This window comes from Salmo salar, chromosome 04 (assembly GCF_965601325.2).
Source record: "Salmo salar chromosome 04, fSalSal1, whole genome shotgun sequence".
NCBI classification, from domain to species: domain Eukaryota; kingdom Metazoa; phylum Chordata; class Actinopteri; order Salmoniformes; family Salmonidae; genus Salmo; species Salmo salar.
In genome coordinates, this window is record NC_138294.1 from 47,442,319 (window position 1) to 47,586,497 (window position 144,179).

At 43.3% G+C, this 144,179-nt stretch overlaps 4 protein-coding genes across 15 annotated transcripts; 1 reads left to right on the plus strand and 3 right to left on the minus strand.

Moving 5' to 3' along the window:
• Positions 1-203: 203 nt before the first annotated feature.
• LOC106603109 (interleukin-13 receptor subunit alpha-2) lies at positions 204-18,066 on the minus strand. Of its 6 annotated transcripts, none has more exons than XM_082974478.1 (10): positions 17,847-18,066; positions 13,858-13,956; positions 9,621-9,772; positions 8,954-9,107; positions 8,587-8,707; positions 8,275-8,459; positions 7,843-7,997; positions 7,381-7,531; positions 1,172-1,268; positions 204-1,081 (listed from the first exon to the last, which is right to left on the minus strand). In XM_082974478.1, exons 2-10 carry the CDS (start codon positions 13,943-13,945, stop codon positions 967-969), a joined length of 1,218 nt encoding a protein of 405 aa, XP_082830604.1. In that variant the 5' UTR covers positions 13,946-13,956; positions 17,847-18,066; the 3' UTR covers positions 204-966. The 6 variants fall into 6 exon arrangements, with proteins under 6 accessions (XP_082830604.1, XP_014051818.2, XP_014051814.2 ...); XM_014196343.3 differs by having other exon boundaries at positions 8,260-8,459; XM_014196339.3 differs by lacking the exon at positions 17,847-18,066 and adding an exon at positions 16,426-16,744 and having other exon boundaries at positions 8,260-8,459.
• Positions 18,067-18,632: 566 nt separating this feature from the next.
• Positions 18,633-94,804, minus strand: LOC106603105 (leucine-rich repeat and calponin homology domain-containing protein 2). Of its 4 annotated transcripts, XM_014196330.3 has the most exons (22): positions 94,518-94,804; positions 49,804-49,948; positions 44,655-44,781; positions 44,410-44,515; positions 44,079-44,215; positions 43,682-43,812; positions 43,363-43,450; positions 42,919-43,015; positions 42,694-42,797; positions 39,564-39,631; positions 39,109-39,225; positions 38,139-38,207; positions 37,795-37,857; positions 35,374-35,422; positions 35,145-35,183; positions 34,771-34,908; positions 30,731-30,781; positions 30,535-30,598; positions 25,006-25,112; positions 23,720-23,857; positions 23,535-23,612; positions 18,633-22,874 (listed from the first exon to the last, which is right to left on the minus strand). In XM_014196330.3, the coding sequence occupies exons 1-22, from the start codon at positions 94,750-94,752 to the stop codon at positions 22,755-22,757; spliced, it is 2,271 nt and encodes a 756-aa protein (XP_014051805.1). In that variant the 5' UTR covers positions 94,753-94,804; the 3' UTR covers positions 18,633-22,754. The 4 variants fall into 4 exon arrangements, with proteins under 4 accessions (XP_014051805.1, XP_014051807.1, XP_014051806.1 ...); XM_014196332.3 differs by lacking the exon at positions 38,139-38,207; XM_014196331.3 differs by lacking the exon at positions 35,145-35,183.
• Positions 94,805-112,823: 18,019 nt separating this feature from the next.
• Positions 112,824-120,565, plus strand: LOC106603104 (U2 snRNP-associated SURP motif-containing protein). The gene is made up of 24 exons (XM_014196329.3): positions 112,824-112,955; positions 113,583-113,676; positions 113,758-113,869; positions 113,973-114,082; positions 114,165-114,232; positions 114,326-114,420; positions 114,533-114,597; positions 114,739-114,904; positions 115,032-115,237; positions 115,871-115,914; positions 116,945-117,049; positions 117,145-117,211; positions 117,323-117,492; positions 117,638-117,800; positions 117,916-117,995; positions 118,096-118,183; positions 118,305-118,433; positions 118,613-118,793; positions 118,874-118,948; positions 119,029-119,092; positions 119,230-119,377; positions 119,617-119,727; positions 119,813-120,033; positions 120,121-120,565. The coding sequence occupies exons 2-24, from the start codon at positions 113,590-113,592 to the stop codon at positions 120,248-120,250; spliced, it is 2,685 nt and encodes an 894-aa protein (XP_014051804.1). The 5' UTR covers positions 112,824-112,955; positions 113,583-113,589; the 3' UTR covers positions 120,251-120,565.
• Positions 120,566-120,728: 163 nt separating this feature from the next.
• Positions 120,729-134,614, minus strand: LOC106603103 (WD repeat-containing protein 44). Of its 4 annotated transcripts, none has more exons than XR_001328369.3 (20): positions 131,614-132,201; positions 130,790-130,823; positions 130,255-130,332; positions 129,173-129,779; positions 128,788-128,912; positions 128,384-128,470; positions 128,118-128,254; positions 127,823-127,906; positions 127,613-127,719; positions 127,183-127,334; positions 126,886-127,024; positions 126,672-126,745; positions 126,407-126,523; positions 126,191-126,313; positions 122,867-123,058; positions 122,601-122,702; positions 122,196-122,311; positions 121,996-122,123; positions 121,747-121,825; positions 120,729-121,421 (listed from the first exon to the last, which is right to left on the minus strand). XR_001328369.3 is itself a non-coding variant. In XM_014196328.3 (20 exons), exons 1-20 carry the CDS (start codon positions 134,555-134,557, stop codon positions 121,333-121,335), a joined length of 2,646 nt encoding a protein of 881 aa, XP_014051803.3. In that variant the 5' UTR covers positions 134,558-134,614; the 3' UTR covers positions 120,729-121,332. The 4 variants fall into 4 exon arrangements, 3 of the variants coding, with proteins under 3 accessions (XP_014051803.3, XP_045572896.2, XP_014051802.3); XM_014196328.3 differs by lacking the exon at positions 131,614-132,201 and adding an exon at positions 134,544-134,614 and having other exon boundaries at positions 121,747-121,887; XM_045716940.2 differs by having other exon boundaries at positions 121,747-121,887; positions 131,614-132,200.
• Positions 134,615-144,179: the final 9,565 nt, after the last annotated feature.

The window sequence follows — 144,179 nt, forward strand, 5'->3', positions numbered from 1 at the left end:
TGAGCATTTACTAGCATATATGTATGATTCTAAAAGACCTCTGAGGGCCGAAGATTGATCCATTACACCAGGTGGCTGCCAGGACAACAAGCCAGCCAAACCCTCCCTCTGGGAACGAATCCATGTCAGGAGCTGGATTTGCATGGGCACATAGGACAGTCTGAGATGATGGACCTTTGTCTTCCTCTGTATCAAAGTCAAGACAACTTCCATTGCTTTTAATTTCTCCATGCTCGTGATATAAATACATCCATAAGACAGTTCAGCAACCTTTCATTGCAAGAGCAACAATATACACTTGGAGGACAGTCATCCTGACTGGCCACATGATGGGGCCAAATAACATACATCTCAAGGTCTCTGAAACAACAATCACTGCAAATACAAGACTGTAAAAAAAATACCAAAACAACACATCTTTATAGCTATAGAGCAGCAAAAAAATGTATTAAACATAACATAAGTTCAACACCATCCAATGCATTCAATTTTAACAGGCCGGGGAATTCTATGCAAAGCACTTAAAAGATACATTCGACTGGATACAATGGCATCAAACTAAAACTACAAAAACCGACTCCAATAAGTATAATTTGTGATATAAATGAAAGACATGTGGAAAGTAAACAAACCAGAAAGAGCTATGGCATTTTTTAAGTCTATACTGTGTAAAGTAAACCCTGGAGTATTACATTACGTAAACGGTTTGGTAAGAACACTTCATATTCTACTGAGTAACATATCGATGCATAAGAGATGAATATCAGCATACAAGTCAAGACAATTCTGTATTGAATATGAAATTACACAGTGCTTTACTGTCTCTCCTTTTGTGTCTGTGCATGGGTGTGTGCTTGTGTGTGTTTGAGCATGTTTGCATGGGTGTTTCAAATAAGTGTGAACACCTGTCTAACTCGTATCTCTTTATCCTTTTTCTGCCCAAAGGTAATGCTTGCAAAAGCCATACTACTGGTTCTCTCTTGTTTTATTGAAATTACTGTGAGCAGAGAGTTCTTTGGAATATTCCATCAGTTTGTGCAGGGGACCGAAAGGCATCCTTTCCCCCTCTCTGGCTTTCCACCTAAGAGACAGAGAGTAGATCAAGATATGCAATGATCCTTCACCAGTATTTCAGTGCTTACTAGACGGTTTTGTGTGCGTGTATACTCACGTTCTCCATAGTGCCCACCCAAACAGAGACAGGATCAACACAGAGATGATGATCCCGATGATCACGGCACTGCCCACCACAGCATCTGACTCTGTATCTATGGAAAGAGACGGGTTTAGATACTACTCCGTACAGGAAATACACAGAGTGTACAAACCATTATGAAAAGATATTATCCCTTAGTGATTTAAATCCACTTCAAATCAGTCTAGTTGAAGGGTTGGAGACAGGTTAAAAGAAGGATTTTGAAACCTTTGAGACATGGATTGTGTATGTGAGCCATTCAGAGGGTGAGTGGGCGAGATAAAAGATTTAAGTGCCTTTGAATGGGGTATGGTAGTAGGTGCCAGGCGCACCGGTTTGAGTGTGTCAAGAACTGCAACACTGCTGGGTTTTTCACCCTCAACAGTTTCCCTAGTGTATCAAGAATGGTCCATCACCCTAAGGACATGCAGCCATCTTGAAAACTGTGGGAAGCATTGGAGTCAACAAGGGCCAGCATCCCTGTGGAATGCTTTTAACACCTTGTAGAGTCCATGCCCCGACGAAATAAGGCGCAACTCAATATTAGGAAGGTGTTAATGTTTTGTACACTCAGTGTATATGCATACAGTTGAAGTCAGAAGTTTACATGCACCTTAGCCAAATACATTTCAACTCTGTTTTTCACAATTCCTGACATTTAATCTGAGTAAAAATGTCCTTTCTTAGGTCAGTTAGGATCACCACTTTATTTTAAGAATGTGAAATGTCAGAATAATTGTAGAGAGAATGATTTATTTCAGCTTTTATTTCTTTCATCACATTCCCAGTGGGTCAGAAGTTTACATACACTCAATTAGTATTTGGTAGCATTGCTTTTAAATTGTTTAACTTGGGTCAAACATTTTGGGTAGCCTTCCACAAGCTTCCCACAATAAGTTGGATGAATTTTGGCCCATTCCTCTTGACAGAGCTGGTGTAACTGAGTCAGGTTTGTAGGCACATGCTTTTTCAGTTCTGTCCACACATTTTCTATAGGATTTGAGGTCAGGGCATTGTGATGGCCACTCCAATACCTTGACCTTTGTCACGGGCTGGCTCGAAAAACAACAGGAGAGGTAGAGTCAGGCGCAGGAGACAGAGAGTTCTTGACCACGCTCCATAAACGCCCGCCATACTCGGGATGTGAACTGGGGGCCTCGATCTGAGACGATATCCTCGGGCACCCCGTAGTGCCGGAAGACGTGGGTGAATAAGGCTTCCGCGGTCTGCAGGGCCGTAGGAAGACCGGGTAACGGAAGCAGACGGCAGGACTTAGAAAACCGGTCCACAACGACCAGGATCGTAGTGTTGCCCTGAGACAGCGGGAGATCGGTCAAGAAATCCACCGCCAGGTGGGACCATGGTCGTTGTGGAACCGGGAGGGGTTGTAATTTCCCTCTAGGCAGGTGCCTGGGAGCCTTACTCTGAGCGCACACCGAACAGGAGGAGACATAGTGCCTCATGTCCCTCACCAAGGTGGGCCACCAGTATCTCCCACTAAGACCACACACTGTCCGCTCAACCCCTGGGTGACCCGAGGAGGGAAGCGTGTGAGCCCACCGAATCAGACGATTGCGAACACCGAGCGGAACGTACTTATGACCCACTGGACACTGCGGAGGAGTAGGCTCCGTCCGTAACGCCCGCTCGATGTTCGCGTCCACCTCCCAGACCACCGGTGCCACCAGGCAGGAGGCTGGAAGTATGGGCGTGGGATCGGTGGACCGTTCCTCGGCGTCATGGAGACGAGACAGTGCGTCGGCCTTAGTGTTCAGGGAACCTGGGCTATACGAGATGTTAAACCGAAATCTCGTAAAGAACATCGCCCACCTGGCTTGACGCGGGTTCAGTCTCCTCGCCGCCCGGATGTACTCCAGATTGCGGTGGTCAGTCCAGATGAGAAAAGGGTGACGCGCCCCCTCAAGCCAATGTCTCCACACCCTCAGGGCTCTGACCACAGCCAACAGCTCCCTGTCCCCCACATCATAGTTACGCTCCGCCGGACTCAACTTCCTAGAGAAGAAGGCACAGGGGCGGAGCTTGGGGGGGCGCCCGAGCGTTGGGACAGCACGGCTCCTACCCCAGCCTCGGACGCGTCCACCTCCACTATGAAGGGCAAAGAAGGGTCCGGGTGCGCCAGCACCGGAGCGTCGGTGAACAAAACCTTCAGACGGCTAAAGGCCCTGTCCGCCTCCACGGACCACTGCAACCGCACCGGGCCCCCCTTCAACAGTGAGGTAATGGGAGCCGCCACCTCCCCAAAGCCCCAGATAAACCTCCGGTAGTAATTGGCAAATCCCAAAAACCGCTGCATCTCCTTCACCGTGGTGGGAGTCGGCCAATTACGCACGGCTGAGACGCGGTCACATTCCATCACTACCCCTGATGAGGAAATGCGATACCCCAAGAAAGAGACGGCTGGTTTGGAAAACTCACATTTCTCACCCTTGACGTATAGGTCATGCTCCACCAGTCGCCCAAGCACTTTACGCACCAGAGACGCATGCTCGGCGCGTGTAGCGGAGTAGACCAGAATGTCATCGATGTACACCACTACACCCTGACTGAGCAGGTCCCGGAGAATCTCGTCCACAAAGGATTGGAAGACTGCGGGAGCATTCTTTAACCCATACGGCATGACGAGGTACTCATAATGGCCAGATGTGGTACTAAATGCAGTTTTCCCACTCGTCCCCTCCTCGGATACGCACCAGATTATATGCACTCCTGAGATCCAATTTCGTGAAGAAGCGCGCCCCATGAAATGACTCCATCGCCGAGGCGATGAGAGGTAGTGGGTAACTGAAACCCACTGTGATGGCATTTAGACCTCTATAGTCAATGCACGGGTGCAGACCTTCCTCCTTCTTCTTCACGAAAAAGAAGCTCGAGGAGACGGGTGAGTGAGATGGCCGAATGTATCCCTGCCTCAAAAACTCAGTGACGTATGTCTCCATAGCCGCTGTTTCCTCCTGAGACAGGGGATAAACGTGACTACGAGGAAGGGCAGCGCCCACCTGGAGGTTTATCGCACAGTCTCCTCGTCGATGAGGTGGTAATTGGGTCGCCTTCGTTTTACTGAAGGCGATAGCCAAATCAGCATACTCTGAGGGAATGTGCACGGTGGAGACTTGGTCTGGACTCTCCACCGTAGTCGCACCGATGGAAACTCCTATGCACCTGCCCGAGCACTCATTTGACCACCCCTTAAGAGCCCTCTGTCCCCACGAAATCTTAGGGTTGTGAGTGGCTAGCCAGGGAATCCCTAGAACCACTGGAAACGCTGGGGAATCAATGAGGAAAAGACTAATCCGCTCCTCATGACCCCCTCGCATTACCATGACCAGAGGCACAGTGACCTCCCTGACCAGCCCTGACCCTAGTGGTCGACTGTCTAGGGCGTGCACGGGGAAGGGTTGGTCCAACTGGACCAGGGGAATCCCTAACTTAGCCGCGACCCCACGGTCCATAAAACTCCCCGCCGCGCCTGAATCTACTAGCGCCTTAAACCGGGAGTGAGGGGAGAAACCAGGAAAAGACACTGACACATACATGTGACGGACAGGGGGGTCTGGGTGAGGCTGGTGCTGACTCACCTGAGGTGTCAAAGGAGTGCTCTGCCTGCCTTCTGGACTCCTAGGGAGGTCTCCCCAGCACCGGTCCACATGAGGTGCAGGAGCGACCTCCCCCTCCAGTCTTCCTGGCTGCTGCCCCCCCTATCTCCATAGGCGTGGGAGCAGGAGGGCTGGAGGGTGGAATGAGCAGGGCCCGGGTCGGACGTCCGCGGGCGGCCAGCAGATTGTCCAGTCGGATGGACAGATCTACCAGTTGGTCCAGTGTGTTGGTCGTGTCCCGACAGGCTAATTCCCGGCGGACGTCCTCCCTCAAACTACAACGGTAGTGATCTATAAGGGCCCTCTCATTCCACCCTGCTCCCGCGGCCAGGGTCCGGAACTCGAGAGCAAAATCCTGCGCGCTCCTCGTCTCCTGCCTCAGGTGAAACAGCCGCTCACCCGCCGCTCTCCCCTCCGGGGGATGATCGAATACTGCCCGAAAGCGGTGGGTGAACTCTGGGTAGTTGTCCCTGGCTGAGTCCGGACTGTCCCACACGGCGTTTGCCCATTCCAGGGCCTTACCCGTGAGACAGGAGACGAGGACGCTGACGCTCTCCTCCCCCGAGGGAGAGGGACGAACGGTCGCCAGGTATAACTCCAACTGGAGTAAGAAGCCCTTACACCCAGCGGCCGTCCCATCGTACTCCCTGGGGGGAGCGAGTTTCACCCCACTGGTACTGGGTGCTGTGGGTGCTGGTGGGGGCGCAGGCTGTTGGCCTGCCGCGTTCAGAGGGCCGAGAGCGCGTCGGTCCCAGCTCTCCAGGCGCGCCAACACCTGATCCATGGCGTTCCCCAGCCGGTGGAGCAGGGTGGAGTGTTGGTCTACGGTTTCCTCCATGGACAGGGCTGGCGCTGAAGCTCCTGCTGACTCCATCAAGTTGTGGTACGTGATTTCTGTCATGGGCTGGCTCGAAAAACAACAGGAGAGGAAGAGTCTGGCGCAGGAGACAGAGAGTTCTTGACCACACTTCTTTATTAAAAGCAACTGGATGTGGTCGCCAAAAGTATAGAGGCGCAGCCCTTAAATTATTCTGCGGTGGTGTACACAATGAAAATACACCACAGGCAGAGGGGAAAAACCCAGTACACGTTCCTCTAGCACAAAGAACCCAGACAAGCAACACAATCACGTACAAACACATACATCCTACGCTAAACTAAATAACCCCCCCCTTACTAATGACTAACCAAAAACAGGTGCGTGCCTACCTAGACCTAACCAACAGAAAGTGAAACAAATGGTAGCTAGTAGGCCGGCGACGACGACCGCCGAGCTCCGCCCGGCCGAGGAGGGGCGCCACCATCCGTCACTGTCGTGACAACCTTGTTGTCCTTAAGCCATTTTGCCACAACTTCGGAAGTATGCTTGGGGTCATTGTCCATTTGGAAGACCCATTTGCGACCAAGCTTTAACTCCTGACTGATGTCTTGAGATGTTGCTTCAATATATCCACATCATTTTCCTCCCTCATGATGCCATCTATTTTGTGAAGTGCACCAGTCCCTCCTGCAGCAAAACACCCCCACAAAATGATGCTGCCACCCCCATGCTTCACGGTTGGGATGGTGTTCTTCGTCTCCCCCTTTTTCCTCCAAACATAACGATGGTCATTATGGCCAAATAGTTCTATTTTTGTTTCATCAGACCAGAGGACATTTCTCCAAAAAGTACGATCTTTGTCCCCATGTGCAGTTGTAAACCGTTGTCTGGATTTTTTATGCCGGTTTTGGAGCAGTGGCTTCTTCCTTGCTGAGTGGTCTTTCAGGTTATGTCGATATAAAACTTGTTTTACTGTGGATATAGATACTTTGTACCTGTTTCCTCCAGCATCTTCACAAGGTCCTTTGCTGTTGTTCTGGGATTGATTTGCACTTTTCGCACCAAAGTACGTTCATCTCTAGGAGGCAGAACGCTTTCCTTCCTGAGCGGTATGACGGCTGTGTGGTCCCATGGTGTTTATACTTGCGTATTATTGTTTGTACAGATGAACGTGGTACCTTCAGGCGTTTGGAAATTGCTCCCAAGGATGACTTGTGGAGGTCTACAATTGTTTTTCTGAGGTCTTGGCTGATTTCTTTTGATTTTCCCATGATGTCAAGCAAAGAGGCACTGAGTTTGAAGGTAGGCCTTGAAATACAGCCACAGTCACACCTCCAATTGACTCAAATTATGTCAATTTGCCTATCAGAAGCTTCTAACGGCATGACATCATTTTCTGGAATTTTCCAAGCTGCTTAAAGACACAGTCAACTTAGTGTATGTAAACTTATGACCCACTGGAATTGTGATACAGTGAATTGCAAGTGAAATAATCTGTCTGTAAACAATTGTTGTAAAAATTACTTGTGTCATGCACAAAGTAGATGTCCTAACTGACTTGGTTGAAAGTGGTTGAAAAAGTGGTTGAAAAACGAGTTTTAATGACTCCAACCTAAGTGTGTGTAAACTTCTGACCTCAACTGTATATACAGGGGAAAGAATATGCATGGAGGAGAACAAACAGGCAAATCTATGAATTGAATTTAAGGATATACACCAGGAGATGATTTCTGTATGGAGAAATCTGTTACCTGAGTGACAGGACCAACGGCTCCAGTCACTCCAGAAGCCTCTGTCAGCACAGTAGTGGTGCATCCTAGACCTGACCCGGAAGCACTTCCTCTGGGCGCCATCCATTGAGAGGGAAGTCAGTGTCATCTCATTGGTTACATTCCTCTGCTGCTGGTGACAGGAACAATATCAGATCTGAACAAAACTTCAGACAGATTGTGTCTATTCTCTAACTAATAACATTATTATTTGCTTCTTCAAAGTTTATCTTCAATGACGTTATGTATCAAGCAAAAGGAGAACTATGTTCAGTACAGTATGTGCCTGCATTATCTGAGATCATGCATTGCTGTCTTTACTATACCTTGCAGACTGAGCAATGGCCAAGTTACTACGCTACCTGTTATCTCAGGGAATTACACAATGTTTTGACACATAACGTCATTGAAGATAACCTAATTGAAGATTAAAGAAGGACATACCAACAACAGCTGCCCGCCTACGCCCTCCTCTCTGGCTTCCACCTCATACTCAAGGCAGTGCCTGGGAATCCTCTCGTTGGGCAAGTCCCACTGCACCTGGAGCCTCCTGTCTGGACTAGCTTCCAGATGCACTGTCTCAATGGCTGCAGGTTTCACTAGAGTACAGAGAGACCCGAAGGAGTCAGTGGATTGTTTACAAAGAAAACTGAACAGAGAAGACATCATGATGTCATTGCAAGTACCGGTGGGTGTAATGAGACAGGAGGAGAGATTAGAGATAGAACTGTGCGGATAATATCTGTTTGGATATGCTATGAACAAAGGACATTATGAACAAAGGACATTATGTGCAGTGGAAGAATGTTTATGGGAAAATAATATAGCATTATTGCATTGAATAGGTGAGGCATATCATGCCTTGTTGTGAAGTACCATAATTCTGAATTTGCAGGGAGAAGAACGCCGACCTCAAGACCACCTTGGGAGAAGAGCTGTTTATACATATGTTGAAATCACTGAATTCTGGGAGAGATTCCTCTGTGAATTTGCAGCCAGTCCTGACCCCATTGGAGTGGATGTACTGAGGACACTCCTCAGCTTGCTCCATCTCCCGATGCCTGGAGAAGCACACAGACACACTCAGGCATCAACACGCCACATTTGTCCAGTATATAAAGGTACAGACATGTAGGTAGGCCATACATTAGGAGAGATGTTCTAATGTGCCCATTTAGGGTGACCTACCAATAGTACAGGCTGTACTGGGATGGGGTTGGCTCCTCCAAGCTCGTCTCCCAGGTGCACTCCATGAACTCCTTCTGATAAAACACACAGCCAAACCCCTGGACCCTGGAGCCAACTGGGCCTGGAAGCAAATTAAAAGAGGTTAAAAGATTAATAGATGGTTGAAGCTGGTCGAACAAATCGAACCGCCCCATTTCGCCCCTGTCCATAATGGTGCCTGTAGAGAATTCCAGCTATACAGCACATTGTTCATTCCTATATAGGATGTTAAGAGGATAGAACGAATCCCGCTTTCTGTCAGCCTATCGGTGTCATTTAATCCAAACGATGCCATACCTAGAAAAGCACATTGTCCTCCTGACCTCACCTGTGTTATTGGGTGGCAGGACCATCTCTGTGAAGGGGCTCTTGAGCTCAGTGCCGTTGGTGCAGGCTCCCTTCAGTAAGGTGGAGATCCGCACCCTGACCTCCTTCTCCAGGTCAAACTGAGCACGGTACCATGTCCGTACAGTCCTGATCACCTAACCATTCACAGACAATATCGCATTAATATTATGCATACCTCAGGCACCTGGCCACTACTATGGCCTTTGAGCCATAACCACAGTTATATTGAAAATATTTAAAAAATCTCCAATGTATTCATGATGTTCTCATGAATACATTCATGAATCTTTCATTCCTGAATTTTTCATTCTTACTTCCCCTAAAAATGCTGTAGGCTATTTTACATTTACAGGAAAACACCAGAATAATTCCATTGAAGCTAAATACAGTTACACCTAGTCAACCACAAATCTAGACAGGTCTTAGGAGATAATATAATTGGGAAATATTGACTTCTAACGTAAATCATAACTGGTTTTGGCAGGATGTTTATGGATGGTGTCACGTTTCTCTGTTATTCTGTGTATAAGAATACCGTAGCATTAGGACACACAGTCCTGTCCTGGCAGACAAGTGTTGCCAGGATAACCCTCTGGTGTGGCAGGTACACGTTTGACAATGTCTAGTTTTGTTGTCCAGTGACTTACAGTCCATCTGCTCTGATATGTGTTGAAGTACTCCAGATGGTATCTCATGGAGCAGGCAGTCAGGTTGGTCAGGCTGGTTGGAGCCGTCCAGTAGATGTAGAGCGGCCCGAGGTGGCCAGGGTCATCAATCCCAATGTTCTCAGGAGGATCCACTGGAAGTCCATGAGGTACACAGTATTTTCAGGTCAAAGGTTAATAGAGAAAAGGCACCTGCAAGCTTGCAGTAAGCATTAAAAGAGGCAATCTGTGGATGTATTTCAAGGCCTACCTTCACCCATCGAGCCCAAAATATAAGCTTGTTTTATCTGTTTGTAAACAATTTAATTGTAAATAAGCACGGTATAGCCTCAAAACATGGTTAGAGCTATAATTTTGCTATCATGGATGCTCAGTCCTTGCAGCCATAACTATCACAGACAGCACACATACATCTCGCCGACGTCGGCCTGACAGCGGTATACCGTTAGTAGATTGTGTTCCGTGGAGAAGGTCGGCCGGAGGGCGGCTGTGGGAGGTCGAAATGCATGCGCGCTGCACAGTCACATGGCCGCTCAGAATCCCAGAGTCGGCTGTAGATATTGTAGATTTTGAAATTGGGACCCAGATAGCACACATACGTCTGCCCAACGTAATTACGATGTATAGATGATACATCGGGAAGATGTAGTATAGCAGTCATGGCCAAAAGTTTTGAGAATGACACAAATATTAATTTCCACAAAGTTTGCTGCTTCAGTGTCTTTAGATTTTTTGTCAGATGTTACTATGGAATACTGAAGTATAATTACAAGCATTTCATAAGTGTCAAAGGCTTTTATTGACAATTACATGAAGTTGATGCAAAGAGTCAACATTTGCAGTGTTGACCCTTCTTTTTCAAGACCTCTGCAATCTGTCCTGGCATGCTGTCAATTAACTTCTGGGCCACATCCTGACTGATGGCAGCCTATTCTTGTATAATCAATGCTTGGAGTTTGTCAGAATTTGTGGGTTTTTGTTTGTCCACCCGCTCTTGAGGATTGACCACAAGTTCTCAATGGGATTAAGGTCTGGGGAGTTTCCTGGCTATGGACCCAAAATATCTATGTTTTGTTCCCCCAGCCACTTAGTTATCACTTTTGCCTTATGGCAAGGTGCTCCATCATGCTGGAAAAGGCATTGTTCGTCACGAAACTGTTCCTGGATGGTTGGGAGAAGTTGCTCTCGGAGGATGTGTTGGTACAATTCTTTATTCATGGCTGTGTTCTTAGGCAAAATTGTGAGTGAGCCCACCTGCTGAGAAGCAATCCCACACATGAATGTTCTCAGGATGCTTTACTGTTGGCATGACACAGGACTGATGGTAGCGCTCACCTTGTCTTCTCCGGACAAGCATTTTTTCCGGATGCCCCCAAACAATCGGAAAGGGGATTCATCAGAGAAAATGGCTATACCCCAGTCCTCAGCAGTCCAATCCCTGTACCTTTTGCAGAGTATCAGTCTGTCCCTGATGTTTTTCCTGGAGAGAAGTGTCTTCTTTGCTGCCCTTCTTGACACCAGGCCATCCTCCAAAAGTCTTTGCCTCACTGTGCATACAGATGCACTCACACCTGCCTGCTGCCATTCCTGAGCAAGCTCTGTACTGGTGGTGCCCCGATCCCGCAGCTGAATGAACTTTAGGAGGCGGTCCTGGCGCTTGCTGGACTTTCTTGGCCCTGAAGCCTTCTTCACAACAATTGAACCACTCTCCTTGAAGTTCTTGATGATCTGATAAATGGTTGATTTAGGTGCAATCGTACTGGCAGCAATATCCTTGCCTGTGAAGCCCTTTTTGTGCAAAGCAATGATGACGGCATGTGTTTACTTGCAGGTAACCATGGTTAACAGTGGAAGAACAATGATTCCAAGCACCACCCTCCTTTTGAAGCTTCCAGTCTGTTATTCAAACTCAATCAGCATGACAGAGTGATCTCCAGCCTTGTCCTCGTCAACACTCACACCTGTGAGAATCACTGACATGATATCAGCTGGTCCTTTTGTGGCAGGGCTGAAATGCAGTGGAAATGTTTTTTGGGGATTCAGTTCATTTGCATGGCAAAGAGAGACTTTGCAATTAATTGCAATTCATCTGATCACTCTTCATAACATTCTGGAGTATTTGCGAATTGCCATCATACAAACTGAGGCAGCAGACTTTGTGAAAATGAATATTTGTGTCATTCTCAAAACTTTTGGCCACAACTGTAGAGAGCATTAGCATATAGGCAAGACGTTTTGCAGATGTATGTAGAATGCCTACATTCTACATCGTTTATATAAATAGGCCAGGCATCAACATTCTATTCGGATGTCTCGGCATCATTTTACCAATGTGCAAACGCTCTCCAAACGTCATATTCCCTACGCATTTTGATACGTCGGCCAAAGATTTGCGTGCTGACTGGCGTCGAGTGTCACAATGCGGCCTTCTCTGGATGTATAATCATTCCTCACCCGTGGGGGCCACGTATCACATCTTTTAGGCATAGCTTACCCATGGACAGTCAAACATTTTCAGGTCATGGTTGGCAATACTTTTATCAGAAAATATGTATAAAGCCAATAGGCTTAAATAAATGCGCATTTTCTGATTACAGATCTTGTCCCATGCATTATTTTCACCTTTTTTTGTAAATATATTCATCACATATTCAAATCAAATTTTATTCGTCACATGCGCCGAATACAACAATACAATCTTTGGCCGACGACCTTACAGTGAAATGCTAACTTACAAGCCCTTCACCAACATTGCCGTTTTAAGAAAAATAAGTGTTAAGAAATTATTTACCAAAATAAACTGAAGTAAAAGAAAAAAGACAAGGTAAATAAATAGAAAAGGTAGGTTTTCCTTTTGTCCAGGTGGGAAATGACAGTGTGGAGTTCAATAGAGATTGCTTCATGTGTGGGTCTGTTGGGGCGGTATGCAAATTTGAGTGGGTCTAGGGTTTCTGGGATAATGTTGTTGTGAGCCATGACCAGCCTTTCAAAGCACTTCATGGCTACAGACATGAATGCTACTGGTCGGTAGTCATTTAGGCAGGTTATCTTGGTGTTCTTGGGCACAGGGAATATGGTGGTCTGCTTGAAACATGTTGGTATTACAGACTCGGTCAGGGACAGGTTGAAAATGTCAGTGAAGACACTTGCCAGTTGGTCAGCACATGCTCGAGTACACATCCTGGTAATCCGTCTGTCCCTGCAGCCTTGGGAATGTTGACCTGTTTCAAGGTCTTACTCACGTCGGCTACGGAGAGCATGATCACACAGTCGTGCGGAAGAGCTAGTGCTCTCAAGCATGCTTCAGTATTGCTTGCCTCGAAGCGAGCATAGAAGCAATTTAGCTCGTCTGGTAGGCTTGAGTCACTGGCAGCTCTTGGCTGTGCTTCCCTTTGTAGTCCGTGATAGTTTGCAAGCCCTGCCGCCTCTGGATGAGCATTTTCTTGTTTGCTTATGGCCTTATACAGATCGTTGAGTGCGGTCTTAGTGGCAGCATCAGTTTGTGGTGGTAAATAGACAGCTAAAAATATAGGTGAAAACCCTCTTGGTAAATTGTGTGGTCTACAGCCTGCATACGCTATATTTTTGTTAAATGTGATGTTTCTGTTTCTCTGTTCCTTTCTTCTTTGTGCCAGAGTAATTTTAAGAATTTGATGGTATAGCAATAGGTTAATAAACTTGACATTAACTCTAATCTTCCCTCTTCATTTTACCCACAAACAAAATCACTTCCAATCTATTATAGTCTCATTTAGCTCAGTTGGTGAACATGGAGCTTTGTGGCTTCGATTCCCACAGAGGATAAGTATGAAAAATGAAAAGTATAAAAATGTATTTAATCACTACTGTAACTTTTTATTATTGCCAGTATAATTTAGTAGCTTTCACATGCATAGTCCAAATAGCGGCTTAAGGGAAAATGTGATCTAATGCAGATGTCTTGGCGACATCTTGCCAATGTGCAAACACTCTCTGTGATGCTGAGCGGCCATGTGACTGTGCAGTGCACATTCATTTCAACCTCCCACACTCCCCGCCACCCACCTAGCCATGTGCTGTCTGGATATAACCACCTATATAGCCTATATAGTACAGTGTATTTGACAGCCCATCACATTCTTGTACAAACATAATTTTTAATGGAAATCTGCCTGGGATTATGAGATATTACACAGTAAAACAGTGATTAATGAATGGAAAGACACCTGCAGAGACTAACCTGTAATTTCTTGTGACTTGATGCACTGACTCCAATCAGATATAAGCATTAATATGGCTGTCAACTGCCACATTTTACTCTTCAACATTCTTCTGGCCCCTGGAACATAATGAGAATGTAATTGTAGAATTTACTATTGATAAATCAATCATATCTATCCAGGTTTGGGGAAGCTACAGTACTCTGAAAATATAGTTTACTAAGATACCAATTACTAAATACTGGAAGAAGTTAAGCTACAATAAAACTACAAATAAGTAACAGAGTTTACTTAACTAAAGTCACTTTGAAAAAGTAGTTCACTACATCCAAACTACTTCGGGAAAAATTATCATATCTTAATCTGAAATATCAGACTACAAATTGCAAGACAGATCAATCTGGGGTCATATATTAACAGAATGTGTAATTTAGCCTTTTAAACACAAAAACAATGTTTCAAGTGAGAATTAGGCAGGTCTGCCTACTTCGCTTACAATTTGTTATTTTTGCAATAAAATGTGTGGTTTCATTAGTAGTTTGGCTTGGGTTGTTGCAATATGGTCTCAGAGTATTTTGTATTATTCTGTACGAAAATCTGAGAAATCAGTATCATATGTTACTATGGTATGTATTAATTTGTGGATGTCCATCACCGATTTCGTATGATATGTTAAGAATTACAATTGGCATTATATGTTACGAATTTGCAAAACGTACAATATACTATGAATTTGCTAAATGTAAAATATGTTAAGAATTTGCTAAAATGTATGATATGTTAAGAATTCTAGATAGGTGACTAGGTGGCTAACATTAGCTAGCTCGCTAACGTTAGCTAGGTAGCTAATGCTAACATTGATTCGCTGGCAAGGGTGAGGGGTTAGGTTTAAGTTTAGGAGTTAAGGTTAGTTAACCTGTTAGGGCTAGGGGGCAGTATTTACACGGCCGGATAAAAAACGTATCCGATTTAATCTGGTTATTACTACTGCCCAGAAACTAGAATATGCATATAATTATTGGCTTTGGATAGAAAACACCCTAAAGTTTCTAAAACTGTTTGAATGGTGTCTGAGTATAACAGAACTCATATGGCAGGCAAAAACCTGGGAAGATTACAAACAGGAAGTGCCCTCTCTGACCATTCCTTGGGCTTCTTGGCTCTGTTTATTGAAAACTTAGGATCTTTGCTGTGACGTGACACTTCCTACGGCTCCCATAGGCTCTCAGAACCCGGGAAAAAGCTGAATGATGTAATTCCAGCCGCTGGCTGAAAAACATTAGCGCCTTTGGTAAGTGGTCTATCAGAGGACCATCAGACTGAGGCGCGTGCACGGGGCGACCTCATGTTTTTATTTTCTCTCTCTTTGAGCTAAAACACAGATACCCGGTCGGAATATTATCGCTTTTTTACGAGAAAAATGGCATAAAAATTGATTTTAAACAGCGGTTGACATGCTTCCAAGTACAGTAATGGAATATTTAGAATTTTTTTGTCACGAAACGCGTTGGGCACGTCACCCTTCTTTACCCTTTCGGGATAGTGTCTTGAACGCACGAACAAAACACCGCTATTTGGACATAACTATGGATTATTTTGAACCAAACCAACATTTGTTATTGAAGTAGAAGTCCTGGGAGTGCATTCTGACGAAGAACAGCAAAGGTAATAAAAATGTTCTTATAGTAAATCTGACTTTGGTGAGGGCTAAACTTGGTGGGTGTCTAAATAGCTAGCCCTGTGATGCCGGGCTATCTACTTAGAATATTGCAAAATGTGCTTTCACCGAAAAGCTATTTTAAAATCGGACATAGCGAGTGCATAGAGGAGTTCTGTATCTATAATTCTTAAAATAATTGTTATGTTTTTTGTGAACGTTTATCGTGAGTAATTTAGTAAATTCACCGGACGTTTGCGGGGGGTATGCTAGTTCTGAACGTCACATGCTAATGTAAAAAGCTGGTTTTTGATATAAATATGAACTTGATTGAACAAAACATGCATGTATTGTATAACATAATGTCCTAAGTTTGTCATCTGATGAAGATCATCAAAGGTTAGTGCTGCATTTAGCTGTGGTTTGGGTTTATGTGACATTATATGCTAGCTTGAAAAATGGGTGTCTGATTATTTCTGGCTGGGTACTCTGCTGACATAATCTAATGTTTTGCTTTCGTTGTAAAGCCTTTTTGAAATCGGACAGTGTGGTTAGATTAACGAGAGTCTTGTCTTTAAAATGGTGTAAAATAGTCATATGTTTGAGAAATTGAAGTAATAGCATTTCTAAGGTATTTGAATAACGCGCCACGGGATTCCACTGGCTGTTACGTAGGTGGGACGAAATCTGGCCCTAGAGAAGTTAAAAGGGTTAAGTAACTTTGTCTTATGTAACCATACCAAACATAATATATCATACTAAATAGAACTTTCCGGATTTACGTTTACTATGTAACGTGTAATGTGAGACTAGACTGCGCTGGCTAACATAGTTTAGCCTGGTTTATGCCGAAAATGGCAGTGTGTCATCGAAGGCGGGCGTTTGGCATTCGTTTGAAGATTTAGAAGCTGAGGAACCATTTCATACTGACCGCGTTTCTGGACTCGGTTGAAGAATTGGGCGATTAGGAGGACTATGTTGGCATCGGCCGAAGAGGGGTGCTCACTGAACTTTATCAGGACTTTGGTCTGAAGAAGAGCACGGTTTACACTATTCATTATGAGACGGAGTCTGGCTGGAGCCGAAGAGTCGTTGCCTAAATACAAACTTGCCGTTCTGCCAAAGAGGATTACGTGAATACGCACAGTGTGACGAACTCTGCTTGGCTATTGCGTGACATTCTGTGTTTAATAGCCAAATGTATTATTGTGAACTGCAAACTCTGTGTCAGCACGCTCGACACCATAGTAGGGTATACTACAATACCATGGCTATAATGTAACACATTTGCCTCTAGAAATGTGCTAATTTGCCGGTGGAAATGTTCAACATTCACTGAAGTAAGCTAGCTAGCAAATTGACCAGATATCTATAGTAGTTTCCTTGGTAACCAAACAGACTTGCTTCAAACCAGCAGTCCTAGCTTGCTATTATGAAAATCGAATTCAGCAATGCCAATAATGTTTTAAATTCGACTTTTGCTTTCAAATGCAGCTCAAACATTACATTTTTACATTTTAGTCATTTAGCAGACGCTCTTATCCAGAGCGACTTACAGTAGTGAGTGCATACATTTCATTGTGGGAATCGAACCCACAACCCTGGCGTTGCAAACACCATGCTCTACCAACTGAGACACACGGGACCATAGAACATGTAAGAATGAACTACAGCCACTGAATTCTACCGTGCTGATATAGGGAAATGATGTACGTTCTAGAATGCCCTTCAAGACAATCCATAATAATAAATGCCAGTAAACGTGCTAGCTACTTCAGTGGATTCAATTATAGCCATGGTATAAAAGGGACATATCAAATCGGGGCTCTATGCGTTCTCTGGAAAATAATGAGCGTTCATTATCCCTTACTTATTCAAAATAGGGTTAAATGTGTAATAGTCTTGCTATAAATCTTTGTTTATATTGAGATCGAACTATTAAAACAGACATACATATTTCATGTGACTGTGAAGCAAACTACAATTCACAGCTTTAAAGAATCATGTGAAAATAATACATAGTTCATATGCACAAATTATAATCTATTGTACAGTAGCTATATTCATTAAATTCACAGTGGGAAAAAATCATAAAAATCATTAAGGGATTAAAATACAGTAGACATACAGTTAATATACAAAGTACATGTTTTTCAAGCATATACAGTAAAGAATGCTTACACAGTGCAAGCATGCTTTTAAATCAAATTATGTCTATACAAATGCACCCCACAATGAAAACCATACCATTTTATATAAACAGTTTATGAGAATATAAAGATGAGATCATTTGGATCCAAAACAGAAAGAACAGAGGATAAAAGTGCATATCCACAGACAAGAAGTACTTACTGTGAATCGAGTCAAGGTCTCAGCAGGGGTCATGTATTGTACGCTGCCTGTACGTCTGGACCTTGCCAAACTGTCCTCCCAGCCTCTGAGTGTGATCATGGATGTACTGAGGTGGAAGGGAAATCAGGGCTGGGCTGTGGCACTGATCTAGATGGGGGGGGTGCTTCAGGGTAATGGTTTCTCATCCTGTTGGATGTTTTGGTTTCCCTCTTCCCAGAAATCAGGTCCTGGTTCCTGTGAATAAAGTTGCAATGCTTCTCTTGAAGTTCACAGTAAATTATAGCAACTTGGCGTACATATTGACTCTAAGCACTTTGGTGCACCAGTATCAACCAGTCAGCCTTGATCCAATTTTAGTTACTAGCACTAGAGTTATTGTTGAAACATGTAGCTACCTTTTCCTGTATAATGGCTGAGAGACATTTCACTAATTACATTGTCCTGTGTGACTGAGTTGGTAGAGCATGGTGGTTGCAACACAAGTTTGTGGGTTCAATTCCCGCTGGGGCCACCCATACCAAAAATGTATGTATGCATGACTGCAAGTCACTTTGGATAAAAGCGTATGTTGAAAATGGCATACAGTAACTACTTATGATAATGCATACTTGTTGGTACATCAAAGATCCACACAAGGCCTAACTGTCAGACCTAACTACCCGATACAAAATCTTTCACAAGGCAATAAAAACATGTAATTACGATGTTATTATTTAGTTATACTTTGTAGCTTTTAACAATGATTTCCATCCAAGAAAATAAAGGACTGTCTTCAAGTGTAACCAGTTATTTTAAAGAATTTCACTTTATTTTTCCTTTGTTTTTATTTTTTAGAAACACCCCACAATTTATGCAGAGGATATATACACACACGGGGCTCGTTCATCCGGGATCCTTGCATGCATTGTTTCTTTTTAAATACAAAACCTGTATGTACAGAATACATCAGAATGATTCTCGGCAGTATAGTGTGTAGATGATTCTTCCTGCTTTTTTAATCAAAGAATTGAAAGCTCAAAACAGCATGAGTGACGTAGACGTGAGGGACAAGTGGGAAAGCAGACTAGGCTAATGTGGATGGGTCTGGAGGAAGATGGTGCAGGTTTATAACATATACAGTATACCATGACACAAAGCTTACTAATGCTCTGACATGGCAACCAATTAGGAATGAACAATTCATTTGGTTTTAGGATTACCGAAGTATAAGGCTTGTATGAAAGTTGTTTGATATAAAGAATAAGGAACAATAGCTGGTAATTATGTTCTGTCAACAAACAATTGTAAATCTTTATGTCTTGTGTCAAGAAAAGCTCAAGGAATGATCGCTGTGTCCAACTCAAACACCAGTTAAAGAGTCTTGTCACATTGGTAGGCTACTTGATGACTATAATTACAACTAAGCCTTGTTGAAGTGTTGCCTTGAGGGCCTTGGGACTTTAAAATAGAGGAGATGGGCTATGTTGCATGTTTCTGGGATGAGTATAGAGATAAACAAATGGGAACACTAACTATTTATAAGTCAGAGACAACAGCTCTTGTTCTGGCGATGTAGTGGGGTGGGTGTTCACTGGCAGATAAAAGACGCGTAAGGCATTCTGAACAGGGGAGGCAGCCAAACGGAATACATACCGAAACCACCAATCATCACTTAGAACATAATAAAATCATCTATACACAAAAATGTAACTGCATCAGAGATACATTCCCAAAAACGTTAGTCAAAGCACAGCACATTCCAATCAACAGATAAACAGACACAAAGCCAACTAAAAGAATGGAATGTTCTCTCTTGTATTGGCAATGTATTTACAGCATCCCAGCATCATGACATTAATAAAATGCTTGACCTTTAAAAAACTGTGACCATACATGAGCTACACACACACACACACACACACACACACACACACACACACACACAGCAAATAAGAGATGAGCTTCATTGGGAAAGTGACAGTAAAAAAAACGATAGACATGGGAGTGGGAACAACAGTATTACTGACAACATAAACAGCAGTATGAGTAAGGAGTGTCCACATCACCAACAAACTAACATGGTCCAAGTACACCAAGACAGTCGTGAAGAGGGCACGACAAAACCTATTCCCCCCGCATGTGACTGAAATGATTTGGCATGGGTCTTTAATAACTCTATATTACCTATATAACTCACATATTACCTCAACTAACCGGTGCCCCCGCACATTCACTCTGTACCGGTACCCCCCCCCCCCCTGTATATAGTCTCGCTATTGTTATTTTACTGCTGCTATTTAATTACTTGTTACTTTTATTTGTTATTCCTATCCGTATTTTTTAAAACTGCATTGTTGGTTAGGGGCTCGTAAGTAAGCATTTCACAGTAGGTCTACACCTGTTGTATTCGGTGCATGTGACTAATAAAATGTGATTTGAAATACCATTGTTCCTGCATCCCACACAAAAGCACATTTGAAGTTAGGAATGGATATTTGCAATAATAGGACCATCATTACTAAATGGAAACCAAATGAAACTCCCTTTAAGTGAAACTATTCGCAGCAGGAACAATGGTTTAGATTTCCTGCAATTTGAGGTTAATTGAATCGGACTTTGAGACACCTAAGGACAAACCGTACCCAAAAGCTAATATATTAATATGTTTTTTTAAACACTAATTTGTTTACAAACCTGATAGCTATACTTTTAGTTAATGTTTGAGACAGCTTTTTGGCTATTAGCCAATCGGGGGTTTCTCAACGAGATCAAGGCACGTGAATGCATCCAACTGGTATTTACGTTTTCACAACTGGTAAATTCCTACCTCCCACTCAAGGATGAGACAAGTTTTCCACTAGTAATTACCAGTTGGAGGGCTGTTCAAATGGATTTTTCCTAGTTGTATGTGGTAAACATAGAGAATGGTAGAGATCTTCATACATGTTTCATTATGGCCTCTGTGAGCGCACAGGCAGCGCCATTGAGGCTGTAGTCAATTTGACTACTTCTGTGAGTTGGCAAACAAACTGAAAGGGTGCATACTGCCATCTAGAGTGTGTTGTTTGAACAGGTATAAAGCCAAGGATGGCAATTTACTGCCACCTAGAGTTATGGAATGTTTGCTCATGAGTATAATTTATTGGTTGATGCCTCCTGATGACCCGGATGGAATGATGTGATCCTTCCTTCACCCACAGGAAGTCCCACCCAGTTGACTCCTTTAAAAATGGTGAAGCCCTCAATGGCAATGCCAAAACAAGTTTTATCAAATAGAGTCCTCTATCTAACTCTATGGTGGTAAATTACCACTTCCCACTATTTGTATTTTTACAAATGCAGCATTAAAGCAGGACAATATCATCAGTTTGGAGCTAAAAACTCCTGTCACATAACTTAAGGGGGTCATCAGGGATGAAACAAACAAACAAACAAAGCACATAAATAGAAAAAAATAAATAGATAAATAGTCTCCCTGAAAATATGTAAGATTAATCTATGGGATCACCTAATTGCTTATTTTGTTTTCCTTATTCGACGTTTTGCAGATGTGAATCCAACCAGAGGAGCAAGTTGTAAACTTAAAGATGAAATATTTCAACATAATAAAAAAAGTTTCAAAAAAAATATGTTTCATTGCATCAAATGACCAAAAGATAAAATCTCAGGATTGTATGTGTATATGGTACAATATCCCAACAACATACCCCTGTGCTTTCAACTAGTCCTATTGAAAATGAACATGTGGTTCAAATCAAAGCTACATGCAGTCACAGTAGTCTTATGTCTTTAGGTCTGCATTTGACAGAAGGTCCCGTGACAGTGGGATGGCTCTCTCGTATACTGTACAGTGTGGTGAGCTATTAAAACCACCTGCAGTACCTCAGAGCATCCTCCCTTCACCACAGCAGAGCAGTAGACAGATGGGTCACTGAACATGAGACCAACACCATCAGCAACCTTGTGCAGGTGAGAAAGTCTCTACGCGGATGTGCTGCAGTTTTAACATCCATCTGAATCATGGACACCATGCTTTTAAAAGTAAACTTAGCATTCTTCCCCCAAATAGCACTGTTATGGACAGTACAATAACTCTAGTCAAATGCAGACTGTAAGAAGTGTGTGTACTGGGGTTTAGCTACTGCTGGCTCCTCTGAGGTAAAGCACTGTTAAGGACATCCCAAGCTTTACCTCTGAGATATCAAACAGAGGTATACTGTGATAGAACACAATGCTCTTGTACAAATATGACTCAAAATCCAATTTGAATGCTAATTTGTTCTACAAAGAAAAGTCAAAGAGGTTAAGGACCACTTGAGTTATGTGGTATGGCTGGTGGGCCTGCATGCAGTTAAGTTCTCTGGGTAAGAGTGTGAGTACATGCCTTTAAAACAGCTATCGCTTCACTACCAATGTATTTTAATACCGAGAGTTGAAAACCCAGTGACTTCAGTGTTGGCACCACTAGGTTCAATGGTGTCTGACCATGGGCCAGTCAATATCACCATGGTGACAGACAGGTCTTCATCTTCACTGCGATTCCCTCCTTAGTCTGACCTCTGACCTGGCTTTATGTTCACCAGCACTCATAAAGTCCACACTGCGCAGGTCACACAGAGTCACACTGGTACTCTACACACACACACAGTACAGTAGGGTCCCCTGAGGGTAGGACATGACAGAAGCTAACAATCTGATGGATGGGAGGCAGGTCCCAGCTGACATCATATAGAGGATCTGAATGAACCCCTCCATCTCCTGGCTCAATCAGCTGATAATGGACTCCATGCAACCCCCGGCCCCTCGCCCCTAAGGGTTCTCTGGTGATGAGCGGAGCGGGCTGGAAGCCCCCTCCTCTGTGGGGTGTAGGACTGAGGGGGTGAATGGCTTGACTGGACAGGGTGGGTGGAGGCAGTGTCCAGGCTGCTGTTAGACAGCAGACAGCTGGGTGGGCTTGGAGGCTGGCAGATCCAGTAGAGCCTGGACAGTCATGCCCACCTTCACCAGCCCACGCTCCTCTAGGATGTGGTGGGGCAAACACAGCTTGTCCTGCCAGGGCCAAAACACAGCATGCAGTCATCACCAGACCTTTCAAAACACTTAAAAGGACAGTACAAGTGAATTGATGTTTATATCTCTGTCATGCTGCTCTGGGTATCAGTCTATTTATTTGTTGAAAGATGTTGTTGTTGGCAAGACAACGCAGTTGGCTAAACCCCAAAGAGTGGCACAGCTCAACCTATCCACATTAACTTCAGTAAATCGGACAAAAGTTTATTTACAGATGGTTATCCAAAGATGTTTTTCATATCTGTAGCTGTTCTCCTGGTTAGGGAGTGTACCACAACTGGGGAAAGAGGAATATCAGATCTATGGGTGATGACAGCCGTGGTATATCAGATCTATGGGTGATGACAGCCGTGGTATATCAGATCTATGGGTGATGACTGCCGTGGTATATCAGATTGTATACCAAGGGTTTGACAAAACATATATTTTTTTGTACGGCTCTAATTACGTTGGTAACCAGTTTATAATAGCAATAAGGCACCTTGGGGTTTGTGTTATATGACCAATATACTATGGCTAAAGGCTGTATCCAGGCACTCCGCATTGTGTTGTACATAAGAACAGCCCTTAGCTGTGGTATATTGGCCATATACCACACACCCTTGGGCCTTATTGCTTAATTAAGTGGTGTGTGTTTACCTGTGGCACACCAAGCTTCTTACAGGCATCCAGGAAGTTTTCCACATTCCTGCGACACTTGGCCATGCTAAGCTTCGGCTGTGGGACAGAGTTGGTCAACAGTTACAGCCATTTTGTTTATTCTCGGCTGGTGGTTTGCTTCGGCTTTGGGGATTTCAAACAACAGGTTTTCAACTGGTGCTTACCACTGCGGGCGAGGGTACATGGATGCTGGCCACCGACCGAGGACGAATGTGATTGGCCAGATGGCACAAGACAACGCCATCCATCAGAGCAGCTCCCACATCGTCCGGCAGCAAGACCTTCAGTCTGGACTCCAGGTTCTAAGAGGAGTCACAGAAACAACACGCTCAACATGGATTCTGTAGATCCCTGTGGAATACTGTCGATCACCTACTACAACCGCTATCGCAAGACATGGAGGAAGATTATTTTACAGGAAGATTATTATACAGGAAGATTATTTTACAGGAGGAGTTTGAAGTAACCCACAGTGTTACCCAGAGTGACCCACCGGGATACTGTGCTACCTGCAGCTGTCTGGAGGAACAAGTAGTGACACGTTGAGAATTCCGAGGAACTCCAGACAACATTAAAGAGCCCATTCAAGGCCCATCAGAGGAAAACATCACAGAATTGTAGTATTATACTGTATTCTTTGGTAAACTCAGTCAACTGCTCACTGTCAACTCTGCCAATAGACTATTTTGTTCACACCTCTGTTGGAAAGCTGGTGATTTTCCATAGCCGTTTCACTCGTACCCGTATACAGGTTGAAAAGGGCAGATTTGGGCATAGATAAACAGCTAAATTGTAACGTAACATCACAGCGCTGCATGGGTTTTGACTGACAGCCGTTCTGAACTTGACGGACCTCGGGTGATAAGAAGTTGCCCTCCTGCTAATTGTGCAACTTTAGGACATTTTCTGTTGTCCAAGTGAAGGAAATGCTGTAAATAAAGATGACTGTGTATTTTGAAAGATAAGACGTTGAGGAGTAAAATAAATACCGCTTTGATGTCATACAAGCAAGCCGTGCACTTCACATTTCCATATCATAAAACTCATGTCATATACAGCATCAACCTTTACGATCACTATGTTTGATGTACAGTTACAAGATGACATGGCGTCATACCCTGGGATGTTCTGAACAGATTGAGGTGAACTGTTGTGTCCTCACCTTTGGTCTAATAGTTTTACCATCATCTCTAAACTCTTCCCTTTGAATTGCTACCATGGTTATGCATATGCTTTTCATATTTCTTCTGTAAGAAATATTATTTCAATTTATCCTCATCCATATAGGCCAATAAGGGGTTAAAATTAATGAAGAAATAATGCAGGAAATTTGTATAATGAAAAGGACTGCTACATAACACCTTTTGTGAAGTCTATAAAGTCTAAATCAGGTTATTGGTGGTGTCTTTTGATCATGGTGTGTCATCCTGTGTTTTCTGAACCTCCTGACCTGCCGTAGGAGGCCAACCTGCTCCATCTCCTCCCTCAGGTGTTCCATCTTCCTCCGCATGGTGAAACTGGGGTCTGACGGCTCCTGACGGCTGCTTCGACAAAAAGCTATGACAACATATAGGAAACATAGCGTGTGACAAGTTAGGCCCGTAGGCTATACTGTACATTGGCTACATTTTATACTGTACATTGCATTATATTTTACATTTTCGTCATTTAGCAGACGCTCTTATCCAGAGTGACTTACAGTAGTGAATGCATACATTTCATTTCATGCATACTTGCCCCCCGTGGGAATCGAACCCACAACACTGGCGTTGCACACACCATGCTGGCGTTGCAAACACCATGCTCTACCAACTGAGCCACAGGGAATCTATATCGTTGTCAAAGGAGATTGTTATTCTTAGCCCTGTCTACGGTACCCATGTGGAAGACAGGAGTTTGGCGTGTTAGGGCAGCACAGCATTTGTTGATGGAAGTTTTTCCCGGTCATTATCAGTGAATAAAAAGATAAACACCAACCTTGATCCGTTTGTCATCTGTAAGCTGATCAAAACGCAATCTACACCGCAATCTACACTGGGCAACCATTACTGTAACTTTGGAATGTCCAGACCATGGTTACTTCTAGGCCAGTGGAATGTGTATTTCAGTGTCAAACAAGTTTTGTTTAGTTACTCCCTTTAGTGTGGAAATCCTGAGCCCTCACTAAAGATGTACATGCATGGAGGATAATAAATACTATACATTATATAATAAAAAACTATTGCTACTCCTAAGGAAACTCCTTAGTAGCCTTTCTGTGGGTTCAACACAACATTTCTTCGTTTTTGTAAACTATTTATTGATAGCCGAATACCATGGAAATTCCACTGAACTCCTCCAACAATTTTACTTGGAAGTACAGTTCAGAAGGTCATCTCATGCATCATTGTTAACTTTGTCTCTTTTGCATTGGTAACTGGAACTGCAGTCAAAATGTCCAGTGATTGACCGGGGAGCACAGAACAGAGTGTAACGGTCAGGAACACATTGCCCTGTTTGTTGGATTTCTATGAAATCCCTAAATAGTTCCTCTTCTCTATTTATATAATTTTTAAATGGGGAATATGCAGTTCAAACAAAGTGCCACTGATTTGGTAAACAGCTGAGGGATGGGGCTGGAGAAAAGTAACCACTCACAAATTCATAGAGCTATGGATGCAAGGACTGACCATGATATCAAAATTATATGCTGAGGCTATACATGTTTTATTTAAAAAACAAAAAAAATTACAATTAAATTGTTTACAAACAATTGAGTAAAAAAGCGTATGTTCTGATGGGGTACGGGTTGAACTAAGCTCATGAGGCATTTCTAAGTAAAATTATTCAAGAGTCAATACACTACCAAAACGCCTACGAGAGCGAGAGCGAGATAGATATATATCCATCTAGATAGGTGAATATCACATATGGAATCATGTAGTAACCAAAAAAAGTGTTAAACAAATCAAAATATATTTTATATTTGACATTCTTCAAATAGCCAGACTTTGCCTTGACAGCTTTGCACACGCTTGCACTCTCAACTACACTACAGTTCAAAAGTTTGGGGTCACTTAAAAATGTCCTTGTTTTTAAAAGAAAAGCACATTTTTTTTGTACATTAAAATATCATCAAATTGATCAGAAATACAGTATAGACATTGTTAATGTTGTAAATGATAATTGTAGCTGGAAACAGCTGATTTCTTAATGGAATGCCTACATAGGCGTACAGAGCCCCATTATCAGTAACCATCACTCCTGTGTTCCAATGTCACGTTGTGTTAGAAATCCAAGTTGACCATTTTAAAAGGCTGAAAACTGTTCTAATTAAAGAAGCAATAAAACTGCCCTTCTTTAGACTAGTTGAGTATCTGGAGCATCAGCATTTGTGGGTTCGATTACAGGCTCAAAATGGCCAGAAACAAAGACATTTCCTCTGAAACTCGTCAGTCTATTCTTGTTCTGAGAAATGAAGGTGAGAAATTGCCAAGAAACTAAAGATCTGGTACAAGGCTGTGTACTACTCCCTTCACAGAACAGCGCAAACAGGTTCTAGCCAGAATAGAAAGAGGAAAGGGAGGCCCTGGTGCACAACTGAGCAAGAAAGAAAGTACATTCGTGTCTAGTTAGAGAAACAGGCGTCTCACAAGTCCTCAACTGGGAGCTTCTTTAAATAGTACCCACAAAACACCAGTCGCAACGTCAACAGTGAAGAGGCAACTCCGGGATGCTGGCCTTCTAGGCACAGTTGCAAAGAAAAAGCCATATCTCAGACTGGCCAATAAAAAGAAAAATATGAAGATGGGCAAAAGAACACAGACACTGGACAGAGGAACTCTGCCTAGAAGGCCAGCATCCCGGAGTTGCCTCTTCACTGTTGACGTTGAGACTGGCGTTTTGCAGGTGCGATTTAATGAAGCTGCCAGTTGAGGACTCCAATGAATTTATCCTCTGCAGCAGAGGTAACTCTGGGTCTTCCTTTCCTGTGGCGGTCCTCACGAGAGCGAGTTTCGTCATAGCACTTGATGGTTTTTGCGACTGCACTTGAAGAAACTTTCAAAGTCCTTGAAATTTTCCGCATTGACTGACCTTCATGTCTTAAAGTAATGATGGACTTTCGTTTCTCTTTGCTTATTTGAGCTGTTCTTGCCATAATATGGCCTTGGTCTTTTACCAAATAAGGCGATCTTCTGTATACCCCCCTACCTTGCCACAACACAACTGATTGGCTCAAACGCATTAAGAAGAAAGGAAATTCCACAAATTAACTTTTAAGAAGGCACACCTGTCAATTGAAATGCATTCCAGGTGACTACCTCATAAAGCTGGTTGAGAGAATGCCAAGAGTGTACAAAGTGGTCATCAAGGCAAAGGGTGGCTATTTGAAGAATCTCAATTATAAATTATGATGTTTAACACTTTTTTGGTTACTACATGATTCCATATGTGTTATTTCATAGTTTTGATGTCTTCACTATTATTCTACAATGTAGAAAATAGTAAAAAATAAAGAAAATCCCTTGAATGAGTAGGTGTTCTAAAACTTTTGACTGGTAGTGTATGTCATTAATTTAAATTGATGTAGCAATCACAGATTGCCCCTTTAAAGCCGCCCAGAGGTAAATTCAACCTTTTACGTGTACGAAAAAGTATGCATGGACTACTGGATAAGAGCTTCTACTAAATTACTGATATGTAAAATGTACACACAACAGTTGACATTGATTGTATTTGCATCACACAAAAATATCTTGAGTCACACATAATGATAACTATATGGGGTATGACATTTAGCTCATCACCCTCATTTAGCTCAGCACCCTCCCAAGCAAAAAGGCAGTAACTGCTCATTTGGTCGAAAATGAGTTAAGGTCATTTTTGTTACATTAAATACATGCTTAATCATGTGGACAAGTATCCTGCCTCTATTGTATTGTGTTTTGGAGAAAATGGAGGTCGTATTAGCAGTAACTGCAAAAAGTTACTGTGAAACCAAAGTAAATGGCAGTAACTGAACTTACTGCCTTTTAGCTCGGTTTCAACCTGCCCTTGGCTGCAGTTACTGCGTTTTACCTTGGTTTCATATCATTTTATTCTGATAGTGATGCAATCGAACCTGTAAGATGCTGACTGACAGCTCCACACACACACATTGATAATCTACAGATACAACACCATGGCACAGCATTCCCGGGGGAAAATGATGGTTGAACTTGCTCTGAAACGCCGACATCCAGACACTGGTAAGAACGAGCTAGCTAAGTAGATCTGAGATCAAAATTAATTAGTTAGCTAGCAATATGAATATGAACATGTAAATATGTTTAAAATATATTCTTAAAGCTGTTATTTATTGAATCAGTCAAAAAAGTGTATTTTGAAAAAAATACAAATAGAATGTTATTAGCATGTTATTATGTTATAATGCTATTATTACAATCTCATGGTCATTTTTTATAATTTGTATTATCTTACATCATACTTCTATCATGTTCCATCAATATATATATATATTACAAGACAGGTAATCATTTCATGTAATTCAAACAATTGCAGTGCTGCTTTTCACATTTATTCTTATAACAAGACATGGGCTACTTGTCAAACACAGTATGTAATGTGACTGACGCAGACCCTACATCTCTATGTAAATTCAACTGGTATCTTAGTGGAAGACACACAAAGGATGCAGTTTCATCTCTGTTACACTGTCAGTAATTACACTCCTCTTGTACTAATAGCATAAATGAGAAGTATAGTAAACTAACAAATGAAAATGGCAGATACTGCTCTTTGCTTTGGTATTACCCTGCAATTTATAACTGATAAGGGATTTATATGTTTAAATGTAATGATTAAATAATTCTACCCTGAAACTTAACTATTAGTGATTATTAGTTATGTAGCATGTATAGTGAATAATTAAAGTACTAAACGTAAGTCCCATAATGTTTAGTAGAGACCTGTGAGGAAGAGAAATGTATGTGTGTATGTGTGTGCCTAAGAGAATACCGAGAACAATTGAGACTGTTTGGCTCGACGTGGCTAGAACTCAGAAATGTATCATAGGACAGGGAGTACTTCTCAAGGTTCCTCTAATCTCGGGGGAATGGAACGGACAGCGCTAGGTAGTGATAAACAGTGGTGAGAACTCTGGGGAGGGATACAACTCACCTACTGTTCGTGTGTATGTATGTGCGTAGGATATCTACTGTTTGTGTGGATGTATGTGCGTAAGTAGGGAATGAACTATAAAATGAATGTCTCTGTATTATGGACTTCAGAACATTCTCTGAATAAACTGTACGAACCTTTTGCATAAGCTGAGTCTTTGCCTAATTATTATTAACCCAGTGTCTTACAAACCTTGGGGATTAGTCAAAGCTTATTGATTGTTAGTTATTATCATTGGGATTGAAAATTATCTTGACAATAACATATCATGCCAAGGAAGAAGGCAGTAACTGCCGTTTAAGGGTCAAAGGTCATGTCAGAGGTCAGGGTCAACATGAATAAAACAATGTACTCATAGTAAGGCAACAGATCATTGCATCTCCAATGATCTCCCTAGAATTCATTTGGCTGGACAATTAAAAAAACTTTAAAGCCATTTTTCTCAGCTCCACTCTATGAGCAGTTACTGCCTTTTTGCTTGAGAGAGCAGAATAGAATGCCGAAGACGTCATAAGCAATGTATCGCCATGCTTGGGACTTGCCCTGACTGACAAGCTGTATCAGTCCATACTTCACCAGAATCACTATATTACATTACAGATACAGTAAAATGGCACGATTAATAGCCTGCATCATAATTGCACAACAACCTATTCAAACTCATTGCTCCACCACATGTTCTCTGTTTTACAATTATTTAGAGTTAAAAACCTTGACTTGAAAATATGTGCCACTTGTATTGCCTAATCATACAATAATAAATAAAATCCTTATAAAAGGAATGACTAACCCCTGAACAGTTTAATTCATACAGGCTTACCTGATCTTGGTTTAAGGCCAAACACTGTGAGGGTGGTGCTGAAATCAGCGTTCCGCAATACCTCCTGCACACAAAATACATCATTTGATTATTGGTCAGACAGAACAACCAATGAGGATATTTGCTTGAGTATGTGCTTACATAATTTGATTGTAATGTGCTTTTACTGTGCATGTGATTGGATAGCGAATCTCACCTCACACTCGTCATTCCCACTGGAGTTTCTTCGGGCACTCTGGCACTTGTTCTGTGAGAAGAGAAGATGCATTAAGAAAAATATTTAATCCATGCCCTAGAACCTAGTTCGCAGTATTGTAAATTGCTCTTCGTTACTCTTTTTTTGTATGGTCATTAGCAGAGTTTACGTGATCTAAATTTTTGCTTCACGACTCCAGCAATTTGTAAAAATGAAAAAGTAGATATGAGCCACAGTTTAAAAACTCTGTGGATAGTGCTAAAACAATGCGATATCTGAATTCTGCCCTCAGGCTTGGAGGGAAGCAAAAGTACTTAAGCTACTCAAGAATAGTAAAGCCCCCTTTACTGGCTCAAAAAGCCAACCAATCAGCCTGTTACCAACCCTTAGTAAAACGTTGGGAAAAAATTGTGTTTGTCCAGATACAATGCTATTTTACTGTGAACAAATTGACTTTCAGGACGCTTATAGGGAAGGACACACAACAAGCACGGCACTTACACACAAATGACCGATGATTGGCTGAGAGAAATTGATTGTGGGAGCTGTTTTGTTAGACTTATAGATTATAGTCTGCTGCTGGAAAAACTTGTGTTATGGCTTAATACCCCCTGCTATATAGTGGATAAAGACTTACCTGTCTAACAGAACAGAGAGTGTGTTGTTTAATGGAATCCAGGTAGAATCAGGAATTCCACAGGGCAGCGGTCTAGGCCCCTTACTTTTTTCAATCTTTACTAATGACATGCCAGCAGATTTGAGTAAAGCCAGTGTGTCTATAGCGCATTCGGAAAATTATTCAGACCTCTTAACTTTTTCCACATTTTGGTACGTTACAGGCTTATTCTAAAATGTATTTGCCCCCCCCCATCAATACACACACAATACCCCATCATGAAATAATAAAAAAATGGAAATATCACATTTACATAAGTATTCAGACTCAGTACTTTGTTGAAGCACCTTTGGCAGCGATTACAGCCTTGAGTATGACGCTACAAGCTTGGCACACCTTTATTTGGGGAGTTTCTCCCATTCTTCTCTGCAGATCCTCTCAAGCTCTGTCAGGTTGGATGAGGAGCATCGCTGCACAGCTATTTTCAGGTCTCTCCAGAGATATTCAATCGGGTTCAAGTCCGGGCTCTGGCTGGGCCACTCAAGGACATTCAGAGACTTGTCCCGAAGCCACTCTTGCGTTGTCGTGGCTGTGCGCTTAGGGTCGTTGTCCTGTTGGAAGGTGAACCTTCGCCCCAGTATGAGGTCCTGAGTGCTCTGGAGCAGGTTTTCATCAAGGATCTCCCTGTACTTTGCTCAATTTATCTTTCCCTCGAGCCTGACTAGTCACCCAGTCCCTGCTACTGAAAAACATCCCCACAGCATGATGCTGCCACCCCCATGCTTCACTGTAGGGATGGTGCCAGGTTTCCTCCAGACGTGAAGCTTGGCATTCAGGCTAAAGAGTTCAATCTTGGTTTCATCAGACCAGAGAATCTTGTTTCTCATGGTCAGAGTACTTTAGGTGCCTTTTGGCAAACTCCAAGTGGGCTGTCATGTGCCTTTTACTGAGGAGTGGCTTCCATCTGGCTTCTCCCATCTCCACAGAGGGACTCTGGAGCTCTGTCAGAGTGACCATCGGGTTCTTGGTCACCTCCCAGACCAAGGCCCTTCTCCCCCCGATTGCTCAGTTTGCCCGGGCGGCCAGCTCCACAGTGTTCTTGGGGACCTTCAATGCTGCAGACTATTTTTGGTACCCTTCCCTAGATCTGTGCCTCGACACAATCCTGTCTCGGAGCTCTACGGACAATTCCTTTGACCTCAAGGCTTGGATTTTGCTCTGACATGCACGGTCAACTGTGGGACCTTACATAGACAGGTGTGTGCCTTTCCAAATAATGTCCAATCAATTGAATTTACCACAGGTGGATTCCAATCAAGTTGTAGAAACTCAATTAAAAGCTCAATGTTGAGTCTCATAGGTCTGAATACTTATGTAAATAAGGTATCAGTTTTTTATTTTTAATACATTTGCCAACATTTCTAAAAACCTGTTTTCACTTTATCATTATGGGGTATTGTATAACGTAACAAAATTTGGAAAAAGGGAAGGGGTTTGAATACTTTCCAAATGTACTGTATTGTACACGTAAGCTACTACAGCGAGTGAAATGACTGCAACAACCTCTTAATGATCGACCCTTTTTTTCCATTTTTGCCTAAAATGACATACCCAAATATAACGGCCTCAGGCCCTGAAGCAAGGATATGCATATTCTTGGTACCATTTGAAAGGAAACACTTTGAAGATTGTGGAAATGTGAACGGAATGTAGGAGAATATAACACAAAAGATCTGGTAAAACATAATACAAATAAAAAAAACACCTGTTCTTTTGTATTTTTTTGTACCATCATCTTTGAAATGCGAGAGAAAGGCCATGTCTTGCTCCCAGACAAACTAAACAACTTCTTTGCTCAATTTGAGGACAATACAGTGCCACTGACATGGCCCGCCACCAAAACCTTCAGGCTCTCCTTCACCGCAGCCAATGTGACTAAAACATTTAAACGTATTAACCTCGCAAGGCTGCCGGCCCAGACGGCATCCCTAGCCGCTGCTTCAGAGCATGCGCAGACCAGCTGGCTGGTGTGTTTACGGACATAGTCAATCAATCCCTATCCCAGTCTGCTGTCCCCACATGTTTCAACAGGGCCACCATTGTTCCTGTTCCCAAGAAAGCTAAGGTGACTGAGCTAAACGACTATTGCCCAATAGCACTCACTTCCGTCATCATGAAGTGCTTTGAGAGACTAGTCAAGGATCATATCACCTCCACCCTACCTGACACCCTAGACCCACTCCAAATTGCTTACCGCCCCAATAGATCCACAGACGACGCAATCGCAATCACACTGCATACTGCCCTAACCCACCTGGACAAGAGGAATACCTATGTAAGAAAGCTGTTCATCAACTACAGCTCAGCATTTAAAGAGCAGCAGTTAGTTTAAGAAAGGGTGGCAAGGAATATGTTAGTCCTAAATATTAAAAAAACTAAAAGCATTTGGGACAAATCATTCACTAAACCCTAAACCTCAACTAAATCTTGTGATTAATAAAGTGGAATTTGAGCAAGTTGAGGTGACTAAACTGCTTGGAGTAACCCTGGTTTGTAAACTGTCGCGGTCAAACATGTTGATTCAACAGTAGCTAAGATGGGGAGAAGTCTGTCCATAATAAAGCGCTGCTCTGCCTACACTCAACAAGGCAGGTCGTGCAGGCCCTAGTTTTGTCGCACCTGGACTACAGGCGTGGTCAGACGCCACAAAGAGGGACCTTGGAAAATTACAATTAGCTCAGAACAGGGCAGCACGGCTGGCCCTTAAATGTACACGGAGAGCTAACATTAATAACATGAATGTAAGTCTCTCATGGCTCAAAGTGGAGGAGAGATTGACTTCATCACTACTTGTTTTTGTAAGAATTGTTGACAAGCTGAATGCACCAAGCTGTCTGTTTAAACTACTAGCACACAGCTCAGACACTCATGCATACCCCACAAGACATACCACCAGAGGTCTCTTCACAGTCCCCAAGTCAAGAACAGAGTATGGGAGGCGCAAAGTACTACATAGAGCCATGACTACATGGAACTCTTTTCCACATCAGGAAACTAATGCCAGCAGTAGAATCATATAATATATTTTTTTTAAAGACACCTTATGGAAAGTGGAGACTGTGAAGAGACGCACACAGTCACGCTTAAACATACACATGATAAGACACACACGTACAGATGGATTTTGTATTGTAGCTATGTGGTAGTAGAGTAGTGGCCTAAGGGAACACACTTAATGTGTTGTGAAAAGTGTTATGAAATGTAATATAATATTTAGAATTGTATATAAAACTGCCTTAATGTTGCTGGACCCCAGGAGGAGTAGCTTCTGCCTTGGCAACAGCTAATGGGGATCCTTAATAAATACATATAGAAATCAACATCATGGGATTCAGAGTGCAACTCGGTAGCCATGGTCTCCTACCTTCAGATAATCTTTCCTCAGATACTTGTTCCTCCTGCGCTCCTCATTCTGGTTGAGTACAGGTGGAACCTCTGGCCACTTTGGCTCCGTGTCTGACTCGGACTTCAGGCTGCCATCGAAGGAGCATGAAGAGGAGGGCTGCAGAGAGAGAGACAGGTCAAGATACTGGGACACTGTATTAACCAAATGGCAACGCAATAATGGACAAAACCCCCTTTGTTTAGGCAGCACTAGCATTTCATTTAAAGAGATGATTGACCTAAAGCCTCTCCCTACGTCACTCAGTTATAAAAGGCTAACATGCACACAGCCACGTCTTCACATGGACGGTGATGAGGGTGAGGAAACAAAAGGCACGAATAAAAATGGGGGACCTCAGAGAAAGCGGCGTCGTCGTCTGTGAAGTCAGGGTCCTTTCCAGAGACAGACAGAGAGAGGTGAACAACATGAGTGAAACCCAGACACCAAAACCAAGGCCTCCCACACGGACACATTAAAAAGTGGAACTGAAAACACGACCATGATGTAGTATTACTCGCACAAAATGGGAAGAATGAGTAGCATGTTTCCTGTAGAAAACAGAGAAGTACATTAAGTCCTTACCTGCCCACTCAGCACTGACGTGCCACTGCTCCCTTCATCTAGAGAGGCACTAGGAGAGAGAAAGAAAAACACACTGACTCACACATATTTACCTTCATGGACAATACCCTCATTTATGGAACAGTGTGTCATCACTAGGGCAGCCAACAATCAATAACAGACAGACAGACAATGGAGCCTTTACTACGTAGACATGGAATCACTGGCCACCTTAATAATGGAACACTTGTCACTTTAATAATGTTTACATACTGCTTACTCATCTCATATGAATATACTGTATTCTATTCTACTGTATTTTAGTCAATGCCACTCAGACATTGCTCATCCTAATATTTATATATTTCTTAATAACATTCTTTTATATTTGTGTGTATTGTTGTGAATTGTTAGATACTAGCTCCAGTGCAGTAGTAACACAAGCATTTCGCAACACTGGCAATAACTTCTGCTAAATATGTGTATGTGACCAATAAAATTTGACTTGATTTGGTGTAGCTCAATTGGTAGAGCATGGTGGTTGCAACGGGGGACCAGTACAAAAAAAAGTATGCACTCACTAACTGAGTCGCTCTGGATAAAAGCGTCTGCTAAATGACTAAAATGTAAAATGTAATTACTCGTAGTTATACCTACAGTGCATTCAGAAAGTATTCAGACCTCTTGACTTTTTCCCCACATTTTGTTATGTTACAACCTTATTCTAACACGGACTGAATAGTTTTTTCGCCTCAATCTACACACAATACCCCATAATGACAAAGAAGAAACAGTTTTTGTAATTTTTTGGGCTAACTTATATATTTAAAAAAATGTAAATATCACATTTACATAAGTCTTCAGACCCTTTACTCAGTACTTTGTTGAAGCACCTTTGGCAGTGATTACAGCCTTGAGTCTTCTTGGGTATGACACTACAAGCTTGGCACGCCTGTATTTGGGGAGTTTCTCCCATTCTTCTCTGCAGATCCTCTCAAGCGCTGTCAGGTTTGATGGGGAGCATCACAGCACAGCTATTTTCAGGTCTCTTCGGAGATGTTCAATCGGGTTCAAGTCCGGGCTCTGGCTGGGCCACTCAATGACATTCAGAGACTTGTCCCGAAGCCACTGCGTTGTCTTGGCTGTGTACTTAGGGTTGTTGTCCTGTTAGAAGGTGAACCTTCGCCCCAGTATGAGGTTCTGAGTGCTCTGGAGCAGGTTTTCATGAAGGATCTCTCTGTACTTTTCTCAGTTGATCTTTCCCCCGATCCTGACTAGTCTCTCAGTCCCTGCCGCTGAAAGACATCCCCACAGTATGATACTGCCACCATCATGCTTCACCGTAGGGATGGTGCCAGGTTTCCTCCAGACGTGACGCTTGGCATTCAGGCCAAATAGTTCAATCTCGGTTTCATCAGACCAGAGAACAATGTTTCTCATGGTTTGAGAGTCCTTTAGGCGCCTTTTGGCAAACTCCAAGCAGGCTGTCATGTGCTTTTACTAAGGAGTGGCTTCCGTCTGGCCACTCTACCATAAAAGGCCTGATTGGTGGAGTGCTGCAGAGGTGGTTGTCCTTCTGGAAGGTTCTCCTATCTCCAGAGAGGAACTGTGGAGCTCTGTCACAGTGACCATCGGGTTCTTGGTCACCTCCCTGACCAAGGCACTTCTCACCTAATTGCTCAGTTTGGCCGGGCGGCCGGCTATAGTAAGAGTCTTGGTGGTTCCAAACGCCTTCCATTTAAAAATTATGGAGGCCACAGTGTTCTTGGGGACCTTCCATGCTGCAGAAATATTTTGGTTCCCTTCCCCAGATCTGTGCCTCAACACAATCCTGTCTCGGAGCTCAACAGACAATTCCTTCGACCTCATGGCTTGGTTTTTGCTCTGACATGCACTGTCAACTGTGAGACCTTATATAGACAGGTGAGTGCCTTTCTAAATCATGTCCCATCAATTGAATTTACCACATGGTGAAATCCAATCAAGTTGTAGAAACATCTCAAGGATGATCCTGGGCTCAATTTTGAGTCTCAGAGCAAAGGGTCTGAATACTTATGTAAATATGGTTGTTCTGTTTTTTATTTTAATAAATGTGCAAACATTTCTAAAAACCTGTTTTCACTTTGTCATTATTGGATATTGTGTGTAGATTGATGAGGAAAAACAATTATTTAATACATTTTAGAATAAGGCTGTAATGTAACAAAAATGTGGAAAAAGTCAAGGGGTCCGAATACTTTTCGAATGCACTGTATTTTGAGACAAGATCCTATAACACGAGTCATGGGGACAGTTTCGATGAGGCATGAATGGCATGCTTTTGAGTCTATGACAAGGGTTAACTTGCGCCCAGGAAACCGGATAGTTTTATGCAAGCGACCCAAGGTCTTAGAGTGTAACGGGCAGGAGTAATGTGTTTAGGTAGAGCTGTGCTGCACGTACCTGCGGATAGCCTGAGAGGGGGACCTTTGCTTGCTGCTGGAGCTGCCAGAGTGACTGAGGAACCTGGACAGGTAGACAGAGCGGTGGTTAGTACCATCTCTCCATTTTCTCTCTGCAGGCACAATGTGTTCAGGCAGCCATGATATGGTACGGGTTCCGGGTGGATTTAAGAACTGGAGAACAACAGACAATCTAAGGGTGTGCATTCATCTCACAAGGCACAGAAACATGCATTTCATTCTCCAGCTTGACATTTTTCACGATTGTAATTAACAGACACCACATTAGTTTTCTATATATACATCCACCTCCTTAAACTTTCACAATCTCACATCTGTCTCTACCTGTGTGCACGGCCGGCAACTCTCCTTCGATGAATTAGACTCTCTGCTCTACAAATTAAGGACCGTCGTCTGGTAGCCACACATCATGTGTGCACCAATCAGGTCCAAGGAAGAGGCGAGGTGGGGGAGCAGGAGATGGATGAAGCAGGGAGGGAAGAAGAGGAGAGAAGAGGGGAGCCAATGACAGGGAGGTTCGTTAGATGCAGAGCAGGAATAGAGATAGTTAGAGCATGGTGATGGGGTAACTTCAGGAGAAAGAAGAGTAGTAAAATGTCTGGAAATGGATAAAATACAGGTAATACACTCTTAGAACCTTTTTTTTCTATCTAGAACCTAAAAGGGTCCTTCAGCTGTCCCCATAGGAGAACCCTTTGAAGAACCGTTTTTTTTTGTTGGTTACAGGCAGAACCCTTTTCCCCACAGAGGGTTCTACATGGAACCAAAAAGGTTCATCCTGGAACCAAAAATGGTTCTCGTATGGGGACAGCCGAATAACCCTTTTGGAACCCTTTCTTCTGAGAGTGTATATAAGCACCTAATGCAAGAGAAATGATAACGTGCACTCTTCACGTATCACCTGCTGTCTGCAACAGCTATGGCTGGCTCACGCTGACAATTGATTATTGTTAACCTAATAACTATGGGTAGAACCCCAATAACCAGTCAGAAACCCATGACTGTCAAGGTTGTAAATCAAGTCCTTTTCTTTCCTGTCTTGGAGAATGAAAAGAAGAGTCCTTCCCCCTCCCAACCCTCTCCTCTAAGAACATCCCAGGATCTTCCTGCCCTGTCACTGATAAGGGGTCAAGGATGGAGTGAGAGAGCGCGAGCAGAGGTGAGGGTGGGGGATGCTGAGCTCAGCAGAGGCGAGGAGGACAGAGAGATATGGGGTTAGGAGCAGGGCTCAGAGTGAGGTGAGGTCAGAGAGGAGAGGAGGGAACAACCATGGGGTCAGAGGTCAGCCTCTCACCTGTTCTGTTGCTCCTGCTGCAGAAGCTGGACGGCAATCTTCCTCAGGTCCAGCACCTCCTTCAGCTCTTCCTCCTCCTCCTCTTCCTCCTCCTCAGCTAGCTGATCTTTATCAGAGCTGCAGGCCACAGGGACGTGACAGTTAGAAACCTACACCAACTGCTTCACACTCAATGTAATAGCATGAACTCACAACGTGGCCATACTATAGTGGCATCTATCCAACGACATGGCCTTCTCAGCATGTCTACTGTCCCGGCCTGTTGTTATTATTATTTCACTACCGCTATCATCTAGCTGCTAAGTATCAACTCACCTACAGTACATTAACCAGGGTTGTAAATAAATGATCTAAGGAGACTGATAGATCAATATTATTTCAGTTCAGACTTAAATAACTTGAAGGTGAATTCTCTTCCCTTCCTCCTCCTGTCTATCTGTGTAGTGAGGACTTACCCAGACTCCTCTTTCCAGGTTTCCTTATCTTTGCTTTGGTGTGACTTGTTAAGAACCTTCTCCAATTCCTGAAACACAGAACAAAAAGTCAGATTCATTAATTCAATAAAACATTTTATTTTTTTAAAGTTATAGTTAAGCAATAAGGCCAGAGGGGGTGTGGTATATGGCCAATATACCACGGCTAAGGGCTGTTCTTATGCACGACGCAACGCAGAATGCTTGGATAGAGCCCTTATTGCTAGGTGCCTTATTGCTATTATAAACTGGTTACCAACGTAGTCAGAGCAGTAAAAAGTAATGTTTTGTCATACCCGTGGTATACGGTCTGATGTACCACGGTTGTCAGCCAATCAGCATTCAGGGTTCGAACCTCCCAGTTTATAACTAGATGTGTAAAACCCCTACACTACTATCCAGGTTCAATCACAAGCCTGTTTTCCATTATCGATACAAGTCAGGCCGAGATAAATTTCATTTGGCCTTTAAGCGCTGTGCCTTGGCTTATTCCACAAAATATACCCCCCAAAAAACCTAACAAGATGATCTATTTGCCTATTCCATTTGTAAGGGAGGCCATCCTTTTGGTGGAGGTTTCAGTGAGGAGGCAACAAGAAGAGTAAGTACAATGTCCAGGTTGGACATGTATTTACAGTACAGGAGTGGCAAACTGTACGCTACGTATAAATGTACAAACAACTAAACAAACAGGACGTAGACAGGTATCATAAACAAACAATAACAGAAAATAAATCAAAAGGTTGAGCCCAATAAATCAAACAAACCCCAATTATGCCTGAAACCAATGGCAGCATTCCATCCTTACCCTGTCTCTGTCTGCCCAACAATGAAATGTTTTTTTAAAGTTTTTTTTTAACTAGGCAAGTCAGAACGGCCTGTACTGAAGAGCTCAGTGACTTTCAACGTGGCATAGGATATCACCTTTCCAACAAGTCAGATCCTCAAATTTCTGCCCTGCTAGAGCTGCCCCGGTCAACTGTAAGTGCTGTTATTGTGAAGAGGAAACGTCTAGGAGCAACAACGGCTCAGCCGCAAAGCGGTAGGCCATACAAGCTCACAGAGCAAGACCGCCGTGTGCTGAAGCGCGTTAAAAATCGTCTGTCCTCAGTTGCAACACTCACTACAGAGTTCCAAACTTCTTCTGGAAGCAACGTCAGCACAATAACTGTTCGTCGGGAGCTTCATGAAATGGGTTTCCATGGCTGAGCAGTGGCACACAAGCCTAAGCTCAGCATGCACAATGCCATCTGGCAGTCCGACGGAATAATCTGGGTTTGGCGGATGCCAGGAGAACGCTACCTGCCCGAATGCATAGTGCCAACTGTAAAGTTTGGTGGAGGAGGAATAATGGTCTAGGGCTGTTTTTCATGGTTTGGGCTAGGTCCCTTAGTTCCAGGGACATTCCGCAGCAATGTTCCAAAATCTAGTGGAAAGCCTTCCCAGAAGAGTGGAGGTGGTTGTAGCAGCAAAGGGGGGGACCAACTCCATATTAATGGCCATGATTTTGGAATGAGATGTTTGACGAGCAGGTGTCCACATACTTCTGTCTTTCTCTCAGCACATATCAAAGCTGCAGGCTAAAGTTACATCTAGACTGGGTTTCCTCTATCGTAATCGCTCCTCTTTCACTCCAACTGCCAAACTACTGCAGCCCTCATCCTCCATATACAACACCCGTTCTGCCAGTCACATTCTGTTAATTAAAAGGTCCCCAAAGCGCACACTTCCCTGGGTCGCTCGTCTTTTCAGTTCGCTGTAGCTAGCGACTGGAACAAGCTGCAACAAAACACTCAAACTGGACAGTTATACCTCTTCATTCAAAGACTCAATCATGGACACTTTTACTGACAGTTGTGGCTGCTTTGCGTGATCTATTGTTGTCTCTACCTTCTTTCAAATCAAATCAAATGTTATTTGTCACATGCGCCGAATACGACAGGTGTAGTAGACCTTACAGTGAAATGCTTACTTACAAAACCTTAACCAACAATGCAGTTAAGATATATAGGGGGTACTGGTACAGAGTCAATGTGCGGGGTTGGGGGGGCACCGGTGTTGAGGTAATTATGTACATGTAGGTAGAGTTATTAAAGTGACTATGCATAGATAACAACAGAGAGTAGAAGCAGCGTGGGGGCAATGCAAATAGTCTGGGTAGCTGGCTGCACCGGTTATTTGAGGTAGTATGTACATGTAGGTAGAGTTATTAAAGTGACTATGCATAGATGGCATCAGAGAGTAGCAGTGGTGTAAAGGGGGGGGGGGCACTGCAAATAGTCTGGGAATTTTATCATAGCCCTCATCCCCGCAGGAGGCCTTTTGCTAGGCGATCATTGTAAATAAGAATTTGTTCTTAACTGACTTGCCTAGTGTTAGGTTCTAAATATCAGAGTAAGAAATCGACGGACACTATGAAAGCTCCAACCAAGTTTATTCACCCATTGGGTCCATACAGCTATATAAGACAAAAGACATTCACACAAGCACTGATATTTAACCCCGAGTCTCCTCCTACACATCTGAACAGCCAATGCATCTCTGTTGCTAGACAGAACCTTAGTGATATTTATTCTTCCTCACTTCCTCTAACCTGACCTCTGCCCCAAAGTGCTCACTCCTCCCCAACTCACGGCTGTCATGTTGACTCGTACCAGACTGTGTCTCCTCTCCTCCCAGAGGATCCCTGATGGCTAACAATAACATATCATGACATAATGTAAACGTTATACATCACCCTCTCTCCCTCAGTGACATTAATAAGTATATTTCATATTTTCACAACCAAACACTAGTTAAATAAAAGGTTAAATATATATATATTTTTTAAATGTATTGTACTTTAATTCTTTGCCTGATTTAGGGCACTTAAGAGCTGTGAATGCCAGGCATGGGATCTCAAGTTGTATGACTTGATGAAAGGTATGATTAGTTTTAAGCACGGATTAAGCTTGTACTGACAATCTCCTATACCCCGGAGCTAATAGTGGAAAAGGAACAGGCAGTGGTAGGACAGTACCTCACCCGCGGATAGCTCGACAGCGGAAGACAGGCTAGTTAGTGGTGTACGTGTAGTGGCCATACAGCTCCCTATGGATTTCTTGTGACGTACCTTTATACAGGAGATGTAGGGTCCAACACTCTGCTGCCCGTCCCCCTCTGACAGGGCATTATCCTCCTCTGGGTTGGGCTCGATGAAATCATAGGGTTCCTGATCTACGGGCACAACACACCAGGTTGAACCTCAAGACTATCTGCTTGTTGCCAGTTGAGCACAATATTGCTCAAATACCGTTTCCTAACAGTCAAATCCACTGCATCTAAAAACAGGCCTCACCTTTGCCTGAGTCCATCTTGGAGAGGAGAGAGAGGGCGTCGGCGCGGGCCGTCTCTGAGACCTGAGAGTGCAGGCTGATGGTGTCATCGTCAGAAGGCTAGAGGAAGGGAGGGAGGGGCGAGGAGGAGAAGGGAACTTAAGAGGTAAGTGAGCATGAACCATAAACGAGTGTACTGAACATGTCTGCACGTACTACAGAAGGTGGTTGACTTGGGCCGGAGCTGACAGGAAGATTGTACAGGCACCTCAAATATTCTACTGCTTTAGTTTCTGCAAAATATTGTAGTGTTCCAGCACCTAAAATGAGTACCGGCACCTACTTCAGTCCAAGTCAAGCACTGACTATAGAATAAATACAAAGGGGCAGTATCAATTTGCCGTGGTTGAACGCACACCAATAGGCTTCGTACAGTCTAAGCCTCACTACAGTGGGTGAACTCTGACCTCCGTCGTAGACAGTCTTTTATCCCCGTTGTCACTGCCGATACCAGAGTCAGGACCGTGGTTCTTACTGGGGTAAAAATCCTCCATGCTGCAGAGACATATAAAGGGATAGTCGGAAATGAAAGAGTCAGACAGTTTCGTTTAAGTCACAATCATGACATCATAAGCACTTCATAATATGTCGAACCTGTGTCATTAATCTTCAAATATGTTATACCAGTTGTCATTATAGTTTCATGGAACACACCATTCATGATGCATATGGTCTATTGTCTTGTCTGTAGTATACGTAGTAGTATGATATGATATAAGAGTGTACCTGTCTGTCAGAGGCTGGGGAAGGCAGCGTTTGCCCAGGGAGGGGAGGTCCAGAGAGTCAGGCTTCTTATTCAGCCTACATGTTTGGATGTTCAGGTACTTAAAGATGTGCACCTTGCCCTTCAGGCAGATCTGAAATACACAAATAGCTGATTAAATGAAGTGTCCAACTGATGGTGCAACTGTTCCTCGGAGATGGTGGTATTTCATGAATACTGTCACAGCTGGGGGGGGGGGGGGGGGGGGGTTCTAGGCGCGTTGCCGAGCTGAGGTTAACCTGTGTATTACTGTAACCACATCCCTGAAACACATCCAGATGGCAGCGGATATTCCCATGCTGCGCCAAATGTCAAGTACAGCCCAAACTACCACAGATGTTGCCACACAAGAACACACACCTGTGCAGGTGGGGACTGCATGGGGTTGTTGTCGAGGATGATGTGCTGCAGCTGCCTGAGTCTCCTGTAGACAGGAGGGATCTCTGTGATCTTATTGCAGGAGAAGTCAAGTCTGGTGAGTGGCAGGTCCGCCAACTCTGGAGGGAGAGAGAGCGAGGGGTAGAGAAAAATAAAGAAAGCATAAAAGGCATGGGGTTGGATATAGAATAAGGAGAGAGAGTACGGTAAACCTATATAGTTGGTATCTGTCACTGCTCTGGGGTCCAGAGAGGTGTTGGGGAGGGAGAAAGAGTGAAGAGGACCAGGGGAGAGAACGTAAACTGCTACATACCCTCAGGCAGCATGTGAAGACAGTTCCTCCTGATGTTGAGTTCCCGTAAGGCCTGGAGCCTCCCCACCTGAGGGGGCAGCACCTGGATCTCATTACAGCTGATGTCCTACAGGGGGAAGACCGAGAGCAGGTGGTCATACAGAGGCCTACAAATAACTGGACATGGATCACAAATACATGTGGAAAGACACCCGCGCGCGCACACACACACACACACACACACACTGCTCTGGGCCAGTGCTCACCAACTCCATCAGCTCTTTGGCCTTCCCAATTTCCTCTGGGATGGACACTAGCTTGTTGTTGCTCACCACCAGCACTTTGAGGGGGAGGCTAAACAGGTATTTTGGCAATGTTGAGAGAAGGTTCCGGCTACAGAAACACAAAATACACATATACACTATAGTCAGTATACAAGCTTTATCCTGTGTGCAAGGGGCAGTATCTGGATACATCAGGAAAAGATCAAGCAACAAAGGACTCGGTCTTAAAATAATATTAGTGAAACAGAGGACCAGAGGAGATTGCCATCTAATTGTGTCTAGGAAACCAACCTTACTGTCTAGAATCTAGACTCTAGCTATAATCATCAAAACTTTAAAAACAACATCACAGTGTATTTCTCACACTATGAAAGAGGAAATGCTCTTGTTACTTGATCCTGTGGAGTCCCTGAAAGGGGAACACCATTCTCCTGAGATAAAGCAGAATAAAACTGAATATAGTTGTGATCAGGAATGAACGGGATTCACAGGATGACAAAGGACACATGATCAGTTGGATGACAAAGCAATGACAAAGCAAGCACTCTGTCATGTAGCAACTATATTTTTCTGTATTTTATTAGGATCCCCATTAGCTGTTGCGAAAGCAGCAGCTACTCGTCCTGGAGTCCACACAAAAGATGAAACATAATACAGAACATTAACAGACAAGAACAGCTCAAGGACAGAACTACATACACTACCGGTCAAAAGTTTTACAACACCTACTCATTCAAGGGTTTTTCTTTATTTGACTATTTTCTACATTGTAGAATAATAGTGAAGACATCAAAACTAATAAATAACACATATGGAATCATGTAACTGAAAAAAAAGTGTTGAACAAATCAAAATATATGTTATATTTGAGATTCTTCAAATAGCCACCCTATGCCTTGATGACAGCTTTGTACACTCTTTTCATTCTCTCAACCAGCTTCACCTGGAATGCTTTTCCAACAGTATTGAAGGAGTTCCCAAAGATGCTGAGCACTTGTTGGCTGCATTTCCTTCAGTCTGCGGTTCGACTCATCCCAAACCACCTCAATTTAGTTGAGGTCGGGGGATTGTGGAGGCCAGGTCATCTGATGCAGCACTCCATCACTCTCCTTCTTGGTAAAATAGCCCTTACACAGCCTGGAAGTGTGTTGGGTCATTGTCATGTTGAAAAACAAATGGTAGTGGGACTAAGCCCAAACCAGATGGGATGGCGTATCGCTGCAGAATGCAGTGGTAGCCATGCTGGTTCAGTGTGCCTTCAATTTTAAATAAATCACAGACATGGTCACACCAGCAAAGCACCCCCACACGTCCTCCTACATGCTTCACAGTGGGAAATACACATGCGGAGTTCATCCGTGTCACGTCTCACAAAGATACAGCGGTTGGAACCAAAAATCTCCAATTTGGACTCCAGACCAAAGGACAAATTTCCACCGGTCCATTGCTTGTGTTTATTGGCCAAAGCAAGTCTTCTTCTTATTGGTGTCCTTTAGTAGTGGTTTCTTTGCAGCAATTCGACCCTGAAGGCCTGATTCACACAGTCTCATCTGAACAGTTGATGTTGAAATGTGTCTGTTACTTGAACTCTGTGAAGCATTCAAAGGGTGGCTATTTGAAGAAACTCAAATATAAAATATATTTGGATTTGTTTAACACCTTTTGGGTCACTACATGATTCCATGTGTTATTTCATAGTTTTGATGTCGTCTTCACTATTATTCTACAATGTAGAAAATAGTAAAAATAAAGAAAAACCCTTGAATAAGTAGGTGTTCTAAAACTTGACCGGTAGCGTACATTTAAAAATGGCACACATAACACGTGCAGTTGAAGTCGGAAGTTTACATACACTTAGGTTGAAGTCATTCAAACTAGTTTTTCAACATAACCTGAAAGGCCCATCAAGCAAGAAAGAAGCCACTGCTCCAAAACCGCCATAAAAAAAGCCAGACGACGGTTTGCAACTGCACATGGGGACAAATATCGTACTTTTTGGAGAACTGTCCTCTGGTGTGATGAAACAAAAATAGAACTGTTTGGCCAGAATGACCATTGTTATGTTTGGAGGAAAAAGGGGGATGCTTGCAAGACGAAGAACACCATCCCAACCGTGAAGCACAGGGGTGGCAGCATCATGTTGTGGGGGTGCTTTGCTGCGGGAGGGACTGGTGCACTTCACAAAATAGATGGCATCATGAGGAAAGAAAATTATGTGGATATATTGAAGCAGCATCTCAAGACATCAGTCAGGAAGTTAAAGCTTTGTCGCAAATGGGTCTTCCAAATGCACAATGACCCCAAGCATACTTTCAAAGTTGTGGCAAAATGGCTTAAGGACAACAAAGTCAAGGTATTGGAGTGGCAATCACAAAGCACTGACCTCAATCCTATAGAAAATTTGTGGGCAGAACTGGAAAAGCGTGTGCCTACAAACCTGAGTCAGTTACACCAGCTCTGTCAAGAGGAATGGGCCAAAATTCACACAACTTATTGTAGGAATCTTGTGGAAGGCTACACGAAATGTTTGACCCAAGTTAAACAATTTAAAGGCAATGCTACCAAATACTAATTGGGTGTATGTAAACTTCGGACCCACTGGGAATGTGATGAAAGAAATAAAAGCTGAAATAAATCATTCTCTCTACTATTATTCTGACATTTCACATTCTAAAAATAAAGTGGTGATCCTAACTGACCTAAGACAGGGAATTTTTACTAGGATTAAATGTCAGGAATTGTGAAAAAACTGAGTTTAAATGTATTTGGCTAAGGTGCATGTAAACTTCCGACTTCAACTGTACATATCAATACAAACACACAAAATATCTAGGTCAAATAGGGGAGAGTTGTGCTGTGAGATGTTGCTTTATCTGGGGGTTTTTAACCAGTTTTGTTGTTCATTTGAGCAATATGAAATGGGAGTTCCATGCAATAATGGCTCTATATAATACTGTATGCTTTTTTGAATTTGTTCTGGATTTAGAGACCTCTGCTGGCATGTTCGGTAGAGTAAGTGTGTGTGTGTCAGAGCTGTATTGAAGTTGACTATGCAAACAATTAGGAATTTTCAACTATGTTTTTTATAAAAAGAAGTGATGCAGTCAGTCTCTCCTCAACTGTTAACCAAGAGAGACTGGAATGCATAGTATTTATATCAGTCCTCTGATTACAATGAAGAGCAAGACGTACTGCTCTGTTCTGGGCCAGCTGCAGCTTAACTAGGTCTTTCCTTGCAGCACTTGACCACACAACTGGACAATAATCAAGATAAGACAAAACTAAAGCCTGCAAGACTTGCTTTTTGGAGTGTGGTGTCAAAAAGCAGAGCATCTCTTTATTACAGACAGACCTCTCCCCATCTTTACAACCATTGAATCTTTGCTTTGACCATGACAGTTTACAATCTAAGGTAACGCCAAGTAATTTAGTCTCCTCAACTTGTTCAACAGCCACACCATTCATTACCAGATTCAGCTGAGGTCTAGAACTTAGGGAATGATTTGTACCAAACACAATGCTCTTCGTTTTTGGAGATGTTCATGACCAGTTTATTACTGTTATTCTAAAACTGACTGCAACTCCTTGTCTTTCTTTATGTGCAATAAAGGTTAGTCTAGTGCTGTAGGTTGAAGTTCAGTCTAGTGCTGTATGTTGGTTATCTTTCTCAAATTCATTTGAGGCTAATTCATTGAGTCTATAAACCAAATCTGGAGTCAATCTGACTTGTGGTTCATGAGAAGATGATTTTGAGCATTAGCATATGTGCTAATGTGCATCTATAGGTACAGTGCGGCCATATTAAAATGCAGCAACTTATTTCTCATTACCAACAAACACTGATGGAAAAAAACTCTCTAATCTAATTATTCAGAAATACCAAATCTGGAGTGAATCTGACGTATGTTTCACGAGGAGAAGATGATTTGGAGCGTTACTTATGCAAAGAATGAGTTGCTAATAGTTTGAGATATGAATACCAAATACAGTGTGGTTCATCTTAGGGATGTCCATGACAGCGATGACAAGTTTCAAGTTGATAGGCCACTGTGGAGTGGATTTACAGTGGTTTAAATAGACCTCAAATCTGATATTTGTAAATAACTCAGCCATCTTTTGACCAATCCGTTAGCTTTTCTCAAACTCAGTTAAGATATATACCATGGGCCTAGAATTTGGTGTTATTTTGTCCTATGACTTCATGAGACTATTTTTTTATTTATAGTGTGGTATCTTTGAATGCATCAAGTTTATTTTCTCAAACTCTTTAGGGACTATTGTAATGAGTCCAAAGACCAAATTTGTAGTGAATCTGACTTTTAGTCCACGAGAAAAATATATGTTATGATTATTTTAAGCATTAGTTACACAGTCAAAAAGTGAATCGTTAATAGTTTCCTTATTTTGTAAGACGGTAACATGGTTCATCATGGTAATGTAGTTGATTAACCTAAAAAGTTTCAAGTTGATAGGCCATTGTGAAGTGGATTGACAAAGGATTTAAAATATGGGCCTACTATTGTTATTTTACTGCTGCTCTTTAATTATTTGTTACTTTTAATTCATTTTTTTGTTGATATTTTTATTAAAACTGCATTGTTGCTTAATAAGGGCTTGTAAGTAAGCATTTCACTGTAAGGTCTACACCTGTTGTATTCAGCGCATGTGACTAATACAATTTGATTGGATTTAATTACTGGTGTTACTTGGACTTTTGGTTCATGAGAATACATTTTTCAAAAGGTTATCCAAAATGTCCAAGATGGAGGAAAATCTATCCTGACGGACATTATGGGTCCTTCAAGCAAATTTGTTCCGCATGAGAGAAGATACCTAGATACAAAGTTTAAAGTCCCTAAGTCAAAAGGGGTGGTGGATATGAGGGTTTAAGTGAGAGTGCTTATAACAGCTCCACCTTAAGGCCAATCGGTGCCATTGCCATCTATGCCTGAGTTATTTGACCATGTCAAAGGGAAAAAAAATAATCCAAGTATAACAAAAGCTTTGCTGTGAACACCTTAATGTGGGCCTTTGTATTTCCTGTTTCTTGGTGATATCATGTTGATATCAAACAGTATGAGGTCACTGGATCAACAGATCACACCACAGTGCTCCACGAGTCATCACTGACCTGATGTTGAGATAGGTCAGCATCTGCAAGTTGATGATGGTTTCTGGGATGCATTTGATGCAGTTGTGGTATAGGTTGAGGGACTCGAGGGGGGCGAACAGACACACCTCTGGGGGAATCTCTGTGAGCCTGTTCTTCGACAGATCTGGGGGAGGGAAAGAGAGAGACAGACAGCAGGTGAGGGTCATGGGTACACAGGAACTATATACACAGTACTGTACGTACAATACATGATCATTAGTATGTGGACACCTGCTCGCCGAAAATCGGCTAGAATTTAGTGTCATTGGAGTTGGTCCCCCCTTTGCTGCTATGGCAGCCTCCACTCTTTTGGGAAGGCTTTCCACTAAAGCAGATGAGCTCCCACATTTTTCAGCATGTTTTTAAAAATAGATATTTAGACAAACTTAGATTTTTTGGGATGGAGATTTATAAGATGCTACCCTAAACAAGATAACCTTCATTCCAAATCGAAACTCCAAACCTACAACCTGATTTTGGCTGGAATGACTTGTTTCCTACACTCAATGATTATTTTTCCCAACCTATACATCAAATGTTCTGGCAAACAAGCTGAGACCTGAAAAACCCATCCAACCTGGAGCTGAGTGAGTAGCACTTAGTCGTAAGCAAATTTTTTACTTTCAAAAGCCAAGAAGAAAAATACATTTCAATTCTATATTCTACTTAAAAAGGACTGAATGCTCAGGCTACCAAGCTTTGCTAGGACAAAGAGATACAACTTCAATTAGCACTGACGTGTGAAGCGAGAGGTGTCGAAGCCTTTTAGCCCAACAAATGGCAGGCTACCCCAAGTGGGTGACACCTACTCCCTTTGCCTGCTGCACTACTTCTTGGATTCCACATGGCGATCTGTTCACCGTCTGCCCTGGCCTGTCTCCCCCATCTATCTCTCCCCCATCTATCTCTCGCCTCCAGCACACATGCACTGTTGGGGCGAGTGACTCTAAATTTACAAATGGCTACCCCCAAGTCATTATATGTTGTATTTTTTTCTTGTGCATTTTGCTATGAGCCTCATGACTCCTGCATGCTTTGTTGACTACGAACTTTCTTCACCCAACCGTGGGACACACTATGTTTGTTCCCACACTCAGGACTCTGACTCTCTATTGTTTACACAGACTTTTGGCCTCCCATCCTATTCTAACCACCTCTCGCCGGCTTTGTATTCATGTTACCTGATGAAACTGCTGTACAATATGATCTTGTTGCCATCTGATACACATTCATAAATCAGCACTGCAGAGCTCTCCCTGTACTATGCCGTGCCTTGATTGTATTACTGTTGATGATATCTGGAAATGTGCATGTACACCCTGGCCCATCTACTGTTGCTTGCCCCAATTCTGACTTGTGTGCTGATATCTGCTTCACTGATTTCTGCTCCCGTAAAAGCCTGGGTTTTCTGCACGTTAACTCCGGAAGCTTATTACCTAAAATGGATCAATTGAAAGTGTGGGTTCGCAGCTCCAATCCAGATGTGTTGGTCATTACTGAGACGTGGTTAAGGAAGAGTGTTTTGAATACTGATGTTAACCTTTTTGGTTATAACCTTTTTTGGCAAGACAGATCTTCCAAAGGTGGGGGAGTGGCAATCTTTACCAATGATCACCTTCAGTGTTCGGTTGTCTCCACCAAGTCTGTCCCCAAGCAATTTGATTTGCTGGTTTTAAGTATTAAACTTTCAAATTGCTCTTTGTTGACTGCTGCTGGGTGCTATCGTCCTCCATCAGCAGCGGGCTGTACCCAACCTGCCCTAAGCTCTCTCCTGGCCCCTTACAAAGTCTGAACTTGTCCTGCTAGGTGACCTAAACTGGGACATGCTTAAACCACCTGACCAAGTCCTAAAGCAAATGGGACTCCCTAAATCTTTCTCAGATTATTACCAATCCCACAAGGTATTACTCCAAACACACAGAAAAGTCTACTCTCCTTGATGTTATCCTCACAAATAATCCTGATAGGCATCAGTGTAATGTAATGTAATGTAATGTAATGTAATGAAAACGGTTAAAGACCTGGAGAATAAACCCTCCTCCTCACAGCTGCCCATGTCCCTTAAAATGTATGATGTGGTTGTTACTGACAAGAAGCACATGGCTGAGCTCAGGTCTTTCACCGTTTTCCAGAACTTCCTGGGGTTAGACACACAGAGAGAGCTCCTTAAAGTAACTAACTTTGGCCTTCCGGATAGCCTGAGTACACTTATTTCTCATTTGCCTGAACGATAGCCAGTCTGGATGAAAAGCATGCCCAAAGTAAACTGCCTGCTACTCAGGCCCAGAAGCTAGGATATTCATATAATTGGTAGATTTGGAGAGAAAACACTCTAAAGTTTCCAAAACTGTTAAAATAATGTCTATGAGTATAACAGAACTGTTATGGCAGGCGTAAACCTGAGAAAAAATAATCCCACTTCCTGGATGGATTTAGGTTTGTAGTTTTCTATTGAATGGCATTAAAGTATCCATTGACTTAGGACTCAAATTGCACTTCATTTTTACATTTACATTTTAGTCATTTAGCAGACGCTCTTATCCAGATCGACTTACAGTAGTGAATGCATATATTTCATTAAAAAAAATTCCCCCCCCGTACTGGTCCCCCGTGGGAATCGAACCCACAACCCTGGCGTTGCAAACACCACACTAGGTGTCAACAGTATTTAGAAATAGTTTCAGGCTTGTATTCTGAAAAATGAGAGCGTAAGACCAGTCTGAATGAGTGGACCCTTGGAAGTCGCCAGACCCGTTTTCTGCGCACGACCGAGAGCGTGCCTTTTTTGTTTTCCGGTTGAAATGTTATTGATTATTATGACTAAAAACAACCTGAGGATTGATTATAAACATCATTTGAAATGTTTCTACGAACTTTTCAGATTTTTCATCTGTCTGTTGTGACTGCATTTGAGCCTGTGGATTACTGAACAAAATGGAGGTTTTTGGATATAAAGAGGGACTTTATCGAACAAAACCAACATTTATTGAGTAAATGGGAGTCTTGTGAGTGCAACCATACGAAGATCAAAGGTAAGTGATTAATCTTATTGCTATTTCTGACTTTTGTTACTCGTCTACTTGGCTGGTTACTGTTTGTAATGATGTGTCTCCTGGGCGCTGTTCTCAGATAATCGCATGGTTTGCTTTCCCCGTAAAGTCTTTTGAAATCTGACACCGTGGTTGGATTAACAGGAAGTTAATCTTTAAACCGATGTATAACACTTGTATGTTTGATGAATTTTTATAATGAGTATTTCTGTTTTTGAATTTGGCGCTCTGCAATTTCACTGGATGTTGGCCGAGTCGGACGGTAACATCCCACACCCCATAGGAGGTTAACCTGTCTCGTTCCCATTGCTTGGAAGGCAGTCATAAAATCTGCTGTCTCAGCCACTGCCTGTCACCAAGGGAGTACCCCAAGGCTCGATCCTAGGCCCCACGCTCTTCTCAATTTACATCAACAACATAGCTCAGGCAGTAGGAAGCTCTCTCATCCCCCTCCCTGGATGTTGTGTTAAACACTCTACAACGAAGCTTTCTTAGTGTCCAACAAGCTTGCTCTACCCTTAACCTTGTTCCGAACACCTCCAAAACAAAGGTCATGTGGTTTGGTAAGAAGAATGCCCCTCTCCCTACAGATGTGATTACAACCTCTGAGGGTTTAGAGCTTGAGGTAGTCACCTCATACAAGTACTTGGGAGTATGGCTAGAGAGTACACTGTCCTTCTCTCAGCACATATAAAAGCTGCAGGCTAAAGTAAAATCTTGACTTGATTTCCTCTATCGTAATTGCTCCTCTTTCACCCCAGCTGCCAAACTAACCCAGATTCAGATGACCATCCCACCCATGCTAGAATACGGAGACATAATTTATAGATCAGCAAGTAAGGGTGCTCTCAAGCGGCTAGATGTTCTTTACCATTCGGCCATCAGACTTGCCACCAATGCTCCTAAAGGACACATCACTGCACTCTATACTCTGTAAACTGGTCATCTCTGTATACCTGTCGCAAGACCCACTGGTTGATGCTTATTTATAAAACCCTCTTAGGCCTCACTCCCCCCTATCTGAGATATCTACTGCAGCCCTCATCCTCCACATACAACACCCGTTCTGACAGTCACATTCTGTTAAAGGTCCCCAAAACACACAAATCCCTGAGGCGCTCGTCTTTTCAGTTCGCTGCAGCTAGCGACTGGAACAAGCTGCAACAAACAAACTGGACAGTTTTCTCAATCTCTTACATTTACATTTTAGTCATTTAGCAGATGCTCTTATCCAGAGCGACTTACAGTAGTGAATGCATACATTTCATGCATTTCTTTTAATATATATATTTTTTTTGTACTGGCCCCCCGTGGGAATCGAACCCACAACCCTGGCGTTGCACACACCATGCTGGCGTTGCAAACACCATGCTCCATGCTCTACCAACTGAGCCACAGGGAAGAGGCTTCATTCAAAGACTCAATCGTGGACACTCTTACTGACAGTTGTGGCTGCTTTGTGTGATGTATTGTTGTCTACCTTCTTGCCCTTTTGTGCTATTGTCTGTGCCCAATAATGGTTGTACCATGTTTTTTGTTGCTACCATGTTTTTGTCATGTTGTGTTGCTACCATGCGGTGTGGTCATGTGTTGCTGCCATGCTATGGTGTAGTCTTAGGGCTCTCTTTATGTAGTGTTGTCTCCCTTGTCGTGATGCGTGTTTCGTCCTATATTTATGTTATTTATGTATTTATTTTAATCCCAGCCCCCGTCCCCGCAGGAGGTCTTTTGCATTTTGGTAGGCCGTCATTGTAAATAAGAATATGTTCTTAACTGACTTGCCTAGTTAAATAAAAAGGTTAAATAAAAAAATAAAAGATGTTGGAACATTGCTGCGGGGACTTGCTTCCATTCAGCCACGAGCATTAGTGAGCTCGGGCACTGATGTTGGGTGATTAGGCCTGGCTCGCAGTCAGCATCCCAATTCATCCCAAAGGTGTTCGATAGGTTTGAGATCAGGGCTCTGTGCAAGCCAGTCAAGTTCAGATAAGGCGTTTCCACTGCTCCAGAGTCCAATGGTGCTGAGCTTTACACCACTCCAGCCGACGCTTCGTATTGCGCATGGTGATCTTAGGCTTGTGTACGGCTGCTCGGTCATGGAAACCCATTTCATGAAGCTCCAGACAAACCGTTATTGTGCTGTTGCTTCTTCTAGAGGCAGTTTGGAACTTGGTAGTAAGTGTTGCAACCGAGGACAGATAATTTTTACGCGCTACAACACTCAGTGGTCCCGTTCTGTGAGCTTGTGCGGCCTACAACTTCACGGCTGAGCCGTTGTTGCTCTTAGACGTTTCCACTTCACAATAACAACACTTACAGTTGACCGGGGCAGCTCTAGCAGGGCAGAAATTTTACAAATTTACTTTTTGGAAAGGTGGAATCCTATGAGCGTGCCACGTTGAAAGTCACGGTGCTCTTTAGTAAGGCCATTCTACTAGATTTTATACACCTCTCAGCAACGAGTGTGATAGCCAAATCCACTAATTTGAAGGGGTGTCAACATACTTTTGTATATATGGTAAATAACATTCTTCATCAAGCAGCACAGATCAGGTGTGCAATATGTATCCAAATGTAGTGTAAGAAAGGATCCAAACAGTGGCTCCAGAAACTGCTATAGGCTGAGTCGGATGAAATCCTCTGGGAGAGTAGATTGATACCAGGCAGTCTTGACTGATCAATATGTCTGAATGAGCGATCGATGGGAACAAGGCATGATCCTCAAAGACAGAGCTGAAATGACACTAGGCCTTAGCACAGTTATATTACACACAGACTACCACCAGATCCAGTCAGTCTTTCCCATATCGATATATCGATCGAGTTACAGTAGTCCGGCCTATTCCGCTGCTGTATCTGTGCAATTGCTCCTTTGCGGCGCTGTTGCAGTGGATACTTTTATAAAATATATGCTAGGGATTCACTGACCAATGGTGAATCTGAGACATTTAAAATCAGCCAGAGTTCAGACCTCATCATGAAATCACATAATATTTCATAGGCTTCAATGACAGGTACAATTTAACCCCGCTACAACAAAAGGTTAGGGTAAGGAGTGTATAATTATGCTTCCCTCATTACACAAATATTTCGCTGAATTAATTAGACTCACAGAGCGAACACTAATTTCAGACAGCCACAAAGAACACGTCACTGTCCCCTTCAGATAAAATGGTATTGTTGTGATGCGGGAGGCCCATCCCTCTGTCCAATAATTAATGTGATAGCCAGTGCAGTGCACAGCACAGATTACTGTACCCCTCCTCAGCCCCAGCTGTGCTATCTGGCAGCCCCCACTGCCTCTCTACGAGCCAGCGAATCAGGCGCTGCCTGGAGGAAGAGCCTCCTCCTCCAATCAAATAATAAATACAATTTGTCATCCCCCGAATACAACAGCCTTTACAGTGAAATGCTTAGTTACGAGCCTATTCCCAACAATACAGACTGAAAATAAGACAAATATTTGCTAAATAAAAAGGAAATATTAAAAACACACTCACTGTAGCTCCTCCATTCACAAATAACACTGTCTGCAATACAACTACTGTAGATACCTACTTCAAACCCCTCCATTCACAACAAGCTGGCTACTCTGGTTTACCACCTCAATTCTTATTTACACACTACTCTATCACAACCACACTTTACATTATAAAACTGATATTCCGTCACCTAGTTTACACTGTAATTGGAATGCTTACTATCCCTCTGTTCGTTATGTATTCTGTCTATTCTAACAACGTCTAGATAATCGACATCCACGTCATGTAGTGTAAGGCAGCCCCTCGCACCTCTCTGATTCAGAGGGGTTGGGTTAAATGCGGAAGACACATTTCAGTTGAAGGCATTCAGTTGTACAACTGACTAGGAATCCCCCCTTTCCTTAATCAACTGATAGCTGATGTGTGGTGAGCGTTCTGGCACAAAAATGGTCGGCGTGCATCACTGGGGTGGGTGCTACACATTGACGGTGGAGGAGGTGAGATTCCCCCTACTATGTAAAGCACTTTGAGGTACCTCATTTAGTAGAAAAGTACTATATAAATCCAATCAATTATTATACAATTCCTTCCCTCTATTATGTATGTGAATACTTTGGAACATATTTCCAAAATTAAAATAACATATGTACAAAAAAAACTTGTGGGGCCAAAACCACTTTGGCCCGCGGGCTTCCAGTTGGGGAACCCTGGTCTAGTATGTCATTGTATGCTGTAGCATTAAGATTTCCCTTCACTGGTGTTACGAACCGGCTCAGAGTTCGCAACAAAAGGGAGACAACGTGGAGACAAGGAGTATCAAAATATATATTTATTAAATAAAGTAACCTAAGAACAATGAACCATGGTGTGTGTAGTCAGTAGTGTAAGTGAGTGTTTTGCATACCTGAATGTAATAATGCAAGGTGTTGAAGGGTGCCAAAGCAAGCAACCAAAAAGCCACAACTAGCACAACCAAAAACAACAAGGTGTCTGCATGGAGAGAGTCTCCCCAATGAATGTGGAAGAGGTGCCTTTATCCTGGGACACACCCGGGCCCAGGTGTTTCCCATGTAGCTGACGACCCTCCCAACTCCGCCCACCAGCATCCTAATAAGGAACAAGAGCAAAGAGAGAAAATACGGCAGACAGAGTGGGAGGGTCGTAACACTGGAACTAAGGGGCCTAGCCCGAACCATGAAAAACAGCCCCAGACCATTATTCATCCTCCACCAAACTTTACAGTTGGCACTATGCATTCAGGCAGGTAGCATTCTCCTGGCATCTGCCAAACCCAGATTCGTCCGTTGGACTTCCAGATGGTGAAGCGAGATTCATCACTCCAGAGGATGCGTTTCCACTGCTCCAGAGTCCAATTGCAGCCTATTAGTGTCTGATCCCATAAATCAGTAGTCTAGTCTCTGCCTGTGTGTCCCTAACGTAGCAGGCGTAAAAGAAACACCTGAAACTAGATCCCCTACATACTGGTCTTGACGAGAAGAAAAACTGTCGGTGGAGGTTCTCTTCTGCACTGTTCTACCAATCCAGTAAAAGTGGAGGAGGAGTTAAGATGGAGTGTCGCCTTAACTTCAAAAGTGAAAGTCACTTCACAGGCTCCCTTTCCATTTGCCCTGGAACATCCGGGTTGTTGGGGACCCAGTAGATGCTGTGTCCCTGAGGCTGGGGCTCTGCTGTAGAGCACAGGCAGGTCTGTGAAGGAGAGCTCTGCAGTGCTCCGTGAAGGATTATGTGAAGGCCCTGGCTACCGATACCATGGCAACTATACGCAGAGTGAAGGGGAGCGGCAAGCAACTGAATCTGCAAGATGCTCACGTGAGGGGACGTGTGCGTTTATCCGCATTTATGTGTGTCTTTGTTTGCTTCAGTAGCGCATGCAAAAGAGGGAAGGAGGTTGTGCTGATACAACTGATTTCTAAATGAAAGTTTAACATAGGTTGAGTTCCCCAAATACAGAGGGAGTTGGTTCCTGAGCAGTCTAATAAACTGACCCCAGCCCTGTGTCTGTGTGTAGGGGCGAGTGTTCAGCATGGCGAGTAGGAGGGTGTTAGCTGCCAAAACTACGTTGGCTATTTAATTAGAGAGAGGGCAGATGCAGCAGGACTAAAACTTTAGGCCACTCACAGGCCTTGGCAGCCTACCTGATATAATGGCCTCATTTTTCTCTCATCACTAAACCCAAGACTGCATAAAGATGCCCAAGGAATCGTTGCATTTAAAAAAAATCTAAAATCCAGATATTTGACTGAGTCTCATGTACATCTTTAAGCTCAGTTAAAGCCCAATCAGGATGAATTCCAATTTGATCTCCTCCACTCACAAGAAACGTATTCCTTTCTTTCGGGTTTTCTGGGAATAACCAGTCAGGCAAATGAGAATAAGAGGAACCTGGGGCCATCCAGTCAGATCCCACATGGCAGACAAGCCATTAAAGGCAGAGTGGGAACATAACAAAAATCAATACTTGTCAGTCACCCACTCTCTTACTCAGTCACCCACTCTCTGTTCAGAGAGAAAGAGATGTGACAAGTTGTTTTGGCCGAACATAAGGAGGGCCATCTCTGAGCAAGCCCGTTACAAATTGCAGCATTAACTGTGTGGGAGACATTTTGCATAAGGAAGTGTTTGTGTTTAACTCCATTCCTGAGGCAGTGGGATGGGAGAGTTCTGAGCGGAGATACATCCCTGCTCCACAGAACAACAGCCACCACTAACACAAGCACACAGTCCGGTACAAAAGGTACAGACCAAAAATAGAGCTGAGGAGACCAACAGATCTGTCTCTCCATCACACAGAGCACCAGCCAGGCTGTTCAGTCGAACACATCACACAACTAATGAAATGTGACAAAACCCCAATAACCTCCTCAGAGATGTCAGCACACCACTTCTTAATATCCAAGATGGCGTAGCAGTCAGACATCTTTGTCCTGTCGTGTCCCTTGTATATATCTTTTTTAAATATTTTCCTAAACTTCAACTTCTAAATATTCTCCTGCAACCCGCCTCACCCAATGTGGCGTGGATCAGTGTTTTTCTAAAGTATTTCTATTTACTTCGGATCTGGAATCCCTCAACTGAAGCTAGTCAGCTAACTAGCTACCAGCCAGCAAACCACTGCTAGGGGTCATCAGCTAACCTTCAGCTCGGAAAGCTCTTGCCAGTTCGTACAATCGTGACTCAAACCAGAGCATAACGAACCTATTTTTTTCTCTCCATATCCCCGGATTCCTACAGCAAACTCTGAACATTTTCATCTGGATCTTCGCAACTAGCTAACCGCAATCCCGGGTGACTACTCCAGGTGATCGTTTCCATCCCGGAGCAAGCGCCAATTAGCCTAAAGCTAGCCCGGCTAGGGCTCCTGGGCTACCACCGCAGCCCACTCCTGGGCTACAATATCCGGACCCCTCCTACTGCCGGTACGGGGCACTGAACCCCGCCGATCCTCTAAGACAGGAATACTGACAATCTGCCAGAGGATTCCAACAGGCCCCTCTGGCGCGAAGTCCGCTGAAGGCCCATTCTGCTAACCGCGGCCTGCTAGCTACCTAGAGCTACTTGGAACCCCACTAATCCACGACTGGTCCATCGACTTCGCCGCACGAAGATGCAAAAACAGACTTACCCCCATCGCGACGAGTCCCAAAGGCCCTTCTGCTAACTTGCTAGCCCCGGTCTGCTAACTGCTAGCTTGCTATCCCCAGTCTGCTAACTGCTAGCTTGGTATCCCCAGTCTGCTAACTGCTAGCTTGCTATCCCCAGTCTGCTAACTGCTAGCTTGCTATCCCCAGTCTGCTAACTGCTAGCTTGCTATCCCCAGTCTGCTAACTGCTAGCTTGCTATCCCCAGTCTGCTAACTGCTAGCTTGCTATCACCAGTCTGCTAACTGCTAGCTTGCTATCCCCAGTCTGCTAACTGCTAGCTTGCTATCCCCAGTCTGCTAACTGCTAGCTTGCTATCCCCAGTCTGCTAACTGCTAGCTTGCTATCCCCAGTCTGCTAACTGCTAGCTTGCTATCCCCAGTCTGCTAACTGCTAGCTTGTTAGCCCCGGCCTACTAACTGCTAGCTTATTAGCCCCGGCCTGCTAACTGCTAGCTTATTAGCCCCGGCCTGCTAACTGTCTGAATCGCCGTGTCCCCAGCCAGCCCAACCACTCAATGGACCCATACGATCAATTGGCTACGAATGCCTCTCTCTAATATCAATATGCCTCATCCATTACTGTCCTGGTTAGTGATTACTGTCTTATTTCACTGTAGAGCCTCTAGCCCTGCTCAATATGCCTTAACCAACCATGTTGTTCCACCTCCTACATATGCGATGACATCACCTGGTTTAAACATCTCTAGAGACTATATCTCTCTCATCATTACTCAATGCCTAGGTTTACCTCCAATGTACTCAATGCCCACCTTACCTTTGTCTGTACACTATGCTATCATGCCCAGAAACCTGCTCCTTTTACTCTCTGTTCCGAACGTGCTACACGGCCAGTTCGTATAGCCTTTAGCAGCACCATTATCCTACTTCTCCTCTCTTCCTCTGGTGATGTAGAGGTTAATCCAGTTCCTGCAGTGCCTAGCTCCACTCCCACTCCCCAGGTGCTCTCATTTGTTGACTTCTGTAACCGTAAAAGCCTTGGTTTCACGCATGTTAACATTAGAAGCCTACTCCCTAAGTTTGTTTTACTCACTGCTTTAGCACACTCTGCCAACCCGGATGTCTTAGCCTTGTCTGAATCCTGGCTTAGGAAAACCACTAAAAACCCTGAAATCTCCATAGCTAACTATAACATTTCCCGCCAAGATAGAACTGCCAAAGGGGGCGGTGTTGCAATCTACTGCAGAGAGCCTGCAGAGTTCTGTCTTACTATCCAGGTCTGTACCCAAACAATTCGAGCATCTACCTTTAAAAATTCACCTTTCCAGAAACAAGTCTTTCACTGTTGCCGCTTGCTATAGACCACCCTCTGCCCGCAGCTGTGCCCTCGACACCATATGTGAATTGATTGCCCCCCATCTATCTTCTGAGCTCGTGCTACTAGGTGACCTAAACTGGGACATGCTTAACACCCCGTCCATCCTACAATCTAAGCTTGATGCCCTCAATCTCACACAAATTATCAAGGAACCTACCAGGTACAACCCCAAATCCGTAAACACGGGCACCCTCATAGATATCATCCTAACTAACTCGCCCTCCAAAACAAAAACATCCTGTGGCGTCCTGCATTAGCATCGAATAGCCCCCATGATATGCAACTTTTCAGGGAAGATACGAACAAATATACACAGGCAGTTAGGAAAGCTAAGGCTAGCTTTTTCAAACAGAAATTTGCATCCTGTAGTACAAACTCAAAACCGTTCTGGGACACTAAAGTCTATGGAGAATAAGCGCACCTCCTCCCAGCTACCCACTGCTCTGAGGCTAGGAAACACTTACCACCGATAAATCCACTATAATTGAGAATTTCAATAAGCATTTCTTTACGGCTGGCCATGCGTTCCACCTGGCTACCCCTACCCCGGTCAACTGCCCGGCACCCTCCACAACAACCAGCCCAAGCCCCCACCATTTCTCCTTCACCCAATCCAGTTAGCTGATGTTCTGAAAGAGCTGCAAAATCTGGACCCCTACAAATCAGCCGGGCTAGACAATCTGGACCCTCTCTTTCTAAAATTATCTGCAGAAATTGTTGCAACCCCTATTACTAGCCTGTTCAACCTCTCTTTCGTATTGTCTGAGATTCCCAAAGATTGGAAAGCTGCTGCGGTCATCCCCCTCTTCAAAGGGGGGGACACTCTAGACCCAAACTGCTACAGACCTATATCTATCCTACCCTGTCTTTCTAAGGTCTTCGAAAGCCAAGTTAACAAACAGATTACCGACCATTTCGAATCCCACCATACCTTCTCCGCTATGCAATCTGGGTTCAGAGCTGGTCATGGGTGCACCTCAGCCACGCTCAAGGTCCTAAACGATATCATAACCGCCATCGATAAGAGACATTACTGTGCAGCCGTATTTATCGACCTGGCCAAGGCTTTCGACACTGTCAATCACCACATTCTTATTGGCAGACTCGACAGCCTTGGTTTCTCAAATGATTGCCTCCCTGGTTTACCAACTACTTCTCTGATAGAGTTCAGTGTGTCAAATCGGAGGGCCTGTTGTCCGGACCTCTGGCAGTCTCTATGGGGATGCCACAGGGTTCAATTCTCGGGCCGACTCTCTTCTCTGTGTACATCAATGATGTCGCTCTTGCTGCTGGTGATTCTCTGATCCACCTCTACGCAGACGACACCATTCTGTATACTTCTGACCCCTCTTTGGACACTGTGTTAACTAACTTCCAGACGAGCTTCAATGCCATACAACTCTCCTTCCGTGGGCTCCAACTGCTCTTAAATGCAAGTAAAACTAAATGCATGCAATTCAATCTATCACTGCCCGCACCTGCCCGCCCGTCCAGCATCACTACTCTGGACGGCTCTGTCTTAGAATATGTGGACAACTACAAATACCTAGGTGTCTGGTTAGACTGTAAACTCTCCTTCTAGACTCACATTAAGCATCTCCAATCCAAAATTAAATCTAGAATCGGCTTCCGATATCGCAACAAAGCATCCTTCACTCATACTGCCAAACATACCCTCGTAAAACTGACCATCCTACCGATCCTCGACTTCGGCGATGTCATCTATAAAATAGCCTCCAACACTCTACTCAGCAAATTGGATTCAGTCTATCACAGTGCCATCCGTTTTGTCACCAAAGCCCCATATACTACCCACCACTGCGACCTGTACGCTCTCGTTGGTTGGCCCTCGCTTCATACTCGTCGCAAAAACCCACTGGCTACAGGTTATCTACAAGTCTCTGCTAGGTAAATCCCGCCTTATCTCAGCTCACTGGTCGCCATAGCAGCACCCACTCGTAGCACACGCTCCAGCAGGTATATCTCACTGGTCACCCCCAAAGCCAATTCCTACTTTGGTCGCCTTTCCTTCCAGTTCTCTGCTGCCAATGACTGGAACGAACTGCAAAAATCACTGAAGCTGGAGACTCATATCTCCCTCACTAGCTTTAAGCACCAGCTGTCAAAGCAGTTCACAGATCACTGCACCTGTACATAGCCCATCTGTAAACAGCCCATCTATCTACCTACCTCATCCCCATACTGTATTTTTTAATCTTGCTCCTTTGCACCCCAGTATCTCTAGTTGCACATTCATCTTCTGCACATCTACCATTCCATTGTTTAATTGCTATATTGTAATTACTTCGCCACCATGGCCTATTTATTGCCTTAACTCCCTTATCTTACCTCATTTGCACTCACTGTATATAGACTTTTTCTACTGTATTATTGACTGTATGTTTTGTTTATTCCATGTGTAACTCTGTGTTGTTGTATGTGTCGAATTGCTATGCTTTATCTTGGCCAGGTCACAGTTGCAAATGAGAACTTGTTCTCAACTAGCCTACCTGGTTAAATAAAGGTGAAATAAAAAATAAAAATAAAAAATAAAAAGACTGTAGTACAGGAAACACAATCTGCATTCCAGTGAGACGGGTCCTCAAGACATACAGTACCAGTAAAAAGTTTGTACCCACCTACTCAGACAAAGGTTTTTCTTTATTTTTACTATTTTTCTACATTGTAGAATAATGGTGAAGACATCAAAACTATGAAATTACACCCATGGAATCATGTAACCAAAAAAAAAAAAAAATGTGTTACACAAATAAAAAAAAAAATTATATTTGAGATTCTTCAAAGTAGCTACCCTTTGCCATGATGAGAGCTTTGCACACTGTTGGAATTCTCTCAACCAGATTCATGAAGAATACTTTTCCAACAGTCTTGAAGGAGTTCCCACATATGCTGAGCACTTGTTGGCTGCTTTTCCTTCAGTCTGCGGTTCGACTCATCCCAAACCATCTCAATTGGGTTGAGGTCGGGTGATTGTGGAGGTTAGGTCATCTGATGCAGAACGCCATCACTATCCTTCGTCAAATAGCCCTTACACAGCATGGAGGTGTTTTGGGTCATTGTCCTGTTAAAAAGTGATAGTCCTACTAAGCGCAAACCAGATGGGATGGTGTATTGCTGCAGAATGCTGTGGTAGCCATGGTGGTTAAGTGTAAATAAATCACTGATAGTGTCACCAGCAAAACACCCCCACACCTCCTCCTCCATGCTTCACGGTGGGAAACACACATGCAGAGATCATCCGTTCACCTACTCTGCGTCTCACAAAGGCACCGCAGTTGGAACCAAAAATCTCAAATTTGGACAGTAAGGACAGATTTCCACCGGTATAAAGTCCATTGCTCATGTTTCTTGGCCCAAGCAAGTCTCTTCTTATTGACATACCTTCACGTAATGATGTGCTGTCGTTGCTCTTTGCTTATTTGAGCTGTTCTTGCCGTAATATGGACTTGATCTTTTACCAAATAGGGCTATCCTCTGTATACCACCCCTAACTTATCACAATACAACTGATTGGCTCAAACACATTAAGGAAATAAATAAACTTTTAACAAAGAACACCTGTTTATTGAAAGGCATTCCAGGTACTACCTCATGGAGCTGGTTGAGAGAATGCCAAGATTGTGCAAAGCCGTCATCAAGGTAAAGGGTGGCTAATTTGAAGAATCTCAAATATCAAATATTTTTTTATTTGTGTAACACTTTTTTGGTTACTACATGATTCCATACATGTTATTTCATAGTTTTGATGTCTTCCCTATTATTCTGCAATGTAGAAAATAGTCAAAATAAAAGAAAAACCCTGGAAATAGGACTCTCTGAACCTTTGACTGGTACTGTATACATACACTTATTCCAATATAATATCAAAATCAGTGTCCTTGTAGAATAATGAATAATGCTAATTCACTATCCTTGACAGGTGAACTTGACCCACTTCATCAGTGAGAAGGAATGCCAGTTAGTCAACTAGGGTCTGGAGACTGTGTGCTTTTCCATTCCACAACATGAGGATTAGTGATTACCATAATATAAGAGACCCTTCCTGCCTCTCACCAGTCAACCACAGCAGCAGCACCAGCCCGTTCCTCTACTCCTGCCTGCAGGAAACCTGGGCACCTCAAATATTCAGACGGCAGCCCGTTCAGTGAGGTCAGCATATGACTGGCACGCATATGAGAGCGAGCGCAAGAGCGAGAAAGAGCAAGCGAAACATGAGCTCAGGCATGCACTCAGAGCTGGCCTAGATTTCAGCCCTTATGGGATATAGAGAGGGGAGCCAGCACCCACACAATGTGGGAAATGGGTGTCCCCAAACCAAACTACATTACCCACAACTCTCCCTCCCCATTCTCTATGTGTATCTGAAATCCCCTTCCTGCATGCTCCATGTCTTGAGAGTCCCATTGATTTTCTCCACACCCTATCATCAACTTGGCTGTAGACATGTAGAGCACAGCACCGAGAGGAATCATTCAGAGCAACACAGGAAGAGAAGCAGACAACAGTTCCTCAACCTAAGCTAAACCCCATCCTTGCCAAACATAGAAAGAATTGCTCTAATAATTACAAAATGCATTCGTTAGCGATAATCTTTATAACAAAGATCAAACTAGCAGTGTTCTAGACCTGGCAACACTGTCCTTTGGTTTAGCATGAGACAGACAAGAAAGAGACAAAGACGGACGGACGGGACAGGACAGACAGCAGGGAGAGGCAGTGTTGGGAACCCCATGTGACAGTGACTTCTCTAATCCTCAACCTCCTATTCAACACAGCCAGAGAGGTGGGGCATGACATGCCTGAGAGGACTGCTGTATAACCCTGGCCTGCCTGGCTACATGACAGAGACAGCCAGGCAAATACACCAATAGATCTTATACCCTGGTGGTGGGCTAGCACACACACACTAACCCCTGATACTGCCTTACTGCTTAGCGTGTGTGTTTCTGTAAAGTAGAGAAATCACATTAGTCGCTGCCGTGGCCTATTTCACAGCTTTTCAAGTGGAGGGTTGTGTTTCGGGGCTGCTCATGATGGAAAGGGGCGGGGTACCAATCGTCTCAGCTGTGTACCAGAGGGGGGTATAATCCCCCTGCCCCACATCACCCCTCCATGGACCATCTCCCTCCACAGCAGGGTCACCCTATATCACTCCCACTCACAACCTGCCCCCCAAACTGAGGATGTATCACTTACACCTCTCCAGAGACAGAGCTGCAAATGGATACATGTAGGGCTCTTCTCCTCTAATAGCCAGAGGGGATGAGGGGAGAAAGCAGGCCCACAGCATTGTTTGGGGGCAGTGGACCACAACAGAGATGCAACCCCCAGCCCTCATTAATCACCACAACCTTGACCTACATACTCTGTTTTTAGGTGATTTAATCAGAATTAAAAATAGTCCTGACCAAAGCAGGGCTCCAGACTGTGACCACTTGATTTTAATTATTGGCATCAGTGCGAGCTGAACATTGTACATGGTCACCTCACTTAAAAACATCCTATTTTTTTGGGAGGCTAAAACCATGATAAGTTGCTCGTGATTCCTGTAATTCAAGTTTCTGCCTGCCCCAGTGCCGGTTTCACTCAATATGGTCTGACTGCGAATCGTCCTGGACGGTTCTTACCTGAGCATGCAAGCACCCTCCAGGGAAAACCCACCCAGTCTTTACATTGGCTCCTGGCTACTTCCTCGTTTTACGGGTCGCAGTAGCAACCCGTTTTATTGACGAGTTTACCATTGAACTACTGCGAGAGTTCGGACTTGGCCAGAGAGGATGAGTCAGATTTCACTGTTAGTTTTACACACAAAATAATTGTACAGTTTCAGTTAGTAAAACCGACTAGTGTTTTTGATGAAAGTACTGATGAGTGCTAGATGCGTTGCATGAGTGTGCTTGCTGATACTGACACCCCCTGGCATTGGCTACACTTGTAGCTACGTCCCACGGCATTGTGGGATAGCAGTGCTTGGAAAACAGGAGTGAGGGACACTGTGTCTCAGTGTTTTTGCCGTTAATGCTCTCCCCATTGAGTAGACTATCACAGTGACATCTACACTGAGTGCACAAAACATTAGGAACACCTGCTCTTTCCATGACAGACTGACCAGGTGAAAGCTACGACTCCTTATTGATGTCACCTGTTAAATCCACATCAATCAGTCTAGATGAAGGGGAGACAGGTTAAAGAAGGATTTTTAAACCTTGAGACAATTGAGACATGGATTGTGTATGTGTGCCATTCAGAGGGGGAACGGGCGAGACAAAAGATTGAAGTACCTTTGATCGGGGTATGGTAGTAGGTTCCAGGCACATCGGTTTGAGTGTGTCAAGAACTGCAACGCTGCTGGGTTTTTCACGCTCAAGTTTCCCCATGTGATCTCAAGAATTGTCCACCACGCAAAGGACATCCAGCCAATTTGACACAACTGTGGGAAACAGAGTCAACATGGGCCAGTATCCCTGTGGAACACTTTCAAAACCTTGTAGAGTCCATGCCCCTAACTAATTGAGGCTGTTCTGAGAGGAAAAGGGAGTGCAACTCAATATTAGAAAGGTGTTCCTAATGTTTTGTACCCTCAGTGTATATGTATATTTCTTGTGTTAACTGTTACCTACTTGAAATATAATCTTGGGAGGGGAGAAAAATGGGCCACATTACTAGCTACCGCCGGAGACACCGCAATACAGCTGCCCAGTGAGAAAGAAAATGTGGTCCGACTGTATAACATTTTCAAATCCAATTGCGGGGGAAAACACAGCAACTGCTGTCACAGTCGAAGAGGTTCTCAGTTTTGTGTAGGTATAATGTTTGAGCTCAATAGCGACTATTTTACAACCAATATATTTGATATGGCTTTAGGGTACAGAGCGCGCAAAATGCACAACTTTCCACCTACTGAGGTGGTGAATTATCCCTGAATAAAGTAGCCTTTGATATCAGTGCGCATAGATGCTGGCAAATGAATCTACTAAACAACATCGGAACATTTTGGAGCCCTATTTTAAACAGTAAAACATAACATTGTCAACTTACAATTCATGACAATCACTGGATTAGGTTGCACATTCAAATATTTTTAATCGCACCATGTTAAATAAAACATTTGTTGAAAACCATCTCAGTAGTCTATTACACTTCTTAATAAAGCACTGTGAATGACCTAAGATGCCGGTTGAATGAAAATGCGACTTTCAGAAATAAGATTCGATTGTTTCCTCACAGCAAACAGAAGCAACAATGTAACTATACGTCACAACAACAACCAAAAATGGGGCGACCAAATCATGGGTTGCTGCCACCAACTGAAAACATTTTTTAGACTGGAACCCTGCCAGGTCAGTAGATGGACCTCAAATTATCTCATGTCCTTGCACCCAAATCTCATAAACATTGGAAGGTTGCGAGTCGATTTATGCCTTGTTTGCACCGTTTCTAAAGAAAAATGTTTATTCACACAAACTCTGACGCATTTATGAGATGCATTAAGACACGCCCATTCCCAGAAACTCATCCACTTTCGACACACATATTTTCATGTGTGTGTGCTGGTGATGCAGGTTTAATTGGCCCATGTGGTCCTGTGTGTGCTGGGGCCTGAGCTGATACAGTAATTAGAGACCCCTTTAAGGAGCTGCACAGCCCCTGGTAAACACACACAGCACAGGCTTTTCAATTACTCTCTTTATGGCTGCTCACACACAATCTCCATTAGTACATACAAGTACATAAGTACAGCAGCACCAAATAAACTATTGGTCAATACATTAATTGGCTTAACTGAATACAAGCCCATAGCTTTTGGGAAGTACTGTATGTATGTAGAGTCATGTAGATTCAGGAACATCTCTTTTCTCTCCCACACAAACACATAGCCAATACTGTCCTTATCTCTGTCTCTCAGACTAAACACAGAGACATATTAGGGCTCCCGAGTCGTGCAGAGGTCTAAGACACCGCATCTCAGTGCCAGAGGAGTCACTACAGACCCTATTTCGACTACAGGCTGTATCACAACCGGCCGGGATTGGGAGTCCCATAGGGCGGAGCACAATTGGCTCAGCGCCGTCCGGGTTAGGGGGCCTACCCCAGGGTAGGCCGTGATTGTAAATAAGAATTTGTTCTTAACTGACTTGCCTAGTTAAATAAAGGTTAAATAAGATAACAAATAAACATACAGACAGATAAATTCTCGCTTGGACTCCCAAATGGGAGGCTTAAGGTGTCTGGCACAGCTTTAACCTCTATGGGCTAGGTGGGACGCTTGCGTCCCACCTACTCAACAGCCAGTGTAATCCCGTGGCGCGTTATTCAAATTCCTCAAAAATGCGAAACCTTCAATTTTTCAAACATATGACTATTTTACGCCATTTTAAAGATAAGACTCTCCTTAATCTAACCACACTGTCCGATTTCAAAAAGGCTTTACAACGAAAGCAAAACATTAGATTATGTCAGCAGAGTACCCAGCCAGAAATAATCAGACACCCATTTTTCAAGCTAGCATATAATGTCACATAAACCCAAACCACAGCTAAATGTAGCACTAACCTTTGATGATCTTCATCAGATGACAACCCTAGGACATTATGTTATACAATACATGCATGTTTTGTTCAATCAAGTTCATATTTATATCAAAAACCAGCTTTTTACATTAGCATGTGACTAGCATGTGACTAGCATTTCCACCGAACACTGCCGGCGAATTAAACGTTCACAAAAAGCATAACAATTATTTTAAGAATTATAGATACAGAACTCCTCTATGCACTCGATATGTCCGATTTTAAAATAGCTTTTCGGTGAAAGCACATTTTGCAATATTCTCAGGAGATAGCCCGGCATCACAGGGCTAGCTATTTAGACACCCAGCAAGTTTAGCACTCAAAGTCAGATTTACTATAAGAAAAATGTTATTACCTTTGCTGTCTTCGTCAGAATGCACTCCCAGGACTTCTACTTCAATAACAAATGTTGGTTTGGTTCAAAATAATTCATAGTTATATCCAAACAGCGGCGTTTTGTTCGTGCGTTCAAGACACTATCCAAAAGGGTAAATAAGGGTGACGAGCATGGCGCAATTCGTGACAAAATAAATTCTAAATATTCCATTACCGTACTTCGAAGCATGTCAACCGCTGTTTAAAAATCAATTTTTATGCCATTTTTCTCATCAAAAAGCGATAATATTCCGACCGGGAATCTGCGTTTAGGTAAACAGACGAAAGAAAATAAAGCATTCGGTCGACTCGGGCACGTGCCTAAGCCCATAGTACTCTTATCGGCCACTTGCCAAAAGCGATAAAGTGTTTCAGCCAGAGCCTGCCTCGATATCGTTCAGCTTTTTCCCGGGCTCTGAGAGCCTATGGGAGCCGTATGAAGTGTCACGTTATTGCAAAGATCCTCAGTCTTCAATAAAAAGAGCCAAGATGAAACACAATTTGTCTGACAGGCCACTTCCTGCATGGAATCTTCTCAGGTTTTGGCCTGCCATATGAGTTCTGTTATACTCACAGACACCATTCAAACAGTTTTAGAAACTTTAGGGTATTTTCTATCCAAAGCCAATAATTATATGCATATTCTAGTTACTGGGCAGGTCGGGTATGTTTTTTATCCGTCCGTGCAAATACTGCCCCCTATCCCCAACAGGTTAACAGCTAGTAAAGGCTTTGCGGCCAATTCTATGCTGAGAGCTAGTCTTCCTACATGCATCATTCATGTTGTACAGCATAGGTGAGCATTGATTTCCACTTCCTGGCATGAAAACGCATCCAAAATGCATGTATGCGTGTGCAGATATTACCCCCTCGTCCCAATCCTGTGAGGTCAGAGCGTAGGAGCGCTGCATGGGAGCGCCGAGTGAGAGCAGTCCATCCTACAGGCCTTTGTTCTCTCACATGGCCCAGGCACACAGGGCCTAGCTACCTGGAGCATTGGGCCAGTAACTGAAAAGTTACTGAATAGAATCCCCGAGCTGACAAGGTAAAAATCTGTCGTACTGCCCCTGAGCAAGGCAGTTCCACGGGCCAAGATGATGTGGATGTCGATTAAGGCAGTGCCCCTGCACCTCTCTGATTCAGAGGGGTTGGGTTAAATGCAGAAGACACATTTCAGTTGTACAACTGACTAGGTATCCCCCTTTCCACTGACTGAACATAACCCAGACCGTACCCACAGACACAGACAGTGAGAATGGCTGACTGACAGAGAGAGATAGACGGACAAAGCTGGAGGAAAGACAGAGAGGATCATGGGCGCAGACAGACCGGCTAGACAGACATAAGAGACAGATATGAGAGAGACAGATTCGAGCATCACGTCGCTCTTCTGATAATATATACAGGAAGAGAAAGGTCGGGTGGATGTGCTGTGAATGTAAAGGCAAAGGGATCTCTCCCATTAAAAATAAAATAAAAATCAACTGACAGACATGTCCCAATGTAAAAACATCAGCCCAATTCCCCTTTCCCCCTGAGGGGAAGACCAAAGTTGGCCAAGGCCCTCGTCTACAACTGGAGGTTTTGATGATGCAGGCTCCCATCTGTACATGAAGGGGACCCCCCCCCCCGCCGGGCTCAACAAAGGCCTAGCCACTATTGTTTGGGGTGCGTTTGAAGCGCACGGAGTCGATGACGAAGGGGGTAGGGAGAAGAGTGCTGCTTTGCTTTTGTGATGCTGTCCGTTTCTCTGTCTCCATCCTTGCCCCTGACCAAACGCCATCTGTGGCAGGGAGGCAGGCAGGCAGGCAGACAGCAGGCCCTTTGTTAGTGCCCACAGACTTCCAGCAAAACACGGCCGGCCAGGCTGACTACCCCCCCAGCCAAACCATCATGCTGCAGCCTCTTCATCAAGTCCAGAAAGGGCTCTTTAATTCAAAGGACATTCAACCTAATAGATGAAGCCTGGCTGGTAGTGACGCTGAGAGCAGAAGGAGGTAGGAGGGTTGAATGAACTTGTAATGTGAAAAGGTAATACCCCCGTCACACCTTCTCCAGTGGATGTGGCCTATTGTCTCGCAACAGACCGATGTAAATTAGCCTTAAGATAGGCTCGATATGTGACTAGGCAAGGCTTGATTTTAGTGGAAGTATGAACTGGACTTAACCAAACCATGACATTTAGCTCATACTATCTGGTTCTACCATCAGATAATTACCCCTCCGGTAGCGTGGCAGAATAAATCTTCACTTAGCCATAAGGCATTGAGGCGTGGGGTGCGCTCAGCTGTAAAATGGCTGCCATTTATCACCAAGGTTAGGGTAGCACACCGTTGGTGGATGAAGAAGAGGCACAAATGTCACCTTTTACTGGAACATTTCCTTTCAATTCAGTTTTTAGTGTAAATTCTGTCTTAAAATGCCTTATGCGACCATGGTACATTGTATGGAGCAAGAGAGATTGGCCCCAATGAAATGTAGCAACTCGGTCCGTTTGCCTTTCCTGCAAAGCAGCTTAACAAAGGAAACAGTATCGTACCAGTGGTTGGTTGACTGGGGCTGCTAGGCTAATCTGATGTGTATCTCCAGAATGCTAGCTGCTGATCGAGGGAGAAGACCCGTGGGCAGTTGCTCCGCACACAGGGCCCTCTGCAGTTACCACAGCACACACATGGCTTCAAATTAAAACACATTCTAAGCAATGTTCTCCTCGGCTAATCACATTCATTTGGACCGAGATAAAACTCCCAAATAGAATTCTGTCCTTAATAGAATGATCAGCAGTCTAAAGCACACCAGGCATCAACAGAAACAGTGGGTGACGGTGAGAGCTCTTCTCGCCTAATATAGGCCTCCATCATTTCATTTTGTGTACTGGATTAACCTTCTCACATGATCCTTTCTGTTACTTGTAACAAATTAGTAGACTAGCATGGATAAGTGTTAATGGACTAGCATGGATAAGTGTCAATTAATGCAAAAGTGGCATAGAATGTATAAATCAACCGTTTTGGAAATATAATATTGTCACTGGCAAAAAGACTGATATCTGATTCACTTTAATGTTATTGTATGTTAACAATGAGCACGTAGACTTTATCAACTAAATATTTAAACAATAGAACTCTGGTCTGACAGGTGTACATGTTTTCAGACTGTTTCTCCCCCAGACATGTTGAGGCAGACTAGCAAATCTACACAGAACCCCGAGGGGCGAAATGGGAGTTGGGATTTTCAGCCATCTGTGAAAGTCCCAATCAGATTGCCAAGAGCGTAGCAGCTTCATGAGTCAATACATGTGCGCAAAATGGGAAAGTGTTAGCATTCTGGAGCCAGTGGAATGTGTATTTATATGTGTGAGTGTGGGAGTGGTGGGTTGTGCAATTTGGTCGGCTGGGAAAATCTAAGAGTGTTTATGCGTCTATATGGAGGGCGTTGGTGTGTGGGGGAGGTGGTACTGTAGTTGAGGAGACTATGGAGGGTGCTGGTGTGTGGGGGATGTGGTACTGTAGTTGAGGGGACTATGGAGGGTGTTGGTGTGTGGGGGAGGTGGTACTGTAGTTGAGGGGACTATGGAGGGTGTTGGTGTGTGGGGGAGGTGGTACTGTAGTTACATTTACATTTAAGTCATTTAGCAGACGCTCTTATCCAGAGCGACTTACAAATTGGTGCATTCACCTTATGATATCCAGTGGAACAACCACTTTACAATAGTGCATCTAAATCTTTTAAGGGGGGGGGGGGGTTAGAAGGATTACTTTATCCTATCCTAGGTATTCCTTAAAGAGGTGGGGTTTCAGGTGTCTCCGGAAGGTGGTGATTGACTCCGCTGTCCTGGCGTCGTGAGGGAGCTTATTCCACCATTGGGGTGCCAGAGCAGCGAACAGTTTTGACTGGGCTGAGCGGGAACTGTGCTTCCTCAGAGGTAGGGGGGCCAGCAGGCCAGAGGTGGATGAACGCAGTGCCCTTGTTTGGGTGTAGGGCCTGATCAGAGCCTGAAGGTATGGAGGTGCCGTTCCCTTCACAGCTCCGTAGGCAATCACCATGGTCTTGTAGCGGATGCGAGCTTCAACTGGAAGCCAGTGGAGAGAGCGGAGGAGCGGGGTGACGTGAGAGAACTTGGGAAGGTTGAACACCAGACGGGCTGCGGCGTTCTGGATGAGTTGTAGGGGTTTAATGGCTAAGGCAGGGAGCCCAGCCAACAGCGAGTTGCAGTAATCCAGACGGGAGATGACAAGTGCCTGGATTAGGACCTGCACCGCTTCCTGTGTGAGGCAGGGTCGTACTCTGCGAATGTTGTAGAGCATGAACCTACAGGATCGGGTCACCGCCTTGATGTTAGTGGAGAACGACAGGGTGTTGTCCTGGATCACGCCAAGGTTCTTAGCACTCTGGGAGGAGGACACAAGGGAGTTGTCAACCGTGATGGCGAGATCATGGAACGGGCAGTCCTTCCCCGGGAGGAAGAGCAGCTCCGTCTTGCCGAGGTTCAGCTTGAGGTGGTGATCTGTCATCCACACTGATATGTCTGACAGACATGCAGAGATGCGATTCGCCGCCTGGTTATCAGAAGGGGGAAAGGAGAAGATTAATTGTTTGTCGTCTGCATAGCAATGATAGGAGAGACCATGTGAGGATATGACAGAGCCAAGTGACTTGGTATATAGCGAGAATAGGAGAGGGCCTAGAACAGAGCCCTGGGGGACACCAGTGGTGAGAGCGCATGGTGCGGAGACAGGTTCTCGCCACGCCACCTGGTAGGAGCGACCTGTCAGGTAGGACGCAATCCAAGCGTGGGCCGCGCCGGAGATGCCCAACTCGGAGAGGGTGGAGAGGAGGATCTGATGGTTCACAGTATCAAAGGCAGCAGATAGGTCTAGAAGGATGAGAGCAGAGGAGAGAGAGTTAGCTTTAGCAGTGCGGAGAGCCTCCGTGACACAGAGAAGAGCAGTCTCAGTTGAATGCCCAGTCTTGAAACCTGACTGATTAGGATCAAGAAGGTCATTCTGAGAGATATAGCAGGAGAGCTGGCCAAGGACGGCACGTTCAAGAGTTTTGGAGAGAAAAGAAAGAAGGGATACTGGTCTGTAGTTGTTGACATCGGAGGGATCGAGTGTAGGTTTTTTCAGAAGGGGTGCAACTCTCGCTCTCTTGAAGACGGAAGGGACGTAGCCAGCGGTCAAGGATGAGTTGATGAGCGAGGTGAGGAAAGGGAGAAGGTCTCTGGAAATGGTCTGGAGAAGAGAGGAGGGGATAGGGTCAAGTGGGCAGGTTGTTGGGCGGCCGGCCGTCACAAGACGCGAGATTTCATCTGGAGAGAGAGGGGAGAAAGAGGTCAAAGCACAGGGTAGGGCAGTGTGAGCAGGACCAGCGGTGTCGTTTGAATTAGCAAACGAGGATCGGATATCGTCAACCTTCTTTTCAAAATGGTTGACGAAGTCATCCGCAGAGAGGGAGGAGGGGGGGGAGGGGGAGGAGGATTCAGGAGGGAGGAGAAGGTAGCAAAGAGCTTCCTAGGGTTAGAGGTAGATGCTTGGAATTTAGAGTGGTAGAAAGTGGCTTTAGCAGCAGAGATAGAAGAGGAGAATGTAGAGAGGAGGGAGTGAAAGGATGCCAGGTCCGCAGGGAGGCGAGTTTTCCTCCATTTCCGCTCGGCTGCCCGGAGCCCTGTTCTGTGAGCTCGTAGTGAGTCGTCGAGCCACGGAGCAGGAGGGGAGGACCGAGCCGGCCTGGAGGATAGGGGACAGAGAAAATCAAAGGATGCAGAAAGGGAGGAGAGGAGGGTTGAGGAGGCAGAATCAGGAGATAGGTTGGAGAAGGTTTGAGCAGAGGGAAGAGATGATAGGATGGAAGAGGAGAGAGTAGCGGGAGAGAGAGAGCGAAGGTTGGGACGGCGCAATACCATCCGAGTAGGGGCAGAGTGAGAAGTGTTGGATGAGAGCAAGAGGGAAAAGTATACAAGGTAGTGGTCGGAGATTTGCAGGGGAGTTGCAATGAGATTAGTGGAAGAACAGCATCTAGTAAAGATGAGGTCAAGCGTATTGCCTGCCTTGTGAGTAGAGGGGGAAGGTGAGAGGGTGAGGTCAAAAGAGGAGAGGAGTGGAAAGAAGGAGGCAGAGAGGAATGAGTCAAAGGTAGACGTGGGGAGGTTAAAGTCACCCAGAACTGTGAGAGGTGAGCCATCCTCAGGAAAGGAACTTATCAAGGCGTTAAGGTCATTGATGAACTCTCCAAGGGAACCTGGAGGGCGATAAATGATAAGGATGTTAAGCTTGAAAGGGCTGGTAACTGTGACAGCATGGAATTCAAATGAGGAGATAGACAGATGGGTCAGGGGAGAAAGAGAGAATGTCCACTTGGGAGAGATGAGGATTCCAGTGCCACCACCCCGCTGGCTCGATGCTCTAGGGGTATGCGAGAACACGTGGGCAGACGAAGAGAGAGCAGTAGGAGTAGCAGTGTTATCTGTGGTAATCCATGTTTCCGTCAGCGCCATGAAGTCTAGGGACTGGAGGGTAGCATAGGCTGAGATGAACTCAGCCTTGTTGGCTGCAGACCGGCAGTTCCAGAGGCTGCCGGAGACCTGGAACTCCACGTGGGTCATGCGCGCTGGGACCACCAGGTTAGAGTGGCAGCAGCCACGCGGTGTGAAGCGTTTGTATGGCCTGTGCAGAGAGGAGAGAACAGGGATAGACAGACGCATAGTTGACAAGCTACAGAAGTGTTGTTTCTTGTATTATTGTCTCTTGTGAGTTGAGGAGACTATGGAGGGTGCTGGTGTGTGGGGGAGGTGGTACTGTAGTTGAGGGGACTATGGAGGGTGCTGGTGTGTGGGAGAGGTAGTACTGTAGTTGAGGAGACTATGGAGGGTGCTGGTGTGTGGGGGAGGTGGTACTGTAGTTGAGGAGACTATGGAGGGTGCTGGTGTGTGGGGGAGGTGGTACCGTAGTTGAGGAGACTATGGAGGGTGTTGGTGTGTGGGGGAGGTGGTACTGTAGTTGAAGGGACTATGGAGGGTGTTGGTGTGTGGGGGAGGTGGTACTGTAGTTGAGGGGACTATGGAGGGTGCTGGTGTCCAGTATAACCATAACCTCTTTTGTTTCCATTGGTTGTAAGTGATCACATGACAGAAAGTCAAGTGAAATATTATAGTGCTCAGGAGTCACGACACAATGAAACAATCACAGAACCAAATGTTCATGTTCAAATATCCTATATCTACAGCATTTACCCCCATCCTATCATTGTTTTTTGTTGGAGGGAAAGTCTCTCTCATTCTCCTGTATGTGCAGCGCAGCGTGTTGGTGCCCTTTGTGGTAGCGTAGGGTAGGGTAGAGTTGCATAGCGTAGAGTAGGGTCATACAGCATGTTGGCTCAAACATCTGGCCAGGTTGGGCCTCTGCTCTCCAGCCTCTCGAAGGTCAGGGCATCGGCTTACAGCTCTCACATTGCCATGGGAAAACAAACTGGACTGCCGGCAAACTGTCAACAACATACTGCAAACACACACACACACACACCTTTGTGTCAGCTTGCCTTTCTCGGTCTTTGTATGCATCTCACGTAAATACGACACACACACACACACACACACACACACACACACACACACACACACCCACACACACACACACACACACACACACACACACACACACACACACACACACACACACACGCTCCATCTCATGAGTTTTGCATGAACACATGGCCTAGGTCTATGTTGACAGCTCCTGCAAGGACCCAACCACTAAAGAACAATGGAAATAGCATTTTTCTTCTAATTATTTTACAACACTGTTGCTGTGCTGCTCTAAGTTGTGAAGCATTCTCAAAGTCCTCTGATTCTATTCTGTGATGTGGTTTCATGCTCCAGCATTCCATCTTTGATGATTCTGTTTGAGAGTTCTGTCTGCTGAGGATTCCATTTGGGAGGTTTATCTACGGATTATATATAGGGTTCTGTCATCAGGGGTTCTGTCATCAGGGGTTCTGTCACGTCCTGACCAGTATAGGGGTTATTTGTAGGTTGGTCAGGACGTGGCAGAGGGTATTTGTTTTATGTGGTTCGGGGGTTATGAGTATTGTAGAGGGGTGTTTTATTTATGTATTACGGGGTTTTGGTGTATGTTCTGGGTTTTGTATTCTAGGTTGGTTTTCTAGTTTATTTCTGTGTGGCTCCCGATCAGGAATAGCTGTACGTCGTTGTTCCTGATTGGGAGTCATATTAGTTGCGTGTTTTCACCTGGGGATTTGTGGGTAGTTGATTTTGCACTGCTTGTTATTATAGCCTGTAACACTGTTCCTGTCGTTTCTTTGTTTATTGTTTTTCCGTGTTCACATTTTAAGAAATAATAATGAGCACGCAACCCGCTGCGCCTTGGTCCTCTCTCTCCTACAACAGCCGTGACAGGTTCTGCCATGGGGGGGTTCTGTCAAGAGCTGACCCCATTTAGTTGACAGGTAGATTGTTTGGTCGATAGATTTTTGTTAGCCGAGCAAATATATATATTTTTTTAAATGTTATGGCGCACGAGACACCGGTCTGATTCACGGACAAGTCCATTGCTGAGGCCGCGGGGATGATCCTGTGAAAAAGAAAGAAAATGCCTACCTGATTACTCATCTCTTGCGCAATTAGCCTACGGCTGTGTCTGTCTGTACAGGGCTTGCTGGCACAGGAAACTGAGGGCTCAGACCATTTTATACAGTGTTGCTAGAGTGAACCTCAGGCTGTATCTAAGTTAATTTTTGATATGTTTCCTTGCCGACATGCCATTCATAGCCCATGTGATTTATAGGTTATTTTCTACCTGCGGGCTGCAATGTTTGTTGACTTTATGTAGGCTATTTTTACATATTTGTAATAAGTTACTTTTAGATTTGTATAATTTTCATTGAGATATAATTTGTATTAACCACAACATTGATTTCGCAATATGAAGACTTTTTTTTATAATTAAATGAAACTGTTCCAAAATGTGCATATGAAATCATTACTAGCACACAGATCAGTAGAAATGGTACAATGACATGGCATTCCAAATGGAAAAGGTTGCTGACCGCTGGTGTAGAAAAATCCACGAAGGCTAGCAGCAGTGGGGAACTGTGTTTTTTCTTCTGGTTAGGTTGTATTGGTTTCTGGCTCCCTCTTTAGTCATTTGTGTGTCTTCATTTTTAAATTTCAGTGCTTAAAGCATCAGTCAAATTAGCCTACATACTGTATAATTGATTTTATTCAAACATAGGGTGCGTCTACAGTGCATTCGAAAAGTATTCAGACCCCTTGACTTTTTCCTCATTTTTTGTTACAGCCTTATTCTAAAAAAAATATGTTTTAATTGTTCCTTAAGACAGACACACTCTACCCCATAATGACAAAACAAAAACAGGTTTAAAGAAATGTTTGCAAATATATTAAAAATAAAAAAACAGTAATACCTTATTTACATAAGTCTTCAGACCCTTTACTCAGTACTTTATTGAAGCACCTTTGGCAGCAATTACAGCCTCGAGTCGTCTTGGGTATGACGCTACAAGCTTGGCACACCTGTATTTGGAGAGTTTCTCCAAATCTTCTCTGCAGATCCTTTCAAACTCGGTCAGGCTGGATGGGGAGCGTCGCTGCACAGCTATTTTCAGGTCTCTCCAGAGATGTTCAAATCGGATTCAAGTCCGGGCTCTGGCTGGGCCACTCAAGGACATTCAGAGACTTGTCCCGAAGCCACTCCTGCGTTGTCTTGGCTGTGTACTTAGGGTCGTTGTCCTGTTGGAAGGTGAACCTTCACCCCAGTCTGAGGTCCTGAGCACTCTGGAGCAGGTTTTCATCAAGGATCTCCCTGTACTTTGCTCCATTCATCTTTCCCTTGGTCCTGACTAGTCTACCAGTCCCTGCCACTGAAAGACATCCCCATAGTATGATGCTGCCACCATCATGACTCACCGTAGGGATGGTGCCTGTTTTCCTCCAGGTGTGACGCTTGGCATTCAGGCCAAAGATTCCAATCTCGGTTTCATCAGACCAGAAATCTTTTTTCTCATGGTTTGAGAGTCTTTAGGTGCCTTTTGGCAAACTCCAAGCAGGCTGTCATATGCATTTTACTGAGGAGTGGCTTCCATCTGGCCAATCTACCATAAAGGCCTGATTGGTGGAGTGCTGCAGAGATGGTTGTCCTTCTGGAAGATTCTCCCAGCTCCAGAGAGGAAATCTGGAGCTCTGTCACAGTAACCATTGGGTTCTTGGTCACCTCCCTGACCAAGGCCCTTCTCACCCGATTGCTCAATTTGCCCAGGCAGCCAGCTCTAGGAAGAGTCTTGGTGGTTCCAAACTTCTTTCATTTAAGAATGATGGAGGCCACTGTGTTCTTGGGGCCCTTCGATGCTGCAGAAAGATGTTGGTACCCTTCCCCAAATGTGTGCCTCGACACAATCTTGTCTCGGAGCTCTATGGACAATACCTTCGACCTTATGGCTTTGTTTTTGCTCTGACATGCACTGTCAACTGCGGGACCTGATATAGACAGGTGTCTATATCAGGTGTCTAAATCATGTCCAATCAATTGAATTTACCACAGGTGGACTGCAATCAAGTTGTAGCAACGCCAAGGATGATCAATGGAAAACGGGATGCACCTGAGCTCAATTGAGTCTCATAGCAAAGGGTCTGAATACATTTTATATTTTTTATTTATTTAAGTAGGAAAGTCCGTTAAGAACAAATTCTTATTTACAATGACGGCCTACCCCGGCCAAAACGGACGACCCTGAAGTTTGAAAGATTAGGTGTGTCTAAGGGTTTTTCTTTATTTTTTACTATTTTCTACATTGTAGAAAAATAGTGAAGACATCAAAACTATGAAATAACACATAGAATCATGTAGTAAAAAACAAAAGTGTTAACCTGTTGTGGTATAGGGGGCAGTATTTTCACGGCAGGATAAAAAACGTACCCGATTTAATCTGGCTACTACTCCTGCCCAGAAACTAGAATATGCATATACAGTGGGGCAAACAAGTATTTAGTCAGCCACCAATTGTGCAAGTTCTCCCACTTAAAAAGATGAGGCCTGTAATTTTCATCATAGGTACATTTCAACTATGACAGACAAAATGAGAAGAAAAAAAATCCAGAAAATCACATTGTAGGATTTTTAATGAATTTATTTGCAAATTATGGTGGAAAATAAGTATTTGGTCAATAACAAAAGTTTCTCAATACTTTGTTATATACCCTTTGTTGGCAATGACACAGGTCAAACGTTTTCTGTAAGTCTTCACAAGGTTTTCACACACTGTTGCTGGTATTTTGGCCCATTCCTCCATGCAGATCTCCTCTAGAGCAGTGATGTTTTGGGGCTGTTGCTGGGCAACACGGACTTTCAACTCCTTCCAAAGATTTTCTATGGGGTTGAGATCTGGAGACTGGCTAGGCCACTCCAGGACCTTGAAATGCTTCTTACGAAGCCACTCCTTCGTTGCCCGGGCGGTGTGTTTGGGATCATTGTCATGCTGAAAGACCCAGCCACGTTTCATCTTCAATGCCCTTGCTGATGGAAGGAGGTTTTAACTCAAAATCTCACGATACATGGCCCCATTCATTCTTTCCTTTATACGGATCAGTCGTCCTGGTCCCTTTGAAGAAAAACAGCCCCAAAGCATGATGTTTCCACCCCCATGCTTCACAGTAGGTATAGTGTTCTTTGGATGCAACTCAGCATTCTTTGTCCTCCAAACACGACGAGTTGAGTTTTTGCCAAAAAGTTCTATTTTGGTTTCATCTGACCATATGACATTCTCCCAATCCTCTTCTGGATCATCCAAATGCTCTCTAGCAAACTTCAGACGGGGCTGGACATGTACTGGCTTAAGCAGGGGGACACGTCTGGCACTGCAGGATTTGAGTCCCTGGTGGCGTAGTGTGTTACTGATGGTAGGCTTTGTTACTTTGGTCCCAGCTCTCTGCAGGTCATTCACTAGGTCCCCCTGTGTGGTTCTGGGATTTTTGCTCACCGTTCTTGTGATAATTTTAACCCCACGGGGTGAGATCTTGCGTGGCGCCCCAGATCGAGGGAGATTATCAGTGGTCTTGTATGTCTTCCATTTCCTAACAATTGCTCCCACAGTTGATTTCTTCAAACCAAGCTGCTTACCTATTGCAGATTCAGTCTTCCCAGCCTGGTGCAGGTCTACAATTTTGTTTCTGGTGTCCTTTGACAGCTCTTTGGTCTTGGCCATAGTGGAGTTTGGAGTGTGACTGTTTGAGGTTGTGGACAGGTGTCTTTTATACTGATAACAAGTTCAAACAGGTGCCGTTAATACAGGTAACGAGTGGAGGACAGAGGAGCCTCTTAAAGAAGAAGTTACAGGTCTGTGAAAGCCAGAAATCTTGCTTGTTTGTAGGTGACCAAATACTTATTTTCCACCATAAGGTGGAAAATAAATCAAAATATATTTTTTATATTTGAGATTCTTCAAAGTACCCACCCTTTGCCTTGATGACAGCTTTGCAAGTCTTGAAGGAGTTCCCACATATGCTGAGCACTTGTTGGATGCTTTTTCTTCACACTGCGGTCCAACTCATCCCAAACCATCTCAATTGGGTTGAGGTTGGGTGATTGTGGAGGCCAGGTCATCTGATGCAGCACTCCATCACTCTCCTTCTTGGTCAAATAGCCCTTAGACTGGCGGTGTGTTGGGACATTGTTATGTTGAAAACCAAATGATAATCCCACTTAGTACAAACCAGATGGGATGGTGTACCGCTACAGAATTCTGCGGTAGCCATGCTGTGCCTTGAATTCTAAATAGATCACTGACAGGGTCACCAGCAAAGCACCCCCACACCATTACACCTCCTCCTCCATGGTGAGAACCACACGTGGAGATCATTCTTTCACCTACTCTGCATCACACAGACACGGCGGTTAGAACCAAAAATCTCAGATTTCCACCGGTCTAATGTCCATTGCTCATGTTTCTTGGCCCAAGCCCTATGACGTGAAAGCTTAAGAATGCTGCTAAGTTTGGACCTTTGTCTCCGGAGTACACATCGTCGTCTCCTGAATACAAACCAAGTAAAAACCGTATCTTTAGGTCTTCTTGCTCTCCTCAGAACCTTGAGGATCTCGAAATGGAGTAGGTTGGCAGTGGTGAGCACTCTGAAGCTGAGCCAGACCAGGATGAAGTGGGTCTACCTGCAGCGACAGGTGTGGTAGAATCCTACCAGAGAAGAGTTTGGACCGGTGGGAGTGAGAGTTTTGGAAAGAGTGGACTCCTGCTTTTTGGCCGACACAAAACATCAGCTCAGCCGTGAAGTGGTAGGCCACACAAGCTCACAGAACAGAACCGCCAAGTGCTGAAACACGTATTGCGTAAAAATTCTGTCCTCAGTTTCAACACTCCCTACAGAGTTCCAGACTGCCTCTGGAAGCAAGCTTCATGAAATGGGTTTCCAAGGCCGAGCAGCCGCACATAAGCCAAAGATCCCCATGCGCATTGCCAAGCGTCGGCTGGAGTGGGTGTAAAGCTCACTGCCATTGGACACTGGAACAGTGGAAACACCTTCTCTGGAGTTATGAATCACAAATCTGGGTTTGGCAGATGCCAGGAGAACTCTACCTGCCCGAATGCATAGTGCCAACTGTAAAGTTTGGTGGAGGAGGAATAATGGTCCGGGGCTGTTTTTCCATGGTTTGGGCTAGGCCCCTTAGTTCCAGGGAAGGGAAATCTTAACGCTACAGCATACAATGACAACACAGAATCATTTGGCATATCTTGATATGTTAATACATCCATGTTTTATGCGTTGTCCACACTCTCGTCCGCATAAGAACATCCTTGGAGAATGCACTCAGAGCACGGTAATGAGAAACCCTTAGAGTTTCTACCTGACATGGTCAGGTCAGGTTATATTTGTTATTCTGTGAGTGCCTATATTCAAATTTAAAAAAGTGTCACATGTGCAGCAGGTGCAGACCTTACTGTGAAATGCTTACTTACAAACCCTTAAACCAACAATGCAATTCAAGAAATATAGTTATGAAAATATTTGCTAAATTTAAAACAATGTCATAAAAAGTAACACAGTAAGATTACATATCAATAAGGAGGCTATATACAGGGGGTACTGGAACCAAGTCAATGTGCGGGGGTACAGGTTAGCCGAGGTAATTTGTACATGTAGCAGAGAGAACAGTCTATGACTTGGGTGACTGGAGTCTTTGACAACAAAAAATCCCGGACCCACTACGTTGCTTTAGGTGCCAAGGATTCGGACATGTTGCAGCAGTGTGTAGAAAGGAGAACCCATGATGTGAGAAATGTGCAGGAGGGCATAGTCAGAGAGAGTGGTATTTGGGCCAGTCGTGGCGCTTGATGAAGCATTGTGGCCAGTTGCTTCACCTAAGGTATTTGGGCCAGTTGCCACACTTGCTGATTCGAAGTACCCTGTGAGAGAGAGACAGGTTGAGAGAGTGCCAGAGTTTGCGTGGGGCAATAAGTTTCCTATGCTGACGCAGTGAAGAAAGTAGAGGATAGCCCAAGCGTTAGTGATTCGACTGGGAGCCCCCCAGTGAGTAGGCCTGAAGAGAGAGAGAGATCCAGAAAGTACACGTTTAACCTCTATGGGCTAGGCGGGACGAATTCGTCCCACCTACGTAACAGCCACTTGAAGCCTGTGGCGCGATTTTCAAAACCTTAAAAATCCTATTACTTCAATTTCTCAAACATATGACTATTTTACAGCTATTTAAAGACAAGACTCTCGTTAATCTAACCACACTGTCCGATTTCAAAAAGGCTTTACAACGAAAGCAAAACATTAGATTATGTCAGCAGAGTACCCAGCCAGAAATAATCAGACACCCATTTTTCAAGCTAGCATATAATGTCACAAAAACCCAGAAGACAGCTAAATGCAACACTAACCTTTGATCTTCATCAGATGACAACCCTAGGACATTATGTTATACAATACATGCATGTTTTGTTCAATCAAGTTCATATTTATATCAAAAACCAGCTTTTTACATTAGCATGTGACGTTCAGAACTAGCATACCCCCCGCAAACTTCCGGGGAATTCGCTAACATTTTACTAAATTACTCACGATAAACGTTCACAAAAAGCATAAATTATTTTAAGAATTATAGATACAGACCTCCTCTATGCACTCGATATGTCCGATTTTAAAATAGCTTTTTGGTGAAAGCACATTTTGCAATATTCTAAGTACATAGCCCAGGCATCACGGGCTAGCTATTTAGACACCCGGCAAGTTTAGCACTCACCATAATCATATTTACTATTATAAAAGTTTGATTACCTTTTGTTGTCTTCGTCAGAATGCACTCCCAGGACTGCTACTTCAATAACAAATGTTGGTTTGGTCCAAAATAATCCATCGTTATATCCGAATAGCGGCGTTTTGTTCGTGCGTTCCAGACACTATCCGAAATGGTAAAGAAGGGTCGTGCGCATGGCGCAATTCGTGACCAAAAAAATCGAAATATTCCATTACCGTACTTCGAAGCATGTCAACCGCTGTTTAAAATCAATTTTTATGCCATTTTTCTCGTAGAAAAGCGATAATATTCCGACCGGGAATCTCCTTTTCGGCAAACAGAGGGAAAGAAAATCACAAAGACGGGGGCGGTCAGGTTACGCGCCTAAGCCCAGAGTCCCTTGATCGGCCACTTGAGAAAGGCGATAATGTGTTTCAGCCTGGGGCTGGGATGACGACATTCAGGTTTTTCCCGGGCTCTGAGCGCCTATGGACGACGTAGGAAGTGTCACGTTAGAGCAGAGGTCCTTAGTAAAAGATAGAGATGGCAAAGAAGTTCCAGAAATGGTCAGACAGGCCACTTCCTGTAAAAGGAATCTCTCAGGTTTTGACCTGCCATTTGAGTTCTGTTATACTCACAGACACCATTCAAACAGTTTTAGAAACTTTAGGGTGTTTTCTATCCATATGTAATAAGTATATGCATATTCTAGTTACTGGGTAGGAGTGGTAACCAGATAAAAATCGGGTACGTTTTTTATCCAGCCGTGTCAATACTGCCCCCTAGCCCTAACAGGTTAAGTAAGATTGGATTTCTTGCATTTATAGCCATGTTGATCAACTGCACTGCGCTGAAGGAGCGGAAATCACAGAAGATGGATGTGGTAGTTGCGGCAGCAGAGAAATGTAAGAGATATTTTAGTTCAGAAAATCTACAGGAAGTTTTGAGATGAGAGAAGGGGTTCCATCCTCCCAGGCCAACAGCCTGGTGTAGGATTGTTTAGGGACAAAGTAGTGGGATGGGGTGGTGGGTTTTGGGGATAGTGTATAGGTGCAGGGTTTGATGGTGGTGCAAAATTTTTGCTAACAGAATTTCTCACAAACTAAATATAAAAGCGTTGATATTAGTTGTCAGGTGTCTTTACTTCAACATTATTGTGTTTGATGTATTTCTAGTACCTTTTAAGACTTTTTCTGCTAGATGTTTTCTAAGACTCCTTTTCTATTTGTTTGACCAGAAAAAAAATCCTTTGCTTTTTCCAAATTTTAAGATGGAAAATTGTTGAAAAATTTACAATATATGCCTTCATTTCTCAGCTTTCATTTGACACCCAATTTGATATACTCCTATGAATTTAACTTGCTGGCGCTCATGTGTCCTTCTACACGGTGGAAATGCCCTGGTGCTCATGTGTCCTTTTACATGGAAATGCCCTGGTGCTCATGTGTCCTTTTACATGGAAATGCCCTGGTGCTCATGTGTCCTTTTACATGGAAATGCCCTGGTGCTCATGTGTCCTTTTACATGGAAATGCCCTGGTGCTCATGTGTCCTTCTACATGGAAATTACCATGAACAGATCCTCCATGAAGAGGAGAGTCTTATCAAAGTGCCTGCCCTAGTTCGTCCAACCATCTATCTGTAATGTGTTTTTCTGAAGTAATGACAATTATTTTCAAGGCATGACTGTCAGTGTCATGTGCAAGAATTGTCTACTGACTTACAGTATCATGGATAAAGAAATCAAAATCATTAAAACCTACTCTTTACATGATCCGTCTGTTAACTGCTATTCAAAGTACTACATCGACCCAAAAACCAAAATAGAGAGGTTTCGTTTTCTGAACCAGAAGTCATGTACTTGGACTTAAAAATCAGCGTAGAAATAGAACACATTATTCATGCAACTGACACATTTCTCCTTTCATCACAACAGTGTTCTTTGAACAGGACTATCTCCATCTGCCAGTTGAGATTTGATATTGCCAGCTTAAACAATGTATGCCTTCCATTTCTTTCATTTTTTTTCTCTCTCAAAGATGACAAAGTCATCATCATGAGGAATCCCTTGTGGAAAATGGCAAAAAGGGAGAAAAAAAATTGGCAGAGCCTATTCCTTTCATGCAAAAGCCTTTTTCGTCACTGTTCACTTATCCTCACATTCTAAACTACAAGGTGTTACAATCATGTGTGAATGGAAATGCACCTTCTATAAAACAAAACAGCCATCTTTATCCATCTGAAAGGCACTGCTTGTCCTCACTTCCTTTAGCAGCACTAATCTACAGCAAATATATCATTTTGTAGAGGAGAGAAAAAGGTTCATGTAGAAGCACTGACCAAACACACCACACCCATAGCAGTATATTCAGCCAATTGTCTTCTTGCCTTATATACTATCTGCAACAATACTCTAAATTACTATCAACACTGCATGCATTCAATCTCAACATGGACGGCATACCTCCACAGGTCCTCACTATCCTTATACTTAAATAACTTGTCAAGTAACTTCTCACTGGCAGGTCTTGCCTTTGATGGGAACATTACATACTACCTGATAAGACAATAAGCCTGCTCTGTCACCACTACACACACACAGGCCAGAAATAGTGCACACAAACTTCCTGTATTCACAGCTTCTCATGACTCGGTATGATGCATTATTTTTAACACATCGCTCTGGTATTCTTCTCCAGTGATAGACCATAGCAACAGTATACATTTAACACTTATTATTATTATTATTATGTGCTGAAACCAACTCACACGGTCATCATGTCACAAGATTGAAATCAGTCAGATCATCAGTTCTACAACTGATAAAACTGTGAAGTTAGTATGTTTGTTTTTAGCAGCTAACAAATGCATCTGAGATGAGCTGATTAAACAGCATGATCATTACACAGGTGCACCTTGTGTTGGAGACAATAAAAGGCCACTCTAAAATGTGCAGTTGTCACAACACAATGCCACAGATGTCTCAAGTTGAGGGAGCGTGCAATTGGAATGCTGACTGCAGGAATGTCCACTAAAGCTGTTGCCAGAGAATTTAATGTTAATTTCTCTACCATAAGCCGCCTCCAACGTGGTTTTAGAGAATCTGGCAGTACCTCCAACCGGCCTCACAACTGTCACCCATTGCGAATGTTTGGTATGGTCTGAATCGACAGCGTTCCAGTTCCTGCCAATATCCAGAATCTTTGCACAGCCATTGATGAGGACTGGGACAAAATTCCACAGGCCACAATCAACAGCCTAATCAACTCTATGTGAAGGAGATTTGTCACACTCCATGAGGCAAATGGTGGTCACACAAGATACTGACTGGTTTTCTGATTCAGGCCCCTTATTCTAAAAGGTATCTGTGACCGACAGATGCATATCTGTATTCCCAGTCATGTGAAATCCATAGATTAGGGCCTAATATATTTCAATTGACTGATTTCCTTATATGAACTGTAACTTAGTAAAATCTTTGAAATTCTTGCATGTTGCATTTAATTTATATTTTTGTTCAGTATAAGTAGAGGGGACTCTTGCATATAGGACACAATTCTTTACCTAAATGTACACCATAAATCACAACCCACTGGGCACAGACCTCAATTCAACGTCTATTCCACGTTGGTTCAACAGAAACCAGTACGTGCCCAGTGGGAATGAACTTCATTACTCTGTATTCATTTTAACTAAGACCTTTGTGAAACCCAATTTAAATCATTTCCCTAACATCACAGGCTAGGAGCTATTTTCAATCTGAACAAGAGGCTGCTGACTAGGCTGGTGTTTGCCATTTCCCCTTCATTTGATATGAGACATCATACTTCTCAGTGTTTGCATTTGTCAACTAGCTCACCCGAATAGCCTACATTGCCCACCAAGACCATGCAATGACATAATTAGACACCCAAACAACAAATACAAACAAACACACAGAAACACAAACCAACTCATATACAGTCACTTCCTCTTGAGTTAGTTACCCTGGGTTTGCAAAAGGAAGACTCTGTTCCTCTGAAACTAGTGACTTGTTTGGAAACAGTGGGTGTGTTAATTCAGGAGGTGACAGGGGGGGGGGGGGGGGGGTTGACCCAGAAACAACAGCTAGTTTTGCTTTAACACATTGGACACTAACTCCATCAGAGGCCTTGACTGCAACCAAAACAGACAACTTCACATACACGCACATTATGAATAGCCCTTTAGAATCATTGTCATACTAGATCACTGTCCTATTCACAGAAGAATTGACAGATTAAGCCCACTACGGTACTGTACACCAGGAGAGTCATGCACCCCCAAAATCTGAGGGGGCACAAATTACATGAGGAAGGCTTTGGTTGTACCAGAGGTGGGCTAAGTTGGAAAATTGAAACATTTTTCAAGCACATGAAACAACTTTTTCCTACAATCTAGAGCCATAAACATTATGCTTAATTGATGTCAACAATAATTTATCTGCATCCTCCTGACTGGTAGTTGTTTTTTATATAAACTAAATTGTGCATCTCTGCTCAAATCTTGGTAAAAGACTGAAAAGAATGTGAGTCTTATTCAGTACATTCTGTAATTGCTTTCTTTTCTAAAGTCTACCAACGGTGTCAGCAGGCTTTTTTTATTTCACCTTTCTTTAACCAGGTAGGCCAGTTGAGAACTAGTTCTCATTTACAACTGCGACCTGGCCAAGATAAAGCATAGCAGTGCGACACAAACAACAACACAGACTTAGACATGGAATAAACAAACATACAGTCAATAATACAATAGAAAAGGTCTATATACAGTGTGTGCAAATGAGGGAGGATAAGGGAGGTAATGCAATAAATAGGCCAAAGTGGCAAAATAATTACAATATAGCAATTAAACAATGGAGTGATAGATGTGCAGAAGATGAGTGTGCAAGTAGAGATACTGGGGTGCAAAGGAGCAAAATAAATAAAATAAATAACAGTATGGGGATGAGGTAGTTGGATGGGCTATTTACAGATGGGCTATGTACAAGTGAAGTGATCTGTGAGCTGCTCTGACAGCTGGTGCTTAAAGCTAGTGAGGGAGATATGGGTCTCCAGCTTCAGTGATTTTTGCAGGCTTGCCAGCTAAGATGGAGCCGGAGAAGAATGTTGACGTTTTACGTGTTCCTATCCAATTGTGCTTTTTTGTTTGTTTCTTTGCGATGTTTGTAACTTACTTATTTTGTACATGTTGCTGATACGGTCTCTTATGACCGAAAATAACTTCTGGACATCAGAACTGCGATTACTCACCACGAACTGGCAGAATCCTTTTTTTCCTTTAACGAGTCCGACGAGCCCAACCTGAATGACATACTGCTTTCCCGGGAACAGGCCCAGATCTCCGTCATTTGCGTGAAGAGAAGGCGGAGAAAACCCCCACTGCCTTCCATTTTGCTTGCAAACGTGCAATCTTTGGAAAATAAAATCAATGACCTACGGAGAAGATTAAACTACCAACAGGACATTCAAAACTGTAATATCTTGTGCTTCGCGGAGTCGTTGCTGAACGACGACATTATCAACATAAAGCTGGCTGGTTATATGCTGTATCGGAAGGATAGAACAGCAGCATCTGGTAAGACAAGGGGCGGGGGACTATGCCATTTTGTAAATAACAGCTGGTGCACAATATCTACGGTTTTGCTCGCCTGAGTATCTCCTGATAAGCTGTAGACCCCACTATCTACCTAGAGATTTTACATCTGTATTTTTCGTAGCTGTCTACATACCACCACAGACTGATGCTGGCACTAAGACTGCACTAAATGAGCTGTATTCAGCCACAAGCAAACAGAAAAACACTCACCCAGAGACGGTGCTCCTAGTGGCCGGAGACTTTAATGCAGGGAAACATAAATCGGTCTTACCAAATTTCTATCAGCATGTTAAAGATGAAACCAGAGGGGAAAAAACTCTGGACCACCTTTACTCCACACACAGAGAAGCATACAAAGCTCTCCCTCACCCTCCATTTGGCAAGTCTGACCATAATTCTATCCTCCCGATTCCTGCTTACAAGCAAAACTTAAAGCAGGAAGCACCAATAATTCGATCAATAAAAAAAGTGGTCAGATGAAGCAGATGCTAAGCAACAGTACTGTTTTGCTAGCACAGACTGGAATATGTTCCGGGATTCCTCTGATGGCATTGAGGAGTACACTACATCAGTCATTGGCTTCATCGATAAGTGCATCGATGATCTCATCCCCACAGCGACCGTACGTACATACCCCAACCAGAAGACATGGATTACAGGCAACATCCGCACTGAGCTAAAGGCTAGAGCTGACTCTTTCAAGAAGCGGGACTCTAACCCGAAAGCTTATAGGAAATCCCGCTATGCCATCAGATGAACCATCAAATAGGCAAAGCGTCAATACAGGACTAAGATCGAATCGTACTACACCGGTTCTGGCATTCGTTGGATGTGGCAGGGCTTGCAAACCATTACAGACTACAAAGGGAAGCACAGCCGCAAGCTGCCCAGTGACACGAGCCTACCAGACGAGCTAAATGACTTCTACGCTCGTTTCAAGGCAAATAACACAAACATGCATGAGAGCACAAGCTGTTCCGGAAGACTGTGATCACGCTCTCCGCAGCCGATGTGAGTAAGACCTTTAAACAGGTCAACATTCACAAGGCCGCAGGGCCAGATGGATTACCGGGATGTGTACTCTGAGCATGCGCTGACCAACTGGCAAGTGTCTTCACTGACATTTTCAACCTCTACCTGTCCGAGTCTGTAATACCAACATGTTTTAAGCAGAACACTATAGTCCCTGTGACCAAGAACACAAAGGTAACCTGCCTAAATGACTACCGACCCGTAGCACTCACATCTGTAGCCATGAAATGCTTTAAAAGGCTGGTCATGGCTCACATCAACACCATTATCCCAGAAACCCTAGACCCACTCCAATTTGCATACCGCCCTAACAGATACACAGATGATGCAATCTCTACTGCACTCCACACTGCCCTTTCCCACCTGGACAAAAGGAATAACCTATACGAGAATGCTATTCATTGACTAAAGCTCAGCGTTCAACACCATAGTGCCCTCATCAATAAGCTAAGAACCCTGGGACTAAACACCTCCCTCAGTAACTGGATCTGGACTTCCTGACGGGCTACCCCCGGGTGGTAAGGTTAGGTAACAACACATCCGCCACGCTGATCCTCAACACAGGGGCCTCTCAGGGGTGCATGCTCAGTCCCCTTCTGTCCTCCCTGTTCACTCATGACTGCATGGCCAGGCACGACTCCAATACCATCATCAAGTTTGCCGATGACACAACAGTGGTAGGCCTGATCACAGACAACGACGAGACAGCCTATAGGGAGGAGGTCAGAGACCTGGCCATGTGGTGCAAGGACAACAACCTCTCCCTCAACGTGGTCAAGACAAAGGAGATGATTGTGGACTACAGGAAAAAGAGGACCGAGCACGCCCCCTTCTCATCGACCGGGCTGTAGTGGAGCAGGTTGAGACCTTCAAGTTCCTTGGTGTCCACATCACCAACAAACTAACATGGTCCAATCACACCAAGACAGTCGTGAAGAGGGTACGACAACACCTATTCCCCCTCTGGAGACTGAAAAGATTTGGCATGGGTCCTCAGATCCTCAAAATGTTCTACCACTGCACCATCCTGACTGGTTGCATCACTGCCTGGTATGGCAACTGCTCGGCCTCCGACCGCAAGGCACTACAGAGGTTAGTGCGTGCTGCCCAGTACATCACTGGGGCAAAGCTCCCTGCCATCCAGGACCTCTACACCAGGCGGTGTCAGAGGAAGGCCCTAAAAATTGTCCAGCCAAGTAATAACAAGCATGGAGCTCAGTATGTTGAACTGCATTCTGCCTCTCATCACCACCATCAATGATTCCACCACCTGGCTTCAGAGGCCACACAATCAGGCACCACATGCATGATGTACAGTTGGCTATTATAGACCATGCAGTGTGGGAAACCAACAGCATCCTTTCATAAGACAAATTAATGCTTCATTCTGCCAAAACATACATAAGCTACAGTATCTACATGGATTCAATAAACTGTAGGCTATTGATAGTGTATAGTATAGGCCTGCTATGTGTTCAACCACATGAATAGCATACATTGTGCTCTCAAATCGACATGTGATATTTGACCTCTTGAGAATAAAATATAAATTTACTAATTTCATATCTGATAACTTAAAATTAAGCTACTAGAATTTTGATTCAACAGAAATTAAACGAATGTGTCTGTTCAATCCAAATCGATCTCGTACATCCCTAAGGGGGTAATGCGTAATACACCCACCACTGGGGCTATGGAGACGGCCTATCTTTTGTCTTCGTCTGCCGGAGACAAAATAGCCTTTCAGTGAACATGCATAAATATTCATTGGGTAAGGTTTTACGATTCATCTTCCCATTCGCCAATAATTTGCTTCACCTAGCCAGGCTACTCACCATCTAAATGTAGGTTAATGTAAAGCCGCTCTATCGCCCTGACTGGGTTGCGCTTGTCATTTCATTCATGCATGCATATGGTATCAACAAGGGAGCGATTGGGGAGTAAACGACCAAAACAACTAAACAAGCCGTTGCCGCAGCATTGCAATCACAATTGTAGATAACGTAAATACTAAGGCACATTTTTACACATTCAGCTCAGCCATTCTATTCCTTGCGAAGACACCACGATAAGAAAGCCAATGCAACACTGTGTCTAATGCACTATTAATCAAACAGAGCTGTTTGTGAAAATATCCCATGGTAGGCTAATATAATAGTGCGCACCACGTTCAATTGTATACATATTTTTCTACCTTGTTGTATGGCACGCCTATTTGTTCAACCAGCTGAAGCCAGCGGGTCTCAGGAGCAGCCAGCATTTCGGAAACCCACCTGCCTGCGTTGTATCAGTAAGATCATAGCACAGTCCAGGGTAGTCTCTCAGCTTCCTCCCGCTAAGATTCAACGTTCCTGAGCACACAGCATCCTCCAGAGCGCGGTCTAAACTCCGGGCCGTGTGGAGCTGATGCTGGTTGATCCCCGGGTTCCAGTGAGGTCCGTTGGATAAGTGATGGTTTGGAAGAGCCGTTACAGCTCCCACACCTCCCTGACTCGACGCCATTTTCATAAGAGGAATTATTCTTACAATAATAACAAGCGGTAGTTTCTCTGCCCATGCGCACAAGGCAGAGACTCCGGGGACTTTAGGCTAGACGTTAGGGGAAGGGCTTCTGAGAGGGCGTGGGCTCGGTTTAGCGCCGATGCAAAATTCTTTTTTTACTGGATATTTGGTGGATATTCGGTTTTCTCTCGTAAATAGCTATTGAACCAAGCATGCCATAACTTTGAATAAGGTATATTCTGAAACAGGGTTGGAGGGATAAAAATCCACACTTTTTTTGTTTTAAATAATAGGATTTAATATTTCAATCTTGAATAGCTCTTACACAAAGCATGCCATGACTATTAAAATGATATATTCTGATTAAGGGGAGGTTGGACAAAAATGGTCAATGTGCTGGTTATTGGTTATTTGATTCAAAAGATGACTTGGAAAAAACGGAAAACGGCTCATTTTTTGTTTCTGCATTTGAAAAACGAAAATCGGAAATTGACTTGATTTCTCATTTATTGTGTCAAAATTATTATTATTATTATTAACCCTGCATTATAAATATATAAAAGCCCCTAAAATAATCTGTGTTTTTATTTACAGTAGTGATGGACAGCTGGAGGCATTTTGTTTTTCACAAGCGTAGCAGGCTGTGAGTGCTGCAAATACCATTTCCAGGATGGGCTATTAGCAAGACAATAGACTCTTCAACCTTTACAAAAGGATAGTGTAATAGCTCGGCTACTGTAGGTGTGAAAAACAAATCCCCCAAATTTGCAATGTATTAAGTACTCTAAAGTTTTACATGTATAACTAGTAACCTCATGTAACCGCAAAATGTCAGATCAAGCATATACTGTACAGAATTTATGCTTTCGTTAATAAAATGATAAAAATACTCTTTCAAAATGCAGATGTTTATTTCAACTATCAGCAGGACAATAGGGAATAAATATCACTGAATGACAGAGCACGGGGACTGGTCTTGGGCAAGTCAGTTAAGAACTAATTCTTATTTACAATGATGGCCTACCCCGGCCAAACCTGGACAACGCTGGGCCAATTGTGCTCCACCCTATAGGACTCCCAATCATACCCGGATGTGATGCAGCCTGGATTCGAACCAGGGACTGCAGTGACGCCTCTTGCACTGAGATGCAGTGCCTTAGACTGCTGCACCACTGATAAATCAATCAGATTTGTATTTGGAAACGTTACGATTATTTTGCTCTTCACTTGCAGTCCCTTAGCAGCTAAGGGCTACTTCCGACCGGTCCGTTGTACAGAGCCATATTGTCCTAACTGAAACCCTTAATTAAATCGCTTTAGCCGTGATTGTAAATTAATCAGCTGATGCATTGGTCCAGACCCAGGTGACATTGGCGGAGAGTCTCTCGTCATTGGCGGAGAGTCAGGCGGTATTGGCAGACAGTCAGGCGGAGAATGACGCGGTGAAGAGGGTGAGGAACGAGATGGAGTCCCAATCCATGCCAGGCACACCTGTGAGCTCTGGAACTCCACCTCCTTTTTGTGGACACCTTGATGAAAATACCCTGATTAACTCTTTAGTCATATCACAGTTTATCTATTTTCTTATGGTTTTGCCTACACCTAGTGAACTGTGTAAATTATGAGCAACATTTTTTTTATTTTATTTGGAATGGCAAGCCAGACAAAATTAAAAGGGCCTATTGTCTCACCCCATGTTGAAGAATGGCCTTTTTCCCTTTATTCAGATTACAACCGCTCACTTTCGGTTATTTGAAAATGAAATAATCTCCAAAATAGCGTTACTTTTTAAACAAGCCATGGAAGTTGGTTGTAATTTCAGTTTAATCCACCAGAAAAGAGAGAACAAATAATACAACTAATATTTTGGTTAAATTCAAATACTTTATCAATTGGAAGCTTTATCAAGTGGAAGGGGGGAAAAGTAAGGAACTTGTCTTTCGGCCCTGCATTAAAGACCAAAATTGGTTAAAGAAAATTGTGATAAATAAAAATATATACCAGTTTCATTTAAGGACCAAAGAAATTGACAGCTGTGTCATAGTGATATATAGTGAAGTGATCCAAGTGTCACGGCTGTTTGAAAGAGCGGACCAAGATGCAGCGTTTTCGTAGTTCCACATGTTTTATTTAAATCAGTGAAACCGAATGCAACAATTGTCACTTTAAGTAAATACAAAACAACAAACCGTGACGCTGGAGGAACATAAACCTCACGAAGAACAATCACCCACAAACACCTGTGGGACAAACTTAACTTAAATAGGACCTCCAATTAGAGACAACGACAACCTTTTGCCTCTAATTGGAGGTCATGCCAAACACCCCCAACATAGAATTGCAAACCTAGAACCAAAACATAGACATACAAAACCCAGACAAACACCCCCTGTCACGCCCTGACCTATTCTACCATAGAAAATAACACTCACTATGGTCAGGACGTGACACCAAGATGGCGTAGCAGTCAGACATCTGCATGTCTTGTCCCGTCCCATGTATATATATTTTTCTTCATATATACAGTGAGGGAAAAAAGTATTTGATTCCCTGCTGATTTTGTACGTTTGCCCACTGACAAAGAAATGATCAGTCTATAATTTTAATGGTAGGTTTATTTGAACAGTGAGAGACAGACTAACAACAAAAAAATCCAGAAAAACGCATGTCAAAAATGTTATAAAATGATTTACATATTAATGAGGGAAATAAGTATTTGACCCCTCTTTCCCTCTCCAGAAACAAGTCTCTCACAGTTGTTGCTTGTTATAGACCCCGTTCAGCCCCCAGCTGTGCCCTGGACACCATATGTGAATTGATTGCCCCCATCTATCTTCAGAGTTCGTACTGTTAGGTGACCTAAACTGGGACATGCTTAATACCCCGGCCGTCCTACAATCTAAGCTAGATGCCCTCAATTTCACACAAATTATCAAGGAACCTACCAGGTACAACCCCAAATCCGTAACCATGGGCACCCTCTTAGATATGATCCTGACCAACATGCCCTCTAATTACACCTCCGCTGTCTTCAAACAGGATCTCAGCGATCATTGCCTCATTGCCTGCGTGTGTGCGTAATGGGTCTGCGGTCAAACGACCACCCCTCATCACTGTCAAATGCTCCTTAAAAACACTTCAGTGAGCAGGCCTTTCTAATTGACCTGGCCCGGGTATCCTGCAAGGATATTGACCTCATCCCATCAGTAGAGGATGCCTGGTTGCTCTTTAAAAGTGCCTTCCTCACCATCTTAAATAAGCATGCCCCATTCAAAGAAATGTAGAACTAAGAACAGATATAGCCTTTGGTTCACCCCAGACTTGACTTCCCTTGACCAGCACAAAAACATCTTGTGGCGTTCTGCATTAGCATCGAATAGCCCTCGCAATATGAAACTTTTCAGGGAAGTCAGGAACCAATATACTCAGTCAGTTAGGAAAGCTAAGGCTAGCTTTTTCAAACAGAAATGTGCATTCTGTAGAACTAATTCCAAAAAGTTTTGGGACACCGTAAAGTCCATGGAGAATAAGAGCACCTCTTCCCAGCTACCCACTGCACTGAGGACAGGAAGCATTGTCACCACCGATAAATTTACAATAATCGATATAGTCAATAAGCATTTTTCTACGGCTGGCCATGCTTTCCACCTGTCTACCCCTATCCCGGCCAACATCTCAGCACCCCCTGCAGCAACTTGCCCAAGTCCCCCCCCCCCCCGCTTCTCCTTCACCCAAATCCAGACAGCTGATGTTCTGAAAGAGCTGCAAAATCTGGATCCCTACAAATCAGCTGGGCTAGACATTCTGGACCCTCTCTTTCTAAAGATTATCAGTCAAAATTGTTGCAACCCCTATTACTAGCCTATTCAACCTCTCTTTCGTATCATCTGAGATTCCCAAAGATTGTAAAGCTGCCGCGGTCATCCCCCTCTTCAAAGGGGGAGACACTCTAGACCCAAACTGTTACAGACCTATATCCATCCTGCCCTGCCTTTCTAAAATCTTCGAAAGCCAAGTTAACAAACAGATCACCGACCATTTCAAATCACACCGTACCTTCTCCACTATGCAATCTGGTTTCCGAGCTGGTCAAGGGTGCACCTCAGCCACGCTCAAGGTCCTAAACAATATAATAACCGCCATCGATAAAAGACAGTACTGTGCTTCCGCCTTCATCGACCTGGCCAAGGCTTTTAACTTTGTCAATCACCGCATTATTTTCGGCAGACTCAATAGCCTTGGCTTCTCAAATGACTGCCTCGCCTGGTTCACCAACTACTTCTCAGATAGAGTTCAGTGTGTCATATCGGAGGGCCTGTTTTCAGCTGTGCTAACATAATTGCAAAAGGGTTTACTAATGATCAATTAGCCTTTTAAAATGATAAACTTGGATTAGCTAACACAACGTGCCATTGGAACACAGGAGTGATGGTTGCTGATAATGGGCCTCTGTACGCCTATGTAGATATTCCATAAAAAAATCAGACGTTTCCAGCTACAATAGTCATTTACAACATTAATAATGTCTGCACTGTATTTCTGATCAATTTGATGTTATTTTAATAAGCAAAATGAACTTTTCTTTCAAAAACAAGGACATTTCTAAGTGACCCCAGTCTTTTGAACGATTGTGTGAGTATATATATATATATATATATATATATATATATATATATATGTCTTACAGAGCCTTTCCATAAGTCCACTCAAGTTTCTTCAACTGTCTTCTGACTGTGATTAGAGTGATGTTGAGCCGTGATGCCAGCAGATCCCAGATTGCCTTTGCTGATCGCTCATCATCTTCAACCATCAGTGAGTTGATGGCATGAATAGTCTCGCTGGAAATGAAATACAATTAAAAAATGTGCAGCAGACAGTAAAGACCAGCAGTTGATTTATTTAAGCATTATTTTTAGCATTATTAGGTCTACTTTACAGTATTATAGCCAATTGTTATAATAGAATTTGAAGCAATAGCCTACCCACGTGTGGTCAACTATTTCAGCACCGTTTCACGCTCCTCTGAGACAAGCATGGGGACTGGTCTTAATAAATCAATTCGATTTTTTATTTTCACTGAATCTACGTTTGGGTATTGGTTAGCCTACAATTAGGGTGTGGAAATGTTAAGATTATTTTGCTCTTCACTCACAGTCACTTAGTAGCCTACTCCCGAATGTTCACATTCAGCGCCATATTTTCCTAACGAAAACCCTGAGAGATTCGTTTTTCGTTTTTCTTGGAATAGAAACACCATAATATTAATCAAATTAATTAAGCTACATTTCTTAAAATCAATCCCATATACTATGTTCTTACAAAAAAAGGTTTTAAATTCTCTAGTACAGCCAATATTAAAACAGTCAAATGCTTCTCAAAGATGCCCTCTGGTGGTCAAACTAGCACTAACTAGCATTAATGGCAACAATGGCTGACACTTAAATAAAGTGCCATAGAATTCTGCGACAGCCCTCAAGCTGTGCTGCAATATGGCACAACTTTTAACGAAAGAACCATTGTAGCTAGTAGTAGTTAATACCTCAACATGCTACAAGATTTAGCTGCCCTTCCAGCGCTATCTGCTGCAGAAAGGTGAGATTTCGCCATTGCTTTCTGTAGCTGAATTAGCTTGATCTTCTGGCTGGCTGATGGTGATAATTGACTGAGTAATAATCAACTGCATTTACTGTAAATGGTTACCTATCTGGCACTTTGCATAGATAACATACCTGTTGCTTACACATACAACAATATCAAATTAAGCTATCGTCAGTGTGTGTGTGTGTGTGTGGTGTGTGTGTGTGTGTGTGTGTGTGTGTGTGTGTGTGTGTGTATGTGTGTATGTGTGTGTCCGACTGTATGTGTGCTGAATGTGCCCGTAGGAGTATGGCACAGTATGGCATCTGAGCAGATCATCATGAACTTCATTTAGTTCCATCAGCCAATACAGTAAGTTAAAGTGAGCCTTTTTATTGGTATGGGTATACAAACATCCTTTCCTACTCACTGAGAGGCAGACGTTGACTATACTCTTCAGTTGTGAACAAGACTATTGTTGTGGCAATTGGCCTACTTCTCTGAATGTATACATACCCATTGTCTGGGGGGGCTGATGATCAATGAAACGGAGCCAGTCGTATATTACTTGATTACTTCTTAAATCTGACAAGGGTTGAAGTTACTGATTTTTCATCCAGTTGTTGGCAGTAATGTGTTACCCACCTCAGGAACACGATTGACCTGGTCCAGTTCAAATAGTGATTAGAGGCCCAACCTTTGTTCTTTAGGGGTAGTTTACCTTAACCTCAAATGCAGATTAATCCTGTAGGCCACTAACAACCATGCGCAATATAGTATAACCTAAAAAAATTGTAATTACACTGTCTCACTGGGTCTTTTCCAAAGAAGTGTAATATGAGAGGTTTGCTGCGGCTCTGCATGATTATGGATTAGAGTAAAAGAGATTCATAGCCAAAGGCCCGAACCTACTAGCCTGGCTGACGCCTAATTCAAAGTCCTCCTGACTTCAGGGTCTGGAAAGGCTCTTTTAATGTTGTCAGCACGATGTGTTGATAATAAAGGGGGCTGTGCTCTTTTACCGATTGGTTCTCCTCTGTGTCTTTCTCACTCAAACACCCACAGGCAGAGCCACACACAGCCCCCCAGAAAAAAACTACCATTTTGAAAGAATCAATCAATGAGTCTGCACAATTTCTGAGCGAATATTGTAATAACAAACGGCCTCCTGTCCAGACCAGTGAGTCCCAGCTCTTCATAGTGTGGTCATTTGGGTCACGTCAGCCAGGCTTCAAACCGACAGTCACAACCAACAAACAGATGACTGGGTGCACTTACACATAAAAGTTATGGACAATTGTCACGTCCTGACCATGGTAAACTGTTATTTTCTATGGTAGAGTAGGTCAGGGCGTGACAGGGGAGTTTATTCTATGTGTTCTATTTCTATGTTCTTAGGTTCTAGTTTTTGTATTTCTATGTTGTTTTTTTTGGGATGATCTCCAATTAGAGGCAGCTGGTCCTCGTTGTCTCTAATTGGAGATCATACTTAAGTAGGGGTTTTTCTTCCTGGGTTTTGTGGGTGATTTTTTTTGAGTGGTGTTTGTGCCACCTCTGCGTCATGGTTTGTTGTTTTGTTTATTCAGTTTATTTATGTATTGCATAGTTTCACAGAGAAAATGTGGACCGACACACACGCTGCACATTGGTCCTCTCATTCCTACAACAGCCGTGACAGAATCACCCACCACCAAAGGACCAAACAGCGGGATCAGGGATGGACCTGGGAGGAGATTCTGGATGGGAAAGGACCCGGGAGTCAGGCTGGGGAGTTTTGCCGCCCGAGGGAGGAGATTGAGGCAGCAAAAGCAGTGGCGTTATTATGAGGCACTATACCAACCACGAGGCAAGTGCGAGAGGCATTTTTTGGGGGGGCACACGGGGAGTTTGGCAGAGTCAGGGTGGAGACCTGAGCCAACTCCCCGTGCTTACCAGGTGGAGTGAGTGAAGAAGCAAGCACTGTGTTATGCGGTAATGCGCACTGTCGCCAGTGCGCATTCACAGCCCGGTGTGATCTGTGCCCGCGCTCTGCATTCGCTGTGCTAGGTTGAGCATTCAGCCAGGAAGGGTGGTGCCAGCTCAGCGCTCCTGGTCTCCAGTTCGCCTTCTCGGTCCATGATATCCTGCGCCGGCGCTGCGCACTGTCGCCACTGCGTGTTCACAGCCCAGTTCGTCCTGTGCCAGCTCCCCGCGTTTGCCGCGCGAAAGTAAGCATCGAGCCAGGATGGGTTGTGCCAGCTATACGCTTGAGACCTCCGGTGCGCCTCCACGGCCCAGTATATCCTGTGCCTGCCCCACGTACCCGGCCTCCAGTAAGTCTATCCAGCCTGGTACGTCCTGTGCCTGCTCCTCGCACTCGCCCTGAGGTGCATGTTACTAGTCTGGCGTCACCTGTGCCAGCCCCACACATCAGGCCTCCAGTGTGCATTCCCAGTCCGGACCTTCCGGCGACAGCTCCCAGTCCGGAGCTTCCGGCGATGGCCTGCAGCCCGAAACCTCCGGCAATGGTCTACGGTCCGGTGGCACAGAAGCAGAGGGATCAGCGGGCGGAGCGGGGTTTACGCCCCGAACCAGAGCCGCACGCCCCGAACCAGAGCCGCCTCCTCTACTGGAGGATGCTGTTACGGATACAGGAAGTATGTATCCTGTGCTTCTTTTCTCTCCTTCTCCCCTCACAGGTGACAATCATCATTCTGCAATCAGTCACCAACCAAGACACCTGCTCCTTTTCCGTCAACCAATCACATCCCCTTTCCCTTGGTTTAAAAACCCAGTCAGTAGTTTTCTCAACAGTTCAATCTCTCTGTGTTAAATCTCTGTCTCAAGCTCAATCTCTCTTTGTATGCAGATCGTTTGTTTTTACCCATACATGTCACATTTGTCCGGTACCTGTGAGTATTCTTTTGTTTGACTGTTTGTTTAATGGTGGGAAAAGGGGGTACAAAGACCAGTCGCCCATGGGCCTACATTACACGTAGGAATACAGTGTCTAAATGCACTAGTTAGAACTGGGCGGACCAGCCACTGTATTTTTGGTTAGTAAGCTAGCTGTTATTGAAATAGGCTAGTCTAGCTTAGGGGTGTTTTTGGATTATTGTTTATTTCGTGGGGCCAGCTCAGCCCCTCTTCCCACACCCCATTACTGTGTTTTTAGGCAATAAACCAATAGAGTTTGATGGTAAATTTAAGTTCTGTGGTTTTTGTTCTCACTGTTACTTTTTCACTGTTATAATTTGCATGAGTTATGTTACGGGTTTTGTTGCCATCCCCCCTAGACTGCAGGGCCAAAGGGATTCGTAACAATGCGCTGGATGATAAGGTTCTGGGTACTGCACCAGAGCCGCCATACACTGGTTACCCTCCCTTATTTTTTATTTTTGTGTTTTTTTTTTTGTTGCATTTGGAGTCTGCACCTTTGGGGGGGGGGGGGGGGTACTGTCACGTCCTGACCATGGTAAGCTGTTATTTTCTATGGTAGAGTAGGTCAGGGCGTGACAGGGGAGTTTATTCTGTGTTCTATTTCTATGTTCTTAGGTTCTAGTTTTTGTATTTCTATGTTGTTTTTTTTGGGATGATCTCCAATTAGAGGCAGCTGGTCCTCGTTGTCTCTAATTGGAGATCATACTTAAGTAGGGGTTTTTCTTCCTGGGTTTTGTGTGATTATTTTTGAGTAGTGTTTGTTTCACCTCTGCGTCACGTTTTGTTTATTTATTGCATAGTTTCACAGAGTAAATAAAATGTGGACCGATACACACGCTGCACCTTGGCCCTCTCATTCCTACGACAGCTGTGACAATGTAGGCGTGTATTCTCAAAGCCTGAGGAAGGCAGATTGTTGCTCACTGAGAAGGTCTCCATTGTCAATACAATATAGTAAAAACGGATCCTCTATCTGTCCCAAAAGGCTTTTTGTAGATCATAAAAGACTGTATGGTCAGTGATGAGAGCTTATAAGACAGGGAAGCCAGACCCCGGGGGATGTGTGTTGTCATTTCTGGACTAATGTATTGGCTGAATTGCATCAAAGAAATGCACTAGAAAATGTATAGATTTTAGCATAAACTCTTATCCAGAGCAACTAGGTTTACATGTCTTTCTCAAGGGCACATCGACAGATTTTTCACCTAGTTGCCTTGGGGATTCGAACAAGCGACCTTTCGAGTTACTGGTCCAATGCTTTAAACCACACATTTCATTATATTGTAGCACCGCAGTGGTAGTATTATTGCTGTTTTAAGGCTTGCGCTCCTATTGTTGATGTATTGCCTAATAGCCAAGATGACTTGTCGAATCTGCAACTCAATGCATTCAACCCTGACCTTTCATTTTCAAGCATATCTCCACAAACATTAGCGGGCAGACAAGGCCACACAAAGACCTCGGACACCAGCGGATAATTGAAGAACCCAAAAAGGCCACTAGATATCATACTGACAGAGATTCTTAAAAGTACAAGTCATTTTATAAATGTACTGTATCTCTACCAAAACACATGTTAAATGTAGTGTTAGTACAAGCAACCTATACTATCAAGAAGCGAGCAATACAACCGTAAATGGTAAACAGATACAGCAATATGCAACACTATATACATTGCACCAGGAGATGTCTAAAAAAAACACTAGATGAAAGTAAAGGGTACCTGTGGTACAACTGATCAGATCTCCCTGTCTCAGATTAAGCCTAGTCCTAGACTAAAAAGCCCTTTAAATGAATAATCTCCCTTGATCTTGCTTTTAACACTAGGACTAAGCTCAATCAGTGTCTGGGAAACCATCCCTTAGCCCATTAGCAGCAACATCAATATTAGGTAGGGACAGAGCCATAGTGAGGCAAACTATTCTCCAACTTGGCATTAAAATTACCATGACATTATTTATCATGCATTATTTAGTTTTATTGTGGCCATGGAATCTTTGGGCCAGCATAACACCCAACAAAATTGTCAAGCCCCTATGAGGGCTTTTGAACCCAGTTTCTACTTTCAGCTTTAGGATATCCTGTGGGAGCAGCAAGAACATTTAGGTACTGAAGTTGCAAATAGGTCAAAATATTTGGCTCAGTTTCACAACCAGATTTAGTGAGATATCCTACTTTGAAATTAGGACTGGGATTGGTGTGTTTTACTTTGTTTTACTCTGAGACCAAAAAACGATTGGAAAATGGGCTTTATGCTCACGTTACCCTTTGAAACAGTTAACTTCCTCTGTCAACTTTCAGCAGAGGTGGTGCCATCTAGTAGTTTAAAAAGTGTACAACACGGGTATTCCGTACATGCACCACTATTCAGCTGTATCTGGCTGCATTTACACAGGCAGCCCAATTCTGATTCTTTTTTTCACTAACTGGTCTTTTGACATCTCTGATGTGATTGGTCAAAAGACCAATTAGTGGAAAAAGATCAGAATTGGGCTGGCTGTGTAAACGCAGCATTTGAGACTTGAACCACGATTAGGGCCATGCTTTTTCTCGTTTTTTTTGGAGGGTGTAGTTTGCTTTTTATTTCCAGCATGATACACTAGGTTTGCTGCATGTAAAAAATCCTAGGAAATATTATACAGAAATCCATTATTTTATTTTTTAATTAGAAGAAAAAATGTATTCCTGCTAAAAAATTCAAAGATATAAGTGAATTTATGTCCATCATCCCCCGATTCAGAATATATCATTTTCATAATCATGGCATGCTTTGTGTAAGAATAATATTTAATTTTCATAGTCATGTCATGCTTTGTGTAAGAGCTATTGAAGATTGAAATCCTAAATCGTATTATAAAAAATAAAATACAGATACAGAATATGCCTTCTTCATAGTCATGGAATGCTTGGTTCAATAGCTATTGATGAGAAAACGGAATATTCACCTAATATCTGATATAAAACTAATTTTACCTCTGTGGCCTACAGGTCCTTTTGGAATAGAGGTACACGCCTTTTCTTATCAGGGAGAAGGGAACATAATCACGTCGGTGCCATGACCTGTCTATAAACTATTGGAGTTATTAACAGGTCCCAATACAGACCTGTATGATTAGGCATATGAACATTTTGCACCTGGAACTAATCACAACTATGTATTTCCCACCAAAACTAAATTGTGTGGTTTGATTAACCCTCCGTCTCCAAAAAGGCAAAGCTGACAGGCCGACATAAATGTACCGTAAGATAATGTTGCTGATAGTGAGACTACTATTACTATCATTAATAATCACACTGTGATGTCTAATGAAACATACTGAACCTGCAGAAAGACCTCTGTTGCACACAGTGTCTAGGCCTACTTTGTAAAAGGTCTACCAAATGTTTTGCTTGCCTAGAGGCCTAACTCGACTGTTAGAACATGAGCTATTTTAGGCTCCGTCATGCAATTGGTTGAATTCATTTTAGGCTCTGTCATGCAGTTGGTTGAATTCATTACAGGGTTGGGTTGCCTCTTCTCTGGACATTATCAGCACAGCAGACAAACTTTACCAGCTGCCTAGGAGCAAGAGGGCCCCAATGTATGAGAGAAGTTTGAGTAAAATATAGTGTATAATCTTTTTTTGACCATTATCGTTACTTTACTCGTGGAGGAGGATATAGGGTACATTTGAGACCATAATAAGTGAGGAGTCCATACAGGGCGTCAAAGTTTTGCCCCTGCGTGCAACACAGGAATAATGGACATCACAACCACTGCAGATGCAGCTACTGTCAAACCTGAACCCACTGCTATGGAGGAGTCAGAGGCGCAAGAGCCCCGCACATCAGAGAAGATTGACTTGTCACTAGGTTGGACATTTTCTCATGATTCTTTGCAGTATGCGTGTTAACCAATCAAATGTTGTTCCAGTAAACAAAGCATAGTCAAGTTCATGTCTTAATATGTTCCATAGTGCAACAACAATTGCTTTATTATTCAATCTTATTGAACAATAAAACAAAATGCATTTGACACAAGTAGGCATCTTGGTGTGATATGGACCTACACCACATGTTACATAGCCTACACGTCAACAATCTGATTTCTTATTGCCCTTTAGTCTTTATGTTATATGCCACTTTAAACTGTAGTGCTTTAATGGAGATGTAGGCCTGCTATTAAAACACCATCCAGTTGAGATCTTAGGGGAGCTCATCCATTATTGTCATAATGAGTTGAACATCGCAGACATAATTCCACTGTAATTTTGGACCCCATTAGCTCCCCTTACACGTAATGGATTCAGCTTCTCAAGTGACACGTTAAAATGAGTGATTTCAGCTTGGAGTGCATGCTTCAATTGTCAGTGACTACTCTCATCTGAAACACAGCTTTACTTCCCTGTTCCCAGATGACATCATCAAACTGAACAAAAAAGAGAACAAGGCAAATAAGGCTGCCAACAAGGCTCGGGACCGACGTACCACAAACAAAAACACTGTCCTCAAGAAACTGGACAGGGCAGGACAACAGCGGACATTTCCTTTCAGACGTGGCCCTTATCAGTTCCAACAAGGTACGCCTACTGTATTGGTCACTCATCGCTTGCATGTCCCTCTATATGAAGACATTCATCATTACCATATCATCACACTTCTGGAGAAATGAGCTGATTATACTATAACCATTTTTTTTAGGACCCTACAAATCGCGTTACATGGCACCCCCCATTCCTGGCTATTACAGAGTAAAACCATATCTCAGAAAGACTCCTTTTGGAGCACATCACCTCAAAGGTGTGAGCCCTTTAAAAAGACCTCCTTTGAACACAAAGGTATGTGCACAGAAAATGACTGACATTTACACTTTTCCAATATGTGAATATGATGCAATGTAGTAAGTGCACACACTGTTTAGTCCAAGTTATTGGTCAGATGTGACAAAAGGTAATTGTTTGGGGGGTTTTTCCCTTCAGGAAGGAGCACAGTTTGGAAAACGTAAACCGTTGTTCAAGGGTGCATTTTATCAACCATACAGAGGTCCCCCAGGGGCTTTGAGAAGGTACAGCATGTTTGCTTAATGCATTATCACAGCACATTTATAACACATAAGATTCTCTTAGACTCTGACAGGGCTTTCCTTCTCTCTGGGCGCATGGGTTTTATGTGTGTATAGTATATACATGATGTGTATGTATGGGTTTTATGTGTGTATAGTATATACATGTGTATGCATGGGTTTTATGTGTGTGTATAGTATATACAAGATGTGTATGCATGGGTTTTATGTGTGTATAGTATATACATGATGTGTTTGCATGGGTTTTATGTGTGTATAGTATATACATGATGTGTTTGCATGGGTTTTATGTGTGTATAGTATATACAAGATGTGTATGCATGGGTTTTATGTGTGTATAGTATATACATAATGTGTATGTGTTTTATGTGTGTATAGTATATACATGATTTTTATGTGTGTATAGTATATACATTATGTGTTTTATGTGTGTATAGTATATACAAGATGTGTATGCATGGGTTTTATGTGTGTATAGTATATACATGATGTGTATGTATGTCATTTTGTTATGTTTGTGTAAACACAGGATTTGTACATCAGTTATGCAGTTAAGAAACATTCAAATGAGTAGCTTCAGGGTCAGATGGACTTGAGCTTTGGGAACCTACTCTAGTCTTATGTAAATGTATGAAGGCCTAGACTCCTGTTCTTCCAATACAGAAAATTATATTAGCAATTTACTGAGTTATGACATATGATTTTGATAGGTTTATTTGTGAAACACATTGATTCCATTTGTTCACAATTCCATGCACTTTTAGGGATATCGCTAGGGATACTGTTTGTCTTTTTCATTTGATTTGTACAGTCTCTTTATGGGTATGATTCTGTGTCGCCGTATTAGGCCTCCTCCCCAATTCAGAGGGCAGAAGAAGCCACCATTCCAGCCCAAACAGAGACAGGGCGGTAGGAAGCCATTCATCCTAAACAGAGGGGTATTTTGTTGTTTACACATTTATAATACTTATACACAACCTTGCTATTCATGCTATTCAGAGTAATGAATGTACAGTATCACCGCACTTACAGTAAGAGCCATGCAAACAGAGGTCATGTTCAGCATGAGTAAAACAAGGCATATTACTGGGTACTGTTCAATGAATTCTGTTTTTTTATGGTTTGCAATAGATGATCTTAGTACGGTGTCTAACACCTACTAATTCATCTGAATGAATACACAGAATAATAGTAAAAGAAACCCTTACATGTACATTTATCTTCCCCTCCTTCTAGTTTCCTGCAGCAAATGGAAAAATTGATAAGTACCAAAAGCTTAGAAGGTGAGATAACATCACTGTGGTTGCTTGGGACAAATAAACCAAATTATATTGGTAGTATTGCTCATTATTATGTTCTCATAACATTACCTGCAATAGCTGGAAAAAGGCGCCCTCCGGTGTTTCTACCTTGACGGTGTCACTGCCCAACTCCAAAGCCAACTCAGAGCCCACGTGAGTTGCACATACATTAGTACACACTGCAGCCATGTTTTACGGAAAGGCCTTTGTGGGTTCTGTACAAAACAAACGTTTTATTTCTAATTATGTGTATTCAGATAGGCTACAAAAGCTAATCCTTATCTGTCCTATGTCTTTACCTGATCTCTCTCAGGGCCAAGGCTAAGCAGGCCACAGTGATGGACCGATCCAGTCCATCAGGGGCGTCCCCCCAGCCCAAAGGCATCCCTCTCAGATTTAACTTCAAGGCCACTATAAATCAGGTGATATGCCATTACCAGTGTTTAGAACATGTCGATGTCTTTAGCATAGAGATCCTATGAAATTAAGAGTCTAATTCTGTTGTTCCACCAGCTACCTTCTCCTTATAAATAATGAATATGTCACCATGACTGTTTCCTGGTTTTCAGACGGGAGTGACCCTCAATGACCGCTTCACTGGTATGAGGATCTGGGCAGGCCCAGGACAGGGTCCACAGAGGGGCAGTGGCAGGGGAAGAGGCAGAGGCCGAGAAGGCCGGACTGTCATCCTACAGTGATCATTGTTGAGGACCTGTGCTGTCTGTAGCCTATATCAAAAGCATCTCATTAATCACCCTCTTAACCCTTCCAATATGCTCACATTTTGAAGACACTTTATACTGATGTTTATTTTAGTATGTATGGCACACATTTAGTTACTTTTCTTGTTTACAAAATGTTTTGACCTCGGGAAAAAGTCTAGACATTTAATTAATTAAATTACAAGTGATAAAGAGCTGAAGTGACAGGCTACACAGATTTATATACTCTTCATATAGACACTAGACACACATTTATTTTGGGAACTATCATGTGAAGTTAGGACAGTGATCTCAGCCTGTTACCCAAAGTATTTATAGCACTTGTTAATGGGGTTGGCATCTACGGTGCCTTCGGAAAGTATTCAGACCATTTGACTTTTTCCACATTCTGTTAGGTTACAGCCTTATTCTAAAATTGATAACAAACCAAAAAAATCCTCATCGATCTACACACAATACCCCATAATAACAAAGCAAAAACTGTTTTTTATTGTTTGCTAATTTATTAAAAATAAAAAATGGAAATATCACATTTACATAAGTATTCCGAACCTTTACTCTGTACTTTGTTGAAACGCCTTCGGCAGCGATTACAGCCTTGAGTCTTCTTTGGTATGACGCTACAAGCTTGGCACACCTGTATTTGGGGAATTTCTCCCATTCTCTGCACAGCTATTTTCAGGTCTCTCCAGAGATGTTCGATCGGGTTCAAGTTCGGACTCTGGCTGGGCCATTCAAGGACATTCAGAGAATTGTCCCGAAGCCACACCTGCATTGTCCTGGCTGTGTACCTAGGGTCGTTGTCCTGTTGGAAGGTCAACCTTAACCCCAGTCGGAGGTCCTGAGCGCTCTGTAGTGGGTTTTCATCAAGGATCTCTCTGTACTTTGCTCTGTTGATCTTTGCCTCGATCCTGACTAGTCTCCCAGTCCCTGCTGCTGAAAAACATCTCCACAGCATGATGCTGCCACCACCATGCTTCACTGTAGGGATGGTGCCAGGTTTCCTCCAGATGTGACGCTTGGCATTCAGGCCAAAGAGTTCAATCTTGGTTTCATCAGACCAGAGAATCTTGTTTCTCATGGTCTAAGAGTCTTTAGGTGCCTTTTGGCAAACTCCAAGCTTGCTGTCGTGTGCCTTTTACTGAGGAGTGGCTTCCGTCTGGCCACTCTACCATAAAGGCCTAATTGGTGGAGCGCTGCAGAGATGGTTGTCCTTCTGGATGGTTCTCCCATCTCCACAGAGGAACTATAGAGCTCTGTCAGAGTGACCATTGGGTCTTGGTCACCTCCCTGACCAAGTTGTTTCTCCCTCGATGGCTCAGTTTGTCCGAGCGGACAGCTCTAGAAAGAGTCTTGGTGGTCCCAAACTTCTTCCATTTAAGAATGATGGAGGCCACTGTGTTCTCGTGGATCTTCAAAGATGCAGACATTTTTTGGTACCCTTCTCCAGATCTGTGACTCGACACAATTCCTTTGACCTCATGGCTTGGTTTTTGCTCTGACATACACTGTCAACTGTGGGACCTTATATAGACAGGTGTGTGCCTTTCCAAATCATGTCCAATCAATTGAATTTACCACAGGTGGACTCCAATCAAGTTGCAGAAACATCTCAAGGATGATCAATGGAAACAGGATGCACCTCATCTAAATTTTGAGTCTCATAGCAAAGGGTCTGAATGCTTATGTAAATAAGGTATTTCTTATTTTTTTTATACATTTGCAAAAATTTCTAAACTTTTTTTTCGCTTTGTCCTTATGGGGTATTGTGTGTAGATTGCTGAGGAATTCTTTTTATTTAATCCATTTTAGAATAAGGCTGTAACATAACAAAATGAGGAAAAAGTGAAGGGGTCTGAATACTTTCTGAAGGCACTGTATATGGAGGCCATTTTACACTGTTTACAGCAGCGCCTCTGGAAATGTACTAACAAAATGTAAAACATTAATTTTAATGAGACTATGCACTTGCATAAAATCATGAGCAACTTGTGTATTTCGATTTGCTTGATTACTTACTGTCGTTCAGTTGCTCACATGAGTTGTAAATTAACTACAAAATATAGCAACTTGTTTAAAACGTAATATAATTAAATGTTTCATTTATTTGGTAATCAACACATTTTCTATACATGTAGCCTACTTGCACTTACATATGTATTGTGTAAAGATCACACAGCCCAAATGTTTTGGGGTTTACAATAGATTTAACTAAATGTAATAGATTACATAGCTAAATAACATTGCATGTATGTTATGGTATTATGATTTTATTATAGCCCACTGAAAGAGCGACAACTCAGGTGTGGGGTCAACTAGATAGCACAGCCACAAAGTAGCACAGGCTACATAGTAAACATTTCTGAAAACATACATGTGCTTTTTGGGTTCATTTCAGGTTAGGCATAAGGTTAGCAGTGTGGTTACGGTTGAGGTTAAGGTTACGGTTACGGTTGAGGTTAAGAAGGTCAATTGTGGAAATGGGCGGAGTTTACGACTTTGTGGCTGTGTTAACTAGTGACGACCGTTTTATTGGTCAGATCGAGAAGTGACATCGCTTTTCCGCTATGTCCATTTTTGTCTATTCAAAATGGTGGAGCAATAACAAACGCATTGTACATTTCTACGGTAAGAAATGTGTAACTTTTAGTGTCAATGATCCATACTTATTGCGATGTAGATCATTCAAAACCAGCTTTTATTTCATTTTTTATTTTTATTGTAGTAAGTTAAAAATGATCGCCGTAGCAAAGCTTTACGCCAGATCACACGACATGCATGCGAGATTTGGCCTAACGTTAGCTACCACAGTGATTGTCAGGGCTCGTATCAGCAGAGTTAGCTAGCTAGCTAACTAGAGTAAGGAAGCAAATGATAGCTGTCTAGATATTAATTAGCAAAGGTTCGTATCTGGCGACAGAAATGTGCAGGTAAGTTACAGTCAACAAATATGATGACGTGTAGCTAGCCAGCTTTACAATGTTAGGCGGGTGGCCACATCTAGCTCGCTACTGCTAGCTAAACAGCTAGTTGACCTACCTGGCTAGCTACAGCACTTTGCTAACTATTTACTATACACCTGCAGATGTAATAAGTGTGCATGAAGTTGCATACAGCGAGCTTTTGCAAATGGGAACCCACAGTTCCAGAAGAACTGTAACTCGCAACAAAAAGAAAAAATACAATACGTTTGTTCGTCGGGTGTATGTACATTTCCTCCACTGACACTGATACGGTATTTCCGCTTATTTGCAGTATCAGCATGGCAGACAAAAATGGCAAGAAAGGGAAACCTGTAGGTGTTAAGAGAACATTGACCAAGAGAGAACAAGAAGATCTGAAGAAAAAGGTAAGATATTTGACCCTTTTATAGATATCTGCAACAAAGTGCAGGTCTATAATAACAATTTTAAAACAATGTCATTTCCAGGAACAAGAAAAGGCAGCTGACGTTTTTGAAGAGTTTTTAGCATCTTTTGACAGTAACGACAAAAGTGGGGTGAAAACGTTTGTTCGTGGGGGGATCGTGAATGCAACTAAAGGTGAGCAGAAACATGCTGGCTAATACAGCTCTGGTGGGGTTCTATATTATGAACACTTATTTTAGTGCTACATGGTTACTCTTTCTATTCAATTATTTTGCAGAAGAGGAAGCAGCAGAGGTCAAAAAGAGCAAGCTTTACCGACCGAACACTAAGTTTACTTCAGTGTCCCAGAATGTCTCACCAGCACACTCTTCGGAAGTCAGAAGGCCGGTAAGTCACCATGTGAATCTCTTATTGTATACAAGATAATACTATTCATTATTTTGCCCCCTTATGTTTGTCTGGTCTACAGATTGTTAAAAAGAAGACGGAAGAGAAGAAGAAGAGCAACCTTGAACTTTTCAAAGAGGAGCTAAAGCAGTATGTTTTTCACACGCCGTAGTAAATCATGTTTCACTCTATTTGACCAATTTGTAGTTTACATTTGTGCATAAAATGACTCTGTTCTCATAGAATACAGGAGGAACGTGAAGAAAGGCACAAAAAAAAGAAAAATGAGCCTGGAGGAGGATATGGAGACGTGGACATACCACTAACACGACGATCAAGTAAGAGCCAGATCTGTCCCTTGCAGTGGAAAAATAATGGCCTTTGTCCAAATCAAAGATGAACCCTCAGTAGCTTTTAAATGTTTAGCTGAATATGCACATCTTCCTCCAGTATTTGATGATGACCCAGCAACACCGAACACAACCAACCTGTACATTGGCTGCATTAACCCAAAGGTAAAGGAACGCTTCTCTGCTTAGGACGTTTTGACAAAGGAGATATAGTCTAGCTTGCTCTTGTTTGGGATACGTTCAACTTAAATGCTGACTGCATTTTTGTGAAACTGTGTTGATATGATGCTTTATATAATGTGACAGATGAATGAAGAAATGCTTTGCAAAGAGTTTGGCAAGTATGGTCCCCTGGCAAGCGTGAAGATCATGTGGCCCCGTAGTGATGAGGAACGTACCAGGGTCACAAACAGAGGCTTCGTGGCCTTTATGACCAGGAAAGATGCAGAGAGGGCCTTGGCTGCTCTAGACGGTGGGTCTGTGATAAGAGAATATTAAACATACTATTCAGTAAACGCTGCCAGATGATAAATGCACTGTCAAGTGTTCCATTGATCATGTCCGTGGCTCATGTAGGATCATTACTCCTTTTGCTGCAGGTAAAACAGTTATGGGTTTTGAAATGAAGCTGGGATGGGGGAAAGCTGTTCGCATCCCTCCCCAGCCTCTCTATACACCCATAGGGGTACTGAAAATCTCCACCCCCCCACCCCCCTCTGGCCTGCCCTTCAACGCTCAGCCCCGAGACCGCTTCCGCAATGACTTTACCAAGCCATGGGGCAGGTCCAAGGAGGAGTTTGACAAGGTAGGTTGGTTCTTTTAACACTGTAGGGTGTGTGCATGGTTCTTTTTCAAGGTTATATATTTTTTGTTTTACAATACAGTTAATTTGCCAATTTTATGTGTGTTTGTAGCGGATATCCTATGCCGGGTGATATTTATCATAGGATCAATCAACTGGACATTGCTTAGAATTTGATTTAGAATTCAGAATTGCATTTAGATGCACACACAAGACCATGTGACGGTCATGTTCTGAAGTAGCGGTTCCATTTCTGTTTAAATTCCAGTTGGTTTGTCCCGTGGTGCGTGTATAGACATGTTATGAATCTATTCCTTAGTCTAGTAGTGTCTTAGTTTTAGGATATGTCCTAAGACAGGGGGTTTGACCCAGATGGAGTTGTGAGGTATTGTTACAGAACCATATGCAATCAAAATGTTACTGTAAAATTTAAGAGGGTGGGGATATCCTATAGTATAGATCCTTTACTTATAGTGTAGCCGTCTCTCGAATGTGGGATCTTTTTCCCTCATTCAAATAATGTATAGCTGTTACTGCTATCGTCGTTTTCTATGCTGTATGTATCCTGCAGTGTTTCATCTGTATATATACTCACTTTTTTTATATCTTCACTATTTGATTTGACTTCACGAACAGACTCTGTCCGAAGCCGTAGTCAAAGTGGTTATCCCAACAGAAAGGTACACACTCTCTCTCCATTCTTACTACTACTGCTACTACGACTGACCAGCCGTTCTCACAGACAGAACACAGTGTTAGAGGACAGAGGCCCTGGTGTACTGTTCCTGTGTACGTATGTGACCGACAGGAAGCCCCAGTCCTAAGTGTTATGTCTGTATGTACATGACTAATGGGAGAGGACAGCTGAGACCGTAACACTGTTTTTGTGCTTTTCTCCCTACGTGTCTCATAGTTTGTCCTGTTCTAACATTGGTCTGCATTAAGCCATCTTGTTGACAACATGGCCTATATTCAGGGAATTGGTAACCCCTGCTGCTTAGGACTGGGGGCCCTGTATATGACTAGTAGAGGGGCTGTGGTTCTCAGTTGAACATGGTTAAAGTGAATCTCTGGCCTAGTAAGCAAAGCCGTCAGTGTTTATTAATTAATGTTGTCCTCATTAGATTAGTAAATGACACCATTGTAATCCTCTGTCGGGAAAATAGATTGTTAGACTTAAGTGAGTGTTGGAGTCAGTGAGTTAGGCCTATATCCTGTCAAACATACTGGCACTAACTTCAGTGGCAACCTTGGTTCTTCCTATCTGGGTTGGCTGAGACACTGCAGACAGATACAGCTAGAAGGCAGATGTGTTTTAGATTAAAATCAGTAGTAAGTAATGTTGTCACTATCATATTGTCCCACTTTTTAATTTATACACTTAATATTTGGGGGAAGAAGAAACATTATTCTAGATACATGACAACGTCATGATCGCCTTCTGATGTAGATGCGCACTAGGGACAGACAGTCTCCCCCACTCACTCCTGTGTGTGTGTGTTTGTTTGCGTGCAGACCAACACACAACATATCCTCAACATTGCTGTGACAAATGATGGCAGAGGGACAGTGTTATAGAAGAGAGACAGAGGTTAAGGGGCTTAGTGCTAGTGTGCAGTGAGAGCTTTGACATGGCCACTGGTCTGAATGAGGGGGGGGGGGACAAGTCACAGCGTCTGGTCTCTCATCCCCTCTCCTTTTACTCCACAGGAATCTGTTGGGCCTCATCCACAGGATGATAGAGTTTGTGGTGCGTGAGGGACCCATGTTTGAAGCCATCATTATGAGCAAAGAGAAGAACAACCCTGACTTCAGGTAAGGCGCCATTGCTGAGCGTTCCCTTTCCCTCTCGTTCTATCAATGATCATATATATTTTGAAACTAACCTTTTAAACTATTGATGATTTCAGGTTCCTGTTTGACAACAAAAGCCAAGAGCAGGTGTACTACCGCTGGAAACTCTACTCCATTCTCCAGGTAGGTCATGCCCTTAATCTGACCTGGCTACACCCCTATGTCCAGGAGTCCATCTCCCTACTCTACTCACTGCTGTGCCTCATCTATGTCCCTCTCTCCCTCCATCCCCAGGGCGAGCCCCCCAGTGAGTGGAGGACCGCAGACTTCCGGATGTTCCGTGGGGGCTCCATCTGGAGGCCGCCCCTCCTGAACCCCTATCTCCATGGAGACGAGGAGGCGGGAGAGGAGGAACAGTCTCCCTCTCAGGAGGAGGAGCTGAAAAAGGGCCAGCTGAAGGCCGAGTGAGTGTAGCTGTACATACAGGGGCAGAGCGGGAGGTTTTGAGGCAGACTGGAGATGAAAAGTGTTCTCTGAGGAATGTTATGGGAAAACTGACTGGTGAAAGTCAATGTTTTCTGGGCAACAAAACTTGTTTGTTTATTCCAGGCACAGAGAGAGACTGGAGACACTGCTGAGAGGGCTCACCCCTCGTAGGGAGGACGTTGGTGACGCAATGCTGTTCTGTCTGGAGAGAGCTGAGGCAGCGGAGGAGGTGGTGGGGTGCATCGCGGAGTCCCTGTCTCTCCTTCAGACACCCCTACAGAAAAAGGTCCCTCACCCACTTCCTGTACACGGGTCCATCCTATGAGTCTCGCATGTGCATGATCAACCACATTCACGTGACATGCTACTCACAATCGTCATGTCCATCTTTATTTCCACAGATTGCCAGACTGTACCTGGTATCCGACATCTTGTACAACTCCTGTGCCAAAGTTGCCAATGCATCTTATTATCGCAAATAGTAAGAAGTATTTTTTAGATAAGTCTAATTATAGAATACACACGCTCAGTGGTCATACTGTGTCCATCTGAGGGTTTTCACTGTTTCTTTGTTCCTTCAGTTTTGAAGCAAAATTGCCCCAGATATTTGGTGACATCAGTGATGCATATCGAAACATACAAGCAAGACTACAAGCGGAACAATTCAAGGTAATAAGTGTAGTTTAAAAAAAATGACAATGCTTTATTATCCTTTTTCAAGCTTGTGTTTTGTTGTTGCCTTTACCAGAGCAAATGCATTAAACACTCACCTATGTTTGTCTTTTCTCAGCAAAAGATAATGGGCTGTTTCAGGGTCTGGGAAGACTGGGCTGTCTACCCAGAGCCCTACCTGATCCAGCTGCAGAATATCTTTCTGGGTCTTGTCAAGGCAGGAGATGAAGTGATCGAGAGGGTAGAGGTGAGCTGGATCTCAGGACAGGACCCTTCCTGGACAAGACCTGGAAAATAGTTTTGATCAATGCCTATTTCACTGATGACTGCTACATTCTCTGATAGTGTGTGTGTGTGTGTGTTACAATGCAGCTAGAAGCAGAGCTGAATTTCGAGTCATTGGTTTATGTGGGTCTCTCACCTCAGGTGGTGTCTCCAGACCTGGATGGAGCTCCATTGGACGGGGCACCGTTAGATGGAGCTCCACTGGATGACCTCGACGGCTCGCCCCTGGCCTGGGACCCTGCCTCCCTGGATGGGGTGCCTGTTGACGACATTGACGGAGTTCCCCTGGGCGCTCCCATGGATGACATCGACGGAATGCCTTGTAAGTCAACCTGGCCGATTTATCTGTGAAAAACCATAAACAATGTATACGCTGTTGACTTGATGTTTTGTGTTTTCCAGTGGATGATCTGGCCCACTCCAAAGTGGCTCTGTCTAAATGGGAGAGGGTGGACGATGCTGAAGCTCTTCCACAAGGTACTGTACACGTTCAGCACTGCAAACCCCCACAATCACATCTCTACTCCTAACCCTCACTCTGCCTCTTCCTCTTTCAGCTAACACTGAATCCAAATGGGACAGTGTGGGAGAGCGATATTCTGGGGACAACCTGAATGTAAGGTAAGAACCTGGTGAAAGCCATCTCTAAAAGATGTTGACATTTTTGGGAAGGCAACTTTTTCCCGAGTTACCATCATTGTAGCCTGTCTTGCAGTAGATGGTAGAGTGGCTCTTCCTCATCTTCTCTCCCCCTGCAGTGCTAACACTAAGGAAGGAGATGGCGAATCAGAGGGTGACAGCAGCGATGATGACAGCCCATCGAAGTACGACAGTGCTGACTTCAAGAGCTCCCTCAGTAGTTTTGAGATGTCTGAGAGCAAGAGGAGCCGGCTGAGAGAGCTGGAGGCAAGCACACAGTCCACTGGCTCCAACACAGTACCACACCCAACCCACTGCAGTAGTAATTCAGTCTGTCCATAGCGGCCATCCGACAATACATAGGTCTTCTATAACGCTTTTCTAAAACCCAAATACGCTTGACTAATTCTGTTCTTGAAGGCAGTTGATTTGCCACTAATTTATGCAACAATTGGACCCACTGTTCTTAGTGTATATATAGTAACATACTATTGTCTTTGCTGCAGGTGAAGGTGATGCAGTTCCAGGATGAGCTGGAGACTGGGAAGAGGCCCAGGAAGTCCGGAATGAACGTGCAGAAACAGGTGGAGCACTACAGGAACAAGCTGCTACAGAAGGTGGGTCTCTAGTATGCTTATGTCATACAGGCCCTGCAGTTGTACATTTGACCCAATAACTCACCTGGCTGCAATTGATCCTCAGGAGTTTGATAAGGATGACCAGGAGAAGAAAGAGAGATCCACGCCAAAGTCAAAAGACAGATCAAAGAAAGAGGAGAGGAGAGACAAGACAGAGGAGAGCAGTAAAGGACGGGAGAAGGAGAAGAGTAAAAGGAGTCAAGACCGGGACAGGAGCAGGGACAGGGGACGTAGTAGAGACACAGAGGAACGGACACAGAAATACAGAGGACGTTCTCCCTCAAAGTAAGGCCTGTGTGAAATCACTTGTCTGTGTTCTATTTAATGTGTTCAGTATTCCATGTATATATATTTGTGCTGACTGTCCAACAGAACAAAGTCAAAGTCTCCCAAGAAGTCCAAGCGGTCCCGGTCGCCCTCGCCAGCCAGGAAGACGTGGAGGAGGTCTAGCTCCCGGTCACCACACCGCTCCCACAAAAAGACAAAGAAGAGCAAACACTGATCCAGAGGCCTGGACTCCATGCCTCTCCCCTTGACGCAGCAAGGCGACTCCCATGGACTGCCCTGCTCCACCAGTGATTACCATGACACAGCCCCACCACGCTCGTTTCCTCACAATGCCTCTGAACTGTCAGCTGTTTGTTCCCCCTCGTACCGATATCCTGATTGCTGCAGTCAGGATTTGGCAAATTTTTTGTAAGATCACGTTTGAACATTATTTGTACAGTTCTTTGGTTTTGCTGTTTGTTTTTAAACCCCATTCAGATTATTGCGACTAGTCCCTGAGACGTCACAATAAATCACTATTGGCATTGTGTCCATTGTCCAGGGTCCAAGGTGGGGAATGAATTAGTGGAGGCTACCATTATTGAATCACGACATCTCCTGTCCAGTCATTCAGCCTTTCTAAACGGTTTTGAAAGTTTGCCTCAATATAAAAGGTCATCTCATCTCAATGGAAAAAAACAGAATGAGTTCACTTTAACTGAGAATACCATTTACTTTATTAAGTGAATCATAAACAATGTAAAAAAAAAATAAAAAAAAAGTGGTTCCATTTTATTATTCATTACACACTGACAGACGAATGAAAATTTGCAACCGTAATGATTGAGTTAGTGCTTAGTTAACAAATTTAAGACTGTCATTCCTGGCAAGGAGGAGCGCGGGGGTACTAGAAACGCAGTAAAGTTGAGTAAGACAGCGTACCCCTCACACTCTGACAAATAGCTTACATTAGTGTATTTTAACCATCCATCCCTCAGTTACCGGTCCTGCTTTACAGTCTGACCGTCTCACAAACCTGCTTTACTTCAAAAACACAGTGCACACTGGTTCTTTGTGTTAAAGAAAAACGTTACAGGACATCCGTGAGCTGCTTCCTCCATTTACAGTTCACTTCCTCAACCTTCCCTTCATCCTCTACTACAGGGTCCCTGTTCTCCGGAGGATAACTCCTCCCGGAGCACTCACCCGTAGGCGATTGGCCGGTTTTAGAAGCATTGGCAGGGCAGCGGGTTGCTCTGCCTCCATTGAAGGACTGTACACTGATGGCCAGATCAGTAAGGGTTCAGGGTGAAGTGTTCAGTACTTTTTTACATTGATGAAAACCTTAATGGCGCCAGTGAAGTCAGCAGAGAGCAGAACCTCTGTATGATCAGTCTTCAGAGCCCCTGTGGACGAGAAATACCCTGTTTAGCGTTGAAAACTACAAAGTTTCCCTATCAACTCAACTCATACCATCCATTGATCACTCTTAAAACAACAGCATGGCTACCCCAGCACTTTTGTTATTGTTTTGTGGACGAAACGGAGGTGAGGAGAGTTGGGCGGCAAGAAAAACATTTGCAGTACATATTCTGCTGTTCTATAGCACATGTCAGAGTGTTTGTTTGCAGTAATATCCCAAAACAGTCGTGGTAGTTTGAGCCCATCTTTAATGATGAGTCGCTCTAGTCTCAGCATAGCTAAACAGGTATATAAATCAGTATAGTGTACCTGAGGGAATGGTCTCCGAGTCAGTAGAGTCCAAACTCTTACACTCTGCATCAGCCCCCGCTTTCTCTGCCCCCGCCTCCTGGGGGACAATCAGGTTAGGATGGGGCGCAAAAATAGCTGATGTCACTACTGCATTGTGGGCTGAAAAATAACAGAGACTAGACTTAGTGGAAGGACACTACAAAAATACTGACAGTGTTTCATATCACCGACAGTAAAGAGCTGAGCACCACTACAGTATCTAGGTACCTTTAATTCCCTCCCAGAAGTCATTGCGGTCTCGTCGTACAGAGGTGAACTTGCTCAGGTCATGGTAGGTGCTCCAGATGTACACGTACTTATCCTCTGAGCCACTCACAATGAATGAGTAATCATGGCTGGAAAATAGAGTGACAGTTTGTTTACCGACTACATAAGAACATGGCAGACTGAGAAGGAGCCGTTCTCACCTGAAGCTGGCTTTGATCTGACTACTGCTGTTGACGTAACCCTTGTACTTCATGGACAGAGACAGGTCCCGCAGGTCATACAGGCGGATCCTGGAGTCATTGGAGGTCACTAGAATCTACCAACACAATAAAAAGACTCAGCTAACAGATAGGCATGTCTGTGGGAATTGTATTTATTTTACCTTTATTTAACTAGGCAAGTCAGTTAAGAACAAATTCTTATTTTCAATAACAGCCTAGGAACAGTGGGTTAACTGCCTTGTTCAGGGGCAGAACGACATTTGTACCTTGTCAGCTCGGGGATTCGAACTTGCAACCTTTCGGTTACTAGTCCAACGCTCTAACCACTAGGCTACACTGCTCACTAGGCTACCCCCTGGAAGAGCGCCAGGAGCATGGCTATACCTTGTTCTCTCCAGGCAGAGGCTCGATGCCTGTGATTTTCCGTCCTACTCGATTCCTGCCTCTGGTCGACCGTACGTGGATCTGGGTGTGGTATTTAAGGCGCTGAAATAAGAACCGACATTCGAAAAACGGTGAACCCTCTCCAATGTTCCTCATTTTCAGAAGTATGTCCTGCCATTGTAATAGTCAAAGAAGAATCAAACAGCTGAAATGATTTTTCACTAGCCCTTCAAACTTGAGGAACAGTATGTCTCCCACCACTGTACCTCAGTGTCGTAGAAGATGCAGCGGCCATCATAGGTGCCGATGACAGCGTACTTCCCATTCTGGCAGAAGTTGGCAGCAGTGATGAGGCGTGTTTGTCCGTCCACCTCGTTCCACAGAGCCACCTTCTTGTCTGGGATGTTCCACAGACGCAGCTTCCCATCCAGAGAGCCACTCAGGAAGTACCTGTCATCCTAGGAGAAATAACAGGTGATCAGTCTGGTTAACAGAGCCAGAACATCGTCACAGCTGTGTATATCCCCCCGCAAGCGGATACCAAGACGGCCATCAAGGAACTTCACTGGACTTTATGCAAACTGGAAACCATATATCCTGAGGCTGCATTTAATTGTAGCTGGGGATTTTAACAAAGCTAAATCTGAAAACAAGGCTACCTAAATTCTAATCAGCATATCGATTGCCGTACACGAGCAAGTAACACATCTGACCACTGCTACTCTAACTTCCGCGATGCATACAAGGCCTTCCCCCACCCTCTTTTGGCAAATCTGACCATGACTCCATCTTGTTGCTCCCCTCCTATAGCCAGAAACTAAAACAGGAAGCGCCCGTTCTTAGGTCTATCCAACGCTGGTCTGACCAATCGGATTCCACTCTTCAAGATTGCTTCGATCACGTGGACTGGGATGTGTTCCGGGTAGCCTCAGACAATGACATTGACGTATACGCTGACTTGGTGAGCGAGTTTATAAGAAAGCGTATAGGAGAAGTTCTACCCACTGACCATTAAAACCTTCCCTAACCAGAAACCGTGGATTGATGGCAGCATTCGCACAAAACTGAAAGCATGAACCACCGCATTTAATCAATGGCAAGGCAATTGGAAACATGGCCGAATACAAAGTGAGGCTATTCCCTCCATAAGGCAATCAAACAGGCAAAGCGTCAGTATAGAGAAAGTGGAGTCGCAATTCACATGTGTCTCTCAAACACAAGACCTATGTGGCAGGGTCTACAGACAATCACGTATTACAAAAAGAAAGCCAGCCCCGTCGGAGTCTTGCTCCCAGACAAATTAAACAACTTCTTTGCACGCTTTGAAAACAATACAGTGCCACCGACACGTCCCGCTACCAAAGACTGTGGGCTCTCCTCCTCTGTGGCCAACGAGAGGAAAACATTTAAGCGCGTTAACCCTCATAAGGCTGCCGGTCCAGACGGCATCCCTAGCCGCGTCCTCAGAGCATGCGCAGACCAGCTGGCTGGACAGTTTATGGACATATTCAATCAATCCCTATCCCAGTCTGCTGTCCCCACATGCTTCAAGATGGCCACCATTGTTCCTGTACCCAAGAAAGCAAAGATAACTGAACTAAAAATGACTATCGCCCCGTAGCACTCACTTCTGTCATCATGAAGTGCTTTGAGAGACTAGACAAGGATCATATCACCTCCACCTTACCTGTTACCCTAGACCCACTCCAATTTGCTTAGCGCCCCTATAGGCCCACAGACGATGCAATCGCCATCACACTGCCCTATCCCACCTGGACAAGAGGAATACCTATGTAATAATGCTGTTCATTAACTACAGCTCAGCATTTAACACCATAGTACTCTCCAAACTCATCATTAAGCTTGAGAACCTGGGTCCCGATCCTGCCCTGTCCAACTGGGTCCTGGACTTCCTGACGGGCCGCCCCCAGGTGGTGAAGGTAGGAAACAACATCTCCACTCCGCTGATCCTCAACACTGGGGCCCCACAAGGGTGTGTTCTCAGCCCTCTCCTGCACTCCTTGTTCACCCATGACTGAGTGGCCATGCACGCTTCCAATTCAATCATCAAGTTTGCAGACGACACTACAGTGGTTGGCTTGATTACCAACAATGACAAGACGGCCTACAGGGAGGAGATGAGGGCCCTCTGAATGAGGTGTCAGGAAAATAACCTCACTCAACGTCATCAAAACAAAAAGAGATCATTGTGGACTTCAGGAAACAGCAAAGGGAGCACCCTCCTATCCACAACGATGGGACAGCAGTAGAGAAGGTGGAAAGTTTTAAGTTTCTCGGTGTACAAATCACAGACAAACTGAAATGGTCCAAGCACACAGACAATGTGGTGAAGAAGGCGCAACAGCGCTTCTTCAACCTCAGGAGGTTGAAAAAAATGTGGCTTGTCACCGAAAACCCTCAAACTTTTACAGGTGCACAATTGAGAGCATCCTGTCGGGCTGTATCACCACCTGGTACGGCAACTGCACCGCCCACAACCGCAGTGCTCTCCAGATGGTGGTGCGGTCTGCACAACGCTTCACCGGGGTAAACTACCTGCCCTCCAGGACACCTACAACACCCGATGTCATAGAAAGGAAAAAAAAGATCAAAGACCACAACCACCCGAGCCACTGCCTGTTCATCCCGCTATCATCCAGAAGGCAAGGTCAGTACAGGTGCATCAAAGCTGGGACCGAGAGACAGAAGCTGTTTTTCAATCTCAAAGCCATCAGATTGCGGGACGGTTGAGCTAACGTAGGTTGTGATTAGCATGAGGTTGAATGTAACGAACATTTCCTAGGACATAGACATATCTGATATTGGCAGAAAGCTTCAATTCTTGTTAATCTAACTGCACTATCCAATTTACAGTAGCTATTATAGCAAAAGAATATCATGCTATTGTTTGAGGAGAGTGCAGTTATGAACTTGAAAATGTATTAATAAACCAATTAGGCACATTTGGGCAGTCTTGATACAACATTTTGAAGAGAAATGCAAAGGTTCATTGAATCAGTCAAATTCTAGATGTTGCCATCTAGTGGACAAAATCTAAATTGCACCTAGATTCCTAAGTCATATTGGCCTTTCTCTTGCATTTCAAAGACTTTGGATTATCTTTTACCAGATCTAATGTGTTATATTGTCCTACATGAATTTAACATTTCCACACACTTCAAAGTGTTTCCTTTCAAATGGTTTCAAGAATATCGATTTCCTTGCTTCAGGTCCTGAGCTACAGGAAGTTAGATTTGGGTGTCATTTTAGGTGAACATTTAAAAAAGGGGTCCGATCCTTAAGAGGTACAGCCACCACTAGCACAGAGATGCGGCTGCCTACCTACAGACTTGATGTCATTGGCCACTTTAATAAATGGAACACTAGTCACTTTAAGAATGTTTACATAGCTTGCATTACTCATCTCATGGTTAGCAATAACATATGCTAACCATGGGTATGTGACCAATAACATTTAATTTGATTTGAGAACAATCATAGCCAACTCACTCTGCACTTAAAAAAAAAGTTAATACTTCAACCTAAACACACACTGACAAAGGCACACACGCACATAGAGACCCACTTACTCTGGGATGGAACGCGATGGCTGTGACGAAGTCAATATGCTGAAAGCAGCATAGACACTCTCTCCTGGATATGTGCCACAGTCTGACCGTCTTATCCATTGACGAGGAAAGCAGGAAGTAGTTCTGGAATCAAATAATACAGTGAATATTAGGACAGTGTACAGGCATTTGGGAGTGTTTGAAAAGGGGGGCGGGGAAAGGCCTGCGGAGTCTCACCTTTGACCAGGACAAGTCCAGCAGGTCAGCCGTATGACCCTTGTACTTGCAAAAGGGGACTTGGCGGAAGGGGAGATTCTTGTCCTCTGAATCGGGGTCTTCAGGAACACTGCTCATCTGGGAACAAAAAAAATAACTCTTGTCTGTCAGGCTGGGGCTGAGGTCTCAACAGTAACACTGGTATAGTTACCCAAACCATAATGTTACTTTCTTCATGTTTTACAGCTGACCCTCAACTCTAACCATGTCACTGATGGTTCCTAACCTTACTCACCCCACCGTCCGTGTCTGATTTGGAGGAACACAGGCTTTCCTGAGAGGGAGAGGGCGACACACGACCTGGTTGAGAGAGAACATAAGGGAAGAACCATGAGAAACCCACCAAACAAGCTTTACATTTACTAACGGTGTGGCAGACAAACTATTTTGTTCAGAGACAACAGAGCTCAGCCCTTCTTTAGGTCTTATGATCTACCCACCTTCAGTGTTGTACTTTATCCTCATGTTGTTGAAGTAGTCAAAGGCATTTTTCAGAACCCAGATTCGCACCACGTTGTCCTGGCCCGCTGTCGCCAACAACCTGCCACAGTGTGAGAACTTCATGGTCCACACTGCACCCTGAGGACCGGACAACAGAACAAGGGTTGAGCAAATATGCATGAACATATATATCCACGCTTACATCTACATTCATGGTTACATGCTGTATGCTTCAGTCATGGAAGAGGTCTGTTGTTCAATGGAATGAAAGCACTGACACATTAACACAATCTTACCATGTGCTCTCCACTCAGGTCCTGGACCACCTTGACCTGATCAAAGTCAAAGGGGCCCTTGAAGCTGTGGGCTGCCTTGAACTTGACAGGCCGGGTGTAGGGCATCCCCTCGTCATCACTGGACGACGGGTCATCCTGGTCGTTGTGAAACACTGAGACGCAACCACACAGTGAGACGCAACGCACACAGTGAGACGCAACCACACAGTGAGACGCAACCACACAGTGAGACGCAACCACACAGTGAGACGCAACCACACAGTGAGACGCAACCACACAGTGAGACGCAACCACACAGTGAGACACAACCACACAGTGAGACACAACCACACAGTGAGACATCACCCAGCAGAGTGACTAAACCGCAGCAGTAGAATGTTCATCGAAAAAAAGAAAAATCTGTGGATGAGGGCTGTGGGGGTTGGCATACCTTCATCACGGACACTCTTCACCTTGTTGACGGCCTTCTCACCATACTCTTCGGCCAGATGCTTGGCCCTCTTCACGGACTTGCCCAGGAACTTCTTCAGCTGAGTGCTGTGGTAGTGAAGACAGAGGACACATGAAACCGTCACAGACTGTCAGAGCAGAGAGGAAACACAAAACACAGCATGAGGCAGGGCACTATGCCATTTCGTACGTTTTCTGTTTCAGCTTCCCTCCGTCAGAGTCGGTCAATGGAGCCTGGGCCTTGTCATCGTCATCTGACTGTGCTGCGTCATTCCTGACAGGAAAAAACAAACAGACATCTTCCTCAAGATTTATATTATCTTTTTTATGTGTGGGACTGCTACCCGATATAGTTACCAAAACAATCTGTTAGCACAGGGGAGTGAATATATAGCTGGACGTTTTTTTCAACCATAGCCCAAGGATTGGTGTAGCCCCATGATATATTACAGTACTGGCTTGAGTGATAGGAGAGTAGTTCTTACGTGATGTACTCCTTGGTCCTCCTCATGATGTGTAATGTGAGTGGGTTGATCCCTGTGGGAAGCTTCTCCTCCGCCTGGATGAGAGGGATCTCCTCACCTGTGTCCAGATTCTTGATCATCACACTCGCCAGGATCTCCTATTACAGAGAGCCCAGTCAATCAATAAATTAGAAACAAACACTCAAAAAGGTATGTGTAGAGAGTAGAAGAGCCCCTTTGTACAGGTTAAGGCTGGATGAATGAAAGAGCGAGACAAGGAAACATACCTCATCAGTCAGCTCTCTGCCAGAGTTGGATCGTGGACGCTGAGGACCTAGAGCGTCACCAATGGGACCGGATGCCTGCTCATCCTCCTGTAGGAGCACATCAATATACACACACGCACTTACTACACTGGTGTTAATTCTAAGACAAAGGGGTATTCCGAATTGCAAGGGTCAAAGGCCTGTTGAAAAAGGAGAACAAAGAACAAAAAGTAAATCCACACACTGGTACGCTGCTGCCGAAGTGTTTATTCAGACGAGGACAACATTTTAACACCAAACTAGGTCTTTGTCAGGACAAAGTTTTCCCCAAGTGCAGAAGAATATATACATTGCCTTCCTGGGCAGCAATAAGTGGACCTGTGCTCTGCGCCAATGGAAAGCATAGGAAACAAATACCCACTGACCTGTGCTGTGACAACCTTGTCCCCACTGGTGGCGCTAGCCAGGTCCAAAGAGTGCTGCAGATCCTTGGTGATGCTCCTCACTGTGCTGCTGGGAGACACCAGGCCACATGGCTCCTCCAGCTCTCCTGCATACACCGGCCAATCACACAGCAAAGACACAGGGTTAAAGGTCAACAGTGTCACCTTGTCTCCATGGTTACACAACTAAATTATCATGAGTAAGTGTGGGTAGAGGTGAACAGCTGAGAACAGTTATGAGAGGTCAATGTGTTCAGCTCAATGTATTCAATCCCTGCAGCAACATATTTAATTGACATGCATATCAGCATTTTATCTTGACCTTGTGCTACTGAGTGTGTGGGTATACAAGCAAAGCGTTATTTACCTTCCAGTCCTGCTGGCCTCATACACTCCTGGGACTTCTTGCTGAGGGGTAAAGCAGGCCGGGATGGGGGTGGTGGCCGTGGAGGAGCAGCTCCGCTGGGAGGGGGTGGGCGTGAAGGTGGAGGTTTCTTGGTGCTGGCCACAATGTCAGGCTCTACAGTGAACTGCCGTGGGGGTTTTGTAGGCCCCGGGTCAGAGGAGCCAGCCGGCTTGTCTGTGAGGGGATCCTGGTCTAGGATGTCTGCTGGTCTCTGCTCCCTGTCCCTGTCCTCTGCAGACACCCGGGGTAGGTCAGGGAGGTCTAGCGGGAGGTCTAATTTCCCCAGGGTGCTAGTGATGTCTGGGGGCTGGACGTGCTCCTGTGACCCTGACGACAGGCTGGGGATGTCTGGGAGAGCCATGGAACACGCTTCCTGCTGTTCCTGTGGATGCTCTGATCTCTCAACCACAGGCTGAGGTTCCATAGCAGGATGTTCTCGTTCTACAGGGGCCACATTTTCATCCTTCACCTCTGACTCTGCCCTTGTATCTGCATTCCTCTCCTCCTTCAGCTGAGCCTCCTCCACCGCACTTCCCTTCTGGCTCTCCTCAATGATGCTGTCGATGATCTGGAAGGGACAAGACATCATAGATGAAAACATAATCATCAAAAAGGTAATATACTCATAACAGGATGTTTCTCTAATGAGGAATGTGTGGTCGTATGAGTGTATTCTCACACTTAAGGTGAGAGAGGGACGTGAAGAAGGAGTCCAGACACACATTGGAGGGGCTGTGTGTCTGTGTCGATGACCTAGACAACTTAGTGGTGTGCCACACATCCAAACATTTGCTGGAGTGACAATGTAGAATCTGGTGACACCATGACAGACTAGCAGCATTTACATAGAGCCCAAGAACCAGCAACCACCAAAACACATTTACCGACATGAACAACACATAGTCAGGGGCTCAGTAACTATTAAAAATCCTCAGGAATAAAATCCAACTTATTTCTTTTTCATAATGTCATAACCACAATGTTCTAGCTAAGTAGGGATTAATGAGCATTAGCCTAGATTTTAAGATAAGGAGGGGGAGTACCTGGATGGAGTCATCTTGGCGTGCCTCAGGTGCGGCCAGCCCAATAGCCACATCCTCTGGTGGGCTCTCTACCACCCCCTGCAGGAACACAAAACAAAATGTACAAGGAGACTGACAAGGAGAAACACTGTACTTTTATAAACTAGCACCTCATACAGTGCATCTACACACTAACATTTTGGGATGTGCTTATGATTTGTAATATTTTACTAGTAAAAGGGATGACAATGTCCTGAATAGAGTATGTAAAACTAAACTGGCACCTCAGGACATGCAGTAGCAAACTATTTATTGCAAACAACCCCGGGTAAGGCTGTGTTTTGGGTATAGCCTCAATAGAACTCTTAAAGGCGCTCCTCTAGCTCATTTGAAAGTAGTTACCCAGCTATGCCCTTTAAGTAATGATTAAACTAAAACCAACACTCGGTTACAGTTTTTGACATCTCCTAAATGAAATGAAACTTCACTCTCTAGTCTCTAAAGAGATGGTTATTATTGTTTTTTACTGTCAAATGCTAGTAAGAACAATAAATACCTGAGGTGTGGGAAGGACAAACTTTGCAGGTGTCCTAAGTAATAAAAAGACACAAGTGGAAGTGTTAGTCACAAGACTAGTCCTGACATGGTTCATCAGAATTACCATTACTAGGGCCTAAGCTACATTTCAGATGAGAGATTTGAAGTAAATCATGCATTTTTTAACATTACAAAACAAAAAAAACACAAGACAACCGTAAAAACAATTTATTCTTAACATGTAAGATATGTAATCATGCAAGCTACAGGAAATTACAGCACCTGTTACACCAGTGTTCTCCTGTTAGTTTAAGTTTGAGCAAATTAGGAAAAATACAGCTTTTCAACAAGCAACAGTTGAAGCCAAAACCACTGTAGCTATTTTATCTCCAATCACTCTACTATAATCATATAAAGGAAAGTGTGTGCGTCTCAAAAAGACATGTCAATCACACTTCTCTCTCTCCCTGACACTTGACCCCTCTTGTTATGGTCATGGCGAAAACAAAATTCCTGTTGGGAGACTTTGGCAATTGATGACCCCACAACCTTTTGCCTCTTTAAAAAGATGGAGTAAAATAAGACGAGGCAAAATCATCCACAGACTGGTGGCACAGTCGTTGTTGTTGCAAATAATTATAGGTAATGTTTTCGTTCCTTTATTAGAGAAGAGACACTGAATGTATGAGCAAAATAATTCTTACTTGCGAACATCTGGTTGAATTCATGTCAGTGACCAGCATCATCATCACAGCTGATAACGTTTTTCAACACCAATAGCACAGTATATACACATGATATACCTTTATTTGAGCAATTGATGTAAGTAGAAAGGTTACTTACACTTTAGGAGATGGAGTAAAATTGACGTCTTCAGCAGCATCGTAGAATTCCTCTGTGTCACTATCTGACGCCATTTAGTTAGCTTGCTAACGTACCTAGCTAGTTTAGATGCATACAATTGCCAGTGCCTCTCCGATAAGGGAAATCGCTGCAATATTTTGATGAGGTCGGTTTATTATAAAGACATACACTTGGTACAGGGAATAAAAAGGGTACTCCACTGAAAACGGACTTCTTTCTGTAGGATACACCCAGATGTTGCTAGCTAGCTACTAGCTAATGCCTGGGAGAGGCCACTCACCTGTGTGTACTAGCTACTGCCGGTACTGGCCGCTATTGCTAACGTAGCCAGCTAGCTAACGAAGAAGGTGGCCCTAGTCTTTAGCTAGCTACCAATTTTCTTGAATCAATTCATAAATAAATACTCTGAATTAAAGGTCAACGCTAAAACGACTACCTATTACTGCGTTCTTCCTCGAAATAGGACTGCAGCCGCAACAAATTTAGGGCAGCTTCACAAACAAGGAGGAAGAACACCCCAAAAGATTAAAAACACACATTCGGAAATCTCGCGCGAACTTATTTGACAGGTTCAAAGCCCCGTTCGTCTCTTCTACGCGTCGCTTTCATATACGCTGATCTGAAAACATAAAGCAAAGATGGAACCTGATTTGGTCACTTGTCTACTTCTTTCAGAGCTGTTAATTAAGGATTCGCGTGTATTGTAAAAGACATATATAGTATTTTTTGTATTTTATTAGGATCCCAAATTGCGAAGGCAGAAGCCACTCTCGCTGGGGTCCAAATAGCAGTAAATGAATTTGTACAGCAATAGTTTAATGATGACCCTTGCTTAGGCTCGATACAATCACCCCAAAGTAAGTTAACCCTATTGGAGCAGTGTTTAGCAATAGAGACCGAGGTTTGACATCCACAAGAGGTGTTGCACTGTTCGCTACGATGGTGTCAGAAGTGAGATGGTGCCCGTGTGGCCATCAGAGAGGCGAACCGAACAGAGGGAATAGTGTAACGACCATAGAGATCCTATTATATTAGTATTCTGATTACTAATTCTATGGAACTGTGGTTAGTATCCTATGGGCTGGGAGACATGGGTTCGAGATCCGCAATTGTTTGGTTCACACCTGTTGTCCTTTGATTACAAGTTTTTCTTTTTTTACCGTGTCTTCTAGGCTTACTTTTTTAGCTCACTGACCGAAAGCATAGACTGGCTTGGGGAGCAAACGTAGTCTTCAGGTCTGCAGTAAAAATAAAAACACAATTCATCTTGTTAAAAAATATAGGCTATTTCTGGCCTATTAGTGAGTCATCTATAACATTAATTTATAGATAAAACAAACAACGATATTGTCAGCACAATGCTTTCTTCTGTGCGGTTTTACACCCCCAATGAATGGTATATACTAATACTGCCACCAGCTGGACCACGCCTGCTTTGTTTGGTTTTGTGGCTATGAAAAAGTTTGCCATATGAGGGTCTGGCCAAAATGGCGCTGTGCGCACACGCATTTCTCAGTATTAAAACTTGGAATTAAATTGTGAATCTCCTACAATTTAGCTGTAGTTATCTGTCGTTTGACTATTTCATATTATTCAAGACTACATTTTATCTTATTTCGTCGAGTTCAGCCCTGATAAAAACCTAAAGGTAGCGAAACGGCTAGCATTGACATAGCATCACGTCAAATGGACATGTCCAGAAATGCTCCTGAAGCTCAGGCTAATGTTCTAATCGCTAGTTTCCACGATTATGCTGTTGACCCAGTGGATATTTCCCACCCTACTATCACTCCAAGCAAACCTCCTGCCTCTAAAAAAGGCAAGTCTGACAGTAACTTCAACTCAGCGGACATCGTCACCATGCTTTTGCAATTAATCAATAGTATATCTGCTGCCCTGGAAAAAAGGCTGCTTAGCAACGCGGTCCAGCGCTGAAAAAGAGGCTTGACTTCTCATGTGCATATGTAACGGTTTAATTAAATAGTTAAATTCCTGCATGAAATGGGTATTATGCCATCTCCTGGTAGATGAGTGTGTTTACATTGTCTAATACACTCAGCGATAAAGAAATGGCATTCTGGGTCATCCACAGCAGATTTATGGAGAATTCTCGGTTTTCCGTGGGTTTTATGCTAGCAAAAATTCATTTTTTGAAGTTGCTAGCTAACTCGAAAATGCATCTTCTTTAGGAGTACTATTTATATCTCATCGACTAATGATCATTCTTCCATACTGTGTGTCCATCGTTGCAGCTAATTTATGACACATGTATACAGTATATGTTTTATAAACTCATAAACACCAGCCAGTGTATTAGCCGGATTTTGTTAGTTTAGGAAAATATGTGGTACTTTCTAGGTGTATTATATTCCTTTGCCACAAGAGTGTGGCATTTTTTTCAGGTTAATTTTATATATCTTGAATACGAAAATGAATGATAGTTTATTCTTATGTTGTATATATGAGATTACACATGGAAACGATGTATTTATTTTATTATGGTAAATTGAGAATTGGTGGCTAAATCCACTATACGATCACAATGACTGATAGACGTTTAAATAGTTTTTTTTTATGTTAGTATATTATACAGCAGATTTATGGAGAATTGCTGTGGGAGTGCTATTTATATCCCGTCGACTACTGATCATTTATCCATACTGTGTGTCCCATCATTGCAGCTATGGAAATAAATGAACTATCCATCCATTGCTCCTTCCTCTGTTGATTTACTGTGGGAGGGCTATTTATATCCCGTCGACTACTGATTATTCATCCATACTGTGTATCCCATCATTGCAGCATTGAAAATAAATGAACTGCTCCTTCCTCTGTTGATTTACTGACTTGAGGGACGGGACCAGGAAGGTCACACATAGTGATAAGAAATTAAAGAAAAGGTTACTCACCTTGAAAAGCGCATCCAGAAAGAAGGGCACACTGACGCGTGTGAGAGACCGGTCACCGAAATAGAGAGCTATTCAAGGCGTTGGAACTTGAAACTGCAGGGCGTCCCCGAGGTGGAGATGCAATATGTACGTCAGGAGACCACACGGATCTGCCAAGCTGTTCTCCAGGAGGAGAGGACCAAACTCCCTGAAGTGACTGACATTGTTCACCGTCTCGGCTCAAAGCGTCCTAACAACTCCAAGCCCAGTAGCATCATCATGCAGTTTACGCTGCGAGTCTACAGAGATGCGGTGTGGAAAGCAGCGAAGAAGTCCACCTACCTGCAAACCGAACGTTTTGAAGTTTAATGGGGATTTCTCCAGGGTTGATCAAGAGAGGAGGGAGAAGCTGTAGCCAGTGATTGAGGCAGCGCGCAAGCAGGGAAAGACTGCATATTATTTCTGGGCGAGTGCCTTCATCAATATAACTGAAATGTCTCCTTTCCTAGGAACATAAACTTATTGCCGTAACAGTGCGTTCGTCCTATTTCTAAGCATATGTATGCGCTTTGAACTTTGGTGTGGACAATGAAGGTATATAATTGTTTGTATTCTGTTTCTGATAGAAATGTATTTTATTTCCTTTTTATAGGAAAATGCCACTTCAGGAGTATTTTTGTTGCTGACTGACAGCTAGTTAATTTTAAATTTAGCTAATTGACAGCTAATTATTGTTATATTTGTATTTTTTCACTCAATAAAGTCTATGAATATGCTGCGGCTCTTGGTGTTTCTGCTCTGTACTCAGTTACCTCCTGTGAGCACTTGACAACCATTCCTAATTTTCCTCTTTTCTTCTCCATGTTCTCGTTCACCTTGTCTTTGTCAATAGTTTCTCTTGATGTTAGGGGTTAAGACACACTGTGAAACATAAAGCCTTGTTTCTTTTTCTTAATAAGCAACTGAAGACTGATTTTAGTTTTTTTCATGAATCTCATTCTACTGTAAATGATGCTAACTTTTGGAGGTCGCAATAGGGTAATGATATTTGGCTCTCACATGGTTCGGAACGATCAGCAGGTGTTGCTACATTTAAAACATTGTTTTGGTAGTGTCATTTTGCATTCAGATTGTGACTCAAGTGGTTATTATCTTTGTCATATCATTTAATTTAGTCAAACGATTTTGGTTACTGTTTATGGGTATATCTTCTTGATGCTGTAGAAAATCGAATTTTATATTGGTTATCTGAATTTCCCAGCTCCTTACTCTTAATAGGTGGAGATTTTAATATTGCTTTAGATAATTATCTTGATAGGTGGCCTCCGCAGCAGTCTACTTCTCTAAATGCCAATCTATAGTTATTTATGCAGAAGTTTGGTCTAGTGGATATATGGAGAGAGAAGTTTCCTCTTGAGAGATCCTATACCTGGTGTAACAAAACATGTACTAGACTACTAGACTATGGTTTCAGAGGGCTTAAGAAACTAGGTTTCTATTCATATTCTTAACAACAGACCATAGAGCTATTTGCATACAAGTTTCAATATTTCCCTGTAATGATAGTCAATGCAAAGTTTCACACTGGAAACGGAATATTAAAACATGAAATAGTCAAATTTGATATCATAGGTTTTATTATATATTTTTTTAAATAAAGCCCAGGGGTAAAGTCTGTATAGGACAAACTGGGAGCTTCTACAGTTTGAAATGGCTAAATATTTAAGAAAATATAGCAGTGATCTTGTAAAGACCAGAAGGATAGAAGAGGAAAATGTTATATAAAGAATTACCTCGCTCTTCCAGAGACCTAATAGTCTTTCAGATACGGATAAAGCTGAGTTAATTATCCCTCCTGTTGTGTTCGTTTCATCTGAATTCATTCTGTGTTCCCGGTCCAAAATGACCACCCCATTATAGCTGATTATAAATCCATAATAATACATATATTATCCCCTAATGTTGTGTTCAATCTTTGTATCAACATAAGGTCTTGTGAACGTTACAAGTTTTGAAACTCTATGTTCTATTTATGGCCTGTAGGCCTCATGGACCTGAGCTCATACAACTTGTTTTTGAGTAAAAAGAAAAGCATAATTTATGGATTATTTTGACTATAACAAATACTCAGATGAAACATATGGTGCTATTTATCACAGACTACTTCGTGTCAAAGTTTAACAAGGACTCTCTCCTCCTCACAAGTGTCATGATCAAAGATATGATCAAGAGCCTCACATACAGTATATCGTTTGGTCATTGTGCTGCCACAGAATGAATTGTGAGCAAGGCCTCACGATTCTCTTCTAAATGTTAACTATTGATTCTTCTGATCAAGAATTATGTGATAATCCCATCTCTTTAGAGGAAATTATAGAGGCTATTGATCGCCTTTACATGAACAAATCCTCTGGGGTTGATGGTATTACTGCAGAATTCTGCAAAGTTTTCCCGAAGAATTGGCTCCCTTTCTATTGGAAGTGCACTCTGAAAGTATAGCCAATGAAGCACTCCCTCCCACTCTAAAGCAAGGTTTAATTACTACACTGCTCAAAAAAATAAAGGGAACACTAAAACAACACATCCTAGATCTGAATGAATGAAATAATCTTATTAAATACTTTTTTCTTTACATAGTTGAATGTGCTGACAACAAAATCACACAAAAATAATCAATGGAAATCCAATTTATCAACCCATGGAGGTCTGGATTTGGAGTCACACTACATGCTGATCCAACTTTGATGTAATGTCCTTAAAACAAGTCAAAATGAGGCTCAGTAGTGTGTGTGGCCTCCACGTGCCTGTATGACCTCCCTACAACGCCTGGGCATGCTCCTGATGAGGTGGCGGATGGTCTCCTGAGGGATCTCCTCCCAGACCTGGACTAAAGCATCTGCCAACTCCTGGACAGTCTGTGGTGCAACGTGGCGTTGGTGGAGCGAGACATGATGTCCCAGATGTGCTCAATTGGATTCAGGTCTGGGGAACGGGCGGGCCAGTCCATAGCATCAATGCCTTCCTCTTGCAGGAACTGCTGACACACTCCAGCCACATGAGGTCTAGCATTGTCTTGCATTAGGAGGAACCCAGGGCCAACCGCACCAGCATATGGTCTCACAAGGGGTCTGAGGATCTCATCTCGGTACCTAATAGCAGTCAGGCTACCTCTGGCGAGCACATGGAGGGCTGTGCGGCCCCCCAAAGAAATGACACCCCACACCATGACTGACCCACCGCCAAACCGGTCATGCTGGAGGATGTTGCAGGAAGCAGAACATTCTCCACGGCGTCTCCAGACTCTGTCACGTCTGTCACATGTGCTCAGTGTGAACCTGCTTTCATCTGTGAAGAGCACAGGGCGCCAGTGGCGAATTTGCCAATCTTGGTGTTCTCTGGCAAATGCCAAACGTCCTGCACGGTGTTGGGCTGTAAGCACAACCCCCACCTGTGGACGTCGGGCCCTCATACCACCCTCATGGAGTCTGTTTCTGACCGTTTGAGCACACATGCACATTTGTGGCCTGCTGGAGGTCATTTTGCAGGGCTCTGGCAGTGCTCCTCCTGCTACTCCTTGCACAAAGGCGGAGGTAGCAGTCCTGCTGCTGGGTTGTTGCCCTTCTACGGCCTCCTCCACGTCTCCTGATGTACTGGCCTGTCTCCTGGTAGCGCCTCCATGCTCTGGACACTACGCTGACAGACACAGCAAACCTTCTTGCCACAGCTCGCATTGATGTGCCATCCTGGATGAGCTGCACTACCTGAGCCACTTGTGTGGGTTGTAGACTCCGTCTCATGCTACCACTAGAGTGAAAGCACCGCCAGCATTCAAAATTGACCAAAACATCAGCCAGGAAGCATAGGAACTGAGAAGTGGTCTGTGGTCACCACCTACAGAACCACTCCTTTATTGGGGGTGTCTTGCTAATTGCCTATAATTTCCACCTGTTGTCTATTCCATTTGCACAACAACATGTGAAATGTATTGTCAATCAGTGTTGCTTCCTAAGTGGACAGTTTGATTTCACAGAAGTGTGATTGACTTGGAGTTACATTGTGTTGTTTAAGTGTTCCCTTTATTTTTTTTGAGCAGTGTATAATTCCTAAACCTAAAAAATACTTGTTACTCATTGATAATTGGCATCCAATTTGCCTTTTAAATAACGATTACAAGCTAATAATAGCACTTGTCCTTGCTAAATGATTAAGGGCTGTTTTGGATGCCATTATAGATGAGTCCCAGTCAGGGTTTATGAGAAATAGACACATCTCAAACAATGTCAGACTGGTATTAGATATCATAGATTACTCAGATTTGGTCTCTGTAGAGAGTTTTATACTCTTTGGATTTGTATAAAGCCTTTGATTTTCCTACTTCTCATACTGTGTAATTACAATATTGAAAACAATCGAGATTGATTGATTTCATTTCCATAAACAATCCCTTTTAGCATAGGTCCCTCTCCTTCTGTTCTGAAAAACAATAGGAAAATACGTGCCTTATTTCAATGTGATGTTGTTTCAGTCCCATATGTCATGTCTTTCTGGAATGGCTTTTTAAGAAATATTAATTGGAACAATTTTTGGTGTCTTTCTCAAATGTTTATTTTAACTAATAAGATTAAAGAAGTTTCTTTATAAATTAATCCACAAGTGCTACCCTACTAAACATTATCTTGAAAATATCTAAAACAAATCTATAGATCATATACACTACCGGTCAAAGGTTTTAGAACACCTACTCATTCGTGGGTTTTTCTTTATTTTTTACTATTTTCTACGTTCTAGAATAATAGTGAACATCAAAAACAGGCACCCCTGTTAATTGAAATGCATTCCAGGTGACTACCTCATGAAGCTGGTTGAGAGAATGCCAAGAGTGTGCAAAGCTGTCATCAAGGCAAAGGGTGGCTATTTGAAGAATCTCAAATATAAAATATATTTTGATTTGTTTAACCATTTTTGGTTATTACATTATTCCATATGTGTTATTTCATAGTTTTGATGTCTTCACTATTATTCTACAATGTAGAAAATAGTAAAAAAATAAAATAGTTAAAAAATAAAATAAAAAATACCTTGAATGAGTAAGTTCTAAAACTTTTGACCGGTAGTGAACATGCAAATGTTTCCCTTGTACTTGAAAATGTGATATTTGGTTTTACAAAGTATAGAAAAGTATATGCAAAGCCTTTCTTAATCAACCTCATTGTTATTTGAGCTATATTCATCAATGGTTATTTGAGTAAAAAAACTCTGTTTATTAATTTTGAGAATGAAATTGAACAATATACTGTATAAACCCTTTCTTCTTCTTATAACAAAAAAGCAATTAAAACTTTCAATGTTTGTAGTTTTTACAAGGTCTTTATGTAATGTATTGTCTTTATTCCCCTGACTGTTGTTTGTATACTCTGTTTTTCTATATTGTATATTTTGAAGTGCTTTACAAAAATAAAATAAGAAAATAAGTTGCCATACCAGTTACCAGCATGGATACTTTACGTCCCTTGCAAAAGACCATTGGGCAGATTGGATTATGCTGAGCCACGGGGAACCAGTCTATGGCCCGTGATGTGAAAAGGTAAAAGCTGGTGATGGAGGAGAGCCTTTCTCAAATGAACAGTAATCTGCTCATCTTGGTCATGTCTACAAGGCCAACCTGGTCTCAGAGCAGAGCATTATTCTGTACGTAAATCTGAGAATCTCCAATTAGTATGTTATGTAAAGTTTTGTATGGTATGTATTAATTTGTGAATGTCCATCACCCATTTCGTATTATTTGTTACGCATTAGCAAAACATACAATATGTTACTATTTTGCAAAGCTTATGAGAATTATAGCTAGGTGGCTAACATTAGCTAGGCTAGGGATTAGGGTTAAGTTTCAGTTTAGGAATTAGGTTAAAGGGTTAGGGAAGGGGTTAGCTAAAAGGGTTTAGGTTAGGGGAAGGGTTAGCTAACATGCTAAGTAGTTGCAAAGTAGCTAAAAAGTAGTAAGTCGTCAATGTTGCTAAAGTTGTCTTTGATGAGATTCGATCTCGCAACCTTGGGGTTGCTAGCCATTCGCGTTATATGTATGTGGAATATGCATCATACGGGCCAGATTTCAGGACATTGACGCCAATCGTCATTTCCTGTTGAACGCGGAACGAGGGAGAGCTCGGTTTGTTGTTTTGGAAAGTTTGTTGTTTTGAAAAGTTTCTTAGTAGCTAGCTAACTTTTGAGGTTGGATCCCGCGACGTAGTTGGAATCAGTTGCTGGGACTGCTATTCTCTGTCCAGTGATTCTGCCAATCAAGGCCAGGTCTGAGGATCTATTTGGCGTAGCATCTAGCCTAGCTGCTAGCTAGCTGCCTATCAAGCTATCAGGGTTTTCTTGAGGGCTTGAACGCAGCCCGCAACGCGTTAGGCCATTGTGGCTGAGACAGCGGATTGTCCTGGGTTTGCGGCGGTCTGCCGCCCCTATGTCATTGAGAGAGGACATCAGTTCTGTGTGTGAATCCATGATATCAATGACGGAGAAATCTCGAGGGACAATCAAGGTGGAACAACATGGTTGTGGACGGAATTTCTGAATCTCCACATGAAACCTGGACAGAGTCTGAGGACAAAGTGAGGGAAATGATTTCTGAGAAATTGAAGATGGACCACGGAAAGATTTGTGGTGGAGTGAGTCTACAGGACTGGAAAACCCACCACCGGCCCAGGTGACAGGCCCAGATAGATATAAGTCAAGTTCCTGAGGTAGAAGCACAAGGTAGCTGTTCTGGAAAGAGCCAAGAACTTGAGAGGAACGTATATCTTCCTCAACGAGAACTTATCCCAGCCATGAAAGCTGCCAGAGCGCGTTGGGAGATTCATTACATCCGCTATGAGAGGCTCATTGTCCACCCTCCCTCCCAGAAGCTTGGAAGGGATGAGAGAGCCAAGCCTATGGGTTCGTAGCTTCAACCCTGCAACACACACACACACACACACACACACACACACACACACACACACACACACACACACACACACACACACACACACACACACACACTAATTGATTAACGGACTGCTGAATGTATTTTTTTGTCTTGCTTTTTTGTCTTGCTCTTTTCCATATTATGTCTATCTCTGATAAGCTACCCAGGAAAGGGCTGAAAATGGCCCATCTTAATATATGTAGCCTTAGAAATAAGGTTCATGAAATCAATAACTTGCAAACACCAGATAACATTCATATATTAGGCATTTCTGAGACTCAATTAGATCATTCATTTGATGATACAGCAGTAGCAATACAAAGATATAACATCTATAGAAGAGACAGAAATTATTATGGGGAGGTGTTGCTGTATATATTCAGAGCCATATCCTTGTAATGCTTAGATAAGATCTTATGTCAAGTGTTATTGAAGTATTGTGGTTGCAGGTTCACTTGGCACATCTAAAGCCTTTTCTTTTGGGGTGTTGCTATAGGCCACCAAGTGTTAACAGTCAGTATCTAAATAATGTGTGTGAAATGTTTGATAGTGTATGGGATGTAAACAGAGAGGTCTACTTTCTTGGGGACCTGAATATTGACTGTTTTTCATCAAGCTGTCCGCTCAAGAGGAAGCTTCTTACTGTAACCAGTGCCTGTAATCTGGTTCATGTTATTAACCAACCTACCAGGGTGTTTACAAACACTACAGGAACAAGATCCTCCACATGTATCGATCAAATTTGTACTAATTCTGTAGAACTTTGTTCTAAAGCTGTATCCTTACCCATTGGATGCAGTGATCACAATATAGTGGTTATATCCAGGAAAGCCAAAGATCCAAAAGCTGGGCCTAAAATAGTGTATAAGAGATCTGCACTTGATGAATTTATGAAATTGCTTCTTCCAATTATTGATAAACATGCACCTGTTAAGAAACTGACTGTTAGAACTGTTAAGGCTCCATGGATTGACGAGGAATTTAAAAACTGTATGGTTGAAAGAGATGGGGCAAAAGGAGTGGCTAAAAAGTCTGGCTGCACATCTGACTAGCTGACTTACTGCAAATAGAGAAATTATGTGACTAAACTCAACAAAAAGAAGAAGAAACTGTATTATGAAGCCTAGATCAATGATATAAAACTTTTTTATTTTTATTTTTTATTTTATTTTTTTAACCTTTATTTAACCAGGAAAGGCTCATTGAGATTTAAAATCTCTTTTTCAAGAGCGTCCTGGCCAAGATAGGCAGCGCCAAGTCATTACAAAAAATTAGACAAACAACATGAAAAACTACAAGTAATCTAGTAAAAACCATAAAATTAACAAAGAATATAACAAAATCAAAAACAGCAAATTAAAAACATTGACAGGTCAGGGAATCAGTCTCAAGATCATTCATCAGTGATTTAAAAATACCAATCGGGACAAGTTCTTCCAGTTTAAAAGTATTTTGTAAGGCATTCCAAGACGATGGTGCAGAGTACATAAAAGCCCTTTTACCAAATTCAGTTCTGACATTTGGAACAGTTAGCAAGATAAAGTCCCTCGAACGAAGAGAGTACCCACCACATTTCTGAACAATAAAAATGCCCAAATAAAAAGGTAGTAAACCCAAAATGGCTTTGTAAATAAAAGTATACCAGTGACTGAGCCTACGAGTGACTAGAGAAGGCCAGCCAACCCTGGTATACAAAGTGCAGTGGTGCGTAAGGGTTTTGCAATTTAAAATAAATCTCAAAGAGCCATGGTAAAGGGTGTCAATTGATCTCAAACACTGAGCGGAAGCATTTATATATAAAATATCCCCATAGTCTAGTAAAGGCATAAATGTAGCTGATACTAGCCTCCTTCTGGCTTCAAAAGAAAAACAAGCCTTATTCCTAAAATAAAATCCTAATTTCAGCTTCAATTTTTTTGTAAGTTGTTGAATATGCATTTTAAAAGAGAGGCCATCATCAATCAAAATTCCAAGATATTTATATGAGGTTACAACCTCAATCTCCTTGCCCTGAAAGGTAGTAATAGGTGAAAGGTTCAGGGGTCTATTTCTTGCTTTAGAAAACACCAGAAGTTTAGTTTTGTCAGTATTGAGGATAAGCTTCAATTGAGACAAGGTATGTTGAACAGTATTAAAAGCAGTTTGCAAGTTCTGGAAAGCTTTTGTAAGAGATGAAGCACAACAGTAAATAACAGTATCATCAGCATAAAAATGAAGTTGTGCATTTTGGACATTTTTGTCTAAATTATTTATATAAATAGTGAATAAGAGAGGACCAAGTACAGAGCCTTGGGGCACACCATTTAAGACAGACAATTTAACAGACCTAAGCCCATCAAATTGAGTGCACTGAGTTCTATCAGACAGATAGTTAACAAACCATGCAACTGCATGCTCTGAAAGACCTACACTCGACAATCTCTGCCTTAGTATAGCATGATCAACTGTATCAAAAGCCTTAGAGAGATCAATAAAAAGTGAGACACAATGCTGTTTTTTGTCAAGAGCTTCAGTGATATCATTTAAAACCTTCATGGCTGCTGTAATTGTGCTATGCTTCTTCCTGAAACCCGATTGGTACATTGATAAAATAGAGTTAGTATATAAAAACTCTTTTAGCTGGTCACTCACAAGGGTTTCAAGTATTTTCACCAGGGGTGACAGCTTTGAGATTGGCCTATAATTAT

Bases quoted from the DNA above. Each gene is read 5' to 3' on its own strand.
- LOC106603109 (XM_014196339.3), bottom strand. From the start codon at position 16,552: ATGAATAGTGTAAACCGTGCTCTTCTTCAGACCAAAGTCCTGATAAAG. The intron at 9,108-9,620 runs GTAAGTCACTGG...GTGAATGGTTAG, and splicing joins CATATCAGAGCAGATGGACT to GTGATCAGGACTGTACGGAC. The intron at 7,998-8,259 runs GCATGATATGCC...TCTGTACTCTAG, and splicing joins TTATGGTACTTCACAACAAG to TGAAACCTGCAGCCATTGAG.
- LOC106603105 (XM_014196330.3), bottom strand. From the start codon at position 94,752: ATGAAAATGGCGTCGAGTCAGGGAGGTGTGGGAGCTGTAACGGCTCTT. The intron at 35,184-35,373 runs GTAAGGACTTAA...GTCTCTGGAAAG, and splicing joins CGTCAGTGCTGAGTGGGCAG to GACCCTGACTTCACAGACGA. The intron at 30,782-34,770 runs GTAGGAGACCAT...CTCTTCTCACAG, and splicing joins TGAGGAAAGATTATCTGAAG to AACAAGTGCCAGAGTGCCCG.
- LOC106603104 (XM_014196329.3), top strand. From the start codon at position 113,590: ATGGCAGACAAAAATGGCAAGAAAGGGAAACCTGTAGGTGTTAAGAGA. The intron at 114,905-115,031 runs GTGGGTCTGTGA...CTTTTGCTGCAG, and splicing joins GGCCTTGGCTGCTCTAGACG to GTAAAACAGTTATGGGTTTT. The intron at 119,093-119,229 runs GTAAGAACCTGG...CTCCCCCTGCAG, and splicing joins GGGGACAACCTGAATGTAAG to TGCTAACACTAAGGAAGGAG.
- LOC106603103 (XM_045716940.2), bottom strand. From the start codon at position 131,687: ATGGCGTCAGATAGTGACACAGAGGAATTCTACGATGCTGCTGAAGAC. The intron at 128,255-128,383 runs GTATGTTTCCTT...TCTCTGTAATAG, and splicing joins GCAGAGAGCTGACTGATGAG to GAGATCCTGGCGAGTGTGAT. The intron at 126,524-126,671 runs GTTAGGAACCAT...TTTTGTTCCCAG, and splicing joins CGGACGGTGGGGTGAGTAAG to ATGAGCAGTGTTCCTGAAGA.